Raw genomic sequence first — 144,179 nt, 5'->3', positions numbered from 1 at the left:
TTCGAGGGGCCTGTCCATTTAGCTGAAGAAGAAAGAAGAGACTCTTAGGGGATTTAGTAAAACAAAGATGTGGGGCCTGGTGGGCATCCACCACGCATAACAGCATTAACAGCAATTATTTCTAATTGGAGAGCATCTTGGCTGGACTATTACAAAGGCCTGAAATTCAGTTGTGGTTTTACAGTACCCATAAATTGTCTAAACAAATTCAGATTTACTTGAAGTACTCATATGAGAAGAGACCACATGTAAATTAGAGGATTCTAGAGGGTAATAAATAACAAGGTGATTTAATACCACTTGGGAACAAGTGTTCTCAGCTTGTGTTTCATACAATTTTCCATCTGACAGTTAACCCTAATGATGTCATGCATGATCAAGAGCCTCGGGAAGCTTTAAGAAACAGAAGGCTAAAAGGCCAGGGCTGTGTGCCAGGGTAGGGCATGCTACCCTCCAGGATGGCATCAAATGGCTGCCATGGTCACCGTGCTGCTCAAGAACTAAGACGTTTTAGCATTAGAAGGAGTTTGGCTGGGTAAAAATGCATGACCATGCTCTTCCTTTTATGTTTGTTTGTTTGGTTGGTTGGTTGGTTTTTACATTGTGGTGTTATGTTAGTCTGCTGCAGCTGCCATTACAAATTACTGTAGACTGGGTGACTTAAATTTATTTTCCTCAGAGCTCTGGAGGCTGGAAGTCCAGTATCAAGGTGCTAAACTGATTCAGTTTCTGGAGAGAGCTCTCTTCCCACTGTGTCTTCACATGGCCTTTGTGGGCAGGGAGAGAGAGAGATCTGACTCTCCCTCTTCCTATAAACCTGCTACTCCCATCCTGAGGTCCCCACCCTCGTGACCTGATTTAACTGCAATTACCTTCCTAAGGCTCCACCTCCAAATACCAGCACACCCGGGTCAGGGCTTCAACATAGGCATTTGGGGTGGTGAGGGCAGGGCGTGGATAGGGGACAATAAACTTCCCATCCATACTGATGCTAAGATAGAAAAGGAAATCTAGGCCACAGATAAAATCCATACACCCCTCAGTATCCTAAAGCTGAGATGGTCACAGTTTGTCAAATAAACTCATTTAGAACCTTGGAGGTAGGGCGAATTGGAAATGCTTGAAAACAAAAACCTTAGGCTTTTGTTCCAACTTCTAAGAATAAGCACTTGATAGAAACATGACAGAATTGGGGCCATCAAACAAAAGTTAGTGTGAAGCATGACATCCCATGCAAAATGTTCATGTGAAGAAAGACAATGGCAGCACCTTCACCATTCCCAGGCAGTGACCTATTTTAGTTTTGTCCAAGTATCCCCCCCCACACACACACACACTGCCCTTCCAAGCTGCTGAACAGTTTCCCTTTGCTTTCATTGAACAAGCCACAACTGGGCTGAGTTCCTTTTTTTTTCCCATAAACATGCTAACAGACTGGAAAGCAAACCAATCACAAGTGCACCAGTCATTGATGCTCATCCCTCGGGGTGGCTACTTGCAGGGCGGTAAGGGTGAAGGCTCTGTCATTGGTGCCCATGCAGTACACGTACACAGAGATGTCCATAGTGTGCATCAGCACCAGCTGAAGCAGTGACGGTGGAGGTAAGAAAGCTCAGCTCCACATCATCGCTTATTGCTTCAAGGCCTAGGACTGCACTGGTTTGCCTCACATTGGTCTTTATCACTGCATTTCACAAAGGCTACCACTGAGATCACACTGGCCCTCCACACAAAGCCATGCCTGTCACCCCTTGGCTCCTTCTCCTCTTCTACACGGTGGCCTTTCAGACCTTCCTCTCAAGCCCACTACAATCCCATCATCTACTCTTTCTCAAGGGTAACCTTTCTTTCCTCTCCAAGAAAATGGAAGCTGAAAAATATAAATTCCTTCAGCTCCCCAAACCAATATCTTCAAAGGCACTTACTTCTGCCTCCACCTCCCTTCTTTTTCTCAGCCTCAGAGGAAGGAGCGACGCTGCTCAGGCCAATCCTGCGCCTGTGCTGTCCACGTGGGGCCTCCCAGGGCCTCCTCAGAGGTCCACTCACCCTGTGTCCACCTGTTCACCATGGGCTGTTCCCCACATCCTCTAAGCATATGACAGAGCATGTGAAACTTAAAGACAATAAAAATAAATAAGCTTTACAAAAACCTCCATCCCACTCTGGCAACCACTGTCCTCTCCATGAGCAACATTTAAAATGAAGCCCAGAGTAATTTGTCAACTTCCTCACCTCACACTGGCTCCTAAGTCATCTGGCTGCCACCTCCATCATGTCACGATGGTTTTTATGAAAATATCCTTGGGGATTTTATTCTCCTTAATTTACTTCTCATGACTGATATCATTAACCTCTCTACTCTTGGTCCTGATTTCATCTGCCTCCTGGACTCTTCTATGGCTTACTCCCTAAGTTATTAGTGTTCTTAAAGGTTCTCTCCTTGGATAGCGCACTTTTTAGATTCCCTGGGAGGCTCCTGACTCTGCCCACAGCTCCTCCTCATTGCTTCCTCCAACGTGCCCAAGCCAGAAACCCAGGTATAAAGCTCTACCCCTGCTGTCACTTCATATCTTACCTCGAGACCCATTATTAATCAGATCCAGTCCACTCAGTCTCTCAGCCATCACAAGCAGGTTCTCCTCGCCCTCCCCACTGCTCCTGCCTTGGTTCAGGCTCTTCTCATCTGTTCCCTGCCACTGTGATAGTCTGCTAGCTATTCTTTTTGCATCAAGGCTTGCTCACTCTGTCAGTGAGAATTATACCAGCCAGGATACCTGTTACGAGTTACAGTTTTGAGTACATAGAACATAATTTATTCTTGTATTTTTATTTATTAATCATTATATTATTTTCCCCATGAACAACTGTAAGCCTAATTTTACCCACCCTTGTACATGCAATGGAATAGTAATCAGCCATAAAAAAGAATGAAATTTTACCATTTGCAAGAGCTGGATGCACCTAGAGGATATTATGCTAATTGAAATCAGTCAATCACAGAAGGACAAATGCCATATGATTTCCCTTACATGTGGAATCTAAGGAACATTATAAATGAACAAACAAAACAGAAACAAACTCATTGATCCAGAGAACAAACTGAGGGTTGCCAGAAGGGAGGGTTGGGGGACTGGGTGAAAAAGGTGAAGATGTACAGATTAGTAGTTACAAAATAGTCACTGGGGTGTAAAGTAAACCCTAGGAAATATAGACAGTAATACTGTAATAACTACATATGGTGCCAGTTGGGTAATGGAAATAGCAGGGGGAACACTTTGTAAAGTATACAATTGTCCAACCACTCACCGTGCTATAAAACTGAAATTAACACAAAATAATATTGAATGGAAACTGTTACTGAAAAAAATTTAATTTAAAAAAATAAAAAATCGATTATAAAAGTAAAAAGCCTGGAGGTCTGGAGGTCGCTGTGCAGGCCAATAGGTTGCACCATAACGTCAGGGACCCAAGCTCCTCTGCACATGCTCTACATGTGGCTTACAGTCCCCACATCACTGATGAGCACCATCCACGATTAGCACCAAAACCTCAGCTGCTATGCCCACATTACAGCCTGCAAGAATCCACCTCCCCTTCCCCCTCCCCACCCCCTCCCCCCGAGTAGTAGAGACTCTCTTGGGACCATCTGAAGCAAAGGTTTAGGGCAGCAGTTTTCAATCTTTTTCACCTCATGGTACCTATAAACTAATTACTAAAATCCTGCAACACAACAAAGAATATATTTTTTACCAATCTGACAAAAAAGGATAATTTTGATTCATTCACATTGGATGGTTATTGGTGTGTTGCCTGTTGCTGTATTTTTATTTGACAACATAAGGGAAATGAGGTAGGTACCCCTGACTAATGGTCAGGTATTGCATGTTTTAAAAATTCTTGCAGCACACCAGTTGAAAATCACTGGTTTAGGGAAAGGCGACATCCATCATTTGAAGTTTGCTGTTGTGCTGAATTTGACATCTGACAGACCATTCTAAATGGAAGGTGCTAGAAAAAGCCTTGGGAACACAGTCTTACTTCTGCTAAGTTCTGCCAAGGCCATCGTCTGGAATCTGTGTTCCCAAGGGCTTTCCATCAGGCACAGAGGTTTGGCTACTTCAAATGTCCAAGGACCCAGAGTGCCTCTGTCTCAGTCAATCAAGCTGGCGGGTAGACAGGGCCTTCTGGAGCAGCTGCATTCCCTCACACCTCTGCTTGTCCATGGATGCTCTCCAGCCTGAGTTCATATCTGTCAGACTCTGCTTGAAAAAGCAGAAATGTCTAGACCAGAGCAAAATGTTGAATTTGTTTTAACCTTTTGCTCTATGCTACAGTCTTACTCAGTAGGTGATATAGCTTTCAAGCTAAGATAGGGTCAATTTGAGTGAAATGTTTCCACTGCCAAACAAGTATTACCAGATTTCTAGTCTCTGAAATTCTGAGCACTTTGCCACCTGCTATCTGAGAACTTGAACTTAGTTACATCAATATTTCCATTTCTGCTACATGTAATACTCCTCTACAATATACTACTGAGTTCTATATTAGTTTAAAAATAAGCTTCTACAGCAACAATGATCCCAAATAGCAGTAATTTAATGACTGTAATGTGTACTATCTGTTGTGTGGAAGTCCAGAGGTAGGTGAACGTCTTCTATGTCGGTCCTGCTCAGGGAAGTTCTGGGACCAGGGCTGCTGAAGCTCTTCATTCAGCTGTCCTGAAAGTGCAGCCACCATCATCATTGTCAGGCTGCCTGCCATTACAACCACCTTCCAGGCAACAAATCTAGGAAGGGATAAAAGCACCAATTTGCCTTTTAATAATAACACTATCGTTTTAGTCAGACCCAAGTGAGAGTGGAGATTGCAGTTTTTAGTACAGCAGCTGTGACTCCAGCTATTAACTGCACAGGTTTCTAAGAGTGAGAAAGTGGGTATTGGTATTCTTGGCCTAAAGCTCTCCCAAGTCACAGGGAGAAAATCAAATCAGTTTATCTTTGCAACTTAGGTCCAGTGATGGAAGCATCTGCAATCTTTTATCTATCCTGCAAATGATTATAATTTGTCTTCTGAGTTCCATAAGAATTAACAGAGTTGGCAATTACAAAAAGCTTGCAGGAATGCCTGGCTGAAGGAAGTGTCAGCCACACGTGGCTCCCTCCCTTCCCAGGTGGGGTTCTGTGAACTCCCTGGGTCATGCAGCATACGGGAGAAACAGACTCAGATATGTGAACAAAAAGGGGGCTATGTAATAAATCTGACAAAGTTTAGTAACCAAAAGTAACCAATCTGATCCTAAATTCCTAACTGGGCAAGTGATGGTAGGCAGTCACATCCCAGGCCTATAACTTCTTTAGTTAAAGGTTTATCTTTGCCTTAAACAGACCCAGGCTGTCCTTACCAGGAGGACAAAACAGCAAACAAGGGCAAAGGGAAACGTCCAGGCTCCATGGCTTTGCTTCTCCATCTGAAATGCTGAGCACCTGCCAGTGGGCTCAGCACATTATCTGTGAGCTCCAGAACATAAGTAGCAAGTATTTTTATGTTAAAAAAAAAAAGACCGCTAGACTTATCCACACAGGACCAGTTAATAGAGAGCAACTTCAGGCTTCATCTTCCAAACTTTGGGTTTCATCTCAGACATGGAAGTCATCATTCCAATCTTTAAGAAGAAAAAACTGGATAAACTGAAAGTACAGTATAGGAAATATAGTCAATAATATTATAATAACTATATAAGGTACCAGATAGGTACTAGACTTATTGGGGTGATCACTTCATAAGTTATATAAATGTCTGATCACTATATTGTACACCTAAAACTAATACAATATAGTGTGTCAACTGTAACTGAAAAAAATTTAAATTACTAAATAAATACATTACTTTTTATTGACCCATCAGAGAACTGAGGGCAAACTGCCATTCCACAATCTGGAGATACAAGATCATTCAGAGAGACACAGACAAGATCCATTTAACTGGAACAGGAGCCACTGGAACTATGAACTGACAGGAACATTTAAATGGCAGTTTTGACAAATTGCTCGAGGCTAAGTATGAGTTAACCTGAGATTGAGAAACTCTTGGATCAAAGTCCTGGCAGGGCCCCCACACTTCAATGGCTTTTACCTCCAGGGCCCCCTGCAGGTTCTCACAGTGAAGCCCTGAGAGAGATCCCCTCCTGGCTCAGACAGAAAGGAATCATTGTGAAATAAGCTCAGAGCCTTTCCTCTACAAAGGCCTACTCTCCAGGGGAAAGGATGTTGCCAGAGCCTTATCCCAATTGGAGGAAAAGCAATCACCTCCACCCTGCTCACGGCCCTACTGTCTCACCTAAGGAGAAAAAAGGCCCATCAGCATGGGCCAAGGCTTTAAGGAAATCGATTAGGAACACTGCAGCCATGTAAGAAAGAAGGAGCAGGGAAAAGCTACACCCCTGGACAAACATGTTTTGAAGGCTACAGCTCTGAGAAACAGGCCAACTAGAAGGGTGTGGTTTAATCAGAAGTTTATAGCATGTGATCCTTCTCTCCACCCCTTATCACATACCAGCAGAACTCCAGTAGAACAACAGTGGGTTACAGCTGCCAGACACAGGCTCTCTCTCTGAAAAGAAATACTTAGGGAAACTCAGAGACAAGAAGGAAATCAGAAAGAGGGGCCCTAGCAGGATAGAGAGCCTCTGACACTTAGAGCTACAGCAAGCATTAAACATAGCCCAGCTCCTAGCCAGATTAACATCAATTCTCATACCAAAAGCCTACTTACTCCAGTTTCTATATCCCAGTAAAACATGTTCAGCTTTCAACAAAAGATCAGAAAGCATGACAAGAAAAATTAACACAGTCTAAAGAGACGAAGTAATTATCAGAACCAGACTCAAATATGTGAACAAAAAGGGGACTATGTAATAAATCTGGTGAAGTTTAGTAATCAAAAGTAACCTCACAGGGTGATCTGATCATAAATTCCTAACTGAGCAAGTGATGGTGGGTAGTCACGTCCCAGGCCTATGACTTCTTAGTTGAAGATTTATCTTTGACTTAAACAGATCCTGTCCATTGTTCTTGTGAATTTAGGTTAGTTAACACACTTTTGGGAAGACTCTTGGGAAGAATAACCTTTAAGACAGCACATAATTTTATGAACCGTCCTGCAATCCAATCATAGAGCTTTCCCCACCCTGCTTTCTCCCACTTTCATTCAGTCTTCCTTAAGTTATCTCCTTAGTTCCAAATATATAAAAAGAACTATAAGACTGTCATTTGCTAGAGCATTTGAGATCTTTCTCCTGTCATGTCGTCATTCTGGCCCAAATAAACACAACTAAACTCTTATAATAATTCTCTGGATGTCCAACAGATATGACATTGATGTTCAAATTATCAAACAGAAAATTTAAAATAACTATGATTAAAATATAAAGAGCTCTAATGGAAAAAATAGATAACATGCACAAATGGGTAATTGTGATATTGTGATAGTATGATTTATATTAAGAAATATATGTTAATGAGAGAGGACTTTTAAAAAGCCCCTAATCGAAGTGTGTTGGTTGCTATGAGAACCAACCTTAATTAGAGGGTTAGAACTTTAGGCTCCACCCCCCAACCTTCAGGGAGGCAAGAGGGGGATGAAGGTGAAAGAGTCACCAATGGCCAAAGATGTTATCAATCATGCCTTTATAATAAAGCGTCCAAAAAATCCCTCAAAAAGGCAGGCTTCAGAGAGCTTCCATATTGGTGGATGCATCCACGTGTCTGGAGGACAGTATACCCCAGTTCCAGGGGCACAAAAGCTCCTATACTCAGGAAGTGTTTGGACTCTACCCTATGTGCCTCTTCATCTGGGCTTTCACTTGTATCTTTTATAACATCCTTCAAAAAAAACCAGTACATTTAAGTAATTGTTTCTCTGAGTTCTGTGAGCCATTCCAGCGAATTAATCAAATTTTAAGGAAGGTTTATGGGAACCTTTAATTTACAGTGAGTTGGTCAGAAGCACACAGAACAACCTGGACTTATAACTGGCATCTGAAGTGGGGAAAGCCTTGTGGGACTGAGCCCTTAACATGTGGGATCTGATGCTCTGATGCTTTTTTTAGGTAGGTAGTGTCAGAATTGAGATAAATTGTAGGACATCCAGTTAGTGTCTGCTGAGAACTGAAAAATAGCTTGCTGTGGAGGGGAAAAAAATCTCATACAACTGTGTTGAATGGTAGTAGCATAAAAGTAGAGTAGAAACACAGAGGACTGTTTCCTTCCAAATTAATTAATGGTGTTGGAAAATATACATTAGACTAATGTAAACAGAGAGATGGAAACTCCAAGAAATAATAAAAAGAAGTATTACCAAAAAAAAACAGACCATAATAGAAATGAAGAATGCCTTTGATGAGTTCATCAGTAGGCTAGACACAGCCAAGGAAAGAATCAATTAAATTGAAAATAGATCAATAGAAACTTTCCAAGTTGGAATGCAAAGAGAATAAAAGGATGGGGAAAAAAACCCAGACCATCCAAGAATGATGGAGCAATGTCAAAAGGCATATCACATGTTTAACTGGAATACCAGAAGGTAAAGAAAGATGTAGGAAGCAGAGGAAATATTTGAAGTAATAATGGCTGAGAACTTTCTGAAATTAATGCCAAATACCAAACCATAGACTCAGGAAGCTCAAAGGACAGCAAGCAGGATAAATTACACACACACACACACACACACACACACACACATTATATTGAAACTGAAAAAATTCAAAGACAAAAAGAAAAAAATTTAAGGAAGCCAGAGAATAAAAATACCTTACATAAATAGGAAAAAGGACAAGAATCCCATGGGGCCTTTCATCAAAAACTATGTGAGAAAAAAGAGAATAGATATTAAATATTTAAAGTGGTGAAGGGAAAAAAACTACCAACCTAGAACTCTATATCTAGCAAAATGATCCCTCAAAATAAAGGAGAAATAAAGGCCATCTCAGAGAAACAAAAACTGAAGGAATTCATCACCAGTGCACCTACACCAAAAGCAAGAAATCTTAAAATAAAAACTTTTTCAGAGACAAAGAAAAGTATAAGGTCTGAAGTTTTGATCTACATAAAGAAAGAACTGAGTGTTAAAAATAAATGAAGGTAAAGTGAAACCTTTTATTTTTATTATTCTTAACTGATATAAAAGATAACTGTGTTTGAAGTAATAACAGCTATAATATATAAATAAGTTAAATGAATGACAGCAATATCACAAAGAATATGAATTAGTAACACTGTTATAAGTTATCTATCTGCATGGTACATGAAAGTGCACAGTGTTATTTAAGAATAGATTTACATTAGTTAAAAACTATATAGTGTAAACTCTAAAGCAACCATTAAAATAATTTTAAGTGACATGGTGAGAGAAGATGAATTATAATTATATAAAATGTTTGAATAAAACCAGAGAAAACAGAAAAAGAAAAGGAAAAAGAAACAAAGAACAAATGACAAGTAAAAAAATACCTAATTAATCTATATTAATAATCATTTTAAATGTGAATAGTTAAATACACCAATTAAAAGGTAGGGATTGTCAAAGTGTACTTAAAAAAATAAGACTCAATTATGCAAAAGAAGAAACACAATTTAAATATAAAGACTCAAGTTAAAAGGGGTAGAGAAAGATATACTATCCTAACCCTAACCCCCCAAAAGCTGGAGTAGCTATATTAATTTCAACAAATCAAACTTTAGAACAAGGAGGTTTATTAAGAAAAAAGAGAAGTGTTACTTATGGTACAGGGGTCAATTCTCTTTGAAGACATAACAATCCAAAATGTGTCTGACTCTAAAACAGAGTCAAAATACATAGGGCAAAAACTGATAGAACTGAAAGGAGAAATACATAAATCCACTATAAAAATTAGAGGTTTCAATATCCCTCCATCAGTAACATACATACATAAAGCAAGTAGAAAATCAGTAAGGACATAGTTCACTTGGACAGCATTATTAATTAAACTAACTGACATTTATAAAATACACCATCCAACAACAACAGAATACAAGGCCTGTCCAGAAAGTATCCAGCCATGTGCTATGGAAGATAGGGGCATTTATAGAAGATACAAGAAACATTGTACATAGGACAGTGACAACTCAGTCTACTTCAGGGCAGTCATCTTGGGACCTCACATAGTTCTCCCAGTTGCCATCAGGTGCCCCATCATACTTTCCTGAATCTCATTGATGGTCTGAAATCTCTTCTCTTTCAAGGGTGATTTTAGTTTTGGGAAAAGCCAGAAGTCATAGGGTGCCAAATCTGGGCTGTAGAGGGTCTGAGTCACCTGGGTGATTTGATGTTTTGCCAAGTGCTGCCCAAGGTGCGGTGCGTGAGTGGGCCTATTGTTGTGATGAAGCTGCCAATCACCAGTTACCCAAAGCTGTGGACTTCTGAATCATCTGAATGATTTCTGTGGAGGAATGTTTAAGCTTAACACAGAATTTGATGCACATTCATTGCTCTACTTGCTCAGTCATTTTGAATGCAGTGGCCACACAGTACACATGCTCACTCAACAGCATCTACCACCTCCACTGATTAGTACAGTGAAGTCATTGTTGTTCATGCATGCGCATTCCAGTCCACTCTCCCTGGCTGCCAGGTTACATCGATATTGTACAAACCATTCTCATTATATTAACAATGGCTGGATTTTTTCAAGACAGACCTTATGCATGTTATTTTCAAGCTCATCTGGAACATCCACCAAGACAGGCCACATACTGAACCATAAAACACACCATAACAAATTTACAAGAATGGAAATCATGCAAAGTATATACTCTGACCAAAATAGAATTAAACTAGCAATTATTAACCAAAAGAAGTCTGAAAAGCCCTCAAATAAGCAGAAATTAAACAACACACTTCTAAATAATCCATGAGTCAAATAAGAAGTCTCAAGAGTGAGTTAAAAATATTTTGAACTAAATGGGAATGGGAATATAATTTACCAAAATGTATGAAATGTAAGAAAAAGCTATTCTTAGATGGAAATGTGAATTATTAAATATATCTATTAGAAAAAATGAAAGCTCTCAAAGTTAATAACCTAATCTTCCACCTTAGGAAACCAGAAAAGAGAAGATCAACTTAAACCTAAAGCAAGCAGAAGAAAAGAAATAGTAAAAATTGGAATAGAAATCAATAAAATTGAGAACAGAAAAAAAGAAAAGTCAATGAGATGCTAAGAGAGTAGATAAAATGGAACTAGATAAAATGGAACTAAATAAAATTCTGAAAACCAGAAAAGGAAGAAAAATATATAAACAAAATTGATTAACCTCTAGTTTTCTTAATATCTGGCAGAAAAGTCCTCAGTGCATTATTTTTAAGGTTAACTTACAGTTTCATGAACCTTAGACCTTAATGCTCCCATAAAATGTTTAGAACAAGTGTATAAAGTTTAATTTAAAAATCTCACTGAATTTTATTTTTTTAAGAATTTATTTATGTATTTTTAGAGAGAGGGGAAGGGAAGGAGAAAGAGAAGGAAAGAAGCATCAATGTGTGGTTGCCTCTTGAACTCCCCCGACTAGGGATCTGGCCCATAACTCAGGTATGTGCCCTGATGGGGAATCAAACCAGTGACCATTTGGTTCACAGCCCAAACTCAGTCCACTGAACTACACAAGCCAGAGCTAAAAATCTAACTGAATTTTAGTTTGATATTGAGTGATCAACCCATTTATGAATTCACGTGATGAAGATCTCATGATCCAGAAGTCCAGTAGAAGAGATGCCTGTGTACTTCTAGATTTCTGTAGCAAGATCACGCTATCCATAGAAGGAAATCAGCTCCTGACATCTGACTGGACCATAAGAGATAGCACCTCACTGTCAAACATTAAGTAATTATACATCGAGAATGTCCCTGTGAAATAAAGACTGTCAGATTTACCAAGACATAATAAGATCAAGCAAATCCCACTTTCACTCATCAAAAGGTGAAATCGTTATATCCAGGATCAAGCTTGAGCAGGCCTAGAAAGCACAAGTAAGGTGCACATAGAGGTCACTCAAACTTCCATGTCACTGTCCACTGTTGCACTGGCTCCTTTCCTTTAGCTCACACTTGTGGAAAGTCCCCTATGAACAGGTGATAAAGAGAAAAGAAAAAAGAAGTGAGCTTTGTTCATACTTATGTAGGTTCTGTGTGTTGGTATAAATCATAAAAGGAATGCTGCTACACTTCAGTGCCACTGGGAAAGGGGAGCTAAAAGTCAATAGGGAATAGAAATCCCCCTAATGGGCAGAGCTTCAGGCACTATACCTGGCCACCTCCTTTGTGAAACAGAAGTGGTTCAAGGCAAAGATGTACACAGACTCGTGTGCAGTAGGAAATGGCTCAGTGGGTGATCAGGCCCTAAAAGGAGCAAACTTGGAATATCAGAGATAAGGAAGTCTGGGAAAGGAGCATGTAGATGGACATATAGAAATGGCCATAAAGGGTGTGGATCTTTTTACCATGTGTTACTCCCCACTAGAGAGCATCCTTTAGGAGAGACATTAAATTGTTAATGAATAGAATGTCTTGTCTAATAGATATCAGCCAGCTTCTGTCCTCAACTGCTCCAGGCTTTGCACAATGGCCATCAACAGAATAGCCATGGTCACAGAGGAGAATGTGCATGTCCAAAATGGTTGCCTTTTCACGACTCCTTTTCACTGACACTTATCTAACTGTGCTGTTGCCTAAATGTCCAACCTGTCAGCTAAAGAGATTGATCACAAGCCCTCCAATATGACACCATCCTTCAAGGAAATCAGCCAGGTCCTTGGTGGCAAGTTGATTTCATTGGCTCCCTTTTGTCTTGGCAAAGTCAGTAGTGCATCCTGACCAGCCCAGATGGTTAGAAAGCAATACAAGTGTATCATAAAATACACAAATGGAAAAAAATATTTTCTTGTATTGTTACAGATGTTACTATTCATAGTACTGTATTACTGTAAAATTATGTGTCAGTAGAATTTTGACAAATTATATTATATATGTAGTTGAGGGTTTTTTTACCAGCAGTTTACTCATTTTATTATATGGAAAAGTAAGAAATAGTGTATCCACTTTTTAAAAAAATGAATGGTTAGAGATTTCTCAGGTGGCTTTATTAGAGTTGGAACAAAGATTTTAGTTAAAGGACAGTTTTTGTGTGTTTCAAATGTTAAAAATGGTCCCCCATCTGAGCACTAGCACTATTAAAAATTAAATTACTCTTCAGTCAGAATTAAGTTTAAGATTAATATATATATTGACTTCCCTCATTTTCCCTCTGGGGACAGCATACGCATCCATGCTCTTCTGACCTTGGGCATGCCCATGTGCCTTGTTTTGGACAGAGAAGTGATGTGATAAGTGGATCTGAGCGGATACCTTAAGAGGCATGGCATTGGGCTGACTCACAGCCTAAAGCAGAGTTTCCTCTTCCTCCATTGACCTGCAGACCTTTATATTTCTTCATATACATGTGAAGAAATAGGTGCTGTATATATCTTTGTAAGCTGTTAAACTTTGGGACAGTTTTTTATACAGCATTACTGGGCAACAGCTGATAATTACAAATATCACCAACACTGTCTAATCAGAATTACACATAAAAGGCATTCACATTAGTGTCTGAGCAGTCAAACCAGAACATGTGGAATCACACTGAAAAAGGATTTGGACAAGATTACTCACCAAGAGAACAATCTGTTTTATAAACCTAGAATTTTACGGAGCTGGAAACTCCATAGTTATAATTTGCATAGCTTGATCGTTATCATGTACTATATACAGAACAACTGGGCAACCTAAAGAAAGGCTTAACCCTTTTCCTATGTCTTATAGGGAACCTAAAGCCACATTTCAGCCCAATACCAATGAACCCCACCTTTAAGAGTTCCATAGCCGTACTCTGCCCCTAATACAACCCAAATAAAGTGCACAATGTCAATCTGCATGTGACACTAGTTGTGAAAAAATTAAGAAAAAACACTTTGGCCCAAAGAAGGAAAATTTGAAAATAAGTAAAATCAGGCCCAGGCAGATGCAGGAGTTGCCACTAACTCCCCAAAGAGGAAGGGTGGGCTAAGGTTGATGTTGCCAAGAGCAAGGGTATGACTCTTGAGAGAAGAGAAAGCCGAGGTAAATTGGGAAATATTTTATATATATCTGATGGCCTAGAACCACACTTAGCAACAATCCATGATAAAATACAAGAGGATACACTAAGAATGATTCCTTTCTGACTGCTGGTCAAGATGGAGGTGTGGGTAGACATGCTTCACCTCTTCCTGCAGCCATGAGAAGAATCACAACTAACCTCAAAACACAAAACACCCAGAACTGCCAGAAAAACCAAACTGTATGGAAGTGTGACAACCAAGGATTTAAAGAAGCCGTATTTATCCACACAGGTTGAAGGGGTGGAGATAGGGAGCTTGGACAGAGAGGATGTGGTATGGCACAGAGAGGTGGTGCTGGTGCCATGATCAAGTGGCCCAACATCCATGTGGATAAGAATCAGGAGGGACACCTATGGAGTGAGCCATCCCAGCCACAGGCCAAACCACATACCCCAGGGTTCCAGCACCAGGAAGAGAAAGTCTCATAAATTCTCGCTGGCAGAACCAGTGGGGGTTGGGATGGCAGAAGAAACTACCTGTTACACAGGAGAGTCTGTTTAAAGGGCCCACAAAGTCTTAAGACATATGCAAATCCACCCACTCTGGGATTCAACACCAAAGCAACAATTGGAAGGGTGCCAATCACGTACAGCGAGTGGGTGAAGTGGCTGGAAACCAGGTGAGTGCTGGATAAGCCTATAGAAGCCAGGCAGCAACATCATCCCCTCTTCAACCCCTTCTCTCCCCACACAGCACCACAAAGCAGTGAAGTGGTTTGCCCCACCCTGGCAAATACCTAGAGCTCTACCCCATACAACTTAACGGATGTGCTAAAATGAGGAGTCAAAGTAGCTCTACTTAATAGACAAAAACAAACACAGGGAGGCTGCCAAACTGAGGAGGCAATGAAATATGGCCCAAATTAAACAACAGATCCAAATTCAAGAAAAAGAACTAAATGAAACAGAGATAGCCAACCTATCAGATGCAGAGTCCAAAGCATTGGTGATAAGGATACTCAGAGAACTCATTGAGTACAGCAAACACATAAGGAAAGAAATGAAGGATACACTAAGTAAAATAAAGAAAAATCCACAGGGAACCAACAGTGAAGGGAGGGAAGCTGAGATTCAAAACAATGATTTGCAACATAAGGAAGAAATCATCATTCAACCAGAACATAATGAAGAAACAAGAATTCAAAAAAAAAAGTGGAAGAGAATAAGAAGACTCTGGGACATCTCCAAAAGTGCCAACATCTGAATCACAGGGATACCAGAAGGAGAAGAGCAAGAAACTGAAAACTTATTTGAAAAAAAACAATGAAAAAAAACTTCCCTAATTTGGTGAAGGAAATAAACATACAAGTCCAAGAAGTACAGAGAGTCCCAAACAAGTTGGATCCAAAGAGGACCACACCAAGACACATCATAATTAAAATACCAAAGGTTAAAGATAAAGAGAGAATCTTAAAAGCATCAAGGGAAAAGAAGAGAGTAACCTACAAAGGAGTTCCCATAAGACTGTCAGCTGATTTCTCAAAAGTAGCTTTGCCAGGACTGGCGAGAAGTATTCAAAGTGATAAAAAGCAAGGGTCTACAACCAAGATTACTCTATCCAGCAAAGCTATCATTTAGAATTGAAGGGCAGATAAAGTGCTTCACAGACAAGGTAAAACTAAAGGAGTTCATCATCACCAAGCCCGTATTACATGAAATGTTAAAAAGACTTATTTAAGAAAAATAATAAGATCAAAACTGTGAACATTAAAACAGCAATAAATTCACAGCTATCAACAACTGAATCTAAAAAACAAACTAATCAAACAAACAGGACAGAATCATAGATATGGAGATCATTTGGAGGGTTATCAGTGGGGAGGAGGAAGAGGGAGAACAGGGGGAAAGGTGCAGTGATTAAGACGTACAAATTAGCCCTGGCTGGTGTGGCTCAGTGAATTGTGTGCAGGCCTGCAAACCAAAGGGTCTCTGGTTTGATTCCCAGTCAGGGCACATGCCTGGGTTGTGGGCCAGGTCCCTGGGGGGTGGGGGGTGGTGCTTGGGAGGCAACCACACATTGATGTTTCTCTCTGTTTATTTCTCCCTCCCTTCCCCTCTAAAAATAAACAAAATCTTTTTTAAAAAGTACAAATTAGTAGGTATAGAATAGACAGTGGTTGTTAAGAACAGTATAGGAAATGGAGAAGCCAAAGAACTTACATACATGACACATGAATGTGAACTAAGTGGGGGGAGATTGCTGGAAGGAATGGGGATACGAGGTGGTGGGGGGAGGGAGAAAAATTAGGACAACTGTAATAGTGTAATTAATAAACATATTTTAAAATCAGTACCTACTTGAAGTTATTCCAGTAAAGCAACTATGATGTAGAAAAAGTCATGTGGGTATCATAATATACACAGAAAAGCATTTAATAATAGTAAACTAAAAAAGAAACTCATAAGCTGATCAAAGGAGATCTTAACCAAATATGTATAATCTACAAGAAAAAAGCAAACATCATAGGAAAAGCAATGTGAAGATCTAGAGGTGTTGAAGGGGAGAAAATGGAAAAAGAAATGCTCAGAGTGACGGCCACCTGTGTGCAGGGAAGTGGGCAGGTGTATAGGCCCAATAGTCAGAGGGTGAGAACTCAAACCTGGGCCCCACCACTTAAGTGATTTATGACCATTAGAAATTATTTCTTTATTCCATCTGTAATATGTAGGTAATGGTAGCATCTACCCTATAAAGTTGCTATTAAATAAATTAACATATCTAAAGCAGCTTAAAATGGTGCCTCATATTCAGGAAACACACAACACATATTAATTTTAAAGGTTCTAGACATTACTACTTCATATTTGAGGTTTTTTCATGTTTTCCTGTAAGTTAAGTCTTCCATTTAAACCCCCCTCTATCTCTCTGATATTGCACAGTTCCCCCAAGTTTTCCCTCAGTCATAGAAGAATTTAAGCCTGTTCCTCTGGTTCATGGCTCCACTCTGCCCTCTCCTCATCTTACCACCCTTTAGCTGGCTTAGTCGATGCTGTCAATGCACCTCATGACTAATCCAGTACTCCAGCATCACCATTCCTTGAAGGCACCCCAGCCTGTGGCCTTCCTGTAGCTTGCTGTTATGGACTGAAAGTTTGTGTTCCTCCACATTTCATATGTGGACAACTTAACCTGCCCTCCTAATGTAATGGTACTCAAACATGCGACCTCTGGGAGGAAATTAGGTTGTGAGGGTAGAACCCATGTTACAGGATTCATGTCCGTATAAAAAGAGGACAAGAGCTTGCTCTCTTGCTCTCTCTCTCTCCCCCTCTCTCTCCCACCTTCAATCCCTCTCTCTGCCATGTGAATATAAAACAAGAAGACCCTCAATAAACAAGGAAGAAGGCTTTCACCAGATGTGGGATCTACTTATACCTTGATCTTGGACTTTCCAGCCTCCAGAACTGTGAAAGATAAATTTCTGTTGTCTAAGCCACCCAGTCTGTAGTGTATTTTTTATACCAGCCCAAGCTAAGATACTTGCCCGCCAGATTGCCTCATCCCCAAAGTCTTAAATTTCAATATCCCATTCTAACTACAATCTCCTGTCCTTCTAACTCACATTTAAATCTCCATCCCCTACATTAGTAGGCTCCTTCCATTCTACCAGCATCACTCTATATTCCTTTATAGTACTATCATCTGTGAACATCTGTTGAGTCTGTTGCTTAGCAGAATTGTCTTCTTCATTGCCTGCACTGGCACCTGGCCTCCTATTAAAACCTTCCTTCTACCTCATTAGTATTTCTTTTTGTTCTTCACATCTTTCTTCACCAGCACAGAAGAGTAAGAAAGGTTTCCTCCTTATGTCACTGTGGTTTTCATTCTTGCCACCTTCCTTGATTAGATAGACAATCAAGTCTGTTTCATAAAACAAAAATAATCATCCCCTCTTATTTTTTTAGCAACCAAAAATATGCTTATGGCTCCCAAATCAGCATGTGAGGTGCTGTTCTTGCCATAAGCTGGGATATCAGAAGCTTGAGGGGCCTCGGCACTAACCCATCCCTGCAAATAAAACAGAACCCTCAGCCCTTTGTATTCTCTGTATGGGCTTGGGGAACCAGCAGCCACCCAGGCACCCTGAAATTAATCCTTGATTCTCCCTCAGTAGCACTGAATTTCCCAATAGTCAGACCTAGTTGGTATTTAAGGCACCAGCAACTGAAAAAAATACTTGGAAAAATGTCTTTATTTGGAATCACACAAAACAAAACAAAAATAAAACTTGCTACATGAAAAATTTTAGGAACAGAATTTTGCTGAATTTTCTCATACTCAGTACATGGTTCATTATAGCTTTTTTAAAAATATGTATAATAAGACAACATAATCATTTTTAATACTTAGGGTCCCTAAAGGTCTTTGACCTAGTCCTGTCCTCTTTTTGTCCCTAGGAATCACCACATCCTGACAGTTTGGCATTCTAAATATCTCTGGCATCCGCACTGTCCTGCATCCCCCACCCCTCATCCTTAACTGCCACCACCCCAGGTCAGCCTCTTCTCCTCTCACCCTGTCTCCTGTCATACCATCCTTCCCACAGGACCCCTGGAGGAGCTCTTCTCAAAAGCAATTCCAAAGCCATCTCTGTCCCTTGCAAACAAACAAACAAACAATGAATAAATAACACCTTTTTAGTGGTACCACAGGAACAACAACGAGACCAAGTGCCTCAGCATGACTCTCAAGGTTTCCCTGATGTATTCTGGTGATTCTGAAATGTGACTTTCTGACCATTTTAACAGATTCACTTGGAAATTTATAAATTTCCTGGAAGGGGGTGCAGCAGCTACATATTTAACAAGCATCTCAAATGTAAAGTGTGGAGACTGCTATCTACCTCCCCAAGCTCATCTGCCATCACTCACTCACCAGAAAAATATTTTTTAATACCAGTGCCCTGGCATCTCTGGACACATTAAAGAAGGCTATATGGAATTGAAGCCCAGGATCTGGCATTTTTTAGAAGGTACCCAAATGAATCTAATCTGCAACCAGGATTGAGAACTACTGGTAACACGAAGGTGGAGCTGCTCCAAAAAGCACCTATGCCCCTATGATGTATCTCACCTCCTCTGCTGTGCCCATAATACTCCCCACCTAGAATGAAGCTCGACCCTTGTATCTGCTGAACTAATTTCTTTTTATCCCTTAAGACTTGGGTTAGGTAATGTTAATAATTCCAGGGAGCTTTTCCACACTGCCTCCTGCAGGCTAGGTGTCTCCACTTTCTCTGGGCTCCCATGCACCTTTTGCATCCTTTGTATCCTTCAAGTTTCACAGCATCTGGCATATAGTGGGGACTAATGAATGATTATTGATTGAATGAAAGAACAAATGAAAAAGTGAATGTGCTGATAAAATAGTTAGTGGGTAAGAGGCCTAGAGTAAGAGGCCTAAGTTGAAGTCAGAATATTGGAAAGAGGCAATATTTGGGACTATGGGTATGAATCAGCAAGAGATTAATGAAAAAATTTACATTTTGTAAATATAGTCATGTAAAATATGGGAGTAAATTTCTTTACTGTAGTTAAAATATTGGCTTAACTACAAAATCCATCCTATGTGCGAGGTCCTGAAAGTGCCCTGGGGCTGTGTGTGTGCGATTAGCCAAGACCCAAACAGGGTTCAGTAACTCTTGTAACGGATTGTCAGCCCTTTACACCTTAGTGGGGGAAAAAAAAAAAGCTCTGAAGGCAGAAGAAGGCTGCCATCTACTGAAAAAAATGGAGCATTACAGAGAAGTGAAAGCACCGGAGACTGCTGACATTTAAGTTGTTCCTAGAAATTGTCCTATCTAATTTCTAATTTCTTGCTCTGTCCCTTGTATATTTTATGAAGTATTTTTCTGGATTATTTTAAACACATTAATATTTAGGGAAACTTTACCCATTTCTAAATGCATCACACTTTGTTCACATTTTTCTTAAAATTTATAGTGTTTTTCCAAAAGTCATGAACTAAAATTTTAAAAATAAAAATTAGTGGCTAGCACAGTTCCAAAGACCATAGTGTTATTCATACACAAGCAAAAACCCTACCATTTGTTTCATTAATAAATTCAGGGAATAAAATGTTGATATAAGGCAAGGGCCAGATAGGTTCATATTATTTAATGCAAAATGCAAACAATGTTCATTTAAATGCATCATTGGACCCTTGGCAGGAAGTCACCTCTTGCACTGCTATTCACAGCACAGAGCCAGTGAAATTACCTGGTTATGAAGAGAGGGCCACCTGAGGCCTGCTCTGTAGTTCCTACGCACCTGGGAGGGATAGTGCTCTGTTAATGGCTAAAGATATTTTCCCAAGATCTTTCCTTACACACAAGAGACTCAGTTATTACTCAGATAGGAGGCTGAACCAAACAGAGTTGGTTCTGTGGCATTCCTGCTGAGATCCCCTGAAAATTCAAACATAAGTAGAAATAGCATTTATTGAGCAGTCATTAGCTTTTGCCAGTCATTAGCTTTTTACTTTATGGATGGTGCGTAATTTAATCAAAACATTCATATGAGGTAGATTTATATCGAGTTAATGATGAAGAAAAAGAGACTCAAAGAAACTAACCTGAGCTCATATATTCAGTGAGCAGTGGAAATTTCGAGGCCAACTTTTTTGACCCTCAAACCTAATTTTTCCCCATTGTTGCAAGGGAAAAGTAGACAATCCAGCAAAGAAAAATAGTTATGGGCAGCGTTAAAAAAGAAACTAATTCTTAGACTGGGGATATAGAAGGAAATGCATTTCCCATGAATTTGAATTTTTGGCAATATCTGCAGGGGAGTGTTTCTCAAAAGGTTGTATTGGAATACAAACTGCCACAGTGTCCCCCATGAAAAGGGGGTGTTGAATGTTCAGCTGGATTTGGGAAGTGCTACATTCTCTATTTCCTCTTAAAGAGTCAAAATGTTCATTTGTTTATTAAGAGCCCCAAGAAGTAAAGAACTCTGTTTAAAATGGTTTACCCAACGTTTCATACAGAATTTTCCTTGCAGCACATCTAACATCCCAGTGAACACCAGTTAAAAATGCTTCCCTGACCAGTGAGGAGTCATCGATGGCTTTTAAGCAGGATGTTGACATGGTTAGATTTGCACTTTTGACTCAGGATTCTGGCAGATGGGGTTTGGGACTGGGAGAGACCCAACAGGGAGGGCAGCCAGAAACTGAAATAGGATAGTTAGCATAATAGGGATGGAGAAAGAGGGACAAAAATGGAAAACTATTTAGGAAGTAAAATTAACAACATGGAGATCCATTGGATGCAAGAGAGCATAAATGATAAATAACCCACAGGTTTCTAACTTGAGAGACTGGACAGATGTACCAAGAGAATGGGAAATTGGTTCAAGTTTTTTAACTCAGTCCTTTTCAAATGTATTCATCTCCAACTCCCCCCACCCTACCTTTTTTTTTTTTTAGATAACCGGGGGGAACTGATGTCCTGCAGTCCATACTTTCAGAAATACTTCTATGGGGGTCTTACGCAGCAGAAAGGCTTGGTAAACTGCAATTCTCAGGTCACATCCTGCCCACCACCTGTTTTTGTAAATAAAGTTTTACTGAAACATTGCTGTAGTCATCTATTCACATATAGTTCATCTTTGCTTTTTTGCAATAGTGGCAGCACTGTTGAGTAGTTCCAACAGAGACTGAATGGCCTGCAGAGCTTACAATATTTACTATCTGCCCCTTTGCAGAAACGTTTGCAAAACATTTGCAAAACATTGATCCATTGAACTATTAAGCACTTGGTAGATCCTTGAAAAATCAGCAAAATGATACATTGAAATCCATGAATATAATAAACATCAATGCATTTGCAACCCAAATTTCCTCAGGCTACACCAGCTGATGAGGACAAAGGAATTACAAAAAAGAAACCCAAAGTCTAGTTGTTGGGTTCAGCCTCCTACCCCAGCAGCAGAAATTTTAGAACTTTAGCCCCAGCACAAACCTATCGAAGTCTGTGTACATCTGGCATCTGTCATCTCAGCCACCACCCTTCCTGACATTGCCTCCTATAACCCTGGCTGCCACTCCACAGGGTGGGCTACCAGTACCACCTTGGTGTCTATCAGCTAGCACCTGTGCCTCATGGAGCCTTTCTAAGCTAAGGTTGCATTCAGTGGCAAATAGCAGAGATTCCTACTATAGAGAGATTTTTTTAAGTGGCATTTATTCATCCATTCAGAAAGAAATCTAACAGTGAGTGTCCAGGGCTGGTTCCAAGTTGAAAGGATAAAGGAGGAAGGGCAACAGGCTGAGGAAGCATGCCAAGCAAAAATGTCTTTTTCAACTACTTTCCTGGTCGTCCAAACTAATGGCTTTCCGCTTTACACTTCATTGTCCTGAAGTAGTTCACCTGACAAACTTTTCTGCAAGGGAATCTGGGAAGGTAAGTTTGTGAGCTTTCCAGCCTATTTGGTAGAAGAAAGGATATTGGGAATGGTTTTTGAAGTAGGCAAACTACAATATGTGACTCAGTGCCTTTACTTTGTTCCATTCTCCAGAACACTCCCACCATTGTTTGAGTGAAGACAGTGCCCCCACTCACGGTGGTGTTTAGCAGCTCACTGAGATGTGGTGGCAGTGGCCTGTGCGCGTGTCACACCTGTCCTTGTAACAGTGGGCATGGGCAATAGCATACTATGGAACAGTCTGAGCAATGCCGCTTTGCTATACTGACTTCACCATGACCTCCCCTCCTTTCTTGTCCTAAAGCTTGAAAGAACTTGTAAGCAAGTCTTCTTCAGAAACTTTGCTCTGATGTGCTCCCCAGCATCTCATGTTATCTCATCCCTAGCATCTCATGGGATGTCTTCCAGACATCTCCAGACACGGCTGGAGCTATAAGTTGTATACAGCTTGAAATCCCACTCTGGGATCTTCATAAATCAAAAAGGCAGAGCAAGAGTGGATGGAAATAGGTTTTCAGGAACACCAGTACTCAGGGCTTAAGTAGGGCTACGGAAGGAAGTAGTTCTGGAATAACTACCACTAGCCACAAGCTTAAAGTCTTTATCTTATTTATAAAATATTAAATTTATTTTTTCTCCAGATTGGCTAAGCCTTCTCAGAAACATGTCTGCCTTAATTATGGGCACATTTAAGAGCACTAGTTAAAGGACTCCCCAAATATTTTTGCATCCTGCTCCCTACTACTTGACATTTTTTCACAAGAGATTAAAGTTTCTCACCACAATAAGAAATAAGACCAAACAAAATGTCCATTTGATAGGTAATATTTTTATTGAATTTCACACACAGATGTGAAGGCAATGTAGTGATTAAGAGTTCAGGCTCTAGATAGGCCAGTAATCCAACATCGGCTCAGCTTTTATTAAATCTGTTTTCTCATCTGTAAAATAGTTTAAATTAAATAATATTTACAAAGCACTTAGTTAGCCTTGTATCTAGGAAGGACTCAATGTTAGTTGTTCTTGCTCTTGTTCTTAAAACTTATGGGAAAAAGAGAGACAGTACAAAGGGTACCAAGTTATCTAAGGGGAGACATATTCCACAGAGGAGAAAAGAACACTGAAAGAATAGCATAGTTCCTGTGGCACATAAAGTACAAAACAGACCAGACTTCCTGATTTTGCACATTAACGAGTGGTCAAGCCAAGGTCCCGTGGTCAGTGAAGTGCATGGCTCACTGGGGGAACGCAATGCAATATTCTACCACCAGATGGCAGCAGAGAGCCACTGCCGCTTCACCCTCGGGCGGCCTGGCCGCTTCATCACGCTAAATGAACTACATATACAATGCTCTGAAGAAGAATTGGGTTCACCGCAATGGATCTGTGAATGATCCTAGTAAGATTCCCTTCTGCTGCAGCATCTAAGCCCTGAGCACTGGTGTTCCTGAAATCCCATTTCGGTCTACTTTTCTTCACTTTGCCTTTTCTTCTTGCCATTCTTAGGAATGTAGAATAACTAGTAAATCTGATTTACTTCTAAACAGAACCATTCTATATCCAAAGTAAAATTGCAGGGCCCACTCTGCAACAAGGATTTAGCTGTTCTTTCTAAACCCATAGTGGTTCAGCTGTGGCTAAAACTTTCATTAAAACAAAGCACCTTTGCCATGCTTAACAGCACCACCAGTAATAGGCAAAGAACATTCCGTAAGGAGTAGTTTAGAAACAGCAATGCCACAGAAATTCAATTGCTTTTTTGCAGAAAAGACAAGCATTATTCCATCAACGTCATGTTGTTGGCTAACAACATTATATAAGTGTCAGGTGTACGACACTGCGATTCCCTACCTGCACACACTCTAGCATGCTCACCAGCACAAGTCTGGTTTCCAATCCCTCACCACACATTTGACCCCTTAACCCATTTCACTCTCCTCCCAGCCCCTCCCCTCTGGTAACCACCATTCTGAGGTCTGTATCTACGACTTTGGGGTTTTTGTTGTTGTCATCATTATTCCTTTTGCTTTGTTTTGTTTTCTTTTCTTTTCTTTTGTAGTCCGCAGGTGAATGAAATCATATGGTTTTTGTCTTTTTCTGTCTGACTTATTTCGCTTAGCATAACACCCTCAAGATCCATCCACAGTGTTGCAAATGGCAAAATTTCACCTTTTTAAAGGTTGAGTTGTATTCCATTATATTGTATATATCACTTCTTCTTCATCCATTTATCTGTTAATGGATATTTAGGCTGTTTCTATATCTTGATAATGTAAATAATGCTGCAATGAAATATTTTTGAATTAGTGTTTCCTTATTCTTTGGACAAATACTCAGAAAAGGAATCACACTGGATCATATGATAGTTCTATTCTTCTTCTCCTTCTTCTTTCTTCTTCTTCTTCTTTCTTCTCCTTCTTCTTCTCCTTCTTCTTCTCCTTCTTCTTCTTCTTCTTCTTCTTCTTCTTCTTCTTCTTCTTCTTCTTTCTTCTTTCTTCTTTCTTCTTCTTCTTCTTCTTCTGGAACTGCCATACCATTTTCCACTGTGGCTGCACCAGTTTGGTGTTGGTTGCACAATACCACCAACAGTGTACAGGGCTCCCTTTTCTCCAAATCCTCTCCAACACTTGTCGCTTCTTGCCTTTTTCATAATAGCAATTCTAACAAGTGTGAGGTGGTATTGTGATTTTGATTTGCCTTTCCCTGATCATTAGTGATGTTCAACATCTTTTCATGTGCCTGTTGGCCAACTGTATGTGTTCCTTGGAAAAACGTCTATTAAGATCCTCTGCCCATTTTTTAACCAAAGTGTTTATTTTGTTGTTGAGTTGCATGAGCTCTTTATATATTTTGGATGTTACCCCCTTATTGGAAATGTTATTTATAAATATCTTCCCCCATTTACATCATTGCCTTTTCATCAACATCTTTTAAGATAAATTTCAGATACCGAATAGCTTTTAAATGGATTCATACAAATAAAGTATATTTCATCCTGAAACACAAAGCCTTTATAATTTTCATTGTTTTTATGTCAAACTTATTTTTAAATATATTTTATTGATTATACTATTACAGTTGTCTCATTTTTTTCTCCCCTTTATCCCCCTGCACCCTGCAACACCTCTCCCACCAGCATTTCTCCTCTAAGTTCATGTCCCTGGGTCATACATATAAGTTCTTTGGCTTCTTCATTTCCCATACTATTCTTAACCTCACTCTTGTCTATTTTGTACCTACCATTTATGCTTCTTATTCCCTGTACCTTTTCCCCCACTCTCCTGCCTCCTATTCCCCACTGTTAACCTTACTCCATGTGATCTCCATTTCTGTGATTCTGTTCCTGCTCTACTTGTTTGCTTTGTTTTTGTTTTTGTTTTTTTTAGGTTTGGTTGTTGATAGTTATGAGTTTGTTGTCATTTTACTGTTCATATTTTTCATCTTCTTCTTTTTCTTAGATAAGTCCCTTTAACATTTTATATAATAAGGGTTGGTGATAATGAACTCCTTTAACTTTACCCTATTTGGGAAGCACTTTATCTGTCCTTCCATTCTAAATGATAGCTTTGCTGGACAGAGTAATCTTGGATGCAGGTCTGTGCCTTTCATGACTTCAAATACTTCTTCCCGGGCCCTTCTTGCCTGCAAGGTTTCTTTGGAGAAATCAGTTGATAGTCTTAGGGACACTCTTTGTAGGTCACTCCCTCCTTTCCTCTTCCTGCTTTTAAGATTCTCTCCTTATCTTTAAGCATGGGTAATGTAATGATGATGTGCATTGGTGTATCCTGGGATCCAACTTCTTTGGGACTCTCTGAGCTCCCTGGACTTTCTGGAAGTGTATTTCCTTTGCCAGATTGGAGAATTTCTCCATTATTTGTTCAAATAAGTTTTCAATTTCTTGCTCTTCCTCTACTCCTTCTTGCATCCCTATGATTCAGGTGCTGGGATGTTTAAAATTGTCCCAAAGTTTCCCAAACCTCTCCTCATTTTTCTGAATTCTTGTTTTTTCATTCTGTTGTGGTTGAATGTTTACCTCTTCCTTCTGCTCCAAATAGTTGATTTGCATCCCAGATTCCTTCCCTTCACTGTTGGTTCCCTGTACATTTTCCTTTATTTCACTTTTCATAGCCTTCACTTTTTCCTCTATTTTACTACTATATTTTACTACTCTATTTTACTACTATATTCAACCATTTCTGTAAGCATTCTAATTACCAGTGTTTTGAACTGTGCATCTGATAATTTGGCTATCTCTTCATTGCTTACTTCTATTTTTGGAGCTTTGATCTGTTCTTTATTTGGGCCATATTTCTTTGTCTTGGCATGCCTGTTACATTCTAAGGGGTGGAGCCTTAGGTATCCACCAGGGTGGGGCAACCCAGGTCACTGCATTGTGCTACTGTATGGGGGGTGGGAGGCCCAAAAGGGAACAATGCTGCTTGCTTGGCTCTCCACTGGCTTTCAGTCACTTCCCCTGCTTCCCACAAGCAAATTGGGTCCTTCTGCTGCTGATTCCCTGGTGGATGGGCTTGTGTACATTCTAGGACCCCATGGTCTCTCCAGTGAACTCTCCTGTGAGGCCAGGATTTTCTCCCACCACAGCAATTCCCACAGATTTTTATAGCCAGAGGTTTTGTGGTTTTATTTCCCTGTGCTGGAACCCTGGTTTGGACAGTTTGTCTTGTTCCCCAGTTGTCCCTCTCAGTTTATCCGATCACAATTGTGGGACCACCCAGTCTACCACCTTACCATGCGTTCTCTCTGCCCCAGCTGCCCATCTCCACCTCTCCTACCAGTATGAATGAATGTTTCTTCTTTAACTCCTTGATTGTCAGACCTCCATACAGTTCGATTTTCTGGCAGTCCTCGTTGTTTTTTGTTTTTTAATTTGTTGTTGTCCTTCTTCTGGTTGTGTGAGTGGACAAACTGTAACCTTATAATTCTCACTGTTGATCTAAAGAAATAGGTCATTTTCTTTTATAGCCACAAATAAGAATAACATGAGAGTGATTCATTATATATTAAAATACTATAAGACTGTCAGTCTGAACCCATTCATTTTTAATTGGGACCAAGTAGGTCATTCAAAGGGAAGGTCACAGGTATGCGTAATGTCCTCCAAATGCTATAATTTATATTTAGTGTTAGATTTAGTTGACAGATTGAAATCCCTATGTACCCAAATGACTCCCTTAGAAGCTGTACATATGCAGAAGCTGAAAACAAGTTATTTCTGCTTATGTCAATGTTCACTTATACCTGAAATTTTCTCATAATCTACATGTTTGTTGTGCTGGATGCTGGCCTGGTATTGCAGTTATGCTCACACCCCTTGTTCTGTAGGTATAACTAACTTCAATATGAATTAAATGTAAGCTCATGTTAATTTGAAAAGTATTTCCAAAATTATTTTTACAATGACACTACATTGAGCTGAAAACAACAGAAATATCCACTCTTTGAAATATGTAGTCTAACCCTGAAGTTAACAATCACTCATAATTAACTTTATCAATGATATTAACAAACCACATATGTGTTTCCTAAATATGATGCACTGAGAAAGCTACAAAAGCACTTAGATAGGACTTCTTCCAAAAAGCATAACCTGAACTCAATCATGAGAAAATCACAGATAAATCCAAATTGGGAGTTTATTCTACAAATAAATGAGCCTGTGCTCTTCAAAAATGTCAGTAATGAAAGCAAAGTAGGAGAAACTGGTCCAGATCAAAAGAAAATAAGGAGATGTGAAAACTAAATTAAACATGTAGTCCTGAGTTTGATCTTCAACCAAAAAAAAAATTGCTATACAGGACACCATTACTGGGACAATTGGTAAAATTTGCATAAGGTTTAGAAATTAGATAAAATAATGTATCTATATAAAGTTCCCTGATTTTGATAACTGTACTGTACTCATATAAGTGAATGTTCTATTCTCAGGAAGTACAGAGTTTTTAGAGGTAAAGGGCAAGGTGCTCTCAAGTGATTCAGAAACAATATATAATTTTTATGCATAAGGAAAGAGAGAGAATGTGCAAAGATAGCAAATGTTAAAAAATGGTGGATCTAAGTGAAGAGTATATCAAAGTCCTTTGCACTTTTCTTGCAACTTTTCTATAAGTTTGAAATTGTTTCAAATGAAAAGATAATCCATTTAAAAATGGTTAAAGGCCAAGATTTAGTAAAGCAATTTTACTTTAATTTTTAGATAAAACAACATGTATCAAGGGGGGAAAAGAAAATTTAAAAAAATCACCCACTTGCTACCTTCCTATCCTGCAGGTGTTCCCAAGTCTACAGGAGCCATCCCCAAATCTTTATTGTCTTACATCTTTTGTCCACTCTGTGTGGTTACTGCCTTCTGTTCCAAGCCTCCATCATCTCTTGACTGCAGATGGGACTCCTTACCTCTACCAGTCAGTCCCCTTACCCACCACCCCACAATGTCTGTTCTTACCAGAGCAGCTAACATGTGCCTTTTGTGTTTAGAACTTTCAGTGAAGTTATACATATTCACACACATACACACACGCACACACACACACACACACACACACAGAAAAACTCACAGAAGTAGACATTTTGGAAAAATACATCATGAAGTCTCTAGCTAAATAGTTTAACATTTGAAGACATTCAGCTTTGTTTAATCCCAGTAAAATACTTCCACTCTCACACTCCTCAAGTTCACCTGTCAAATTGAAAAATAGACCAAATGGCCCCAACTTTTCTTTTGTTCTCCCTTCTCCACCCCTTCTCCACTCCAGCAGTCTTTAACTGGCTGCTTGAAATCTGTCTTACCGCTATGACTCTCCACCTGGGCATTTCTGAGGCCATGTGACTATCTCCAAATCTCTCAAATCAGATGGGACTGGGCTCTGCCCTCTGGTGAAGCCAAAGCCTTCTGAATGTACCTGAAATCTGCCAGTCAAAGGTAAGGCACCAGATGCTGAGTATAACTCTGCCACTAACAAACTGTAGAAATCTGGCAAATTGTATAATCTTTCCTGTTATCAATTCTCAATTAAGTAAAACAAAGGTAAGATTAATAATTTCTAAAATCACTTTTAATTCTGAAAGATTATGATTCCATAGCCCAAAAATGTAGAAATAATTAGATACAAACTCACAAACAAAAAAACTTGAAACACAGCTAAGTGAAAGATAATCATGAACATCATAGGTTTATTTTAGGACTTAGAGGATAGAAGAACAAGGCTCTCCTCTGGTAGAATATAACTAGGTAATTGGAGTCCGGTAATTGTAGGATGAGATGATAAATGACTTAATAAAACAATTGACCCTGACTCTTACCAGCTATGGATAAATGACACATCTCCAAATGCTGTAATTAAATATCTCTGAAACCCAATTCTAGCAGTGAGTAAGATTTCTTTTCTTTATACTTTGAATAGCTTTGGAAGTAAATTAGGCAGCGTTTTAGGTTACTAGATCAATGGGTCTGAAAGCCTGATCTACAAGTCTAGACTAAAGATCAGAGCATTTCAGAGTGAGAAGGAAGACTTGATGAACAACCAGTCCAACTTTTTACTTAGTACAATACATGAGGATAGTAAAGACCAAGTTGTTTGAGTGACTTGTCAAAGGGTCACACAGAATGGTGGCTCACTCCCAAAATATCTGACTGGGTGTTTTGGGTTTTGGTCTTATAAATGGTTTGGATTTTTAAAGTATATTTTGTTGATTATGCTATTACAGTTTTCCCCATTTCCCCCCTTTATCCCCCTCCACCCTCTACCCCCAACCTTCCACCATCCCCCTCTTAGTTCATGTCCATGGTTTGTACATATAAGTTCTTTGAATTCTCTGTTTTCTATACCATTTTTAACCTCTCCTCATCTATTTTATGCCTACCAATTATGCTTTTTCTTCCCTGTACATTTTCCCCCCTATTCCTCCCCTCCCCCTTACCACTGGAAACCCTCCATGTGATGTCCATTTATCTGATTCTGTTCCTGTTCTAGTTGTTTGCTTAGCTTTTGTTTTCACTGTTTTTCTTTTTTCTTTTTTAGGTTCATGTGTTGATAGTTATGAGTTTGTTGCCATTTTACTGTTCAGAGTTTCTGATCTTCTTCAATTTCTTGGATAATTTCCTTTCACATTTCACATAATAATGGCTTGGTGATGATGAACTCCTTTAACTTGACCTTACCTGGGAAGCACTTTATCTGTCCTTCCATTTTAAATGATAGCTTTGCTGGACAGAGTAATCTTGGATGTAGGTCTGTGCCTTTCATGACTTCAAATACTTCTTCCCAGCCCCTTCTTGCCTGCAAGATTTCTTTGGAGAAATCAGTTGATAGTCTTATGGGCACTCCTTTGTAGGTCACTCCCTCCTTTCCTCTTGCTGCTTTTAAGATTCTCTCTTTACCTTTAATCTTGGGTAATTTAAAGATGATGTGTCTTGGTGTGTTCCTCTTTGGGTCCAACTTCTTTGGGACTCCCTGAGCTTCCTGAACTTCCTGGAAGTCTATTTCCTTCACCAGATTGGGAGAGTTTTCTTTCATTATTTGATCAAATAAATTTTTATCTCTTGCTCTTATTTTTCTCCTTCTGGCACCCCTATAATTCAGATATTGGAATATTTCAAGTTGCCCCAAAGGTTCCTAAGTCTCTCTTCATTTTTTTTTAATTATTATTTCTTCATTCTGTTATGGTTGAATGTTTATTTCTTCCTTTTGTTCCAACCATTGATTTGAGTCCTGGTTTCCTTCCTGTCACTGTTGGTTCCCTGAATATTTTACTTTATTTCACTTTCATTTTTCATTTTTCAACCAAGCTCAATCAGTTCTGTGAGCATTTTTATTACCAGGGCTTTAAACTCTCCATCAGATAGGTTGCTATCTCTTCAGCTCTTAGCTCTCTTTCTGGAGTTTTGTTCTGTTCTTTTGTTTGGGCCCTATTTCTTTGTCTTGGGACACTTATTAGGCTATAAGGGGGCAGGGCCTTAGGTATTCACCAAGGCAGGACAACCCTCCTTGCTGGCTGCAGCGCTGCCTGTGGCACAGGGGCCAAGGAGGGAAGAGTACAGCTCACCTGCTCAGCTGTAGCCCCACTTCCAACAAGCCCTCATATGAGACTAGGAGTTTCTCCCACTACAGCAACCCCCGCTGTAGTCCACAGTCAGCTCTGAGTCTCAGTTTCCCATTCAGCAGGCCCCACCCCCAGGTCCGCTGCCTTGCCACAGGTTCTCTCTGTCTGCCCGTCTTCCCAGTCTGGTTGGTCTGGTTGACTGTTTCTTTAATTTCTTGATTGTCAAAGTTCCTTGCAGTTTGATTTTCCCGCACTTCTGGTTGTTAATTGATTTTAGATTAATTGTTATCCACCCTTTGGTTGTGCAAGGAAGCAGAAGGTTTCTACCTCCACCTCCATCTTGGCCGGGATTCTATGGTGACTGGGTGTTTCACTGCTGCATCCTCATCTGTGAAACACTTCTAACCATTTGGTATCTGATCGGGCTGGTCTCTGGGTGCTCTTAGGGAAGCCATGGACATATTTCACTTCTATCATTGATTCATACACTTCATCCCTGTTCAGGCCTCTGGGACTGCCTGTCAGCTTAGGTAGGTCATGTATAAGGAGACCTTTTCCAGTATTGGAGCCATTTCACCTCCTTGGTGAGGGTCCCTCTCTAAAGCGGGCCCAGCGCATACAATCACAGGCAACTCTTCAGACACAATCATTCAGATGTTTTCTTTTTACAATGGCACATTTTTCCAAGGGCTTATATCTCCATCAAACTGTTCTCTAGGAGTTCGGATAGTTAGGAAGCCATTATAATTATAGCACCTCATATATGTTCTGAATTCAAATAAGCCCATCAAAGAAAAAAGTCAGTCCCCTTATAGGAACACTCAGCAGCACGTTTCTTCTCTGGATTTGCCTTTAGAGAGAGTAAAGCATTAAGAGGAACTCCATGATAGAAAATAATTCCCTTCATTATAGCTATTGGTGATAATAAAGATGGACTTTGTTACCTGGTATGATGATGGTGGTTTCCATTTACCATGTGATGAAGCAAAATAAACAAGCATCATGTCTTGTGTTAGTGTTGCACAAGTCTTCAACAGCACCTCTGGGCTAACCTTGAGACCCTGCCAAGGCTAGAAGAGAGCGGTACTTTTGCAGCTCACCCCAACTCTCCCCAAAGCCTTGGCATCCAGAGAGAGCATCAGAACCTGCTATCACACATCCCTTGTAATATTTTCTCATGAAATCAGATATGACTTCTTTCAAATCAGGTAGAAAGCATCTTCAAGACAAACAAGAATATAATGTCTTGAATTTCAAGGTCTCAGTCCTCGATGATGTTGATAAAAACTTCCCTAATCACATGGAAGTTCTTTGTTTTAAATTTGACTCCCCACCTTGTCAGGTTTCTCAAGCTTTTTTATAATCCATAATATCTCAGAAGAATAAAAATGATTCCTCGTCAATTCAAAAGTTTGAGAAGTCCTAAACTAGAAACTTGGATGTAAAAGGCCATAAGGTCTAAGGTCCTCGTTTTAGAGCACAAGTGTCGAACACAAGGCCCATGGGCCAAATCCGGCCCTCCACCTTGTTTCTGCCCAGTGGCAGCCAAGCTCTTGCTTAACCACTAAGGAGTAGTTACATTTATACAGTCCTAAAATTCCATTTGGCTTTTTGAAGGTAACCATGAGACTGATGTGGCCCCCAGTGAAAATGAGTTTGACACCCCTGTTCTAGAGAATCTAGACCTACAATTTAAATTGTGGCATGGTTCACAGGAAGTGGGTGATGGAATCATGGGATTAGATTCCCCTTTTTAGGATATCAGATTATTTGATTCTGAATCTCTATTCTTCAACTTACTAGCCATGGAAACTTGCAAGAATCACTTCACCTTTTGCAATAGATCACCTTTTATAGATCACTAATAGAAAGAAATTTGATAACAACTTTAATAATTAACAATCAACATGTTTCAGCTCTCACCATCATCAGCAGCAGCAGCACCTAGAAAGGCAATGTCATGTTACTTTTAGGCTCATGGGTTCTGAAATTACATTGCCTAAGTTAAAATCCTGGCTCCAGTTCATATTAATTATGTGACTGCAGACAAATTACTTAACCTTAAGTCAGAGGTTTTTCTTCTCTAGTATGAGGCTGAAGGTTGTAATGAGAAAGAAGAGCTATACACAGGAAGTGTATGGCACAGTGCTTTGTGAGTAGTAAGCACTTTAAAAATATTATTTATTCTTATTATTAATGAAAAAGTAGCAACAGCAGTGGTAGCAATACTGCTTTATTGGGGAGACAACTTGTAATTATTAATATTGGAATATCTCTGAAAATGTTCTTGGCAGAATTAATGTTTCCATCTTTGACTGGAGCTACATTACAAATATTCATCTTTTCTCAACAGTACAAGGACCTCTGGAAGAATATTCTGGACAAACTGGGAGTCCATGGCATCCAGTAATATTCTAGATGGGGAAACATTTTTTTCTCCTCCTGAGCTGTTCTGTTTAATTTATTAAAATTTTTTCTTGTGCTACTTTAATAGTTGGGATACTAATAACAACAATAATTACTGCCAATATTTCTAAAAATATAAAAATTTTCACTGGTCTAATATTATGATTATTTAAAGCATTTACCTGAGGACAATTTATTCTCCAGAGATACTATTATATAATAGCTGTGCACTGGATTTTAATTTGAAATAACCCAAACATTTGTATGTTAAATGCTCCTCTATCTACTTGCTTGAGGAGAATATATGGTCTTAGACCATCGCTGAGTATTTTTTCATCTGTCTCTTCATCTGTGAAAATAGTAGCTTCCCTGCCTGTCTTCCAAGGTTGTTATTGGAGATCAGATGAGGAAAAACTTGGATTGAATTATAACTAAAGTTGTTGTACAAATTTAAGCTCTTATTTCAAACTCTGAGCTCACCCACCCACACAAACACTGGTTCTTGGATTTTGTTTGTACTAACTGAAAAATAACTTCTTTGGTTGGTACATTTACCCCATTGGCTCTCACATAGGAGGGGCAGGCAATTTTGGAATCAGCTTTACAGGCTCCGGACGCAGACCTGTCTTCTCTGGAAAGAGGGAGTCGGTGCTTCTGCTGCAGGAACCTCACATACTCCTTTAAGGAATTTTACCAGGCCTTCTCAGGGATGTACATGTGCCAAAATATATATTAACATGATAAACCACAATGGATTTGTGTTTAAAGTCAAAAATACACTTTTAAAAATAAGTACTTAAGTTAGCTGATTGAGCAGTAGTACCTGGATGCTGAACTGAATTTGTTTAGAATAAACCACAGAGTAAACTTTTTCTTAACATTTTGCACTGAAGCAGAGAAAACCAAAGGGGAAAAGCACAATTTTGTGGAATATTTTCTCATTTCTACATTATGGAACAACTGCAAGAAGCAGTGGCGTTATACGGCCATGCCAACAAACTCTGACAGTCCTTGTGAAATGCTTAGGTTCCAATTAAAATGAAATATGCTCCCTGTGCCTGTGACTCTGTCTGCTCTTTTTTATCTTACACTTGTCCCTTATACCTCCTGTAATCCCCTTTCTGATATCCAAAAATCTGCTGCAAAAGAATCCCTCAAACTTGGGAAAAAATTGCAATAAAAGTCAGGTGCCTGTTTTTTACTTATGAATTCTGTGTTTGCCGTCAGTGTTGAAAATAGAAGCACACAGACTCCCTTCTCTCTTCCTTTGGTTTTGTGAGCTCCTCTTATGCTTTTTGGTTGGACCCATTGTTTTAATTTGGGTAGAATATTGTGAATTATTTTCACTTCAGCAACTTCTCTTTTGGGTGGGATATCTAGGGTGTAGAGGTGATTTTTGTCTAGGTCTTTCAGTTCATTTGGGGAAACATTACTGCAGTCAGCATGTTTTGAGAAGCAATTATTATTATTCTGTGAGAGTTCAAGCTCCAACTTGAAGCATCAGAGAGGAGAAACCCTGCTTAACTAGATGGTGGTTCTGAGAATTCTTTTTTTTTTAATCATTTTTTTTCAATTATAGTTGACATACATTCTTACATTAGTTTCAGGGGCACACCCAAGTGATTAGACATTACATAACTTACTAAGTGATCATCCTTATAAATCTCACACCCACCTGGCCCCACACATAGTTATTAGAATATTATTGACTATATTCCCTATGCTGTACTTAACATCCTCGTGACTACTCTGGTGAAGAAATTAAAAAGTACAGAGAATTCTTGTTCTTCCCATCTCCTCCAGTATGACGACATTCAGTGCCATCACACTAGGAGAGGTGCTGGGAAGGTCTCAGAATTTGCCATAATGGCCCCAGCTCCCCCATTCCTCATGAACCAGCTCTCTAGCCCGGGGGTGGGAATTGAAGAGTAGTACCCCAGTGTGGCATAAATGTATTGCAGTAGATCAGAGATTGACAAATTCTCCCTGTGGCTTAGAGGGACCCTCCACATACTGAAATGTGTAGTAATTAGGGCTGCTTGCCCCTGTCAAGATAAAGATCCAGCAAACAACGTGTTTAGCACAGCATAGTTTCCGGCAGTCAGGACAATAGAGAACATGTTTCCTTAAAGCATTTCTTTCTTTTACCTGAGTTTACATTGCTCCAAGCTCAAATTAGTATTTCATCATTTTATATCAGTCCCCTGATAACAGCTCTGACCTTGACCTTGAGTACACAGTGCAATGTTCTGGAGGAGGGTGAGGAACCAAGGCAATCACCTAGGTGCTCAACATCATGTCAACAAACAACCAATTGAATTTTTCACTAAGGATCTTAGAATCCCCCGTGGGAAGGGGTATTTCCTTAAAGTTGTTCAGCATTCTATGGGTTCAAAACTGAAAATGTTTTTGAACTCCAAAATTTCATGTACAGCTTTTGTTCATTGTATGTATTGCAAGAGCACTTTCTCATTGTGGCTTTAAAGTTCATTGAACTTACCCATTTTCCTGCCTTACTTACTGACCTTTGCTGCCTGGACCCTGGACAACTTTAGCACTCCTTTTTACTGGTGCATTCTCATTAACTCAATAAATAAGATTTCTGAGTTCTTTAAATGCTCTCACAGTGACACTCACATGACCTCTTTTAATTCCTCATTCTAAATCTCAGGAGGCATTTATTAGAAAAGCAAAGTCAGACAGGATAGCAAGAAGCAAAGTCACCATGTAGTGTCCACAACTAAATCCAGGAAAGAATAAGTTTTATTGCCCTTGATCCTCGCCATACTCATTATATCCGTGATTCCTCCCTTGCCCTACCTAATGTCCCATTTCTCCTGACCCTCAGCTCCTCTTCTCTTGCCTTAAGAGTCTTTTTGTTCACAGCACTGTAACTTTCCAATATGCTATCGAGTTCATTTATTGTACTTATTGAAAATTGTATGTCTCTCTATATAATTTCATAAGTCTCATGAGGTCAGGGATCTTTCCCTTTTTTGTTCAGTAGTGAATCTCAAATTCTGAAGACAATGTAGCACACAGTAGGCACTCATTAAATATATATTGCACAAATGAATGAATGCTGAAAGATAGACACTCTAAGACTCAGGTCATAAAGCACACCCTAATGACTTCTAAATCTTTTCTTTACTTACTTACTTCATCTCTAGGTGCAAAACTTTGGTAAAAGTTTAAACTTTTCCATGCCTTTTTATTTCTTCTCTTTCTTTAACTTCCTCCCACAGTCCCTATTGCAGAGCTTTTATTTAATCTAAACACTCATTTCTTTTGTCTACTCTGACCTATATTCTTCAAAGTGACCCATGTTTCAATATTTAATGCATCCTTTCTCTTGGTTATTCATCCCTTCCAAGTAAATCCATCCCACAGTTTGTTTCATTATTTAGAGATGTAGTCAGAACCTCAGAGACAGAGGCATTTCAGGAAAAGTTCTCTATTCAAATTAACATCATGTTCTAGCTATCCTTGTAAACATGCTGCTATCTTCTTGAAGATTACTGAGTTGTCAAACCATACAATCTTATGCAGCTGACCCTCTCTATTAGCAATACCCAGATAGTGAAATTACCACAATTAGTCTTATAATCACTCAGCCCTAAAGAATTCTTACTTAAGACTAGGATGCTATTTCAAAGATGAGGAGTTCAACGACATGGAAGTATTGCTGTATTACTCCAACACATGGAAAACAAAGTACAAGATCCCTGATTTTCAAAATTATTTGAATGGACATTTCATGTGTATCTTTTTATTTATTTATTTGTTCTTATCCTCAAAAGTTAGGAAAAGAGAATTAAAATAGCTAATACTTATTGCTACTTCCTATGGTCCAGTCACTATGTTAGGCTTTTGATAAACATCATCTTATTCAGTGCCCACAACCACCTTCTGAGGTTGGCATTTTAGTAGCAGAACTTGAGACATTCACATTTTTTTATCCAAAACCCACAGCTACAAAGAAGTAGGGATGTAAATCTAGCCAGTATAAAGCAGAGCTCATACCTTCAACCACCAAACTGCACACCTCCCATGCAACACCTTATTTTCTCAGCTTTTCATATCTTCTCTCACACACTAAAATTTAAATAAATAAAGGGATTTTTAAAAGAAATATAGATAACTGATACAAACACTACTCTAAACATACTTGTGCTTGATATGGGGTGTCCTAAGGCTATGAAGGGCTAGAAATGTGCACTCTCTGGTTAACGGGGCTGCAGAACAATTAACCAGTCTGGGCTTGGTGGCTGCTGTCTCTGTTTGGTTAGGTTTTTACAAAGAGGTAGAGAAATGTAGTCTATCAGGATTGTGAAAGACATTCTTTAAAAGTGGAAATTATATACAGAAGCTGTCAAAGGTTTGGAATGCTGCTCTACAAGATGACATATACATTTTAAGTGAAAGAAACAGAGAGAAAAGATGACACTCTAGTTGCCGAGTATATGAACTATAAATTGAAAATACCCTCAGTCCAATCTACAACTCCCCAAGTGTTTAAGGAATTTATGTATGTGTCAGGAAACACTTCAGTACAACAAAGTGACAAAATCAAACTTTTTATCCAAGAAAAAAATCTACTCTGCTGATCACCCAACAGTTTTGCTTTGTTCTTATTTTTTATGACAAAGAACACAGCCATCTCTCACTCATATCATGTCTCACTATTGCTGCAGGAGCAGAAGGCAGAGACAAGGTTGGCAGGGCGCACAGAATCCAGCATTCTGAAAAGACCTGTTAGAGTTAATGAAAAGGTTTGGTAGAGAATCAGTCAATGGTGTTGGTTATTTGTAAATTTCCTCCCAGAGTGTAAATTCTCTAATACGCTTTTAGGAAACTTTTTTTCTCTCATCCCCTAAAGGAAACTTTTATTTGTATACAGGCTTAATAAATGCTAAATGATGAAATGAATTGTAATTTGAATAATAGCCACAGGGAGGAGATGTAAAGGAAATGAAAGACACAGGGGAGGCAGGGTCACCACAGGGGAAATGGAGTATGGCGGGGAGGCAACATGGCAACCACATGCAATTTCAGGTTCCTTAGGCTGCATGAGTCTCCGTTTTGCTTCTGGGAGCCCAAAACAATAGAGATTCACATGATGGCATGAGTTTTAAATATGATCATGTTTTTGACAATACCTTGTAAACTGCAAGGTGCTGTGCAAATGTGAATTATCATAATGGTCTCTACTTTTGCAAGTTAGTGGGGGACAAGGCAAATAGAAGCTGTGTATACAATGCAGGGACAAATGATAGGCACCAACAGATAATCATGGACAGAGCTAGAGCTGTACTTAGCGCTACAGCACTGGGAAGGTAGCAGGAGGGGAATCTGTGAGTGAGGTTGGAGAGTTAACTTCTGGACTAGGAGCAGTATGAGGTAGAAATGACACACACAGATCTCAGTGGGGATGAGGAGATGCTAGAGGTCACTCCTCAAGAGAATGAAGGGCAGCTTTTGAAGAGAAGAGAAAGAACAGGGCTTCTGCTCATGGGCAGGGGGAAAATCTAGCCAATGTTTGATTTTATTTATGCATGTCATGCCCTGAATTATAGATAATATTGTTTCTCCTGTGTGACTTGTAAATATTTCTGGTTTTTTTTATCTACCTCCCAACAAATAAAATTTTTTCATACGTTCTTGCTTATTGGACCCTTCAGGTATATATGAAGGAACTAGGAAAGTGGTAGTGTATGAGTGAGAATGAAATTATAAGGAGACAACATTCTGAACCAAATTATACTAAAACTGTAAAAGTAAAAAAGTGAGATAAAATAACGATCAATTTGGCTTTTTATAGCCTCTTTTAGCAGAGGTGTAGTTTGGGTGGTTTTTGAATGAGGACTTTAAGGGAGAGGGTCAAGTGAGAAGGTTGTAGTGGTTGATAATACAGCTTTACCATAATAGACCAAGAATTACTGAGGCTTTCATTATCACAAATAAGTTCAATATCCATTTACATAGAGACATTTCAAATATTAATAAAATCTACTTGCTTAACACAGTGAAAACTTCTTTGGGTTTCACAACCACCTGTAGTTAGGGCATTTTTAAGAGTACATATTTCATAGTAAGAAAGGCTCTAAAAGATTAAGCAATTTACTCAAGACCATACAGGCAAGAAGTGGCAGAGCCAGAACTCAAACCCAGATATTTGACTCCAAATACAATGCTCTTTCCACATCATGTCATGTTTTACTTGGATAGTAGGTGGGATTTTTTGGTTTTGGTTCTGACATTTGCACCTTTATTTTCATGGTGAATGATCTTTTATTCTTCGGTGCTCACTGCAGTCCATAGCCAGCAGCAGAATCCATTGAATCACTGTCTCCTTTTCTCTCATCATTCTCTATCAGTTCTTCTCTCTTCCCTCCACCTAAACTTTTTTTGCAACTTATCCCCTTTCCCTCATCCTGCCAATAGCAAAATATGATGCTTTGAAATGACCCTTACTTGCTGTTAGTTTCTTTGGGAGGACCACTAGAACTGGTAGAGGAATCAGAGTCAGTCTCAAGCCTATTTATGTAAAATGGTGATAAAACAGAAAAACTGGGCCTATCCTTTTGTAGACTGGAGAAAGTTTGTGTAGGCAAACAAATTTTTAAATGTATTTTAAGAGTTTTCCTAGAAGAAAGTGTTCAGAAACACACTTTGCACTTCATTGTGCAATAGCGCCATCCAGTTGTCAGAGGAAGAGCCCAGCAGCCTTAGAGAGTCTGAAGGCTGCAGGCAGCCTGGCTTCAGGTCTCTCACACTGACCACTATACAGCCTCGAGGCTGTCAGGAGCTGTCTGACACAATGACAATAGAAACCGTTCATAATATTGAAACCTGTCAATGAAAATTATTATTGTGTTTGTAACTGAAATACAAAATTAATCCACCTTTTTAAAAAATATTTTAGTTATTTATTTTTAGAGAGAGGGTAAGGGAGGGAAAGAAGGAGAAAAACATCAATGTGTGGTTGCCTCTCTCACACCCCCTACTGGGGACCTGACCTGTAACCCAGGCACATGCCCTAGACTGGAAATCAAACTGGCAACCTTTTGGTTAGCAGGCTGGTGCTCAATCCACTAAGCCACATCAGGGCTAATCCACCTTTTTAAATTTCCTTCAGAGAATAAAGCATTTAACACTTAAGTGACATTAAAACAGAGGTGAAATTTAAAAGAATGTTTAAGTGACTTTATTTACCTAATTTTACCACTTCCAATTACCCAACTATGCCAGAGTAGAGCCAGAGAGGAATGAAGAAGAGGTGAGATTATTTCTGACTGACGATACTAGAAAGACTTCAGAGAGAGTACATGTGAGCTGAGATTTTAATTACAGCACTTGAGGGACAACCATTCAGGTTGAGAAGATAGGGTGTGTTCAGGGAATAGTGAGTATGGTGGTAAGACACGGATTAGAAGGGATATAGTCAGATATTTTCATGTCTCTCTCCCTTACTGAAACCTAAGGTCTTTAAGGACATAGCCTGGGTCTAGTTTATCCAAAACCTAACACCTTCCCAGCTTCCTCAAGCCTGCACCCTCTGTAAATGTCCCCATTGCAGAGGACCATGTACCTCAAGGGAAGGAATTTGAATATCATCTTTAGGTAATGAGCAGGTCTTGGAAATTTAAGCAGGGAGATTACTGTATTTGTATGTCTTTATTTAATCTTTATTGTGTTTTTCCATTACCATTTAGTCCCCTTATGTACCCTTCCCCCAGCAATCACCACACTGTTGTCCATGTCTGAGTCCTTTTTTCTTTTTGCTCAATACCTCCACCCCCTCACCTCACCTCCACCACTAGCTATCATCTGCTCTCCATCTATGAATCTGTCTCTGTTTTGCTTGTTATTTCAGTTTGTTCATTAGATTTCACATATAAATGAAATCATATGGTATTTGTCTTTCTCTGACTGGCTTATTTCACTTAGCATAATGTTCTCTAGGTCTATCCATACTGTTACAAAGGGTAAAAATTTCTTCTTTCTTATGGCCAAGTAGAATTCCATTGTGTAAATGTCCCATAGTTGTTTTACCACTGATTACTGATGGACACTTGGGCTGCTTCCATATCTTGGTGATTGTAAATAATATTGCAGTGAACATAAGGGCACTTATGTTTTTTTGAATTAGTGTTTTGGGTTCCTTTGGATATATTCCCAGAAGTTGGATAGCTGGGTCAAAAGCTAGGTCTATTTTTTAACTTTTTGAGGTATCTCCATACTACTTTTTCCATGGTGGCTGCAAAAAATCTGCATTTCCACCAACAGTGCAGAAGGGTTCTCCTTTCTCCACATCCTCACCAGCACTCATTTGTTAATTTATTGATGATAGCCATTCTGACCACTGTGAGATGATATCTCATTGTGCCTTTAATTTGCATTTCTATGATGATTAGTGATGTTAAGCATCTTTTCATATGTCTATTGGCCACTTCCTATTTGGAGAAGTGTCTATTCAGGTCCTTTGCTCATTTTTAAATTTTTTTTTATTCTTGATCAAGTACAGTTGTCTCCATTTTCCCCACATCACTACCCCCACCCCAAGTCATTCCCACTTCCCACCCTTGATCCTATCCCTCTTTGGTTTTGTTCATGTGTCCTTTATAGATGTTCCTGAAAAACCCTTCCCTTTTTTTCCCTTCATTATGCTCTCACTCCCCCTCTGGTTACTGTCAGTTTGTTCTTAATTTCAGTGTCTCTGGTTATATTTTGGTTGCTTATTTGTTTTGTTGACTAAGTTCCACTCATAGGTGAGATCATATGGTATTTATCTTTCACCACATGGCTTATTTCACTTAGCAAAATACTCTCCAGTTATATCCATGCCATCACAAAGGGTAGGAGCTCCTTCTTTCTTTCTGCTGCATGGTATTCCATCATGTAAATATACCATAATTTTTTGATCCATTCATTTACTGATGGGCACTTAGGTTACTTCCAGTACTTGGGCTTTGCCCATTTTTAAATTGGCTTGTTTGTTTTTTTGATGATGAGTTTTGTAAGTACTTTATAAATTTTGAATATTAACCCCTTATCAGATGTATCGGCAAATATGTTCTCCCATTCTGTGGGTTCTCTTTTTATTTTGTTGATGATTTCCTTTGTTGCACAAAAACTTTTTAGTTTGATAATCCCATTTGTTTATTTTCTCTTTTCTTTCCCTTGCCTATGGAGATATATCTGATAAGAAATTTCTACTGGCAGTGTCCAAGATTGTGCTGCCTATGTTTCTTCTGTGATTTTTATGGTTTCAGGTCTAATATTTAAGTCTTTGATCCATTTTGAATTTACTCTTGTGTGTGGTGTAAGGAGGTTGTCTATTTTCATTTTTCTGCATATATCTGTCCAATTTTTCCAGCACCATTTATTGAATAAACTATATTTAGCTCATTGTATATGCTTGCTTCCTCTGTCACATGTTAATTGACCATACAGGTATGGGGTTTTTTCTGGGCTCTTTGTGCTGTTTCATTGATCTATGTGTCTGTTTTTATGCCAGTACCAGGCTGTTTTGATTATTATGACGTTGTAGTATAGTTTGATATTAGGTAGCATGATTCCTCCAACTTTGTTCTCAGGATCTCTGTTGCTATACAGGGCCTTTTGTGGTTCCATATAAACTTTTGAAATATTTTGTCTAGTTCTATGAAATATGTCATTAGAATCTTGATAAGAATTGCATTGAATCTATAGATTGCTTTGGGTAATATGAACATTTTAATGATATTAATTTTTCCTATCCGTGAATATGATATGTGCTTTCACTTATTTGTATCTTCTTCTATTTCTTCCTTCAGTGTCTTATATTTTTATGACTACATATCTGTTATATTCTTTGTTAGGTTTATTCCTAGGTATTTTATTCTTTTTGAAGTAATTGTGAATGGGATCGTTTTCTTTTTTGTTTGTTTGTTTTGTTTTTTTAATATATTTTATTGATCATGCTATTACAGTTGTCCCATTTCCCCCTTCACTCCCCTCCACACTGTACACCCTCTCCCACTCACATGTCCCCCTTTAGTCATGTCCATGTGTCATACTTATAAGTTCTTTAGCTTCTACATTTCCCATACTATTCTTGCCCTCCCCGTCTATTTTCTACCTACCATCTATGCTACTTATTCTCTGTAACTTTTCCCCCTCTCTTCTCCTCCCACTCCCCTGCTGATAACCCTTCATGTGATCTCCATTTCTGTGGTTCTGTTCCTGTTCTAGTTGTTTGTTTAGTTTGTTTTTTGTTTTTTGTTTTAGGTGTGGTTGTTAAGAACTGTGAGTTTGCTGTCATTTTATTATACATGTTTTTTATCTTCTTTTTCTTAGATAAGTCCCTTTAACATTTCATAAAATAAGGGCTTGGTGATAATGAACTCCTTCAACTTGACCTTATCTGAGAAGCACTTTATCTGCCCTTCCATTCTAAATGAAAGCTTTGCTGGATAGAGCAATCTGGGATATAGGTCCTTGTCTTTCATGACTTGGAATACTTCTTGCCAGCCCCTTCTTACCTGCAAGGTCTCTTTTGAGAAATCATCTGACAGTCTGATGGGAATTCCTTTGTAGGTTACTGTCCCCTTATCTCTTGCTGCTTCTAGGATTCTCTCCTTCATTTTTACCTTGGCTAATGTAATTATGATGTGCCTTGGTGTGTTCTCCTTGGGTCCAATTTCTTTGGGACTCTCTGAGCTTCCTGTACTTCCTGGAATTCTATTTCTTTTGCCAGAATGGGGAAGTTCTCCTTTATTATTTGTTCAAATACATGTTCAATCTGTTGCTTTTCCTCTTCTTCTTCTGGTACCCCTATAATTCAGATGTTGGAATGTTTAAAGATGTCCTGGAGGTTCCTAAGCTTCTCCTCGTTTTTTTGAATTCTTATTTCTCCATTCTTTCCTGTTTGGTTGTTTTTTTCTTCCTTCTGGACCACTCTGTTGTTTTGAGTCCCAGTTTCCTTCCCATCACTATTGGTTCTCCATGCACTTTCCTTCATCTCTTTTATGGTAACCTGCATTTTTTCATCTAATTTGTGCCCAGAATCAACCAATTCTGTGAGCTTCCTGATCATCAGTGTTTTGAACTGTGCATCTGATAGATTGGCTATCTCTCATCACTTAAAATGATGAGTCCTGGGGAATTGATCTGTTCTTCTGTTTGAGATATGTCTCTCTCTCTCTCTCTCTCTCTCTCTCTCTCTTTGGCCTGGTTGCTCCCGTTACAGTGAGGGGCGGAGCCTTAGGTGTTCACCAGGGCTGGGCATCCCAGTCGCTAGATTGTGACATTGTATGTGGGGGCGGGGGCGGGAGGGAACAATGGCGGTAGCTCCACTCTCCTGGGACCTCAGTCCCTTCTCTGGGATCCTGGGTTGCTCGCTCTGCCCTGGTCCACAATCGCTGCCTCACTGGGTCTGCCAGCTGCCGCTTGTGTACTCAGGGTCCACCTGCTGTGATCTTGGGCACCCCAGATGCCTTATGCGCTCCCGGTTGCCTTATGCGCCCAGTTCTCCCTGTTCTCCAGGCGCTGAGACCCAAGCCTGGCTGCTCCTCTCTGCCCCTCCTTCTGGTCTGGATGAATAGGTCTACTTCAACTTCTTGGCTGTCCGACTTTCATTTAGATAAATTCTCTATCAGTTCTGGGTGTTATTCTGCCTCTAAATTGTTGTTGTTCTAATCTTGGTTGTGCGTGGAGGTACAGTGCATCCACCTATGCCTCCATCTTGCCGGAAGTCACTGTGAATGGGATCGTTTTCTTAATTTCCCTTCCTGTTTGTTCACTATTGGCATATAAAAGTGCAATGAATTTCTAGGTATTAATTTGTATCCTGCTAATTTGCTGAATTCATTTACCAGTTCTAAGAGTTAATTGGTGGAATCTTTGGGGTAGTCTATTTACAGTATCATGTCATCTGCAAATAAAGACAGTTTTATTTCTTCCTTTCTAATCTGAATGCCTTTTATTCTTCTTCTTAACTCATTGTTGTAGCTACGACTTCCAGCACTATGTTGAATTAAAGAGGTAAAAGTGGACATCCCTGTCTTGCTCCCAATCTTAAGGGGAATGCTTGTACTTTTTGCCCATTGAGTATGATGCTGGCAGTGGGTTTGTCATATATGGCCTTTATTATATTTAGTATGTTCCCTCTATTCCCACTTTGCTGAGAGTTTTGATCACAAATGGGTGCTGTATTTTATCAAGTGTTTTTCTGCATCTATTGATAGATCATGTGGTTTTTATCCTTCATTTTGTTATGTGGTGAATCACATTTATTGATCTGAGAATGTTGTACCAACCTTGCATTCCTGAGGTAAATCCCACTTCATCATGGTATATGATCTTTTTGATGCATTGCTGTATTTGGTTTGCTAATATTTTGCAGAGGATATTAGCATCTATGTTCATCAGGGATATTGGTCTATAATTTTCTTTCTTTGCAGTGTCTTTATCTGGTTTTGAAATTAGGATAATGCTGGCCTCATAAAGTGAGTTTGGGAGCCTTCCTTCCTCTTGAATTTTACAAAATAGTTTGAGATGAGAGGTGTTAGTTTTTCTTGGAATATTTGGTAAAAATCAACTGTGAAGCCATCTGGTCCAGGGCTTTTGTATGTTGAGAGTTTTTCAATTACTGCTTCAATTTTAATAGGTGTAATCTGTCACTTCAGGTTCTCTGATTCTTCCTGATTTATGTTTTGAAAATTGTATGTTTTAAGGAATTTATCCATTTTGTCCAGGTTGTAAAGTTTGTTGGCATATAATTGTTCATAATATTTTTTTTTACAATCCTTTATGTTTCTTTGGTGTCACTTGTTATTTCTCCTCTTTCATTTCCAATTTTACTTATTTGAGTCATTTCTCTTTTTTTCTTGATAAGTCTGGTTAAAGGCTTGTCAATTTTGTTTATCTTTTCAAAGAACCAACTCTTGGATGCATTGATCTTTTGTATCTTTTTTTAGATTTTTAAATTTCTACTCTAATCTTTATTATTTTCTTCCTTCTACTAACTTTGGGCTTTGTCTGTTCTTTTTCAAGTTCCTTGAAGTGTGAAGTTAGATTGTTTATTTGAGCTTTTCCTTGTTTTTTTAAGATAGTCCTGTAATGCTATGAATTTCCCACTCAGGATCACTTTTCCCATGTCCCACAGATTTTGGATTGTTGGGTCATTTTCATTTGTTTCAAGATATCTTTTTATTTCTTCCTTCATCTCATTGTTAACCCATTCATTGTCAATAATGGTATTTAACTTCCATTTCATTGCATGTTTTTCAGTGTTCTTGTGATTTATTTCTAGTTACATAGCATTGTGATCAGAAAAGATGGTTGATATGATTTCAGTCTTCTTAAATTTATTGAGATGTGTTTTGTGTCCTAACATGTGGTTTATCCTAGAAAATGTCCCATGTATACTTGAAAAGTATGTATATTCTGCTGCTTTGGGGTGAAATACTCTGAAGATATCAATTAAATCTATTTGATGTACCATGTTGTTTAAGACTACTGTTTCCTTGTTGATTTTCTGCCTGGAAGATCTATCCACTGAAGTCAATCTGGTGTTGAAATCCCCAACTGTGACTGTCTTTCTGTTGATCTCTCTCTTTCTGTCCATCAAGACTTGCTTTACATATTTAGGTGCTCCTCTATTGGGTGTGTAAATGTTTACTAGGGTTATATCTTTTTGTTGGATTGTTTCCTTTATCATTAAGTAGTGTCCTTGTCTCTTAATATAGTCTTAGTTTTAAAGTCTATTTCTTCAGATATAAGTACTGCTACCCCAGGGGTTTGTTTGTTTGTTTGTTTTCCATTTACATGAAATATCTTTTTCCAAACCTTTACCTTTAGTCTATGTGTATCTTTTAATCTGAGATAGGTCTCTTGGGGACAGCGTATATGTGGGTCTTGATTTCTTATGCATTCAGCAAATTTTTATCTTTTATAAGCATGTTTAAGCCATTTACATTTAAGGTGATTATTGATAGATGTGTATGCAGTGCCATTTTATTGTTAGATTCTTTTCCTCTTTTTTTTCTTTCTCTTCTTCATCTCATTCTCCTCCTCTCCTCCTCCTTTCATCCTCCTTCTCCTCTTCCCCCTTATTCCTCCAGTAAGCCCTTTAACAATTGTTGCAATACTGGTTTGGTGTTGACAAACTCCTTTAGCTTCTTCTTGTCTGGGAAACTCCTTATTTCTCCTTCAATTTTAAATGATAGCCTTGATGGATAAAGTAGCCTTGTTTGTAGTTTCTTGCTTTTCATCACCTTGAATATTTCATGCTATTCCCTTCTGGCCTGAAATGTTTCTGTTGATTAATCTGATGCCAGTCTAATTGGTGCTCCCTTGTAGGTAACTACCTGCTTTTCTCTTACAACTTTTAGGATTCTCTCCTTGTCTGTAAGCCTTGTCATTTTAATTATGATGTGTCTTGGTGTAGGCCTCTTTGGGTCTAACTTTTTTGGTACTCTCTGAGCTTCCTAGACTTGTGTGTCCTTTTCCCTTCACCAGATTAGGGGAGTTTTCAGTCATTATTTCTTTAAATAGGTTCTTGATCCCTTGCTCTCTGTCTTCTCCCTCTGGTATTCTCATGATGTAGATATTGTTATGCTTCTTGCCATCTAAAATGTTTCTTAAGCTCTCCTTGTTTTTTGTTATTTTTTTCTTTTTTCTCCTCTTCCTGGGTGTTTTTTTTCTATTGTCTTCCAAAACACTGATTTAGTCCTCTGCTTCATCTAACCTACTGTTTATTCCTTAGAGTGTATTAATTATTTAAAATATTGTATTCTTTTTTTGAGACTGGTCCTTTTTTATGGGTTCAATGTCTTTTTTCATGTTGTTGAGTATCCTTACAATCATTATTCTAAACTCTCTATCTGATAAATTTCTTGCCTCCATTTCATCGAGTCCTTCTGGAGAATTCAGTAGCTCTTTTATTTGGGCTCTGTTTCTTTGTCTTCCCATTTTGTCTACTTCTTTGTGTTTTCCTCCTTAGCTACTAATCAGCCTTTACACTGACTGGTTGTTAATCTAATCAAGCTTTGATCATCAGCTGGCCTTAGGCACCACAGGGTGGGGCAGAATTATTCCTGTGGGCAGGGTATTCATTCCCCTCAGGCTGATGCCATTTAGAGAGGAGTGCTCCGCCTGAGAGAGATGGCCCCCACAGTATGGGGAATGACTGAGCACAGGGACTCTGGTGGCTGTTCCTTCAGTACTATGTACTACCATGGTCTTTTTGTGTAAAACCAGCAAATAAATGTACTGGTGTGTTTGTATTTGCATGGAAAATCTTGAAAACTCAACATTGGCTGCTTCTGAGCAGATTTATTTACATTGTATACCCTTTCGCATTGTTTGAACCTGCATGTATCTCAGTGTGTCATTTTAAAAGTCATCCCTCCCCAAACACACAGATGTGTTGAGCATTTATTACACAATAAAAGCATACCAGAGATTATGGATAGAACCATGAATAATATTGTTTATATCCCCCAACTTTCATATGGATATAGTGATTCTCAAAATGATTGCTTTTACATACAGCACAGTATGCCACACTCCCACATTGCATGGAGAATCTACGAGGTGCTTTCTACAAGAGTGAGATGTACATGAAAATGGTAAAATGCCTTCTACCTATTTTGTTAGTTGATATCAAAGGCTTGCCCAAATCCAGAATTTCTCACTCACTAAAAATCCTGACATAATTAATTTACCAGGTTAATTAGCTTAACCTCTCCCAAAGTATATTCTTAAAGCAGAACCTGGCTGGTGTAGCTCAGTGGATTGAACGTGGGCTGCAAACCAAAGCATCGCAGGTTCGATTCCCAGACAGGGGACATGCCTGGGTTGCAGGCCGTCGCCCCCAGCAACCCCACATTGATGTTTCTCTCTCTTAATCTTTCTCCCTCCCTTCCCTCTCTAAAAATAAATAAATAAAATCTTTTTTTAAAAAGCAGAGAAATACAATAGTGGCAAATTTAACAGTGGTTATAAGGAAATATCCTGGGACTCTGCCCCTGAAAAGTGATGAAATGAGATCTTGAGTAACCTGGTTACAAGAAAAATATCCTGAAGTTATCAGGGCCTGTGTAAAGATACAAATAAGGAATTAGGAAATTACTGTAGACTAAATTAGACAGCTTTACATGGGTGGAGACATATTATGATTACATGTTAAGGGTTTGCTGATCAAAAATACTCAAGCAATTAGCTTGTCATTAAAATCACTTCATAGAAAACACATTTATAGAAACAAATCATCAAAGAGCTTTGCATTACTATGAAGGTATAGTAACAAAGACAAGTGTGGTGCTGGTATAAAGATAGACATATCTATCAATGGAATAGAACTGAAATTCCAGAAATAAACTCTCACAAACACAATCAATTGATTTACAACAGAGGGACAAGACAATTCAATAAAGAAAAGCAGTCTTTAAAAAAAAAGTAATGGGACAACTAGATAGCCACATACAAAAGAATGAACTTGGACTCCTATATATATAGCATATATAAAATTAACTCAAATCAAAGACCTAAATATAAAAGCTAAAACCCACAAAACTCTTAGAAGAAAACACAAGCATAAATCTTTGTAAACTTGAACTAGGCAATACTTTCTAAGATGTGACATCAAAAGCAACAAAAGAAAAAAAAATGGGACTTCATCAAAATTAAAAACTTTTGTGTTTCAAAGGACACTATAAAGTGAGGGTACAACCCACAGAATGGAAGAGAAAAACTGCAAATTATGTACCTGATAAGAAGACTTATACCTAGTATATATAAGGAACTCCTTCAAGTCAATAATAAAGATACAAAAAAATGTTTTTGAAATGCACAAAGGATCTGAATGAATATTTCTCCAGAAAATATGTACAAGTGGCCAATATGCACATGAAAAAATGTTCAACAGCATTACCCATCATGGAAATGCAAATAAAAACCTCAGTGAGAACCAGCTCACACCCACTAGGGTGGTTGTAATCAAAGGCAGATAATAAGTGTTAATGAGGATGTAGAGAAATTGGAACTCTCATAAATTGTAAAATGGTGCTGCCACTTTGGAAAATAGTTTGTCAGTTCCTCAAAAGATTAAATATAGTTACCATATGACCCAGCAAATCAACTCCCAGGAATATACCCAAAAAGAAAGTAATGCCCATACAAAAACTTGTACACAAATATTCAAGAAACAGAACTTCTGGCCAAGATGGAGGCATAAACAGATATGCTTTGCCTCCTCACACAACCATAAGGATAACCAACCTAAAAACAAAAAACAACCAGAAGTGCCAGAGAATCAAACTGTATGGAAGTCCAACAACCAAGGAATTAAAGAAGAAATATTCTTTCAGACAGGTAGAAGGGGAAGACAGGGGCAGCTGGGACAAAGAGGACACATACAATGACACAGCTGTGGCCAGCACAATGGTAGTCCCATATTCATGTGTGAATAAAAACTTAAACTGGAGAACAAGCAATCCCTGCCTCAGGACAGACCACACAACCCAGTGTCCCAGCACCAGTAAGAGAAAATATAAAAGCCAGTGAGGGTTGTGGCAGCAGAAGAAACTGCCAGTCTCTCAGGAGAGTCTGTTTGAGGGGCCCAAGGGATCCTAGAATGTACACAAGCCCACCCACTCAGGGAATCAGCACGAGGGCAGGAGCTGGAAGGGTGCCAGTCACTTGCCAGAAGTGGGGGAAGTGACTGAAAGCTGGCAGAACCAAGCAAATGGCATTGTTCCCTCTCCCTCACATACAGCACTGCAAGTAGTCAAGTGGGTTGCCCAACCCTGGCGAACACCTAAGGCTCCACCCCTTGCAATGTAACAGATGTGCCAACAAATTGAGAAGACAAAAAAATATGGCCCAAATGAAAGAACAAATCAAAACTCCAACAATAGAACTAAGCGAAGAGGAGATAGCCAACCTATCAGATGCAGAGTTCAGAACACTGGTAATCAGGATGCTCACAGAAATGATTTAGTATGGCCAAAAAATAAAGGAAGAAATGAAGGCTATGCAAAATGAAATGAAGAAAAATATACAGAGAACCAAGAGTGAAGGGAAGGAAGCCAGGATTCAAATCAACAATTTGGAACAAATGAAAGAAATAAACATTCACCTGGAACAGAAAAAAGAAACAAGAACTCAAAAAAATGAGGAGAGGCTTAGGAACCTCTGGGACAACTTTAAATGTCCCAAAATCCAAATCATAGGGGTGCCAGAAGAGGAAGAAGAGCAAAAAGTTTAAAACTTATTTGAACAAATAATGAAAGAAAACATCCCCAATTTGGTAAAGGAAATAGACATATAAGTCCAGGAAGCTCAGAGAGTCCCAAATAAGTTGGACCTAAAAAGGGCCACACCAAGGCACACCATAATTAAAATACCAAAAGTTAAAGAGAGAATCTTTAAAAAAGCAAGAGAAAGGAAGGGAGTTACTTACAAAGGAATTCCCATGAGATTATCAGCTGATTTCTCAAAAGAAACTTTGCAAGCAAGAAGGAACTGGCAAGAAGTATTCAAAGTCATGAAAAGCAAGGGCCTACGTCCAAGATTACTCTATCCAGCAGATATTTAGAATGGAAGGGCAGATAAAGTGCTTCCCAGACAAGATAAAGCTAAAGGAGTTCATCATCACCAAGCAATTATATGAAATATTAAAGGGACTTGTCTAAGAAAAAGAAGATCAAAAGGATAGACAGTAAAATGACAACAAACTCATGACTATCAACAACTGAACCTAAAAAAAAAAAAATTAAGCAAACAGCCCTGGCTGGTGTGGCTGAGTGGATTGAGGGCTGGTCTGCAAATCCAAGGGTTGCCTGTTCGATTCCCAGTCAGGGCACATGCCTGGGTTGCAGGCCAGGTCCTGGTGGGGGGAGGGGGAGCATGTGAGAGGCAACCACACATTGATGTTTCTCTCCCTCTCTTTCTCCCTCCCTTCCCCCTCCCCAAATAAATAAACATTTAAAAAAATTAAGCAAACAACTAGAAGGAACAGAATCACAGAATTGGAGATCACATGGAGGGTTATCAGCAGAGAGGGGGATGGGGGAGTATGGGGGAAAAGGTACAGGGGATAAGTACAAATGGCGGGTACAAAATAGAGGGGGAGATTTAGAATAGTAAAGGGAATGTAGGAGCCAAAGAACTTATATGTACAACCCATGGACATGAACTAAGCAGGGGGGATAGCTGTAGAGAATCAGGGTACTGGGCAGAGGGGAGCAAAGGATAAAAAAAATTGGAAAACTGTAATAGTATATTTAGTAAAATATACTTTAAAAATACAGCATGACTCATATTAGTGAAACAGTGGAAACAACTCAAATTCAACTGATGAACTGATAAACAAAATGTGGTATATTTGTGCAATGGAATGTTACTTAGTAATAAAGAAGAATAAAGTGCTGATGGATGCAACATGAATGAACCTGGAAAACATGAAGCTAAATGAAAGAAGCCAGTCACAAAAGACCACATATTATAAGCTTCCCTTTATATATGTCCTGGTATCCTTATTTATGTCCTTCCTGGACATAAAGGTTTATATATGTCCAGAATAGGGAATTCTAAAGAAAAGAAAGTGTATCAGTAGTTGCCTAAGTTTGGGGTAGGTGGGGAAGAAAACAGGTGTTAGGAAGAAATGGAGAATGTGTGCTAACGGATATAGGTTTCCTTCTGGGGTGATAAATGTGTTCTAAAACCAGTTGTGGTGAAGGCTGCCCCAAATTGTCAACATATTAAAAGCCACTGTAGTATTGTCTACTTTTGGAGACTTACATATGAATTTTATCTCAATGCAGTTGTTATTTAAAAAAAGAGCTATGTGAGGACAAATAGCTACAAGATGAATGTTGATATTGGTGTGAATGTTTAAATAGGTGACATTAAAATTTCAAACCCTTAAACAAGCATGCTTAAAAGTACTGAAATGCTTCTTATACAAATATGATTTTGTCAGGTTTTTTTAATCCAACGTTTTTAGAGTGATGAATAAAAATCAAAAATTTCTGAAATAATCCAGAACTTCCAGTAGAGTTTTACTCAAAATGAACTCACATTTTATTCAGAAAGAATCACATTTAGCAGTCAAGGTCCTGTGTCTCAATGCATCTGAGCTGAGGTTTGAACTAAGACCAATGAGATGAATACTTTGTTGTCTGTCACCATTAAAATTATCCTTTTGACGATCATGGACCAAATGAAAGGGGTACAAACTATTTGTCTTTGTTGTTTTCCTATTATTAAATGTCTTTTGTAAAATTAGTCCTTAAATGAAACAAACTGGATTTTAAAAGGTGGTGTGTATGGATTGGCGCTACACAATCCACCCCAGTCACCATACTGAATATTGTTTTTATATCAAGTGAAGGTAAGCTCTATTTTCATTCCAGTGTTGTGTTCACCTGATGAACCCCATACAACTTCCATGCCCATCTCATACTAAAAATGATTTTCTTATAATCATTTAGAATCATTCTCTTAGAATCATTTTCCCCACATTACTATAGTTCAAGACAATTATGTCTTCAGAAGTTTATCTAATATTTGTGGGTTTTAGTCACAGAATCCTTTAACCATGTCTTTCCTTAAAGAAAATCAGTTCTTTTGCATGTCGTACTTAAGGCAACCTTTCCACACCCTGCTCCCCATCGAGTAGAGGTACTAACCTAATTTAAACAAAGATGAGTGAAGGGCAGAGATCTTAGTAATGAGTGATGGATTTGAGGCCCAGCACACATCTACCCTTACCTCCTCAGTCTCCTCTGGCATTACTCCTCCACCCATCTTAAAGTCTAGGTGGAACAGCTGACAGACAATTCTCTGAATTTGTCACAAGCCTTCCTTCCAACATGTTGTTGCTCACATGAAATACTGCCTTCCTTTTACCCCCATTCAGTATTTACTTGTTCATACCTTACTTTTCTTTTGAGACTCAGAGGAAAGGCCCAACTCCTCATGTAGCCTTTCCTAACACTCCCTTAACTCCAGGACGTGATACAAATTCTGACACAGGACATTCAGCAGTGGCACACCATCATCATGGCATTGAGGGCAAACACAAAGGACACAGGGTTCACTGAATTTTGTTTCCCCTTTTGAACACAGGATCTATCTGGGTAAAAATTGTAAGGTCTTAAAAGGTTACAGTAATCATTTATTAAAAATATTTATCTGCTTTTAAGTTAAATAAACAATTTTAATGCAAACATTCAATAGGGCATCTTTCCCATTGCTCCCAAGATTTCATCTCTTTCTGCTGCTGTAGGCATAGGTGGCTTTACTCCATTCTGTCTTCTCTGCATCATGACAGAATTCTGCATGTAGGTATAAAAAAAAAGAAACCAAAATCAGTCATGCATTAAATGCTAATCATTTTCCAGTGATTTGCTACTGCTTCTTCAAAAAGAAAAGTCTATAAACCAAGTTAAAGAAACAAAAAAAAAACTAATTGTAGGACTTCAGATAAAGTTTTCAAAATATTATCAATTATACAGTGATATTCCCACAGGAATACACAAACAATAATTGGGATGGGGACATGCTGTTTAACTAAAAGAGCACAAGAATACAGTCTATCAATGAAACCATCAATTAATTTAGCAGAGAAAACTAAAGCAGGTGAATATAGTGCTCAGAGAAACAGAAACTACATACCAATATCTCAGGAAAAATGGGACCACTTATAAACCACCCTAGGTGGTGGTGGGAGAGGTAGCTGAAATGGAAGACTAATATGTGTTATGACAAGACTAGTTACCCATTCTGTCTATCTCCAAGAGAAATAAAATTAAAACAAGGTATTGTTTTAGGGCTGCAGATACTTATACACCTAGGAAGACCCACCTCTATGATTTGAACTGCATCCTTATGCCTTGGAGTAGGATAAGGCAACTGAGAAGAGCTCTCAAGGATTGTTTAGGGCTAAAATAACACCTTAAGGATAAAGTAAAAAAGTTAAGTTTCCGGTGGGGATGTGTGGACTGACTGAAAGAAGGTGAAGGAATTAGTCAAAGAACATATATGCATGACTCACGGACACTGGACAATGGTGTGGGGATTGACTGTGGAAGTGGATGGTGGGCTGCAAGGGGGAGCACAGGGGAAAAAATTGGGATGACTGTGATAGTGTTAACAGTAAAATATTTAAATAAAAAATAAGAAAATAAAATGCAAATAAAGAGAAAAGTTGTTTCACTACAGCCATCCCAAAGAAAGGATTGTGGATATTGATTAATTTCAGGCTTCAGTATCAAGCCTAAGAGTTGAGTTAAAACTATCTCACCAAACCACGGTAGACTTACCCAGAATTTCCGGCAGTTTTTGTACCTCAAGAAGTAAGTGGAACACCTTTCCTTGTCATAGTTATTTTCATCCATACACCTGGCAGAAGCATCAGATTCCTTAAATATGTAAAATAGGCACTATTTAAGAGGTGAAATGCCATCTAAAAAAAAAACAAAACCCAAAAACTTCTGAAGTTGCTGCCCCCACAAAGCAGATAATATTAAACAGTCCCTTTTTGTTCATTTTAATGAAAATTTAATGAACAAAAACTGAATTATCTTTCCAACTAGCCCAAGCATTCTTTCTGCTCAAAGCAGACATCTTCCTTTTTATAGTCTGGGTCAGTTTTCTGAATATCTAATCACAGGAATTCAAGCTGAGGCACTGAGATCATTTAACCTAGTAACCACTTAACAAAGAAACAAAGGTGCTGTGGCAAGGTGCAATGTGCCGAAAATCACTGCTGCACAGCTAGAATCAAAACCATCTCCCAACTCCAAGGAGAGCAATCCTGTTTTTCCAAGTTCTGACTTTGACTAGAATGTCTGATGTTAATGCTAGTTTTGAGATCTAAGTAAATTGCTAATGACTGGTCTACATCAAGGCAACTTAAATTAACACCATTCATCTCAGTGTACTTTTGGCTATCATTCACTTCATTACACAAGTAAATACACTACTGTGTAAGCACTTTTACTAGATATCATTAATTAATATCATTTTAAAACTAAGTGAGCAACACAGGGCTATGAGTTCAAAGGAAGGTAGCTACCATTCGGGAATTAAATTTAAGTTGTCTGAACTGGAAGTAGATTGGATAACAAACTTCAAAGTGAAAGATGACTCTGACAGGTCACCACCTAAAGAAAAGCTTTAACTAAAGGGGTAGGTAATTTGCTTTATGGATCCAAGAAACATATTCTATCTAAAGAGACTTAATAAAGCAGTTGAAAACATCGAATATACAGAACAAATCTAAATTTCTATGCCAAATAATCAATGAATATGTATAGTTGGAAAGTCCACATAATAGGGTCAGGGAATATCATTTTATAGCACCAATCTGATGATTACATAATTCAAGGGTGACAAATATATTGCTACGCACACCAAATAAGTGCCAACAGAGCTTATGAATCAGCAAAATATTCTGTTTATATACCTTTGTTAAAACTTTTAGACTTTAAACAGACTAAGTCTGTATCAGTCCCTTACTCTCATCCAGGTGGTCTCAAGGACATGATAAAATTATTGCTATTAAAACATAAATTTCAGTGATAATTTAAAATATCACACTTTCCAACTTTCCATGTTTGGACTAAGATTTTTCCTCAGTGTTACATATGGTATAGTGAAAACTAAATGCTTGTATATAATATAAATAAGTAAAACTTAAAAGAGATAAATCTTTGTTAGCTAAATTATGCCTATCTAAAAAATGCTCCAGTGAAAAGAGGATACACTAGTTAGGACTATTTTTTTTATATAGAAATAACTTGAAAAAAATGGCAGGCCATCTGTATGTGATCTTTGGAAAAGTGTCTATTCAGTTCTTTTGCCCATTTTTTAACTGGGTTGTTTGTCTTCTTGGTGTTGAGTTGTATGAGTTCTTTATATTTTTGGAAATTAGCCACTTATCAGATGTATCAATGGCAAATATGTTCTCCCACTTCGTGAGTTCCCTTTTCATTTTGTTTATGGTTTCTTTTGCTGTGCAAAAGCTTTCTAGTTCGATATAGTCCCATTTGTTCATTTTTTTACTTTGTTTCTCTTGTCCAAGGAGACATTGCTACCAAAAAAAAAAGAAAAATAAATCTCAGAAGGAAAACATAGGCAGTAAAATCTCAAACATTTATCAAGCATATTTCTTATAGTTCTGGTATAATACATGTCTATAGAGGAAAAAATAAGACATTTCCCTTACTAAGTGTATAATTTGATAATAGTGGAAACATGGAGATAATTTTAGAAGTACTGTTTTAATGGACCTCTTCCACACATGTCATGGGACTCAATGGAAATGCTCACTGAGAAATCAAACAACTGACAGGTTTGGGGAGGGGACTTTGTCCACAGCCTAGGTCAGGGGATATGTCTATGTATTTTGTTAGCACCTCCCCCTACAAAAACCTTAGAAATAGTTCACTGAACCAAATCTTCTGATCTATGAAAGAATGAAGCCAAAAACAGGCAGCTTCATGAAGGGAGAAAAAAGAGTATCTTTATCTTCCAATAGATTCAGAGAAACCTGAGAAAGTATACCCACAAAGTGAACAGAAGAAAATGAGTATTCATATCATGTTACCCAACTATTAAACTAAAGAAAATAATGATTAAGGATCAACCCTGGCTGGTGTGGCTCAGTGGACTGAGTGCCGGTCTGAGAACCAAAAGGTCACCAGTTTGATACCCACCCAGGACACAAGCCTGGGTTGAGAGCCAGGTCCCCGGTTGGGGACATGCTAGAGACAACCAATCGATGTATCTCTTGCACACTGATGTTACTCTCCCTCTCTTTCCCCCTCCCTTCCCCACTCTCTGAAAATAAATATACAAAAATCTCCTATAAAAAAATGTCAGAAAACAGAAAGATTGATATAGACAGAGAAACGAAGTGATGGCTGCCAGAAGGAAGGTAAGTGGGAGGATGGGTAAAAAAGGTGAAGGTACAATCTTCCAGTAATAAAATAAGTGACAGGGATGTAATATACAGGGAATGCAGTCAGAATGCTTTACGGTAACAGATGATTTTATTAGATTTATTGTGGTGATCACATCATAAGGTATGTAAATGTCAAATCACTATGTTGTACACCTGGAACTAATATATGTCAATTATACTTTAATAAAAAATAAATTAATTAATTTACAATAACAAATAAAATAGTAAAAGAATATCTAAATGAATATTTACTGGATTTCTGGGTAGGAAACGTAAACTTCTGTATTTGAAAAAATCCCATTAAAATTAAAAAGCAAACTGAGAAAAACAAAACAAAAAAAAAGAACTTCAAAAAAACAGATGTCCACAAAATCAGAATAAGTCTGTTTTTCCAACTTAAGACTCATGAAAATTAAAAGCAAACCACCTTACCAACAAGCAAGGATTTGTGTCAGGATCTCTCAGTCGCCGTGTTACCATTGGCATCCTAACAGTCTTCTTACTGAAGGTAGTAGATGTTAGGGAAAAGTGTTATACAGCAGATGTCATAAAATAAATCAATAAATCTCATTTGCCCCTTAAGTACTTGAAAATTAATTCTGAAATAATGATTATCTAGTGAGAACTTCATGTAGCCTCTCCATTTTGAAGATAAGGACTGGGATATGTTTTTCCTTTGCATTGCTATGGTGCCTCAGTACAATGGCCATATTTAGGTGCATCTACTAAGATTTGATTATAATGTTCAAACTGAAAGACAGTTCAGCTATCACTCAGTTTTAGCTTATTCTTATTTCCAAAGGTTAAGTAATTAATTTTACTAACAAAACCTAATACAGCATGTGCTCTAAGTTATTTCCCTATAATACATTGATTAGCATACAAAATAAGTATGGAATAATTTAGTACAACCCAACTTTAGCAAAAACATCTGTCAACTGCCAAACAGGAATGCCTACTCTGCAGCCAGCACTGGACTGGCCAATATACCAAAAAGCAAAGTTACTGCTTAGTTGACATTTCAAAGTTTTTTAAAAAGCTGAAACTTTACTCCCAATGTTTTCTATTTAATTGATACTTCTGGGTTGAAGGAATCAGGAAATGCTATGATTCATTAATGTTTCAGCTCAAGCCTTATAGACACATCCTGCAAAAGTCTTTATTGATTAGAGGTGACAACAGTTTCCTAAGAGCCAATTAGTGAATCCAAATCAAGTCATATACTCATATAATAGGTATGCCAACTATATCTCAGGACAATTGCTCTCTATAATGGAGTTCAATTAAAATTGGTATGCCTCCTATCTTCAAAGACACCATAGGAACCAAAAGAAAACAAATTTAAAACAGTAACTAACTTAAATATTTCAAAGTGATTTTTTGTTTCAATATATTATACACCATGGATAAGCCACCCACAAATGTTTCCTGAATCCTCTTCTAGCTTAATCATCTTCCACTTAAAGACTGAAGGAGAAACCAGAAAATAATGCAGTATGACCTACAAAATGCCACAGAATAAAAAGTCCAGCTGCGTGAGCTACTGACATGTTAGCATATTGATGGTCAGCATAACCAGACAGAAGTCCGAATTTGTGTATGAACTGGTTTGTACTTTCCTTGCTCAAGATGGGACCATCAAAAGATATGTCATGTTAAAAAAATAAAGTACATTTAGGAAAAATAATCAAACCCCACTAGCTCCTGAAAAGTGGAGGTATTCTCAATCAAGAGTCACCTAGTTAGTTTGGTTTCTTCTATTGTGGGAAAGATTAGGTTGTCTAGGCTAAAAGAAATCAACATTTGCAAAAAAGGATGGAAAACAGTTCAGTCATTCTGGGGTCCTTTAACTTTTGTACCCACTAAGTAATCCTTTCATTTTATGATTTACATTGAATATATGAATATACCTAGTTAACAGAAACATCTTGGCAAAAAGGATATTCAAAATGCTCTTCCAATATATCTAGAAGTGTCTTCCTTTACTAAACACAATTCTTTCGCAGCCTTGACTTCCTAGCGTGATGATGGTGCTAAGCAACCGCACAGCCTTGTTTTTTACATCTATCCTATTACATGAGAACACAGAACTCTGCCTAGGTGTTCATATTCCTTGAATATAATCTCAACAACCATCAGACACAGACAAAACTCAGATTGCATACCTTACATAAAAGCCTCCTACTCTGCATTTTATTATCACCATTAGCCAGGAATTCTTTAAAAATAACACCTAGATAACGTCACATAAACCCGAATTAGGTTTACAGCGTGGGTTTATTCAGATTCATATTTCATTTCCTTTCCCCTCTGAATTGTAAATACAAGTCAATCTAAGTTTGGACTTCCGAATGTCACCTTCTTTGCATAAATTCCTAATGTATAAACCGGAAATGTCAATTTACAGTGAAGAAGTGGGGCAGAAGGGCAAGATCGAGTGTTCTGCTGGAGAGGCCTCATCTACTTACTTTCTGAAGGTACTAAACAAAAGTTACAAAGCTCTACTTCCCAGGAAAAAAAAAAAACAGTTATAGGAGGGGCCGCACAAGTACATGTGAGGAACAACTTTAAAATCTTCTCTAAAGGGCAAACTGTTGTAAAAAAGTATTTGATTTCCCATCACATCCCCACTCCAAGAAGCTTTGAAAGGGAAGGGGAAAGGAGACCCTACGGCCAGGTTCCCAGTCTGGTCAGAGCCACGCAGGCTGTCTGTGGCTCTGACAAAACTCAGATGCAACTATTGGGAAGCTGAAAAATGTCATTTGAAAACATAAAGCCTATTTCTAGGGTGCAGAGACAGGGTGGCATACCGGAGGGAGGCGGGGAACTCGAACGGAGAAACCGGAGAGATAAAGTCCGAGTCCTTGCTGCCCTCCGCGATGCTGCCAGTCCGTCTAACGGTGGACGGCGGGCACAGGAAACACACCTTGCTTCAACCTTCGATGGTGCCGAGAAGGGCACGGGGCGAAGAAAAGGAAGGAAATTGGGTATAGGTGCACGCAACGACGCTTCAAAGGCTGGGAAGGAGAATGAAGAACTGGAGTTGCCCGGGCATGGGTCAACTTCCTCGCCCGGGGCCGAACAGACCCGTAAAGCAGAGAGGAGAAGCGAAAGGAAGGGGCCCGTAGCGCAGCAAGGCCCGGTGGAAGCAGCTTCATGCGGAAGTGCACTTGGGCCCTCGGCGATTCAAGTGCAGACCTCTCTTCCCCGCTCCCTGCAGCCTGTCACGAAAGGAGGGGCGCGGACCACTCACCTCGGGGTGCCACTATACCAGTGACCAGGCAATCTCCAACTCCAAACACGTCAATAGCTCACGCAGCTGGACTTTAAGTAGCGCGCATCCAAACTTGCTGCCCCCGCTCCTGAGAGGCCGCCAGTCCAATCAGCGTGCGCCGCTGCCAGACTGACAGCCGTTCCGGGCTCTGCACAGCGGGGGTGGGCGGGTCTCGCGCCCGCCCCCAGCTGGCGGCCGGGGGGGGCGGACAGAGGCGGGGGGAGTGGGCGGGGCCTCGGGCGCGCCCCTCCTTCCTCCCTACCCCCGCCCCACCGCGCCCCCCGAGCCGCGGCCCGCTTCTTAACACTTCTTCTTGATCGGCGGCTCTACTGGCCAATCGACACGCCCAATTCTTGCGGCGGCAACGTCTAGTGGCCGGACCCAGGGCGGAGCGCGCGAGTGGGGGCGGACACAGTGGCAGGCGGGGGCCAGGGGCGGGCCGGGGGGAGGTGGGGGCGGTGGCCGAGCGGGCCCGGGGAGGCGGTGGTGGGCGCGACGTCGGCGGCAGCGGCGGCGGCGGCGGCAGCGGCAGCTGCAAGTTGGGCTGCAGGGGCAGCGCATACACTACAATGGCTGCTGGAAAGAGGCGTAAGGAAACAATTTCCAGGCCCGCCGCGTCCAGCCCGAAATATGAGAAAAAAATTATTAGAAATTCCGCGGGCGGTGTAAAGGCGGCGGACGGGCCGGAGGGAGGATGTTAAAGCCCCGCGGTGAGTTCTCCCGGGATCCGGGGCGGCGGAGAGGCGTTTAGCGGGAGAAATATCAGGGTTATTTAAATTATGGGACTAGCCGAGGGGGCAGAGGAACAGCGGCGGCGGCAGGAGGAGGAAAAGTTTGTGCTACTCTCAGCCCCTGCTCAGGACCCCAGAGAGAAAAATAATAATAAAAAATAAAATAAAATAATTAATTGAGGGTGTGAGGACTCCCGAAGTCGCTTCTGACAGGGCGGGGGGCGATGCGGCTGGAGACCCAAAGGTGAGGTCGGTGGGAAAAAAAAAAAAAAAACCTTTATTCAGGGTCTGGAAAGTTTGAAAAGTTTTCCTCCTCCTCCTCCTCCTCCTCTCTGGTGCTGTGAATATTGTGACAGCGGCAGCGGCAGCAGCGAGAGCGGAAGACATTAGAGACCCGAAAAATAAGGGAAAAATTAATATAAATTCAGTTTTGAGAGTAAACTCTCCGCATTTTCCACCAAAACATCCCGGGGGAAGGTCGCTTCCCAAAGGGCCTGGCGGAAACCCGCAGTCGGCAATATTTGGGGGGCTCTTTGAGTGACTTGGGGTAACTTTGCCCCTTTTTCAAAAGAGGTTTTTCTTTTTGGGAGAAATGAATTTGTTTTTGCCCTTTCCTCAGGTGGGCGAGTCGGGGTCCGGGTGCGGGGTCTTCAGGGAGGTGTGAACCCTGGATGTGTGGCTGCGAGGGCGGGGGATAGGGGGAGGGGGTGCTAAATGAAAGCAGGAGATCTGCACAGAGCAGGGACAGCTTGTTGTCAGTATCATAAACAACCAAAATGGAGGGAGAACTCAGGCATATAACCAAATAAAAATTTTTAAAAAATCCCAAAAAATCCCTAAAAATCCGGGATGCTCCCCCTTTTCTCGCTAAAGGTAAAAGTATGAACCGCCTTTCCTCTGAAGTCCATTTTGACTTTGCAGGGACCAAGGAGTTAATATTTATTTATTTTTTAAAACTTTCGAAGGGCAAAAGCCTTTTATAACTCAACCGACAATGAGAAAACGTGAAAATCCGATGCAAGAGAAGGAGGGGGAGGGAGGGGGGAGATGGTAGAGCAGAAACTGCTAAACTTATTGGTAATGTGGACTGATCTGAGATAAGATAAACACTATATTTGCTATTTTATAACTCTCTTAATGATCTTTGCGGTTTGGGGGGGGGAGTTTGGTAGGAAAAAAAGTGATGCCATTTTTCTTAAGAGAGTTAATATGTGTGATTGGAAGAATAAACCTTTCTGGCTTTAGATTGCATTTTCGTCGCATTTATGCTTCAGGTTTTGTTAGTGGCTCCCTCCTTTCTTTAAACTAGGCTGTACAGAGGAGGGGTAGAGAGGTGATGTTGCACTGAGAGGCTGGAGTGCGAGACTGGAGCACCTTTTGGGGAGGGGTGGGGAGTTGCTTGGCTTCTCCCTTCCTGACACGTTTGCTTCACCTGTTCATCCTCGGTTAAGAATGTTGAGCTGAGGTTTTCTGGTTTTATGTATATAAAAGCATGGTGCCTCTTGCATCACATTGAAGTTAATGGGAAAGTGCTGCTGATGTTGGTTCCACGTGGGATATGGGACAGAGCACGGCATTTTAAAGGGACAGCTTCTCTTTTCCTATGGTTTTCATCACCTACACAGAATCACTGTCTGAGGACCAAGAGAAGAGGTGCTGGGAGGGTGTGTGGTGATGGAAGAGCCTTCTTTCCATTACTCAAGTGCGCCCACCTTCAGGAGTGATGGAGAGAACGGAGGGATAAACAAACTCAACAGAAGATAGATATTGTATAGATTAGTTTGTTTCCAAATTGTTCTTTTGTGTAATGAGCCCTCCCAGGAACTTTTCATGTTACATTGCTTTGCTTTGGAAGCTGATTTTGGAAGGAATTGTGGAAAAATGGGAATAGTTTAAGGTGTGTGGTGTAATGGTATAGCATTATTGAACAGTTATGAATTCTGTGCAGTGAGATCAAAGAGCTGTGTATGCCCATAATGTGAATTTACAGCCATTTTGTAAAATGCTGTAAAATACCTAATCAATTTGGCTTAAGGTACAATGAGGACTTCTGGTTGAAAACTGTAGGCAGAGTGATGGAGATTGTTTAACACTGTAAGCAGTAAGCATTTCTTTAAGGAAAAAAAAAGCACATAAACCAACACTATGGAAAAGTTTACGTATACCCATTTTTAAAGCCCATCCTATACATGTGCTGTAACTCTGTGCCTTGAATTTAGAAGATTTTTTAATTCTGAGACCTATCACTTTGTATCTTTTAAGTTAATTTATTTGTATTATTTAACAAAAAAAGTAATTACTGAGCATAAACTATTGTTGCCTCTAATGGGTTAGGTTTCTACAATATTTTCAAAATTTAAAATATATAAATTGTTAGTTGTATTCTATTTGGGATTAAAGTTAATCTTGAATAAAAATTACTTGTGTTCCGTTTTCCACAGGTATATGGAATTTCTAGAATAAGTGCCTATTTTCCTTTGTTTTTATGATTTAGAGAAATGGATTAAAAATAGAGCTGGATTTTTAGACTTCTTATTCAGAATACTTTTTCTTGCCATACTGTACAAACAGATTATTTTGGAGTCCATTGTATGTTAACTTGTGTTCACAGCTGAGCTTTTATCTGCATCTTGGTGTAAATACCTGTAAAACAGCATTACATAAGTGTAGTGTTTAAGTACATCATAGTGGTTTCTGATTTTGGAATCAATTACAACTTTATAAGAACTCATTAAAAATAAATCCCATGTTAAATCAAAATTGATTGGGAAGTGATTAAACTATCAATGCAGAAGAGAAACTTTCATCCTTCTCCCAATAGTCTTCTTTCCAAAGATTTCAGATTATTATTAATGGTTATAAAACCTCTGAAGTGTATCTTACATTTTTATTGTATTTTGGCTCAAGACAGTTATATTGACTATAAGTAGTCAGAATTAGGCTGTGTATTTAAAATGAATGAGTCTTTTAGATCTTGAATAGTTGCCTCTTTGACAAACCAGATAGTGTCAATGAATTCAATTTCTGTAACAATGAAGGTAAAGTATTTCTTCCAATTATTTTAGACCATTGAGTTAATCAGGTTGTTTGGACACTTGAAGTTATGGCTGTTGTCAACCTAAATAAAAGTGCTGGTATTATGGGGTTTTTTTTTCTCTCAGAAAGAGTGACACAAAACTTTCTTCATGTTTGGGTTTGACGTAACTAGTTACTTGTCTGAATTAGAAAATGCACTCTCAGTGCACAACTATAAAATCTGTAATTCCTTAGAGAGTCTTTAGATAGGGCACAGCACAATATCTAATTTGAATTTGTTGTTTTGAGCTTTCTTAATGCCTTAGAAATCTGTCTGTTGAACATGTCTTTTCTGAAGCTTCAATTAAATTACGTCAATTTACAGAAATAATCTTAGGATATTGTATGCTTAGAATTTTTACATCAGTTCGAATTAGAGAAACCTCATACATTGAGATTCTTATTTGAAATTTATATGCCTAATTTTGGTATGAGAAATTTTATAAGGAATTTAGCTGCTGTGGAAAATGATTTATAAATGTGGGCTAATACTGATAAAAGTCTATATCTGTATATTTATTATAACCAAAATATTTAATAAACAGACATCTTACAGCTAAATAAGTGAATTTGCTCTTATTAATATAGTTTAAAATTTTTATGGATGCTCTGTGGTTTAATGCTGTACAAAGGTGGAGGGTTTCCTTCATTTTTAACAGAATACTGGTTGTTTCTATATACATTTTGTTTTGGTATTCTGGAAATTTCCTTCCTCAGGATTAAATTGTTATTTGGTAAATTAAATGTAATATGCTTGTCTTTGAGATCTGAAAAGCCAGATAACTGAAACACATCTATAACTATCTTTGAAGTTTTGTTTCAGTAATCATTTGGCTCTTGAGCTGTGTAATCAAAATATTGGTTTCTTCTAGGAATGTATTAATCTTTTTATTTACAATACTGTTCTTTATAAAAGTAAGATATATGAAAAATTGCCTGTTATACACACACACACACATTCACATTCAAGAAAAAAGGAAAAAGTTTTATTGAATAACTTCACTTCTACTGCTTGGAATACTTGTTCTTTTTGATGTGTTTCCAAATGTAAAAGAAAAATATAATTTTTGTTCTCTTTATATTGATAATATCTTAGATTCTTTAGTTATTTGAATAAGGGAAGAGTTTCAAAAGAAGGAAAAACAACTGAATCTGTTCAGTAGACTCCAAGATATGAATATGTTAAAGGTACAAGGGCTATAATTTGTCCTTTTAGCCATCTTTGAAATTTTTAAGAACCTGAGAAACACCTTTTGTGAAACTTCAAATACAGACTACTTTGAAAATATATCAGACATAGCAAAGAAACAAAAGTGAACCTTTAATTTCTTTAATTTTAAGAGAGTTAATGTAGGCAGCATATTTAACCAATTAGTAAGTATTTAGGTAGCCTTGGAAAAGTATTTACAAATAAGTTAAATATGAGGGTAGAGTAGATTGGATTGATGAACTTTAAAGTTCATTATGATTTTAGAGTTCATACATAGGAATTTTTTTCCATTTTATGATAACACCACTTTGGAAGTAACTAATTTTTAGTTTTTGTATGTTTTATAACTTCATTTTTTTTAAACACCTGAACCTGCCATCCACTGTGTTACTACTTTTATAACAGGACAACTTTCATATCTCATTAATAAATTTAATTTTTAAATATAATTTGAGAAATTAAATGAAATCTTCTAGATCATATTTTATAAAAAGTATTGGTGTATAGTTACTAACGGTTAAAGTTGTAAGAAATATACATGAATGAAAGCCTAGTAGAAGTTACTACAGAAGCATAATTTGATTTTTACTTTTGAATCGTTTGGCCTGATGCCCAGAGGTTTGCATTCTACTCAGTGTATACACCTGTCCCTGCCTCCTCTTTTCAAGGTGACAAGACTATGGTGATGTAGAACTACCAAAGGTGCTTTGATATTTTTGTTTTCTGATTTTGTGGGTTGTTATTAAGGTGCACAGGTTTTTTTTCTTTTTTTTTTTTGTTAATGCTTATGAGAAAACAAAAACCCATTTTTGCAGAACAGAAATAATATCTCAGTTTTTAAAAGTGAAGTGGTGTGATACTACACGAAAATTGTTAGTATTTAAAAGTCCCAGGATGTCTTGTAAACAAGAGTTACTGCAGGATCATGGTATTAAACTAACCACAGTATGTGTTGGGAATTTGAGATGACTACCTCAGAAATGTATGTGTGTGTGTATGCAGGAGTGAACTTAGGAAATTATGTCTTAGGGTTAATAGGATAAGCAATTTGCTTGAAATGTTTCCTTGCATTTTTTAAAGTAAAAACTATATCTAAAAATGTAGAAACCCTAGAAGTGTGAAGGTGTTGGAAAGCAAAAATGTTTTTTTAATGCCTTTTAAAAGTAAGAGTTTTGTGTAATCAAAGTGTATATAAGAGCTTAAGTATGGCTAAAGTTCCCAAAATTGATGGGAAGGAGCTAGGTGGATGAGAATTTCAGACTCAAATAAAAATCATGTTAAATTTAAAATGTGACTTATTTGGATAAAGAATAACTAACTAAAAAAGCAAAAATAATAAATTCCCACCTAAATATGAGTGATAATTGAGGGAAACTATAAGAATATCTTGATATAAATTACTCATTTTACGATAATCTTTTAAAAATAGATTCCCCCAAAGCCTTTCCTCTACGTCTTCATAGATTTGAATTAAACTAAATTACATTCTAAGCATAATTTGTAGTGGTTATTAACTTTTAAATAAGGAAAAATAATTTTCTGCTATTTTTAAAAAGATTTTTAAAATTATTTTAAATGTATACCTAAGGGAAATATTCTAAAAAATCTTAGAAACTATTGAAAATTATTTTCATTCTTCATTAGAAAGTTTAACATTTTTTATTAATAAAATACATTTTAAAACCTTAGTCTAAGAGCAGAGAACTTTGTGCATTTTGTTAGGGCAAATTAAAGTCATTTCTTTCAGACTTAATAACATTTTAAAAACTTTTCACAAGTTATAGATAAAAATATTCACCAATAAAGTTCTTAACTTCTGGAATGTTTTTAGGTGTATGCTGATGATAAAAGAAATTGTCCTTCTCATTTATTAATTAGTAATTGATTTTCTGAGGAAGAATCTAGACTTATTATACTATTACATTCAAGAGTAGAAGTTTCCTTTAATATTAGAAAATATTCTAAGAGAAGAGGAGCCATCTTTTCTTAAAGGGAGACTGAGTCCTCTACAGATTATTTATGATTTGCCATTGCAGCCTTGAATTCTTTTTTTGAGAGTGAGAGACTCATTTTAGCCTTTCAGTTATTAAGTATTAGAATTATTGTCTCAAACCAATATTGAAATTGCACATGGGCATGTTGATTATTTATGATACTCTATCTTTCAGTTTCTGAGCATGGGAATATTCATTATCAAATTAAATGCTATAACTAAAGAGCTGTCATTTGACTTTTTAAAAAATTACATCTTTTAAATTATTAGTTAGACATTGGAGCCTTTACTTTTGAGATATATTTTTTGGAGACTTTTAAACTAGAAATCAATTAGAGAAGAGGAATTTATCTCCTTTGGCTAAAAGACAAAATTTAAAAAAATGTTTTAATTGTATTCACTTGAAGATATATTAGTAAAAACATTGGTTCAATTGTTCTTGATCAGGAGAATTTTAAGAACTTGAACCTGAAAATTTAAGGAGTTCAAAGTGTGCAGATTCAAAATAGCATGTATGAATTTTAGTCTGCTAGATTTTCTCAACTTGATTTTATTTTCTTGTGTTGTCTTAACACTGGAATTACATAGAGCCCACATCACTTTTCATCATACCACAAAAGGCTTATAATAATAACTTTTATTTTTATTAACTTTAGGCAATGAAATGAAAATACTGCTTTATATAAGAATACATTCCCTCTCTTAAGCTACTTTTTGCATTTCCTAAATATAATTTCTATTTCATTCCAAAGAAGAGAAAATAGCTCCTTTACTTTAAAACTAAATTTGTTCTAAATTTACAGTTTATAAGAGAGTTGTAACCATATATATTTGGATAAGATCTATTATAACCTTAAAAATAAATGTTAATATGATATGACCAACATATCTGATGAATAGGTACATATCAAAAATGAATTTGCTTTCTTTATATTTCTAAAATTATTTTTTAAATAACTCTGAGAAAATGTTTTTCATGTGTTTTTTAATTTGTTACAGTCTGAGGTAATTTAATTTAGTAAAATTTCAATCTCCATTATGTTTCTCTTCTAATATTAATAGTATTTTATTTGAAAATCACTATATACATACATAGAGTTTTAGCACTAAAATAGATTTAGATATATAATAAATAGGTAGGTTAATTAGACTAAGGGAGGTGAAAGCAGCCCCGTAGTTCTTATTTGGAAGAGTTTAAAATGTTGCAAAGAAGGAAAGTGCCCATGAGTCTAGAGCACACCTCTGACAGCAGATGGTGATATGTTATGCTGTTCTTTTTCTGCTTCATAAAACTTGAGCATCTTCAGTGCTACTGTCATGCAAACAAATAACTGATTTAACCATGCCCTGTAACCATGACCCGTGTAAAATGCATGTATCAGGTTTAGTTTTTAATTTACTTTTAAGACAAAAGTATAAGACATTTCTTAGCAATAATTTGGCATATGTCACATTTTAAAAGATTACATATAAATATATTATCATAATAAGTTACCCAAATCACAATGAAAGTAAACAGATTTAATTATACACAGAATGGAAGTTTTAAATATTTAACTGGATAACTTGCTATACTGCTGAAATATAGGGAATTTTAATTGAAAGTTGTCTTTATACCTGAATCTATTTCTGTGTGCCTAGAAGTTTGTAAACAAAGTGAATACATATAAAAAGTCTATCAGTTTGTAGAAGTTCCTAAACATCTGTCCTTTGACAATTAATGAAAATATATATTTCAAACATACAGGCTAAATTACTTCAAAAATAACACATTCAATTATTTCAGTTATTTTTCAAAGAAAAAATGGTGGTAAAAGAGTTAGCCCTGTTTTTATGTACATCAGTTGAATATCCATAGCATTTGAAAATTTTAATCATTGAGAATTTAATAGTATTAGGGATATTTTAGTTTGTTTAAAGTAGTTTTACGGATGTTTTCCTTAAAAGCAGTTCTTTTTAGACATTTTAACCTAATTAAGATAGTTATAAAACTTTAACTGCTTTTATTTAATAAGAGCATTTGTGTTCCCAAGATCATATTATTCTTTTAAAAAATCCTATCATGCAGGACTTTTAATCATAGCTTGGGTTTTTTAAAATACACACTATAGATCCAAGTGTTCTACTTAAACATTGGCTCTGGTGTAGTGCTTAAATTTAATCATGCTCAGTTCACCTTTTGTCAATCACTTCAGAAAGAGGAAGAGAGAAAGCAATTGGTTTTAAGAGAAGTGCAATTGATCACATTCAGAGGCTGACTCATAAGAACTTTTCTAAAATGCATGATACTTCTGCCAGAATTAAAAGGAATTTCTTAATTAAAACCAAAATACCCGTGTGTCTAAGAAGAGTTTTCATAATCAAATTGCAGGCACACTTGTATGCCTGCCTTGGCCATTCCAAGTGTTCTGCTGTTTGCTAGCATTTTGTTCTCAGTGCTGCCACCCTGTGTATGGCAGTGCCTCAGCGCTAACTGTACCAATTTCTGTGCTTTTGTTAAGCGATTATGTCCAAAACCCCTTCTGGAAAATAAGCATATACATTACAATAAATTTAAAAGATATTTTGGTATACTCTGCTTTTGTGGCTAATGCTCTACTAAATCACGATTTTTAAAAGTTATACAGTTCAGAAGTATTGTATTCAATAGCTCAAAATGTTATTTGTGACTTTTAAAAGGTAAAAAACTTTTATCTGTTTCATCTGCCCCTTCACTAAAATAAGGTGGAATTAGACTAGTATTTTAAATATAGCTTGACATTGATCAAATAAGAAAGTGGAGGTTTGAGTCATTTAAAAATATGAGATGTTATAAGATTTTTTTTGTTTTAGACAAGTTTTAGTTAAAAGTTCTCTCTATAAAAGCAAAACCAAAAATAAGCACAAAAAAGAGACTGTTTCCATTTAAAAGAAAAAGAAACTTAACTTGATTGGTTAAATTATTCCCTGAATCATTATCCAACATGACTTTCAAATTATATCACCCAAAGTATTTTGAGTATTGATACTGTTAGCCATAAAGTTATCTGTCTGGAGAGCAGTCTTTTTTGCCTCTATTATCTTATTAAATTTTCACAGTAATCTTGTGAGATAGGAAGTGAAGGCATAATGTGTATGCAAGGAATAATTCAGAAACTGGAATTCTTTCACTTTTTATAAGTAAATCTTTAGAATGGACAGGCCATAGAAGCTACTTAGTATATATTAACTTGCTAGTATAAACCTAAGTTTTATTAATGTTGAAGTTAACATTTATTTTAAAAATCAATTTGTTGTAAAAGTAAAGTTTTTTAGTCATAAAGTTGACAGTAACTCAAGTTAGGAGGTGCTGCATGTCTATTTTTTATCAGATATAAATGGGAATTGAGGGGAAATTTATAAACTTACTAAGATAAAGGAGATTTTTAAAAAATATATAAACCTAAGCTTTGGTTTATAGAATTTAATGACCTTAAATAGGCACGGATTTTGTTTTATTTTTCAGTTTTTACTTTAAAACAAATTTATAGCAAAGCTATCTGATTTCAGAATAATAAACATCTCTTTTTGAATTTTTCATGGTTTTAGTTGAATAAACTATAATTCTGTATTGTGAAAATTGAAAATATTATTTAGTTTGTTTCATTTTAGATGTTAGGCTTTCAAGATGGAAATGTCACTGATGGTCTTCCCACTTAGGAGAATGGAAACAATGTATACAGTGTATGACATCATCCCAATTACTCCAGAATTCCAAATTAAGTTCAGAATCTCTGCTTTGTTGTTCATGTGCTTATCTCCTTAAGTTTAGGGGATTTAGAGATACCTCACATTTGACTGTGGCCATCCCTTTGACTTTGCCCAGTCTCTCTGCAATGCTCTTCTCACATTCCTGTCCACTTCTTAGCTGTCTTTTACGTGTCATATCAAACCATCTTCTTTTTGAAGTTTCTTTATTCTTACTCCAAATTGGAGCCAGAAAAGAGGAGAGAACCTTCTGCCCCACTTAGGGTACTTACATTTGCTTTCTCCTTTTTCCTTGCCTGTCTTTCTTTGCCTTGTCTGTCTTCCTTCCCCTCTCCCTCCCCCTCCCTCCCTCTCTCTCTCTCTCTTCCTCTCTTCCTTTCTTTCCTCTTGGATGATGGGTCAGTATATGAAAAAATCACAAAGCCATGTATTTTTAAATGCAAAATGAATATTTCAGACTATGAAAACTATAGGTATTCAGGGGAAGAAAAGGTGGAACTTGAGGTGGACTTTTGGAAACAAGGCTTTTGTTAGGAATAGGCAGAAAGAAATGGGGATGGTCAGGTGAAATGCATGGTTTCAGCAGAGGCAGAAATGTACTTATTGTCCATGGCCAACAAGAAGACCAGTCTGACTGGAAAGGATCATTTGTTAGGAAGCAGTCAAGGTAAGACCAGAAAGGTATGCTAAGGCCTGATTGCGAACAACCTTGATTGGTATCCTGAGGAGTTTGCACTCTATGCTGTAGAACGCATTGTAGCCTTTTGAGCAGTAAAAGGTGAGTTAGGCAAATTAAGTTGATTCAGAATCCAGAGTAAATTGAGCCCACGAGTATGAGACTAGAAATTACAGAAAGGTTAATATAATCCATATTTGAACTGGTAGTTCACTGCTGCATAGATGATTCAGATTTTATCACCAGGCCCATTCTCACTATCAAGTTCAAAGCCTGTATACAGCAGGTCCTCGAATAATGTCATTCTGTTCAATGCCATTTTGTTATAACATTGATTAGTTGCTATAGGAACTTAACTCTTGTTGATATCAACTAGTGTATGGTAAAATTGATTTCCTTATATGTTGTTTCACTTAAAAGTCACAGAACCTGTCACAAAGATTTACTGTATATTTTCAAGAACTTCTTTGACATAGCCATCTGAATGGAGGATTGCCAGCTTAAACTCTCAACATCCCTAAAATTAGCGATTCAGACTTAAGTACTTTTATTAAAGGCCTTACCATTCTTTCAGGACTGGGGTAACACAATTGCCTTTCCTACATTCAACTGGAACTTGTGTTGCAGGTTTAATACTTTTATTGTGGAGACCTAAATAAAGTGGACCCGTAGAGGAAGGGGCAGTTTATACCCACAGGTGAACATGATTCACAAAGGAAGGTGGTCCTAGAGCAGGTAACAGGAGGAGGAAGCTAAGAACAAGGAAAGGATGACTGATGTTGATGTTGTCATGCAGCACACGCTGGGTCCTCTTCTGTAGCTGGAGGGTAAGGTATGTGGAGTGAGCAGAATGATGGTGCATAAGGCTAGAAAAGGAGACTGGGCCAGGATGTATTGGACACTGATTACCACACTGAAGGATTTTCATGCTGTGGAGAGAGGGACCCACTGAGATTCAAAGCTGGGTCTTCAGTGATACAGAGCCACTGTTTTAGCTGTGTCTCCATTCTCAGTACTTTCATTCAGTTCTCTCATCAGTATCCTCAGCACTTTTTTGCATGGTTAGGGAGCCTGGGCCCCATGGTCTTGAAAGGCATGCATTATCGGGGTTGCTGGAGCCAACCTGTTACTCCAGCCCACTCACCCCTCCCATCCTGGTGTCGCCCATCTCTTGCTTTCCGCCTGCAAAGTATGCTTAAATCTTCTTCACTTATCAAAAACCAATACTAGAGAAGACCTTTGTCTTCATTCCACCCCCTCCTTAAATATCTTTCTCCCATCGGTGCCAAACTCTCTAGACAAGTAGTCTGTGTCCAGTCATCTCCTCTTGTTGCCTTCATCTCCTCTTTAACCCATCCTGCCCCTCCTTGTATTCTGTTTGAAGAGAACATCCATCCGTAGCCCCCAGATACAAACCCAGTGGCATATTTTCCATTTTTCTGCTTGGCCTTTCTGCAGTACTTAACACCCTTCCTGCTCTTCTCCTAGCACCTCCTTTGCATTCATTCGCCTTTGTGCCAGTTCTTCACTTGTCCTGAATGAGCAGCATTTTGGCATTTTCTAGGGTTTGCAGGGTTCCCTGGTCTACCACCTCTGCTGTCTCATTGTACACTTTTCCTGAGCACTGCTATCTCTCCTGTGTTCTCTTTGCCTTGCAGCTTTGTTGTCAGAAAGCCTCAGTCCTTACCACTCTGCTGGGTCTCCATGACTGTTTCTCTGTGTACACAAATGTCTCCACATCTGTGTACAGGACACCTTTCCTTCCACTTCTTATTCAGAGTGCCTGTCAGGGGTCAGATACTATACCGGACACAAAGCCAGATCCCACCCTCAGTGAACAGAGGAGACAGACAGTAAATAGTTCTCTTGTCTCATGGCATCAGGCTTGAAGGAAATAAATACAAGGATGAAAATTCTTGGGGTCCTCAGGTAGAAGGGACCCTTAGAAACAGTGGTCAGGGAAGACCTTTTGATAAAGGAACCTTTGTGTAGAGCAGTGATTTTTCAACCTTTTTCATCTTGTGGCACACATAACTAATTATGAAAATTCTGCAGCACACCAAAAAATATGTTTTTTACCAATCTGACAAAAAATAGGTATAATTTTGATTCATTCACACTGGATGGTTATTGTTGTGTTGGCTGTTGTCATTTTTATATTTGACACTGTAAAGAGAAAAGAGGTCATGGCTGCTGACTAAATAGTCAGGTATAACGTGTTTAAAAAATTCTTGCCTCAGATCTGGTGAAAATTGCAGGTATACAGGCCTAAAATGGTAAGAAAGAGCAAGCCAGGAACAACCAAAGGGAGGCACTGCTAGACAGAAGACCCTGTCAGAAAAGGAGCCCAACCAGGCAGAAGGAGCAAGGTAGGGGATTAAGCCAGAGAGCTGCCCTGCTGGACCATCTTGTGCCCTCTTTGGGACAGCCAGCCCAGACTATGGTTAGAACTGTTGAGCACAGCATAAGTTGCCCTTTTGCAGGCTGGCTGTTGCCTCATCCTCTTCTATGAGTGCCCTTTTCATGTGGTTAAAGGGCCAAGACATCCCCTCCCTCAGGTATGGCATCTCGAGAGAGCAGCTCCCTGACTAGTGACCTCCCTGCTCATATCTTCTTCACCTCTCCCTCCTCTGCTCCTTTGGAGCTCTGTGCCTGGGTGTGTCCCAGGCATGTCCCCAGCCTGTCTGTCTCTGGGCTGGGGTGACACCTTTGTGCTTGCACAGCCATCTCCAATCACTGCTCTTGGGCACTGCTCCCATCCAGTGTGTGTTCAGCTTTCTCCCTGGATTGATCCATGATCTCTTCCCTGCTTTCTCTCTCTGGAACCAGGCCCACAGTACTTATCTGGGGAGTAGTGGTCTGTTCTCAGGGGCAGCAGGAGGGCTGCCTGTGGTAGAGGGAAGCTGGTGGAAGCCTGAAGCAGCAGTTCAGGGCTTAGGGGCTGTGTGATTAGTCGTTCAAGAGGCTGTCCCAGGAGAGTGTCAAGGCGAGGAATGGCAGACAGCACTGAGGTCCAGATAGAAGTCAACAAGAAAAGGCTTGGGTTGGGCCCTCAGGAATCGCAGCCAGTCTCCTGATAACTGAAGTGCGAGACAGCAAGGTTGGGAGGTAGGGAGGTGGCTTGTCTCATCTTGCTGCCTCGACCCACCCCATGTCTTTCTCCTTTCATGACCTGACCCTTCCCCAACATGTATAGATAGAGCCCCTCAGCACCTCCAGGCAGTCCTACCCTCACCCACACACAGGCTTGTGGGGCTGCTGTGAAAACAATACACATACCCCAAAGAAAGACAGACATGGGTAGACATGTGGGTGCGGGGTGTGGGGGGAGGAGAATGTACACACACTTAGGGAACCCAGAGCCAAGGGAAACTCAGAATCACACAGAGAGAAACACAGACACATAGACCTAAACATAGAGGGAATGGGGGACACGTATGCCAGGAGACTGTATCTCTGTATGTATGTGTGTGTAAGTGAGTGTTTCTATTTCAGGAGACAGAGAACAGGAGAAAGATACACAAGGGAGGGGAGAGAGGGCAGCACACCCAGTTCATACCTAGAGAGGGGAAAGAAAGACACATTGACAACTCTGTGCTTGTCTCTCCCCGGCCTGGGGGAAGATATGGAATTGGGGAGGGGTACTTACTTGCTCCCACAGGTGGGCTGGGGCAGGGAGGAGAGTGAAATGTCTAGAAGGTTGAAGAAGGTGAGAGGTAAGAGAGAGAAACAAGACTCCAGGATGGGGAGGGGGGAAAACACACACCCAAAAGGTAGGGGGAGAGTCACACACACCAGGATATGAAAGGAGACACACTGGCTGGCACTGAGGTTGGGGAGATAGAAACACATTGACTCTAGGCACACTGAGTTAGGGAGAGAAAAGCACTCTCATTCCTAGAAGGAGTCAGACACACACAGAGACATCCAGAGGGTAGGAGGGACACCCCCAAAGTTGAGGGAGACACCACATGAGCACATCCTCAGCAGGAGACAGACAGAGTCCCAGAGAGGAAGAGGACTTACACACACACCTAGAGAAGAGTGAGAGACACACACACACACAGCAAGGGATCTGCAAACCTGGAGGGGAGCATGCACATACCCTCAACTGGGAAAGCGAGACAATAGACAGAGAAATTCAGAAGGGAATTGGCACACGTGCATGTACACACACACACACACACACACAACCAGATGCGGTGGGTGACAGAAACACACATCTGCAGAGTAAGGTGCCCAAATACCTACACACACTAAGAAGGGAAAGAGAGGCAGACCTGCAGACGGGGAATAGAGGGAGGTCCACGCAGAGGAGAGACATGGGCCAAGCAAAGGACAGCACACAGGGCAGGGAGAGGAGGCATGCAGCTCAGCCACACCCTTGGTGTTTGCACTACCACACCAGGGAACCGAAGTGGGGAAACACAGTACTTCTCAGTCCCCATGAGGAGTGTCCTCTGTCCTAATGCCTCCACTGGATTTTCACAGAGAACCTTTAATGGAGGTTATGGTCTGACCATTGAAGGTACCTTAAACTCTAGTCTCCCCTCAAGTCACAGATCCCAGACAGAAGGTCACACCTTTCTTTTGCTCTAATTAAAATACTGAAAGTCACCATACATTCACATAAAAAGATTTTTTTCTGAGTGTAATGTATATGTTAATCACAACCATCTTGAGAGAAGATTTATGAACCCTTTGGGTCACCAGCACTATAGGTCGTTACTTGAAGTACTAATAGTGAACCTACCCTGCCCTTGGCTTCTGAGCTTGGGATTCTCTTTTCCTACTGCTCACCAGACAGTGTCCTTTTAGACCTACCTCAGTGGTCCTTTTGCCCCCCAGAGCCCTATTTCAGTGCCTGTTTTCTAGCCTGAGCACACAGCCTGCTTTGACTTATAGTTGGGGATGTCCTCTCCCCATCCACAGGACTAAGTCTTAATTATCTTGATATCACCCTTCACCTTCACACAGCAAGCACTGGGGAAGTTTTTTGAGACATGAGCCCCCTGAGCTATAATAGTTAAAGGGAGAGTCCTGGGTGCTGTCTTCTCACCTACCCAGAGCTGAGTGGGGGCTGGCTCCCTCCCACTGGCACTGTCTCCTGTGCCCCCACATGAAGTCAGGCTCTGTGAGCTCCAGGCCCCCTTACTTGGAGTTGGGCAGAGAATGCTTCAGGCCAGGGGACCTGCATACACTTTCTCCAGGTACTGGGAATGAACTTCCAGACACCTTCAGCCATGCCCAGACCCTGATGCTGGTGCCTGTTTCATGGCTCCACTACTGCTAGCCTCTCTAGCCACCTATTTCCCGCATGTTCTTACCCTTGTGCTACTCTCTCCCCAATACTGGAGATCCAAGGGGGCTGGCTAGCTTCTGTGGGGCTCTCTTACTGACCCTGTGAATTGGGAAGTTATTTCACTTCTCTGGAACAACAGTATCACCTGACATTGTGAAGGACTTACTCTGTGACTCCTGTAATCCTCCTGGCAACTAACACTATCAGGTAGGTACTGTTCTTATCCCCCATTCAGAGGGGAAAAAACTGAGGCTCAGAGAAGCTAGATGACTAAGTATTAAGTGAGATAATGCATGAAAACAAATTTCAGCATAGAACCTGGTTCACATAAGCACTTATGTGGTTTTTGTTTTTTAAACAACCCTGTCCAGTCTGTGAAATTCTAACTAATAATAATACTCTCATAGAACTCAAATCTCTTAAGAGTCTAATAGTTTATTAATAGACTAATATTAATCTATTAATTGATATTTTCTATTCTACTCTAATAGAGTAGAAGTATGGAGTATTTATATTCTAATAATACTAATTTATTAATATCTAATAGTCTATAGTAATTCTACTTAGGATCTGTACTAGACATTAGATAAGTTTGCCCCAAGTTCACTGAGAAAATTGAGTCTCAGATATGCCCTGTCAGCAGTCTGTTCCTTGGCCACCAACCTTATTTGCACCCTAACCCCTTTTTTCTTTGCTGCTGAGAAGCTCAGTGCTCTTGCCCAAGGTGCGCCATCTCTTTTTCTGTGCTATGAAATATGGAAATGTGTTCACTCCCTTGGCTCCTTTTCTTCATCCAGTGGAGATACTCAAGATTCTCCAAGCCAAAATGGTTCAAGGCCTTCATTTAACTTTGCCTTCTCCCTATAACCACCCTCTTTTTCCTCCAGACCTTAATGTCTTTACCTCCTTTACTAAACCTCACCAGTTTGGAAAGTTAGTATCTCTCTCTCTCTTTCTCTCCCTCTCAGCAAGTCCAGCAAATGCTTTCCCTTGGTGCCTTGGGATATATTCCTGCTGCGTGACCTTGGGTCCTTCCACTCAGGTGCACCCCTACCTGGCGTCAAATTAGCATCACAGTCATCCACCTTGTCACAGACTGACACAACCTGATCTTTATTTTTTTTTATTTTTTTATCACTTTTTTTTTAGAGAGAGAGAGAGAGTGCATACAAGGGACAGAGAGAAGCATTGATTTGTTGTTCCACATATTTATGCATTCACTGGTTAACTGTTGTATGTGCCCTGCCCAAGGATCAAACATGCAAACCGGACAATGCTCTAACCTAGCGATTTTCAACCTTTTTCATCTCATGGCACACATAAAGTAATTACTAAAATTCTGTAGCACAGCAAAAAAAAATACATTTTTGCCAATCTAACAAAAAATAGATTTTATTGATTTATTTTTTATACTCACCAGAGGACATGCTTATTGATTTTAGAGAGAGGGGAAGGGAAAGAGAGAGAAACATCGATGTGAGAAAGAAAACTTCATCAAATTGCCTCTGGTAGGTGTGCTAATTGGAGACCCAACTCACAACTAGGCATGTAACCTGATATCTGACAGGGAATCAAACCCACAACCTTCCGCTTTACAGGACAAGGCTCCAACAGAGCCACACTGGCCAGGGTGAAATAGGTATAATTTTGATTCATTAATCTGTACAGCTATTGTTGTGTTGGCTGTTGTCATTTTTTATTTGACAATCCAAGGGAAAAGAGGTAAGTATCCCTGACTAAATACTCAGGTATTGTATGTTTTAAAAATTCTTGCGGCACATGGGTTGAAAATCACTGCTCTAATCAACTGAGCTAAGGCAGCCAGGGCCTGACATACCCTGATCTTGCTGCACTAATTTATCATTCACCCTTATTAGAGGTAAAAAAAAATTACCCATTCATTGCATGCTGATTGCTTGAAAGCCTAAATGTAAAAGCCATCTCCCAGAATATTTATTTCTAAAACATAGTTTATATAATTATAAGGCTGCAACTACTAAAGATACCTGTTACCATGTTACTTTTACATCCTCTCATGCCTGAAGAAGTTACTACTTGGCTTCAGTAGAGTAGCATAGATCAGTTGATTGGCCTGTGACCTTTGTGGCTGGGTAAGGGTTTCAGAAATGATTGTGTGCATTCCTTAGTTCACAAAAGTTGTAAGCCTCATAAACTACATGTGAATAATTTCTGACTTTGTTGTTATCAGCCAGTCTTTCACTAAGCACCCACACAGTTTGTAGTATATCACATATAGGTTAACTGTGTATTGTAAGTGTAATGCTACCTTTCCAGATTTTTAAAAACATTTTATTATAGAATATTTAAAAGGTGTACAAAAGTAGGAAGAATGTACCCATAACCAGTTTCAACAGTTAACTGCCTCTGCAGCCAGTCTTATTTAGTGTCCCCCTGCCAATGCCCATCTCTTCTCCTGTAGCTATTCTGATGCAAATTATGCCATACCATTTGTATATTTTAATATATATTTCCAAACTGTACAGACTCTTTTTAAAAGTACAATCACAGTGCAGTTGTCACACCCCAAAAGAACAACAGTTCCTTAATATCATCAAATATTTAGTGTTCAGATCTCCATAGTTGTTTCTTAACTTTTTAAACAATTTGCTGATCACTGTGGTGTGTGCTTCATATGCAATAACAGTTATTCCTTACAACCACTCTGTAGGGTTCAGTTATCTCACTTTTCAACAGAGGAAACACCAGCTGAAAAAGGTAAGTCCTTTACCCAGGGCCACACAACTAATCCATGTGACCCCTGTCAATTACCAGGCAAAATTGTTTCCACAAACAAAACTGCCTTTTCCCTCTGCTGTTCAGCTTCCTAAAGCAGAGGCCCTTTCACATTGTCCTAGACTGCTCACAGCCTTGCCTTTCTACAGCATCCTTTCCCACTCCTTTCCTTAAGGCAGTATGGGCTCCAGTCAAGGAATTAGTCATTGTTCTTCCCGCTCTCCACGCACTTCGCAGGCCCTGCCCTTTCTGGGCTGCTCCTGCCCTCTGGGTCGCACCCCCACCTTTCAGCCCCGTTGACAAGTCCACATCTTCTCTTTATTCAGTTCAGCTGCCTCTTCTTTCCCAAATTCTCATCTCCGAAGCTTGAAAGAATCCTTTTTTCCTCTCTGAATTCCCATTGCTCCTGATCTTATTTTGTTGCATTTTCTATCTTCTATTTCGTGTTACCAATAATTATAAATTACAAGTATCCTTTTGGGATACCTCCCCTACTAGATTACACACACTTTTATGGTACAACTGGTGGCTGATTAATCTTTGTGTTTTCCATGATACCTTGATAGTTAAATTAAATAACTGGGATTTATTCATCTGAAAAGTTTTTTTTTCACAGCCCCATTCCAGGAGCCTCTTGTATGGGTAGGGGGATTATACTGGTAAATTGTGGAAGACGAACTTTCCAAATATGACCACAAGATGGCACAGTTACTGCAGCGTCCTGCTGTCTGCGAGGGTGGGCAAAGAAAAGAAAGAGCAAGGTGTTCTGATGGCTGAATACTCAAGGGAAATGCAAGAGAATTTTCAAATTTAAAGTATTTAGTCAATTCCCTAATCATTCACAGAAGTAATAAAGTAGTTTGAGCAGCTGTTTTCTTCCACAGATCCATTTGGCCACCAGAATGGAAAGTTTCCTCCCTTCCCTGTTCCTCCTCCTGTTCGTTCAACAAATATTTGAGTATGCCCTTTGTCCACTATTCTAGATATTAGGGATATAGAAACGGATAATAAAAGGCAATATCTCTGCTGTGATGGAGTTTGTTCTGTAGCCTTCAGTGGGACCCAAATGAAGATAATGGAGACAGACCCAAGAGGTTCTTTGCTGTTTTTGTTACTCTTGAAGTCAGTTTTCCCCCATCCTCTGGCATGGATTGATCTATACTATTATACTGTGCAAAAGGGTTTCATTGTAAAAGGTGAAAGAACCACCAGTGTGTTGCTGCAACTAATTTTGTTTTGGCCATGATTTTCTGTGACCTTCTACCTAACTTCTCAGTTATCTCAATCAAGAATCGACTTTGTTCTTACAGTTAAAGATGTTGAGGTCCAGAAAGGCCAAAAAGTATGTCCAGTATTACATAAGTAGATATATGGAAAAATACATACTCAGGTCTCTGTATCATTCTTTAGTTTATGATAAAGATTAATGCTGGTAAAAAATTTTAAAGCAAAATAAAACAAGTCCAGTGTTGTGGGAAGTATCTATAGATGAATTTGATAGACACTGTGCTGTTGCTAATCATAGCTTTGACAATGTGAACCTAATGTAAATTTACTTAGTTAACATTACCATTTAGTGTTTAGAAACTTCTGCAAGGGATAAGAAGAAAGTATGTAAAAATAGTACATGTATGATCGTTTAGAAACCTCAAAAATCCCACATTGCTTGTTTAAGAACTATGAGAAGTCACTGTCTATTAAAGCAATCCCTTTGTGGTGTGAGTCTTTGTTGAGTGCCTGTTTTTCCACCATTGGTTCCTCATCTCCCCGCTGTGCCTTTCCTCTCTACCTAATCACTTCCCAGCCTGACTGACTGCAAGACAGCATTCAGTTCTCTGCCCTTCAGTTTCAGGATTGAGGTGGGGGTTAACTTGAGAGGCTGTGTAAAAGAGACATTTCCACATTGTAGAGTATCCAGTGTGGAACAGTAGAGTACTTTGTAAAAATTTTGTAGCTGTTTTATCTGACTTTAGTAATCTTAATATTTTCACAAGTGCATTATAATCTTTTACTACAGTTAAGCCACAAATGGGCCAATCCATCCCTGGGTGCTTAATAATCATATTATTTCCCAAATTACCATTCAATTCAACATGCAAAATGACTTAAGGCTCCACATGGGTTGGTTTTATATTGGTTGTGATTTGGTGTTATCTGTGACCGTGATCACCAGAAAATTTCAGGTATTCCCATTTAGGTCACAGAGATGAGAACATCAGAAGTATACTGCTTTACCAAATATCACTTTTAATATAAATCTCACATTAAATATGACTACTTAGTGTTCTTCATATAGAATATTCCCATTGTTCTGTTGGTTATGATTCTATATATTGAAATAAAAGCCTGTGCCAAGAAAAAAAAAAAGACACCTTATTTTCAAGTACTTATTAGGCCATTTGGGGGCAGCACTTTCTGAGTAACACACTAAACACAACAGCTTTGCATTTTGAACCTTCAGAACTATGCTAGAGATTTTATGTACATCACCTTGTTTATTCTTGCAGTAATGCAAGGTAAGTATTTATTCCCATTGTGCAGAGCAAAATGCTGAAGAGAGGTCAAACTGTTAAAGGTACACTGATAGTAAGGGTCAGGCAGGATTCAAACTCAGTGCCAATTCCCTAAAAGCAAGTCCTCTGCCTGTGCACAGGTGCTCCCCTGTACTAATCTCAGCTCTGAGTTGGTGTAAGGATTTGTATTAGTGGCCCTCTAAGTCAGAATTTTAAAGGAGCAAGGTAAAGACGATTGCCAGAACTGTACTGTTAACATTATGGAGGGACCTTCTCTCCGTGACGCATCTCCTTACCAAAGTTGGGGCAAACCAGAGGATCTGTGCTGCAATGAAAAAGGAGCTGCCCCAGGTCCTGGCTCATGCTTCAAGAAAGGGAACCCTGAGGCCCCACACTGGTGAATGCAAACCCCTTTTTGTTAATTACTGTCAACAAACACTGCAAAGGCCTAACTGAGTTTATAATTGAGGAAGGTCAAATTTCTTTTTTTTTATGGATTTTTTTTTTGTTCAAATACAGTTGTCTCCATTTTCCCCCCACCCCAGCCATCCTCATTTCCTACCCTTGATCCTACCCCACTTTGGTTTTGTCCATGTGGCCTTCATATAGGTTCTTGAAAACCCTTTCCCCTTTCCCCCTCATTATCCCCTCCTACCTCCCCTCTGGTTACTGTCAGTTTGTTCTTAATTTCAATGTCTCTTGTTATATTTTGGTTGCTTATTTGTTTTGTTGATTAGTTTCCACTTATAGATGAGATCATATGGTACTTGTCTTTCACTGCCTAGCTTGTTTCACTTAGCATAATGCTCTCCAGTTCCATCCAAGCTGTCTCAAAGGGTAGGAGATAGTTCTTTCTGCTGTGTAGTACTTCATTGTATAAATGTACCATAGTTTTTTGATTCACTCATTTGCTGATGGGCACTTAGGTTGCTTCCAGTGCTTGGCTATTGTAAATTGTGCTGCTATGAACATTGGGGTGCATATGTTCTTTTGAATTGGTGTTTCAGGGTTCTTAGGGTATAATCCAAGCAGCAAAATGGCTGGGTCAAAAGGCAGTTCCATTTTTAGTTCTCTGAGGAAATTCCATTCTTTTAAAAAATGCTAACCTAAATACAAATTGAAAGCAGATTACCACTTAAATCTACTTCAGAAATCAACAAAGGCACACAAAGATAGGTTGCTTTCTGAATAATCTAAAAACTTGGTTAGGAATGGGAGTGGCAGGAACAAATGGTACTGGCACCTACATTTAGGATAATTAGTAAATTGTCAGAATATTTTTAATTTTTCAGCCCTTGGGAACACGGCCCATACAAGGCTCCTCCACTCATCTCCTGTCTCATAGCTCCACTCTGTTTCTCACTTTTGGCTTTAAAAATAGCAGATTGCCTGAAGTTACCCAGATTCGCCATATGCTTTTGACTCCCTCTGCCTAGAATACCTGCTGGGGCTGGCTAATGTGCACTCTTTCTTTTGTTATCTTGGCTGGAGTGGTATTTTGTTTTTCGTTTTAAATTGATCAGAGACAGCCTACCAATTAGCATAATACTTCTTTTTAAGACTACCACTAATTAACATATTTAATTACAGAGTCTGTAATTAAGAGTCAGGGTCTATACAGAGGCTGACTTAAGACACTTCAGTGGGTACTTCCTGTGGTATTTGATAAATGGAACTAATCCCAGAACTATTTATTGTTTGTAGGTCTCAGTTCCAGTTAGAGTGTATTCTTGGAGCCTTTAAATCATGTAGTATGATGTGCCAGTCTGTAAAACAACAGGTGAACTGCACTGGCTTCCTCTAAGGGCAACAGCTGAGAATGTGGCTCTAAAAACTGCCTGGACACATATCTTTTCTAGTAAGAATTGAATGTGGCTCTTACACTTAAGCCAGTATTCCTCAATCAGATTTTAGTTATTTGGAGTCGTTGCCTTTAGAAAGGATTTTAGTTTATCAGTTCACAGAAGTGATTTGGGGGGAGGATTTTGGCAGGGGTGTTGCAAATGTAAGTAAATTCTTACGAAAATTTGTTCCCCATTTTTATTAATTTTAAATTTTTCTCAATATAAAAATTTTGCCTTTTTACAAACTGCATGTTTGAAGTGTACAATTTACCAAGCTGCGACATTTGTCTACATCCCCAAAACATCACAGTAAACATACCTCTCATTCCCAAAAGTTTGCTCATGTTTTTGAGTTATCCCTCCCCCAGGCCCAGATAACCACTGAGCTTCTTCCTATCACTACAGATTAGTTTACATTTCCTAGAATTTTATGTAAGTGGAATTGTATAACGTGTACTCTTTTTGTGTGACTTCTTTCATTGAGCATAATTATTTTAAGGTTTATCTTTTACTGCATGTGCCAATATTTCATTCCTTTTTAGCTAGTTTATTACATGATTCTACTACAATTTGTTGATCCATTTACACATTGACGGACATTTGGGTTGTACCTAGTTTTTGACTATTGCAAATAAAGCTGCTATGGGTATTCATGTACAAGTCTTTATAGTGAGGTTTTCATATCTCTTGGGTAAGTAATAGATATGAAATAGCTGTGTCGTACTGTAGGCCATGTTTAACTTGTTAAAAAAACTAATAAACTGCTTTCTAAAGTGATTGTACCATTTTTATCTTCTCAGTGGTATATGATTTTATTAGCTTCACATCTTCACTAGCACTTCATACAGCCAGATAGTTTTTTAATTTTAGTCATTCTAGTGGGTAGATAGTGGTGTCTTATTGTTGTATTGATTTACATTTCTCTGATGAGCAATGATATTGAGCATCTTTCCATGTGCTTATTTGCCATCCATTTATCTTGAGATGTCTACTCAAATATTTTGCCTATGTTTTATTGGGTTTTCTTATTGTTGAGTTTTGGAAGTTCTTTATGTTTTCTGGTTACAAATTCTGTATCAAGTATAAACCTTGCAAAGGTCTTCTAGTGGCTTGTGAGTTGTTTTTTTTTTTTCATTCCATTAACATTGTTTTTTTAAGAGCAGTTTTAAATTTTAATGAAATTCAGTTTATCAGTTTTTTGTTTTATGGGTTGTACAAGGAATTTTTTTGACTAACTCAGTGTCTCAAGAATTTTGACTGTTTTCTTCTAGAATTTTTATGGTTTTAGGTTTTACATTTGTGTCTGTGATTCACTTAGTGTTAAGTTTGTATATGGTGAGAAATATGAATCCAAGTTCCTTTTTGTTCTTTATGGACAACAAACTTTTGTAGAACTGTTTATTGAAAAACTAGTCTTTTTGGTAAACTATTTTTTATAATTATAAAGCTAAGACATTTATAAAATATAAATGAATACAAAGCCTATATCTTGCTAATTTTTTATTTATAACTTAGGTACATTTAATTGTATTGGTGGGGGAAGGATAGTTCTAAGTATGTAGAATCATGGTATATTCTGTGTTCTACATTTAAACTTAAAATTATATCAGTGTTTTCCCATGTGATTTAATAAAATGCATTGTTTGTAATGGCTACATAGTTAATATACTTTACTCCTTAGAAATTGTCAACTTTATTATCAAAATATACTTTGAACACATTTATACGTAGATCTTCGTTTCTCATTCTCTTTTGGCTTAAATTTTTAGAAATGAATTATCACATCAACATAAATGAACATTTAAAGGCTTTTATTATATTATGTTTACAGTGTATTCCAGAAAAGTTTTTACAGTTTATACTCCCATCAGGAATAACTAAGAAATTTAATTTTTTATGCAAGTTTAGTTTTTGTAAAACCCTCCAGGATGCCCTGGGGACATCCCTCTTGTTCTCCACACAGTCTTCCAGTCTTCCCTCCTGTTGCCAGGCCAAGTGCCTTGTTCCTTCTGTATCCTTACCAGACATGACCTTTTTACTTGGCACTGATGAAATTAAGCAAACTCCTTGCATCCCTTGCCTCTTTTACCAAAATCTTACCAGGATGAATATACATCACTCCTAGATCATAAAGAAGACCCTTTCTTATGCAAGATGAAAACTTCTTTCTTTTCTCCCATTTTGCCTTATCTTCCAGAATGCTCCATTTTATTCTCTGCCTCTCTGTTCTCAGCACAGAAGTGTTCACTTGTCTTTCCTGCCTGGCATCCTGAGTTCCCTTTTAGTCACCACCCTACCTTTCTTCTTCTCTTTCAGTACAAAGTTCTTTGAAAGAAGAAAGCATCCTCTTGCTGGAAGTCGTTCCCCTGTGTCTCAACTAACATCCTCATTTAGGTATTTCCCCTTCTCACCTCTCATTCTCTCACTCCTAACCATTCTATGTACCATGTTCTTTCTTGCTGAAGTTTGGTGTCTTCATGCCTAAGTGGTGAATTCTGTGCAAGAATTGCAGGGTGGTTTTATAACTCTTAACAGTTTTAGCTTGTGGATTTTGCCACCTTTTTCTTCTCCTTGAAGCTCTGTCTCTGTCCCTCTGCCCTTTAAATTATGTGGTTTCTTTTTATAGTGGTGGTCCTTAGGCTCCAACATGAGTTTGCCAGTAATTTGGTTTGAATAAGCTATACAACTGTCTTTGTCTACCTTCCTCTTATCTTCTCTGTTAATACTGTCAGGCATATCAGTGGTCTTTCTTCTAGGAAGTGCTTGTTTTTGCTGGGTTTGGGCTAAGAAAGGACCTGGAACCAGAACAGTCCAATTAAGGGCTTTTATTTGAGCTAGTACACTGCTATCAGGCAGCCTGGGTCCAAACTGACCACAGCCCCAAGGGAAAGGGTAGAAGGGCTTTTAAACTTTGTACCAGACCCCCGGGGGAGTGTGAGTCACCCTGCTGATCTGTTCCAGGTGTACTGGGTATCTGATCAGAGAGGGCTGATTTTGTAGAAAGCTCGAGGGAGAGCAGAGGACGCAGTGAGGATTCAACCGTTTCTAGCAGGGGGAATTAATAGTCAGGTATTTAGGTGGTGGCATATACCTTCTTTGTTCCAGCATAGGTGGTAGCTTAGGTCCATATCCGAGTACGTTCTAACACCTTGGACTACTCCAGCACGCATCTCCTTTATCTCATTTGAACAAACACTCCCTGTACCCTCCTCCCTTCCCCTCTTTCTCACTTTCCCTCCTCCCCAAGTACTTGTTCTTGGTGCTTTTGACCCATGCAGTGTTTCACAATTGCCCTACTTCTCATCATTAGTAAATGTTTAGGACATTTGGACTTTGGTGCACCTTTCTCATTTGAATCCTTACAATGGCTATAATCTGTGCTACACTCCAGCCAGAGAGTCATCTTAGAATCTATAGTAATTTGCAGTGTTAACATACCAGTTTCGAAGATTCACTGGCATGTCCTCCACATCCCTCTTCCCCCCTTACTTCATTGTATATTCTTCAAGGAAGAAGTCACCAAAGATCCATAATATTCTTTTCTTCTTCTGACCTTCTATTGTAGTTGTTTATACCATATAATATGTTTTTGCTATTGATTTGTTGGTCTATTACCTTCTTATGACAGCTTATATTTTATGTAACAATCATATTGCTTGACTTGAAACTAGGTGTATGTCCTGCAGCTGCAACTAGCTTATATGCACCTAGAGAAGAGAGACTGTGTCTATTTACATCTCCAGTGATTCAGATTGGTGCCGTATATAATAGGGATGGTAATATTTATTACATTACTGTCAGCTATTTATCTTAGTAAAGTGATAGCCATGTATAATTGAGCACTGACTCACTGGCCTTGGGAAATGAAGCAGATGATTTCTGTGTTGGATGCCTGGCACCCCTTCCCTCTCTTGGTTATTGCCCTAGAGGTAGGTCTTCACTACCTGTACCAACAGAAAAGAGCTGAGGATAATCCCAAACTTTGAGTACTTCAGAATACATTTTTGTTTTTTGTGTGGGGGTTGAAGATGGATTTGCCACCTGTGAATTCACTTTGAAACAGCAATAGTCTCCTCATAAAGAGTAACTCCAGAGCTGAGCAGTTGTCCATGTCCTTATGTGTTTCTACATTAGGGCACTCAACAAACTGTGCCCTTCCCTGGGAACAGAGGGCTTGAGGGACTACTACTCAGGCAGGGTTTCTCCCTCAGCTGTTGTTGGGACCGAGAATCTACAACTCAAAAGGTTTTTTCTGAAAAATGTGTTACAGAGAAAATAGGAATGTTTCTAGAATATAAATGAATAACAACAATGATGTGAAATAGCAGTAAACTTGGATTAATATTTTATCAAATAAAAATATGAACAATTTACATAACTTAATTGTGTTTCAGGGGGAAATACATGAACCTAGGGATATTGATTTGTTTACTTTTCATTTTTCAATGTATGTACTATAAATATTTTGTTTCACCTTTGTTTCTAATGAGATTTGAGATAGATTTCCCAATAAAGATAAAATGTAAAGAGTATTAATAAATGATAATGAATAAAAAAAAACAGTTTGGTTCATATACCATTGACCAGGTTGGGTCTGACTTTTGGAATTTCAAACTAACTCTTCTTTTCTTTTTAGGTTGCCTCTTGGTGCTGCATTGGCCGTATTTGGCACCCAGAATGCTTCATTCTATCATGGTCTATTAATAAATTTACCTTGCTAGAGTTTGGAGCAGGGGCTCAGGTAGGTGGCTTTTATCATTATATGGCATGGCTTTCAAAGTGATCAATCACTCCAGTTTCTAAATAATATAAGATTAAAAGCTTTGAAAAGCATGCCACATAATAAGCATGCCACTTACTATTTTAAGGTCTGTCAATATACATTGTGTTCAGTAGGACTTCGTTAATAGTTACAGTAATGGAAGGATTGGAATACTGACAAGGAGCGGTCTTCCTTACTCTGCACAAAATGCATAGCTGCTGTAAGAGCTTACGTATTCATGTCCCCTAATAGTCCACAGATGAACTCTTAAGTTTTCCTTTCTTGGAGCCCCGCTCAGAGTAATAGACTAACTACCCCATGTTACCATTGTATCTCTTTCCATCTACTGGGAAAGATCTGTTTAACTCTAAGCAGGTGGGGAAGGAGACTAGCTCTGCTTGCTGGGATGGGGCAGGTACTAGAACAAAGAACTCTGTGGGTCAACAGCAGTTTGTTAGCCCTTGCTGGAAAGAGCACAGTACACAGGCATCTAGATTTCCCAACCTGTAGGTGCAACTCAGTGGCACAGAATCAAGGTGTAGCAATACTTGGAAATCAGGTATACATGGATTTCATTTCAGGTAAGTCTTTCAGCAGGAACTTAGACATAGGATTGAGGTTTAGAGGCCAGCACCCTCAGCCCTAGGATGGGAAGACTGGTACAAACAAAGATGGCTGTGCCAAGTGCCGGAGGATGGGCTCCAACTCTACCGGCAGCAGGCAGGGCCGAGGCCTGGGGAAAGGAAGATATAACCAAGAGCTTCAGTCTACATGGACAGAGCTTTATAATCAAATAAAAAGTACATTAATTAATGTGGTTAAAACTCTAATCACAGCATTCTATGGAGATAAAATCAAGTTAGCATAAATTTTTTAGTCATTTTTATATTGCAAATATTTTTTAATTACATGAAAAGATGTTCATGGTTTTTTCGTGTTACAGGTTATATAGTTTTTTTTTTCTTTTTCTACTTCATTATACTTTTTAAACTTGTTTTTTAACAATGCTCTTTTTTTGGCAGCTAGGAAAAGAAAAATTTTTTTCATTGCTTTTACTTAGCTTTCAACTACTTTTACATAGCTTTTCTCTTTTGAACTCTCTTGTATCTGTAATCAGTCAAAGATTTTCTCTGATATTTTCAAAATCCTCCTCACATTTTAATTTAACATGAAGAACATCCTCTTTAAAGATTTTGAATTTTACTTTGTTCCTTTTTCCTTCCCATAAAACTTCATTGGCTATTTCCAAATGGTAAATCATTATCAGTGATGGCATGAAACAGGTGACATGGCTTAAGGAGCCATGGAGAAGAACATTTGAAAACACAAATGTTCTGAAAAATGCAGGCCAACTAAATGCTGCCCAGGAGTGTCTCTGTGCCCATCAGGACTCCTGTAGGCCTCTGAATAGCATGTGCCTGTTTCCCTAGTTTTTGACACCCACTGACAGAAACCAGACAGACTCCAAGTTGCCTGGGGTGCTGCCCTGAGTTTCCACCCCTCTGTCAGAGCAAACTAACAGTTTCATTCTGTGGGGTTTATCTTCTGAGCTTGTATCAAATCACTTTGAGATTCCAGGAACCCCAAAACATGTTTACCTGCCTGTTTTGATTCCTGAAAATTTTTAAAGGCACTATAGTTATGTACATCAGATATTTATCACATATCTACTGTGTGCTAGGGCCCTGACCAGGAGCTGGGAATACGAGGATGAATAATAGTTTCCCTGTAGTTGAATTTGTGGTCCTGCAGGATAGGCAAGAGAATTTCAAGAAGAGCTTTACAGTCTGTATTTTAGGGGTAAGAGTCTTAGAAAGGTAAAGTTCTGAAGTTCATTCTTGCTCAAGTAAAATTGGGCAAGGATTTTGACTATTGAGTCTCTTCTGATTGCTGGAGGAGTGCATGGGTCCTCTGTATGTGGAGGAGAGTGTAGCCAACCCCGAATTGACAGTTTTGCCTAGAACTGACCCTATTTACCTTGAATTACATGGGAATAAAGAGAAGCAGTTGTTTCCACAGCAGTTTTGCCCTGGGCAGCCACATGAGCATGACTTAGGGAGGACGGAGTCATAGCCATGTATGAAGCCTTACCTGGGTGTGGGTTCAGTTTTCATTAGGTTGTTTAGTGCTACTCAAGATTTCGCACACATACTTAACAACATTTATACCTCATTGTATACCATTGCACAAGCCTATTTAAAGTGGAGTTTACTTTGAGATGGGTTAAAACTAATTCTCTGCATGAACTTTTATAATTAAGGTAATCCTTCTTGCCTTAAAGTTTATAACTTTATTATTAATAAAGTTATTATTAATAATAATAATTAAAGGATTATTATTTCTGCCTTTTCATTTAAATTTATAGACAGATTCAGTATGAGTGCTTGGAGAGTTCAAACATGAAACCTGGATTATACTATGTTTGTAATTAAAAATTTTTTTATTGATTGATTTTAGAGAAAGAAAGGGAGAGAGAAACATCAATTTGTTGTTCCCACTTAATTATACATTCATTGGTTGATTCTTGTATGTGTCCTGACGAGGAATTGAACCCACGATCTTGGTATATCAGGGTGATGCTGTAACCAACAGAGCTACCTGGCCAGGAGTGTATTTGTAATTTTAATAGCATTAGACAGTTAAGCATAAATTAATGGAGGCATGTCCTCTAAATGTTTAGGGTCTTCAGTGTGAACATATTTATATTTGTTGTCAAGCATTTTTGCTATAGCCCTAGGGATGGAATGGGTTAGTGGTACCAGAAATAAGAACAAATTTTTAAAATTTGGAAACTGCAATTTTCAGATTGAGCTGACGTGTAAGCTACCTACTTTATAATCCTAGCCAGAGCACTAATATTTTGGAAATGCTTAATACCAAAAAAAGCCAGACAAAACCAGGAAAACCTCTAAAAATGGTTTAAATTTTTATTAAGCAATCTTACTTTGTATTCAGATGTTATTGTGATTTATTGCTCTCTTAGGCATTATTGCTTTCCTTTTGCACAATTCCTCTTTCATTCCTGTTTGCAAATACTAACTATGCTCTGTGTAGAAAGTGAAAACACACTGGTGTACTGCTCATCTGTATTTTTTAGTTTTATATTTTGATAAGAATATGCAACCAAAGGGGGGGAATCCCCCCATGTAGTAGTTAAAATGGAATGCTGACTTCTAAGTTATGAGTCATTAGACTCAGAGTTATGACTCTAAGTTATGAGTCTCTAAAAAAGAAGAAAACTTTTTAACCTGAAGAGTTTTGCTATATAAAGTAATTAATCAAGGAGAATATTTCTGAATTGGAAGATAAAACGTATTTGAGTATTCTCTCATCATCAGTGTCTATTCATTCTCTCTCAGTACTCTAAAAAACAAAATAAACAGCCATACCCAGGTTGAAAGTGACCCAAAAAGGAACATCCTAATTGTACAGATAACAGAACTGACAGATTTTGTTGGTTCTGCTTTGGAATTGATTGCCTTTTTTCCTATTGGGTTTTCAAATAGTTCTGCTATTTTCCTTCACTTTTCTGTTTGCTTCTTATTTGTATATTAAATGTGAGGCTTTATAAATATCAGTTACGGCTAAATGTTAATGGTTAATTTCAAAAGAATTGCATTTGGACTGCAAAAGGACTGCATTTTAATGAATTGCTCAGAAGTTGAAAATATCAAATACAATAATTCAAAGAAGGCATTCTTGTTCTTAATTAATTTTAGTTAACTATGACATCTATAGGTAGCCAAGTGCTGAATTTTCAGTATTTCAGGTATGAAATGAGTGATTTGGGTACCTACTTACAACCTCAGCAGATCAGGTGCAGACCCAGCTCTTTGCCATGTCTCCTGCTTTGCAGCGGGCACTCCTGCTTCTTGCTCTTCTCTTCTTGAGGCATCAGCAGCCCCATCTAACCATCTTTCATGCTCCATGCCAAGGATGGGTGCAGATGCCAGGCATGTTTTCACTTGAGAAATTTCTATTAGGAATGGGAACCAAGTTGATATTATCTGCTTGGATTAATTGATATCTTAGCAACGATATCAATCAGAGAAGGCTTGTTTTCTGAAACAGGCATTAGACAGCTTTTATTACAATTACTATTGTTTTCATCTAAGACTTTACAAAGCTAAGTTTCAAAAATACCTTTCTAGTGGCCTTTAATTTGGTGAACCAAATTGCATCCATACTGTATTATTTTTTTTACCTGAACGTAGATATGTATATTCTGTCTTATTTCTACTATCGTGATTGAGCAAGGCTATAGTCCATTTTCTTGCTCGAAAGCACTTGCCCTCCTTTAATTTTTTGCATTCGGGCACCAAAACTTTTACTTTTATGGAGAACAGCAGTGAATGAATCTGACACATCCTGCCCTAATGCTGCCTACAGTCTATTTTTAATCCTAAGATTTTTTATGGTGGCAGGATATTTTTCCTTTTATTATTCTTTATTAAGTGATTTTACAATTCTACAGAAATTGAATGCTGTAAAAATTTCCACATTGTCATACAGGATCAAAAAATATTCTAAGTATGCTGCTGCCCTTACTTTAAAGTTGACTGTCTTCAATTATGTTATCTTGTTAATAATTTCTCTCACACAAATCAGACCTCTATTGTGTCTTATATATGTAACTTAAAGTAGTAACTACTGGTAGGTTTTCTTTTGCAATATGAAAAACATGTTTCAAGCAAACGTTGACATTTTCTGAATTGTTAACTAATGGTGTTTTATGATTAGCATAAAGGAGAATAAAGCTTTCATTATGAATAACATTTGCCCTTAATTAGCAAAGTATATGTTTGACTTTTAACTTAAATATGAAAGAACTATTGATGAAGGTAAGTGTTGTAAAAAATCACCGCTGGTAGAGAAATGACTATCAGAACTGTGGCATTTTAAGTGTAGAAACAGTTTCAGTACAGGTTGGTGCCCTTGCCAGCATCCTCATAGGAGTGAATTCATTTTAGTAGACCATTGATGTAGGATTCGTTTTTGCTTGTTATTTTTCTGTGAGTCACTGTTTTAAAATGTAAAACATGGGAGATAACCTGTGCACACACAATATCTCTCTTAATTATTATTTTTATATGTGCAAAGTTGTCATAGGAAAAAAATGTCCATGCTGGTATCTCAAAAGCTAGAAGGGTATTCTGAAGTGCTGTTTCATCGTAGGACAATTTGAAATGGTTATATGTACAATTTCTAGCTTGTCTCATAACTTAAAGAAGCACCTGAAACATTTGAACAGCATACTAACTAATGTTAGATATGTAAAAAAAGAAAAACAGGAGTATGAATGTTGCAGACTTTTCAGAATAGTAGTCACTATTTGCCTTTCAGGTTTTTCTTATCATATAAAAGAACATACAAATAATTTTAGTAGACTTTTAGTTATAAGATTACATAAATGCAAACTGTATTTTTCTTGTTTATTATACCAGGCCAAATAATAATGAACTCCAACCAGCTCCTGGTTTCTTTTGTTTGGGAAAATAATTAGCAGTCCTTTGAAATTATCTGGCCACTCATAAGAACTCAAAATAGTTAGGTAGAATTTAAGGAAATAACAGTGATATTAGAATGATTTTTTGTGACAAAATGAATGAAAATGATGACTTTATTCATAATTTTATTTCAGACTGTAAAATATGTAACAGGAGTAATTTGAACTTATAATATTTCAAATCAAGATGCATAATTTTAAACTATATTAAAATACTTTGACACTAAAACATTTTTATAAATGCCAATGAGCATTAAGCATAAATAAAATTTTTATGATTGTATTTGAAATGCTATAAAATTTATACTGGTCAGGAAAAGAAGAAAAAATACATATAATTTGTTTACTAGTCAACTTTGGTTTTAGATTTTTCCTACCCCAAATCTTTCCTCCATTAGACAATCATACTAGTTACTATTTTAACTATTTAGTAAATTATTTAAAATTAACTTTGCAAACTGTCTTTATTAAAGAAGCTTTTTAAATCTTCAATGTATTCCCCTTTGATAGCTCTGATAGAAAAAATAGGTACTCCCCCCATTGTTGTTGTTTAAGTGTAATGCTACAGGATTTATCTGCTTGCAAATTGGTTTGCCGAACTTCCCTTCTAGAATGCAGTAGCGTAAGAGTGAAATAGGAGTTTTAGGGCATAAGCCCCTTTTAACCATATGAGTATGCTTGACCACATATACACTATCAAGATGTTCAGCTTCTCTGGTCCTCTCACCTTAAAATGGCAGTGATGATAAATGCGTCCACCTGTCAGATCCATTGAATTCCAGGGAGGTAATAGAGATGGAAACGCTCCACACTTTTAAGGTATTTGTATTATTAAAGTATCAGAATACACAAAACAGAGTCATTCTTAATTACCCTACCAAAAACTCAGTATGTACCCTGGGCAAGTAAGTATTTACAAAATTAATTTATTATTTTGCAGTTTTAATGTGCAGAATTCAGCTCTTCCATTTATGCATGTCCTGTGCTTTACAAAAGAATGGAACTTTTTCTTTAACTTCAAAAATATCTTTTATCAGCCTAAATTTTTATTTTTCTTATCTTTTAAACTATGAGAATAATGCTGCTTTCAAATATACCCTTAGTATTTTTGTAATGATGCTTGAATGTCCTCTATTAAATATTTTATTTACACATCATCAAATTCTTAAAAGAAAAAATTTAATTTCAGGAGAAATTAGATTTGTGTTTAGAAGATTAAATTATTTTCGTTTATTCTGTCATTGGCAAATCCTTTTCTTATTTTACTTATTTGATTTATATTATCCCCCTCAAGTTCTTACAATCATGATTCTGAATGCTCATCTCAAAAGATACTGTTTAGTAAGCTCTCTGTGCCCTGTACTGTCTATAATAGATGATTCTAGTCTATTCTGCCTTTGACCATTATTCCTTTCACATTTACTTGCACAGTCAAAAAATTAGTAACAGGTTTTTTTTCTATACATGGTCTTAGTCTTCTGAAGATCATGCTACTAATAAGCATTTTTAAAACATTTTAAGATTTTTTTCAATAATGACCTCTCAAAACCAAATGACTTTTTTCTGACACCCCTTTTTCCTATAGCAAACCTATATTTTTAACTTTCCTTGTGTGCTTTGAAATCTAAAAAGCACAGAGTTATTGCTACATTCCAGCAATCCTTGCAGCATTCTGAGAGATAAATTGGCAGGCATTGCAGGTAATGAGCCCAAGTTGCATAAGCGTGTGCAGCGTGGGCATGCAAGGTGCTGATATCAGGAGGCTGCTGTCCTTTGGTAACGTTCCACATGCACTCTAAGAGAGAGCTGAGTTTGTTTCTTCCATAATATTAAGCTTAATGAAATTTTTATTTATTTGATTTACAAATAGTAACTCTAATATCTATTTCTCTGAGTAGGCAAGTTAGATTTAAAAAGTTAAATTTGGGAAAAAGTGGGGAGTCATTCAGCATCACAAAATACCATTTATATAGGTAATACTATTTCACTTTTTGTTCTTGCATTTATTTCATCATGTAAATGTGCTTAGAACTAATAAATTTGCAATTGGTGAAAATTAATGCATGACTTGTCAGCAGAGTATGGAATGTCAGCATGTGCCATGAAATTGCAATTCTTTGATTCTTTATTTTCCAACATTTACATACTGGTTCCATTTAGACTGTAGTCCATTCTTATTTTTTGTTTCATAGATTGGCCAAAATGGGAAGGACTGGATTCCGTTCTCTTCCACGAAGAGTCAGTGGGACTGGCTAAGGTCAAGGTCTGAGGCTTTTTCCATCTGTCATCAGGTGTGCATTGATCAGAATTCACTACAGTTCTGTGCATGTGTCTTTATAGTATTTGATTGATATGCATGTTATGAATGTAGACTTTTATTCAATGTTGAGCTCACAACCTTATATTTATCTTGTAGTTTAAATGCACCAATAACTAATTTGAGTTTTGTAATATATTGAGATAAAAAGATATTTGCCATGAAAAAATTTCAGCTGGTCTTAGAAAAGTGTAATATTTGAAATCTGCGATTCTTCATTGCTCAGTATGTACATCCAAAGATAACAGAATCCACTTGTTACTCCATATTGAGTATCACCAATTTTTATATAATCAAATGTTTGTATATTGTTTCATGGTATACTTTTTATAATTTTTTCAATAACTTAGAAGTTACCATTTTTCTCAGCTGGAATTCTCTGCCCATTATGGTGGGATCTCATAACACAATATGAAATATGACCAGTCTTTGAAATATTTTCAGATATCAGTTATATACAGGGATTTAGATTCTTTGCATTCTTGTGTTGGTTTTACAGTTGAAAAATGTGTAAGTTTGTTTCCTACAATGTTGTAAATAGGTGTACAAAAGCATCATGTTAGGAAATCAAACAGTTGAAATTGCTTTTTTATCTGCCTTGTAAGAGTGCTTTATACCAATTTACGGTGTCATTGCTGGTTACAGCAGAATCACTGTTTAAATATTTCTGAGAGAGGTGTCTGCTGAATGAAATTATACCAGCAAAGACCAAGTTCCTGGATTCCAAACTTGATCTTAAAGCAGAGGGCACATACTGAGTTAACATTAGTAATGTCAGTTGCATTTTTGTGTTTATGTCACTTTTAAACTGCAGGGGAGACTTAGGCAACCTAAACAACATAAAGGAAGGCCTTGCCTGTGTCCACCTACCAATGAAGAAAAGACACACGAACCAAACACTGGTTAACTGGTTAACTTACCCATATGCTTTACATTATAATCACATAAGTGGATAATTACTCTATTTTGCCTGTTTAGTGACACCTCTATGTTAAAATTCAGTAGGGCATATTGTAATATACACTTAGTTTTACAAAAGTGTAGGTTCAATTTAAAGTCTCTTCAAATATATAACTGGAATCTGGGAAAGTCAGTGTCATACCTCTAGCTTGTGAAGTGTCAGTCTCATGCCAAAGACAAGTGAGACAAAGAAATTGATTTTCTTTATTTGTTTCTTAATGTATAATAGGATAAAAAATCTAGTTGATTAGTAGTTGATAACAGTTATTTAGCCACATTCAGTTTTCAGTTTAAAAATCAGATCTTTTTAAAAGTTTGTAGGTATTATTTCTGTGTCTCTTAAAAGTATATTGCTATACTAGTATTTGTGAACCTTGAGGAATCATTTAACTCTTTTATGTCAGTTGAATGTTTGGGGGTTCGTTTCTTACTCTGAAAAATACGGTTGATAATATTGATCTTGTCCACAAATTTTCAAAGCTTTCCATCAGTTTAAAAATTTTGTTTAAATAGACATACTCTGTTTCCTACAATATGTTCATTTCTTTCTCAACGCATCAGTAATGAAGTGAAACTCTGACACATGTTTTTACAACCTGAAACACCTCCATAATGATGTATCCTTGCATAGGTACCGTGCTCTAAGCCAAAAGTCCCACCGGTGTGCTGCACACAGGTTACAGGTGTGTCAAAGACTGACCGCTCAGCTCTTGGGGAGGCCTGATAACTCTGGTTCGTCCACTAACCTCAGTCTGCCCAATGAACAGAATCATTTTCTATGATGCGAAAAATGAAAAACGGTGAGGAAAATTACTTCAACCAAATCCTTCTTTCCTCCAAATGACAAGGAGCCATGATCCTCACCTAATATGTAACATCAGAAGGCTTTACCATTTCAAGAATGCATATTTGTTATGAAGATTAGTCATTTCTACTCTTGACTCAGAAATTGCTCTAGGTGTGATGACACTGATGTAAAGATGATATTTTCACTCTGAGTGACCCATTCAACTCTTTCAGGCCCTGATGTCTGTGCATTAACTATGTCTTCCATGGACTGAGTGGTTCACAAAGTGCCTAAAAGAGTTTTCAGTTGCTTACTTATATTTTATTTTCCTGTAACAAAGAGTGTGACTTACACAAATTAAAATGATTTTTAGACATTAAAATATTTGTGGAAACATTTTTATGTTCTCAGTCAGATTTATGTTCTCTAGTCTCTTTCCATCTGTCTCTTGTAAGATTTGAAGCCTAATAATGCCACTTTTAGTGTTATGTTTTGGGTTCTCTTTTTTCACAATTCACAGTTCTGTTTATTCTGTGATGGCATAAAATCACAAATGAGACACTAAAAACAAAGAAAAACTATAAATACCACCAATGCAGGGGTCTGTTAGAACCATGTCCCATTGGAAAAACACTTGAGTGCCTTGTAGATTTGTGTAATTTTTTATTATATAGTATTTTATTTTCATAACTTATGAAAAATTCTTTTATTAAAAATATAATTTTATAAAAGGGCACATATGCATAATAGATAATTTGGAAAACATGGAAAGTTACAAAGAAGAAAATACATATAATCCATAACTTCAATATTCAGAGCCAACAACACTTAACATTTTGATACAGATTCTTCTAGTTGGTTTTTAAGGCATATGGATATTTTTTTTTACAAGAAAGTAATTATACTGTATGTATTTTATATCTTGCTTTTTAAACATAACATTTGTAATAGTTGTATCCTGTTCTATTACATGAAAGTCTCATAGTTTGTTACACATTTTTTTTTTATTTTTGGATATTTGGGTTGTTTCTAGCAGTTTGTAGTATAAATAATGGTGTAATGATGATCTTTATAAATAAATCTTTTCTGAGACTGTATATTTCCCTAAAGTTCATTTCTAAAATGAGAATTATTGGCTAAAAGATCTGAAGTTTTTGTTTGTTTTTACTTTTTTTAGTGTCATGTTTTGATGTTTCCTGAGCGCTTCTGAAATCGCTACTGCTTTTCCTAAGTACAACATTTGTCAGGTGGAATTTCAAGAGATGTGTGAACTGTTCATTCTGAGCAATGCATTAATATGTATTTTGACAAATATAAAGAAACCTACAGATATTACATTAGACCAGCTGAATCCATTTTATGGTTTCTTTTTAATTCAAAAGCATCACATAGCAAATAAAATTTTTAAAAATTAAATTTAGTTACAAACTAGTTGTTTCTTATTTTTTTTTCCAGTCCCTTTTTGCTTTCTTTTACGACCACATGAAACTTGAGAAGCCACCTAAAGCTAAATCATTTAGTGGAGTTGGGCAGTTCCCAAGTGTCCAACAAGAAGGCCTGGTTTAGGCTGCGATGGCCACTGTCATTCCTGGTGATTTGTCAGAAGTAAGAGATACCCAGAAAGTCCCTTCAGGGAAACGTAAGCGTGGTGAAACCAAACCAAGAAAAAACTTTCCTTGCCAACTGTGTGACAAGGCCTTTAACAGTATTGAGAAATTAAAGGTTCACTCCTACTCTCACACAGGAGAGAGGCCCTACAAGTGCATACAACAAGACTGCACCAAAGCCTTTGTTTCTAAGTACAAATTACAAAGGTATTAAACTCTATTTGTCTTTCAGATTATATTTGCTATGATGTTGGCTGTGTGAAGCCATTGTAAGCGTATATATTTGTATACACATTTTTTAGCTGATTTGCAGAAAGGAAATGTTAAGTAGATTAGACATTGGCTAGTTTTAGTATTCTAAATCACATATTTTTATGTGTTAGTGTCTTTGGATTTTTAAAAATGAAATGTTTAATGAGAGTAGAATTTCCATTTGTACAAAGAAATTACAAGAAAAGGTATGGACATTTACGTGAGTATATTCAGTCTTGCTCATTTGATTTTGTAATAATAGCTGAAAACCAGCCAGTGAAAATTCAAGTGGCAACTTAAATGACTCAAGTTCTACAGTATTTAGGTATATTAACTATCCTTGTAGTATAGATTAAATTTAAAAGTGTCCATTAGTAGGGAAATTCTGTTTTAGCATAGTAGTTTAGCTTCCATTTGAAAAGTGAATACATGCCATTTTTGTCATGATACTTACAGAATATGTCTATGTTTAAAGGCACATGGCTACTCATTCTCCTGAGAAAACTCACAAGTGTAATTATTGTGAGAAAATGTTTCACCGAAAAGATCACCTGAAGAATCACCTACATACACATGACCCTAACAAAGAGACATTTAAGTGTGAAGAGTGTGGCAAGAATTACAACACCAAGCTTGGGTTCAAACGTCACTTGGCCTTGCATGCTGCAACAAGTGGTGACCTCACTTGCAAGGTCTGTTTGCAGACTTTTGAAAGCACAGGAGTGCTGCTGGAGCACCTTAAATCTCATGCAGGCAAGTCATCTGGTGGGATTAAAGAGAAAAAGCACCAGTGCGAGCATTGTGACCGCCGGTTCTACACCCGGAAAGACGTCCGTAGACACATGGTGGTGCACACTGGAAGAAAGGACTTCCTCTGTCAGTACTGTGCACAGAGATTTGGCCGAAAGGATCACCTGACTCGACATATGAAGAAGAGTCACAATCAAGAACTTCTAAAGGTCAAAACAGAACCAGTGGATTTTCTGGATCCATTTACCTGTAATGTTTCTGTGCCTATAAAAGATGAGCTCCTTCCAGTGATGTCCTTACCTTCCAGTGAACTGTTGTCAAAGCCATTCACAAACACTTTGCAGTTAAACCTCTATAACACTCCATTTCAGTCCATGCAGAGCTCCGGATCTGCCCACCAAATGATCACAACTTTACCTTTGGGAATGACGTGCCCAATAGACATGGATGCTGTTCATCCTTCTCACCACCTTTCCTTCAAATACCCATTCAGTTCTACCTCATATGCAATTTCCATTCCTGAAAAAGAACAGCCATTAAAGGGAGAAATTGAGAGTTATCTGATGGAGCTACAAGGGGGCGTGCCCTCTTCATCCCAGGATTCTCAAGCGTCGTCATCTAAACTAGGGTTAGATTCTCAGATGGGGTCGCTTGATGATGGTGCAGGGGACCTCTCCCTGTCCAAAAGCTCTATTTCTATCAGTGACCCTCTAAACACACCAGCATTGGATTTTTCTCAGTTGTTTAATTTCATACCATTAAATGGTCCTCCCTATAATCCTATATCAGTGGGGAGCCTTGGAATGAGCTATTCCCAAGAAGAAGCACATTCTTCTATGTCTCAGCTCCCCTCACAGACACAGGATCTTCAGGATCCTGCAAACACTATAAGTCTTGGGTCTCTTCACTCACTGTCAGCAGCTTTCACCAGTAGTTTAAGCACAAGCACCACCCTCCCACGTTTCCATCAAGCTTTTCAGTAGGATTCCAGGACATGGATTTATTATAGAAATTTATGTGTAGCCCTGCCTTAGATGACTCTTTTTATTTTAGTGCCTACTTTTAGATAGTATAAAAGTTTCTGCTTTTATATAGTACCAGTATTCATTAAGCCAGTATAAAATAGAAACTAGCTTTGGAACCATTTGTGTTCAGTTATGTTTACCTGAGTATTTTGTCCTAATTCACTGCCAATTGTCATATTTTAAGATTATTTTTCATATAGGAAAGCCATTATTATTAGTAACGTCTTACAAATCCCACATTTGAATTACTTTTTGATCTTAGACTTTTTACTCTTTCCATTACTAATGGCTCTACCTTTTGACATTTGGCTCATTTAAAAAATTGCAATATAATGTAAATTTTCTAAAATGTGAATATGAATAACCCAAGAGATTTTTAAATTTTTACTAGCCTCTAAGTGGATTCATAATCATATATTTCAAGTGAATTAAGAGTCCATTGTGGGGAGATAACAGATGCTTCTTAGATGTACAGTAACTTCAGGTCAGTATATTTTGAAGACTTGCTGTTGTCTGGCTCAAATAGTTCCTGTCTCTGTTGTGCACATACAAGGAAAACAAAACCTAAACACAAAGCACCAGTATTTATGGCAAAAAGAGACTCCTAGTAAGTTGATATGGTATGGTATTTCATGTTACTCAATAGTTGGCCTTAAATTAGTACACAGGATATTTTGCCACATTTCAAACTTTTTAACTTGCTTTCTTTGCATTTAATAATACTTCAGAGTCAGTTCATAGGTAGCTCTCTCTAATATTTTCCACCTTTCAAGGCCAAAGGGTGGGTCAAATGCAGCCAGCAATTTTATTTTTATTGTTAGTCCAAAAGCTCTGGACCAACTATGGTCCAGAATCTAGAGCCATCGTGGAAAACAGGTGTTAGGTGTATCCACCCCAGAATGAACTCTCTCATCTTAGATGGTTTATTAAACATCCTGAACTGGAAGATATGAAGCATACCTTTCAGTCTGGGGACTTATCTAGGGGTCATGCCCCTTGTTGCCAGAGTTGGAAACTAGACTATAGAGAAGTAAAGTAAAGCCTGTTGCTTATGTCACTTGTAGCTAAATTTGATAACATTTTCTTTCCCATAAGAGCCAATAGCAGAAAACAACAGTTTAGCCCCTTAATATCTTTCTCATTCAGTGTTAATTTGTCTTTCCTTGCTATTTTCAAATGGAGAATTTAAAGTGAAATGCAGTAGAAAACTATTTGAGGAATAACCACAAAGATTTAAGCAACTAAAAATATATACAGTAAAACCCACTTTTACTTGTCTCTGGGAAATGCGGGGAATGTTGCAAATCAGTAAGTTGAATTTTTAGAGGGAGAAAAATTAAAGTAAAACAATCACTATCTAAATATGAAAATAATCAAGAATATTCTGTTCACTGAATAAAGTAGTTGTGGGTTTTCCTCATATTAGACACTCACCATAATCTTGTGAAATGTCAAATTACCATATTTTTCTAATTATCAGTAGGGACATCAAACTAAAAAACCATACCTATTAAGCACTTGTTAACACCTTATTTGGGAGCCTCTCTGTTGGGGCAGGCATAGGGGTGGGGGGGGGGGCGGGGGTGAGGGGACTATAGAAGAGTATGTATCTCTTTAAAAAGAAAAAGAAAAAATTGTTGAGCACTCAGCCCTATATGGAAGCTTTTTTCCCCTTTTATAGGGCCAATTATTACTGCAGATTGCAATGTTTACCAAGAATTTCTAAAAAATGAGTGCAGATTACTGAATATAATGCATTATTTAAAATATTTGGAAGTAGTATAATTTGTGGAGGAATGTAAATTGTAATAATGTAAATGGGGGTTTCACTCTATATATTATATCTATACCCACACACACATATATCGCACTTCATAGAATCAAAGTTGCTCTCTTAAGGAACTTTGGCTCCTGATATTTTATCATGCTCCTATTTTTTTTAATCCTAGGAGCAGTAGTTTTTATACTTATATTTAAATTTTATTATTAAAAATTACATTTTATAAAAGTGTTCCAAAGGCATTAAAATTATATATGTTAATAAGGAAATACATTTAAAAATTTCAAACTGCTCCTAAGCTTTTGATTAGGAGAATATTGCTCTGAAAGTAGGCTTTTAGCTCTGCTTTATTACTGCTTCCTTTAGTTTCTATGAAACAGATTGCTTACCGAAATCATTAGTTGAATGATTAGTGTTCAATATTGCTTTAATGACCATTTTTAAAAATGGAAAAAAGAAATTTGGTGACAGAGCACAAATAAATAGAAAACCTATTTTTAAATAGAAATCACAAATGCAAGGCTAGAAACACTACTTATAAAAAATGTGCAAAAGGAGAAGTCAAATTAATGAACTGAGTCAGCCTTACTAGGGCTGTATTTCACTGCTAATAAAAAAGGGAGTACCAGGATTTATTAAATAAAACATTTTAGAAATGGAGAATGGCACCATATATGTATATATTTTTTATCCTAATTCTCACCCTGCATGGAATTCAGATACATCGAGGCACATCTTTCAGGGCACCAGTGTTAAAATTGTAGAGTCTTGATTTTCATACATAGATCACTTTGCCTGTTGCTGGCCCACCGACTTAAAATAACATATCCAAGTGAGAGGGAATTGAGCTAATTTGTTTTTTAAATTGACTGTAGTGGTCACTAAAACTTTTTGGAGAGAATTTCTGTTAAAGATGAGGCAGACTCATTTGTTTTCATTTCACAATGGTTTTAACAAGTATATAACAGAATTGGCTCCTTTTATTTCCTAGAAAAAATTTGACATCTGTTTTTAGGTCAACTGGATATGATTAAAAATAATTACTGCCAATGCTGTTTTTGTTCTCCAGTGGCCAGAATCATCATCCTTAAAATTTCTAGTGCCTTTGCTTGGTAAAAATACTACTAATAATAAAAATTAAAATATATTTAAAGGCATTATCATTAAGTAAAAATATTTCAGTTTAGAATTTGGACCTCAGACAAGATATTGAACCTCATTCAGTTTGAACTTCTGCGCGTGTACATAAATTCGGTCACCAGACACGGAAACATGACTGTGGAAGGATCTTGGCACAGTAAGCAATTAATACCACTTCTATATGCAAGTATCATCTTTGTATTTAGTTTTTGGTCACTTAAAATTTGCATTTTTAAATCCTATCACCAAGTTCAGTTTTTTAAAACTTCAATTGTCCTGGCTGATCATGCACCACTCTTTGTGCAACTGTTAAATTTCATTTAGTGTTTCTTCCAAACTATCTATTTTTGCCTATTTGTTGCTTGTGCTTTATTATTTTTAGTCATTTGTGGAATATAGTGATACATTGTGTTAATTTGGACAGTAGCGGTTTTTAAAAACCATATACTGACTGAAACGTGAGCCAGAGCTGACTGCTTTATTAAGCTAATATTGAATGTTAAAGAGTACATATTTTCAGGATCATTTATCTAGTAAGCAATACACATATATAGGCCAATATTTTTTTTAAAAAATAGAGCTTGGTCAACCTCTATACTACATATATTACAAGATATAGCACTTTCAAACAATCTAAACCTTTACAGAAACTTATAGGTTATGCCTTTTATTTTAAGACTTATTATGATTTGTTTCAAGTGCCATTAGATTATATATATGTAGGCCTTTGATATATAATGCTTTGTGTTCAAAAATGGTAGACGATATTTTAAACAGGTACATTTTTACAGTGTTTCTTATCAATTTGCTATATTGCACAGAATCAGTGTGTGTCTTTTCATAAGGTTTTACAATGGTTTATTTTTTACAAGGTTTACGTGTCTCAAAACACACTGTCTTCCTAGTATGTAAATTTAAAAATACCAGTTCACCCAAGTTGCTTCTAGCCTATTGAGATCCATGTAGCATTGGAGGAGATCTTTTAAACATTGAGTATTCTTCATTAGTAATGGCAAATGGTTATCTCTGACAAATGAGTGGCTAAGTTGACTTTGTCTTATTTTTCTCAGTGTCAGCAGTCACATTGACAACACAGATAGTTTGTACGATTACATAGATTCACATGAGTGTTATTGTGTAGTCTTGTGCTAAACACCTTTAAGAACTCCTTTTTGATCATATAAAACAAGATGCTACTGCCAACCAAAAGGCACGCTTAGATCACCCTTATCCCCTCCTTCAACATTATCAACCCTCTGAGGATGGAAGGCAGTGTCTTTTGATAAAGTTATCTAGCTCTAGAAATCACAGAACTATTGCTAATGTATAAAACACTTCATTATATAAGCTTCAGTGGTACAGATGAACAAGAATGAATGTTTATCTTCTCAGAAACACTCCTTCAGTTTTATGTTGGATCATGCTGCTAATGTAACTTGGGATACAACTCTTCATGGTGCTACAAACGTCTCTGTCTCATTCACTCGAATTTTTTTATCCATAGGAATAAAGAACTTCATTAGGTGTAAAGGTGTACAATATATTTTTATACTGACTTAATTTGTCATTAACAAACTTTTACACCACCCACCGCAATGTATTCATGTGCACTCGCAAAAGGAAATCTTGGACATGCAAATGTTACCAGAACAAACCCAGCTTTTGTCTACAAGGTGACTGTAACTCAAAAAGAAAAGTGTGCGTTATAATATAGTGTAGAGTGAAGAATGTGCTGTATGTTACTAACAGCCCTTTGAATTTAACAAAAACTGGGAATCCATTAGGAAATGGATTGCATCGTGCCTGAACGTAAGCTGGACTGCTGAAATTGTACTTTAAGCTAATGAAAAAGTGTTTGGACTAGAATTCTAAAAATTTTCTACTTAATGATAAAGTTTTGAGTCAAAACAGAAAAGAAAAAAATCTGCATTCCAGGCTGAATTTTGTATATTTTTATTACATTTAAAATCGCTATTCTGTGATATTGGGAATTCAAGTGGCTTATCATGTATATCATGTACTTAAAATGTATCCACAAACTACTGTTGTATTTGTATAAAATATAGACAAAGATCATACTTTTTGTGTGTGTATAAGCTCTGTAAAATAGCAGTCACATTATGAAGCTGCAGTGATACTACATTTTAAACATCCACATCCAAAGAAGCAGGCTATTTATTTGTCCAGTTGACCAGATATAAAATATAAATTTGCTGCTAATTAAACAATAGTACTGCAGCTTCTTGTGGCCTACAGTGTTATGTTTGCTGTAAGAAAAAGATATGTGAACTCCACAAAATATATGAATAAAATTACAGAATGGCTTTAGATAATGTAGATCTTCCTGAAATTTTAATAGATGATAAATTTCTATTTGGTATAATGTTTTTCTTCTTCACTTTGAATTTTCAATATTTTCTCATTTGATAAGTATTATACAAGTTTCTAATAGCTGCCTCTAAAACAACAGTTAGTTATTGAAATGAAATGTAAAATTCTGGGGCTTCTTTTTTGTTTTTGTTTTTCTAAAAACTTTTGTACGTTTAAAGGAAGGATAGAAATTGTAAATAAAAAAACTCAAAACATGATGCATCAAAACTTTAATCCAGTTGAGAATTCAAAAAGGAACCCAAAAGGGCTATCAGAAAGTATAAATTGATACTGTTTCTTGTTCGTGTGAGATAAAATTGGCACTAAGCATTCCTTTAACACTTACTGTCTCTGTCAGTACTCTAAATTGTCCTTTTAGAAGTTCTCCTGAACTGTTTGTCTAAAATTTTGCTGAAAACCCTCCCTTGACGATTCATGTAGACCAAAACAACAAACACACACATACTTCATCTAAAACTCCTAAATTTAACAGTAATGGAGCTTCAAGAAGATATTAATTCTGCAAATTCAATTAATCTATCCAGGAACAATCATAGGAATAATTTTTTTATGTATCTCATAGCACCATTTTCAGAATGATAGGGAAAATTCCTCCTTTATGTCTTCCTGTTTTAAGGCTCTCCAGCTTCCTGAGAGGTAAAGAAAATGAACAATAATTCTAATGTTGGCGGTTCCTCTCTTGATGTGCTTAATTCCAGCAAATCTAGAAGTATTTCTTTGTTAATTCTTAGCATTAACACAATACATTTTTATTTAAATTTGTGCATATGAAATATGTCAATGACTGACATACTGTGAAAAAATATGGGATTAATTCACTTAAGGCATTACCTACATTACAGAAGAGTAATTAGAAATGCGGTTTGCTTATTGCACCATAGACCCAGTGGGGCTGAAAGACTTTTCATTCATGTTATTGTCAAGAATGGAAAGTTCGTACCAATGTTAGTGGTTTACCATTAAGAGGAAGAGGAAGTTCAGTCTGGCTACAGACAGCTTGAGCTTTGCTATAACTTTTCCTTAAACACTTGTTTAGCAAACATTTCCCTTTTTTTCTCCCACTTTTCAATTTTTAAAAAATATTTATTTATTTTTAGAGAGAGGGGGAAGGGAAGGAGAGAGGGAGAGAAACATCAGTGTGTGGTTGTCTCTTGAATGCCCCATACTGGGGATCTGGCTTTCAACCCAGGCATGTGCCCTGACTGGGAATCGAACCAGAGACCATTTGGTTTATAGTCTGGCACTCCATCCACTGAGCCACACCAGCCAGGGCCCAACTTTCAATATTTCCTGTGATTAAGTTACAGTTGTCCCCATTTTCCCACCATTACTCCCCTGCCCTACCCATCCCTACATCCCAGGTTCAATCCTCCACACCCTGCCCCACCATCTTTGTCCATGGGTCCTTCATACATGTTACACTTGACCCTTCCCCTTCTTTCCCTGTTATTCCCTCCCCCTCTCCCCTCTGGTCTCTGTCAGTTGTTTATTTCCATGTTTCTGGTTCTGTTTTGCTCACTTGTTTGTTTTGTTGATTAGGTTCCACTTATAGGTGAGATTATATGGTATTTGTCTTAGCAAATATTTCTTAAGCAAACGCACCACTTTGTGCTAAGTCTTAGTGCTGTTCCAAAGAAACCAGCTTTATCAAAGGTTGTTTCCTGATCAAGCCTCCTAGTAAAGATGGCAGCATCAATGCAACTACAGACAAGTCTCAATGTTACATTGAGCCATACTGGATTACTCTTTTTGTAGATCAAAATGGTGAAATATTGGCAATTTTAGCCTAAAACTAAAACAAAACCCAGAGTATCTTGACTTCACCTCCATTTTATTCAACACAGGTCAATAATAAATCTTTCTACTCTGAAGATGTTTGACTCTTGGCTAGTGTAATGGTTAAAATTTTGTGTGTCAACTTGGCCAGGCCATGGTACTCAGACTAGGTGTCTTGTCTACTCAAACACCAGTCTGCATATTGCTGTGAAGATGGTTTTTAGATGTAATTAATATTTACAATCAGTTGACTTTAAAGAGATTACCCTCCATAGTGTGTGTGGGCCTCATCCAATCAGGTGAAGAAGACCTTAAGAGAAAAGATTGAGTTCTCCCAAGCAAGAGGGACTTCTGCTTCCAGACTGCCTTTGGGCTTAAGCTGCAACGATGACTGTACCCTGGGTGTTTGCTGGCCTGTCCTGCAGATTTTGGACTTGTCAACCACCATGATCATGGGAACCAATTTCTTAAATCTCTCTATATACAGGGTAGGACAGTAGGTTTACAGTTCATATGGAAAATAATAAGTAATAATACAAGAATAAACTTCCATGTACTTAACAACTGTAAGCCTGCTTTTGCCCCACTCTCTATGTACACATTCCATTGGTGTGGTTTCTCTGAATAACCCTGACTTATAATACAGCTAGTTTCAACTGTCATTCTTTAGAACTGCTGGTTTCACCCTGAAGGGAGTGGAAATATTTTTCCCTCTGATACACTTATGACAGAGAACATAAATTCCAAGGTGCTGAGTGCTTTCGAGAAGAAAGGGAAAAAGATCACAGCATCTAATGGAGATTGTATCCGTAAAGGAGTTCTCACAATCTCCTTTTCTATACCATCTGGCTGCCATTATTGCAGATGGAATTGGGTTTTCTCTTCTAATGAACAAGTTTTCTTTTAAAAAGAAATGTGAACAAGATAATCTTGCTTTACACAGTAGAGGCATACTTGAAATATAATCCAGTGTCTTTCATAAATGCACAAGTGGAGACATGTAAATTGAATCTTTTTGGAAAACAGGCATATAGTCCATGTACAGCTATACTTCAGCAAAGGCCCAGGGACTCTGAGGGGTTGAGGGTCAGAAGGGTGATGATTCCTCACATACTGTGAAAGTTTTCTGTTTCATGAATTAGCTTTTTTTTGGAAAGGGTTAACTTTTGGTTTATTCTATTTGTAATTTTAAAATTTTAATCATTTTCCTAGGGCCCCCCCCTTTCAGAGTGTTGTCAATGCAGTTGGTAATCCCATTGGAAAAATGTTGATAAACTGCTGTATTTCTAGAAGTACATAACTAATTTGTTATTAGTATTCATACACACCTGATGACAATTCTAAGACAGCTTCTGTAACCAGATTTTCATGCCCTAGGAATGTTCATTGTATAAGTAGGTTAATAGCCTAAGCCATGCCCCATTCAAGATTTTAAGGTATGTCAGCTTTTCCCACCTGAGAATGAATGATGATTAGTGTACACCCTTCTAAGTGTCTTGAGGACCATTTTGTTTAAAGACTTCAGGCAGAAGAGTTCAGCACATCCCCTCACTTCTAAGCTATCTTTTGTTGTAATAAACTGTACTACTAAAAATACAACTACTGTTGTATTTTTGGTCATAAATTCTTTCATGTAACATTTCAGTATTTATTCCCTAAGTAGTACCTTTACTGAGGGCTTCAAGTTAGTACTAGTCAATAACTATCTGCCAAACCATTTCCTTTTCCTTTATCATGTTCATATGAAGTCACTGTACCTTGTGCTTATCCATCACTTGGTCTTCAGTTGTCTTATTCTCCATCCTAAATGCTTTCTTTCTCTATTCCTGCCCATGAATTCCACAAACCAAAATTTTACCCATCCTCCAGCCCTTTTGTAGTGATAGCTCTTCTCTGGTCTCACTCCCTGAAAGGTAACTTATTTTGCCTGTGAACACTTATTATAGCTTATTAGATCTTTTTAGGGAAATCCATATTATATATTCATTATATGGTGTATATTATATATTCATTATATGGTGTATTATGTATTTCAAGGATATAGATTATTATATAATTATATATTGAGATAAGTTAATATATTTCAGGGACATATTATATATTAATGTATTGATATAGATATTATATATTATACATATTAACTCTTGTAAGCATTTGTCCACATAGTTCCCTGCATGTGGCAGATAATCAAAACCTATTTGTTGACCAAAGGGCAATGATAGCTCTTATCTTTCTCCACCATCTTAATATTTAGAATACATTTTAAAAAGGAAATACTCTTTCAAAATCTGACTCTAGAAAATTTTTTAAATAATAACTTTAGCATTTGGACTTTATTTGTTTTATATAACAAAGTGCTTTCACTACAATTGACCGAAACTGGAGAAACTTTTGAGAATTCTAATTCTTGTAACTTGGTGCTTCAGGAGCTCTTACCATAGGGTCTTTAGCTCTGTCTAATATTTCTACAAGTTGTGTGACTATTTAGATACAGGCATCATTAGATAGGGTTCTTAAGATTTTATTTAATCAAATACTATGATAACTTCTCATAACAGAAATCATTTTGAAATTTTCTTAAATCATATTTAAATTTTCCTTTTCTCCTTAGCAATTAGATCAGTGAATAAAAAGCCAATGAAGCCTGACTGGGTGGCTAAGTTGTTTGGAGCATTGTCCCATACACCAGAAGACTGCAGGTTCAATCCCCAGTTGGGGCACATACAGGAGGCAACTGAACAGTGTTTCTCTCTCACATTAATGTGTGTGTGTTTCTCTCTCCCCCTCCCCTCCCCTCTCTCTAAAATCAATGAACACATCCTTGGGTGAGGATTTTTTAAAAAGCCACTGAAGGGAAAGTTTTTGCTTATTCTGCAGAGACAGTGAAAATCAACTTGTCCTTTTATAAAAAACAAACTTTACAATTAAAAGAGACCTTTGAAGTTACCCCTCCACTTTTACAAATGAATGTAGGGCACCAAGGCTGCTTGCTGTCCGGGGGCACAGCGCTAAAACCAGGGCCCAGGTCTTAAGCTCTTTCTGCTTTCAGGTGTCTAAAGCTTTCCCAGTGGAACCAGCCCTATTTGAAGGGAGTGGCATAATCTAATATGCAAGCCTACACTCAGAAGTTTTTTAAAAGTCTCATGCTTTAACATTACAAATCTAGGAAGAGAATGAAAATTCTATGTCTGCCTCCCTTGTCATTATACAGATGAAGAAACTAAGGCTCAGAGTTTGTAACTTGGTAGAAATTATGGGATTTATACCAGGTCATTTGACTCCAGGATTTACCACTACAGTTTTAGGATTTCCAATATCCAGGCATCCAGAAGGGAGAAGAAAATAGGGGGTTGAGAGATGGCAAGACAGTACTTCCAAAATAACAGTTTTCCCTGAGCTCAAAGGTGGTTCAGTACTTGCCAGACAAGATTACCAAAAAAATGTCCTTTGCATCAAGACAATGAAAATAGCCCTGGCTGGTGTGACTCAGTGGATTGAGCACCAGTCTGTGAACTGAAAGGTGGCTGGTTTGATTCAGGGTCAGGGCACGTGTCTGGGTTGTGGGCCAGGTCCCCAGTTGGGGCAGTGGGAGAGGCAACTAATCTATATTTCTCTCACACGTCCCAGGAGCAAAATACATAAAATGATAACTCAGAAATATGAGGAGAATTTGATTAAGCAGGCTTACAGATTCAAACTGTTGGTGCAAGTAAGTATAACTTTGAGAGGGACACTAAACAGGACCAAACCCAGGGTGTGTCAGGAACAACCTTGAGCAAAATACATAAAACAGTAACTTAGAAATATGAGCAGAATTTGGGTAAGCCACAATCTTGGTTGAGAAAATTTGCAGGAATAATGAGGATAAATGAAAAACAAAAATGCCTACAATTTGAAAGAGAATCAGTGAGAACTGAGCCCAGGCACACCTGAAACACTTGCTGAGTGAGAAGTCATGGAGCCATATCCAATCAAGTTGTCAAACAAGTTCAAGCAAAATAGGAAGTCTGGCATGTAAGGATGCAGAAAGTAAGTTGTACTTTTTTATTTTTAAAAAATTACAAAAAAAAATAAACCCAGAGAGGCAAAAATGGAATCAATATGGACATCTCAAGAAAGCAGAAGGTAAATAAGGAAGTGGTGAACAATAATGCTAATAACTCATGGTTAAATCTGAATTGAAGTATTGATCATTTGCTAGTGACTAAGTATTTGAAAGAGATAAATCTAATATAATGTAGATGTACTCCATGGGTATATGGTAATCATAAAAGTGGTTAAAGCTTACAAATCAAGTTCTGATCACACATAATCATCCATGAAATGAGTAAAATAACACTGGAGACTTGGACCAGGAGCCATATAACAAGGTGATATGAAATGAAATTTGGAAAATCTAGTTTGGGGAAAAATTTAGGGGAAAAACAATACTAGAGAAAATCAACTTATAAAGAAACCTGGGAAGACCTCCAAATATCTCTGTTAGGAAGAAGATGGAAGGCAAAAATGACTAACATGCAGGCATCAAGATTAAATACACTGCAGGGTTGGAATCAAGCACAGCAAGTCTGATTTGGGGTACAGAATTTGATGCAAGTCTCACTCAGCACTCCCTGCCTGAGTATGATTCCCTGACAAACAGGATCCATTCATTTTTTTCCTTCATTCTACAAACATTGGTTGGGCACCTGCTGTGCATCAGGCATTATTCCAAGTGCTGAGCATACAGTATTGAACAAGACAAAGTTCCTATTCTCATGGCAGGTACATTCTGTTGAAATGAGTTCCCAAAGGGTGAAAGTAAGCCAGTTGGTTCCCTGCTCCTAGTCAGAATGATCCAAAGTATATTTTAAATCCTGCTAAGAAACCACACTTCTTTGTTTGCACCCAGTATATGGGATTGGGTGTCAATGATGGATAGTTCTCTGTCCACCAAACCACACCCCAGTCTCCACTTGTCCCCCACAAGTGCCACTTCAGAGCATGAGGAGGACCCTGTATGAATGGATGAAATGGAGATGCTGTGGGAGCGAGAGAGTGCACTCATGATGAAAACAGGAAAGAGCTGGAGAGGAAGCTACTCCATTCTTCCCTTATCCTCCCTCCCTGTGTCCACCCAACTGCAAGCAAAGATCCTGATAGGATTCTGGCTTACAGACTCAAACTGTTGGTACAAGTAAGTGTAACTTTGAGAGAGACACCTAATGACCAAACCCAGCGTGGGAGTGTCAGGAACAACCTTGATACAGTGTGAGTGTGGGGCAGCAGCAGAGGCACTGTGGGAAAGGAAGGTGTGGTTAAAAGCACATGGCACATATGGAAAGAAGGAACCTGTGAGTGTTTTAATAGGTATATTTGAAACTTTCATGAGACACAAAAATTGATAATGTGTTAAGTCACAAATAAATCAAATCCTTCCCCCAAGATAGTAAGATAATTCAAAGGATATGGCAGACTCTTGATTTTCCACAATTCCTCAAATTATGATCAATATTGCCAGATTACCTTCCAAATAGTAACAGCAATTTACATTTGTTTGCTTTTTTAAAAATTGTTGGTAAAGGTGATCATTTTTATATATTCTCTAAGTTGCTATTTATTTGAGTTTATTTTCCAGATGGATATTACTATCTTATTATCACTTCATCATTAGGATCTAGAAATATCCAAGGGATTTGGGGGGTATAAGAACTAGGCATATTATTATTGGTGCAAGTTCCCAGCTAAATAATTTATAAAGTGTACTAAACAAAATTTTTCAAGCAAATATTACTAATAAAACTCATCAAAATGTGTTAATGGTATCTAATGCATTAACATTAATCATTGATTACAAACATATTTAAATGTATTTGCTTAAATATTTAATAAGCATGCTAGTGATGGGCAATCTTTTTGTTTCCAGATCTTGACCACTGTGAACAATGCTTTAGGAAGCATCCATGATCATGTGTCATTAATTGGTCTATGGGACAGATTCTCAGAAGTGGAGTCACTAGGTTGAAGAGTATTTGAAATTTTAATTTTAAGGGATGTTGCCAGATTGTTTTACATGAATGTTTAATGTTCATTTTCTGTAACACTTCACATTCCTACAGCAATATGTAAAAACGCTATCCCCCACCTCCCCAAATCAGTAAGTAATACGCATTACATTTTTCTTGAGTTTTCCCTCTCTGGGGTGAGAGTAAAGAGCTATTTCTTTTCTTTCTTTTTTTTTTTAATCCTCACCCGAGGATATTTTTTTTCATTGCCTTTTTAGAGAGAGAAAAAGGGAGAGAGAAATACATCAATGTGAGAAAGAAACATCAATTGGTTGCCTCCTGTACATGGCCAGACTGAGAATCACGTGTGCCTCACACACGCCTGGACCAGCGATCAAACCCACAACCTCGGTATGTGTCCTGACCAGTAATCAAATGCACAACCTTTTGGTTATGGGATGACGCTCCAACCAACAGAGCCACATTGGCCAGGTGGTAAAGAGCTATTTCAATTGTGACTTTAATTGGTATTTCCCTGACTTACTAGTAAAATTGAACATTTTTTCACTTATATTGTGGCCAATTGCATTTTTTTCCTTGTCTGTGACTTGCTTATTTATATACCCTTTGCTCATTTTCACTAGATGTTGCTTTCAGCCAATCTATAAGTTTTCTTTGTATAATAGAGATATTAATTATTTGGCATCTGCATTATAAGCTTTTTGCGGTGACATGGTTTTTTCATGCCTTTGGTATCAAAAAATACCATTTTTAAAGTTTTAAATTTTATATAGTCATACATGAGTAAATTTTCTTCTATGGCTCTAGATTTCCAGTCTCTATTATATGGGAAAGAGTGTCAGGAATAGTATCACTGGATTGAGGACTATTTGTATCACCATTTCTTCCCAGATTTCATCGTAAGATTTTTATTGTTTTAATTTTTATATTTAAACTTCAGTCTATTTTTCATTAAGTGTGAGATGCTGTAAAATTTTAATGTCTTCTGGAAAAGTAGATGGTTGTGCTGGCATAACACTACAGACTATCTTCAATTAAATTCCACAATCATCATATATTGAATTCTTGTATGACCTGGGATGTAAATCTAGGCTGTTTATTCCACTGATCTCTTTACCCATTAGCACATAAATACTGTATTGATTTGCTTAAGATGACTTGAAGGTGTTAATGAGTATGGCAACTCTCCCCTCCAGTGTTCTTTTTCATGGTTTTCTCAGCTATTCTTTGCATTTGTTCCATGTAACTTGAAGATTACCTTATTGAATAATGGAAAAGAATTCTATTTTTCCTAATTCAATTATCATGGGAAATCACATTATATTTAGGTGTTATTTTTTGTTTGTTTTTAAGGATTATTTTTATGATTTACTTATTTTTTAGAGAAAAGGAAAGAGAGGAAGAGAGACATCAATATGCGAGAGAAACATCCATTGGCTGTCTCTTACATGCCCCCAACCAGGGTCCTGGCCCCCAACCCAGGCACGTGCCCCAACCTGGAATCGAACCAGCAACCCTTCAGTTCATAGGATGGCACTCAATCCACCAAGCCACATCATCCAGGCCTAGGTGTTAATTTTGAAAGAAGTAACATAATATAGATATATCATTGCATCCAAGAACATGGAAGACCTTTCCATTTTTTAAGATTTTGTTTAATGTCTTTTAATATTACAGATTATAAGTATTGCTCCTCAGTATGTATTATTGAAATTCCTATGTGTTTTAAAATTTATCTTCCCATTTCATACCTAGGATTTTCTTGTTAGAACATAAGAATGCAGTTTATTTATTTTAACATTTATTTCCTATCTACTTAACCAGTGGCACAATTATTCTTTTTCTTAATGTATTTCATTCATTATGCTACTACAGTTGTCCCATTTTCCTCCTTCACTCCCCTCCACCCTGCACACCCCATCCCACCCACATTCTCCCCCTTTAGTTCATTTCCATGTGTCATACTTATAAGTTCTTTAGCTTCTACATTTCCCATACTATTCTTACCCTCCCACTGTCTATTTTCTATCTACCATCTATGCTACTTATTCTCTGTAACTTTTCCCCCTCTCTACCCCTCCAACTCTCCTGTTGCTAACTCTCCATGTGATCTCCATTTCTGTGGTCCTCTCCCTGTTCTAGTTGTTTGCTTAGTTTGTTTTTGTTTTAGTTTTAGGTGTGGTTGATAATAATTATGAGTTTGCTGTCATTTTACTGTACATGATTTTTATCTTCTTTTTCTTAGATAAGTCCCTTTAACATTTCATAAAACAAGGGCTTGGTAATGATGAAATCCTTTAGCTTGACCCTATCTGAGAAGCACTTATCTGCCCTTCCATTCTAAATGAAAGCTTTGCTGGATAGAGTAATCTTGGATGTAGGTCCTTGCCTTTCATGACTTGGAATACTTTTGCCTGCCCCTTCTTGCCTGCAAGGTCTCTTTTGAGAAATCAGCTGACAGTCTTATGGGCGGGCACTCCTTTGTAGGTAACTGTCTCCTTTTGTCTTGCTGCTTTTAAGGTTCTCCCCTTATCTTTAATTTTGGCTAATGTAATTATGATGTGCCCTGGTGTGTGCTTCCTTGGGTCCCACTTCTTTGGGTCTCTCTGAGCTTCCTGGACTTCCTGGAAGTCTATTTCCTTTGCCAGATTGGGAAAGTTCTCCTTCATTATCTGTTCCAATATCTTTTCCACTTGTTGCTCTTCCTTTTCTCCTTCTGGTACCCCTATAATTTGGATGTTGGGACATTTAAAGATGTTCTGGGGATTCCTAAGCCTCTCATTTTTTTAAATTCTTGTCTCTTCTTTTCTGATTGGATGTTTCTTTCTTCCTTCTGGTCCGTTCCATTGATTTGAGTCCCAGTTTCCTTCCCATCACTATTGGTTCCTTGTACATTCTCCTTATTTCACTTAGTGTAGCCTTCATTTTTTCATCTAATTTGTGACCAAATTCAACCAATTCTGTGAGCATCTTGATCACCAGTGCTTTGAACTGTGCATCTGATGGGTTGGCTATATCTTTGTGGCTTAGTTGTATTTTTTCTGGAGCTTTGAGCTGTTCTTTCATTTTGGCCATTTTTTTGTTTTGACACGCCTGTTACATAGTGAAGGGTGGAGGCTTAGGTGTTCACCAGGGCGGGGCAACCCAGTCACTAGGTTGTGACCATGTGTGTGGGGCAGAGTCAGAGAGGGAACAATGGCACTTGCTCCACTCTCTGCTGGATTTCAGTCACTCCTTCACTTCCCCCAAGCAAATTGGGCCCTTCTGGTGCTGATTCCTGGGTGGGTTGGCTTGTGTACATTCTAGGACCCTGTGGGTCTCTCTAATGAACTCTCCTGTGAGGCTGGGAGTTTCTCCCAGCACCTCAACCCCCACAGGTGTTTTTTTAATTGGTGTTTTGAGGCTTTATTTCCCCATGCTTGGACCCTGGGTTTCGAGGTCTGTCTTGCTCCCCAGTCTCACTTGGCTTATCTTTGAGCGAATGTGGGACTGCCCGGCTGGCCAGCCGCCAAGAATAATCTTGGCTGGAAGTCTGATTATTCTTACTGGTTGATTTTTTCCTCTATTCTCTGGGGCTTACCAAAATGTCCATTCATATCATCAGCAAAAAAGATGCTTTTATGTAATATCTAATGTCTATGCCAGTCACTTCATGTTCTTACATTTACTAAAATCTTCAAGAAAATATTAAATAGGACTTCCGGCCAAGATGGAGGCATAAGTGGACACACTGTGCTTCCTTGCACAACCAAAATTAAGGACAATAAAACTTTAGAAACAAAAAAAAACAACCAGAACAGAAAGAAAATTGAACTGTATGGAAGTCCTGACAAACATTCATCCAGACTGGTAAGAGGGGCAGAGTCAGCCGCCAGCAGAGAGGGGTCGCAGCAGGAAAAAGTGGTGGCTAGCAGACGGGGTACACAGGGCACAGGCAGTGGCTAGCAGACCCCAGTGGCAGACCCTGGGCACAGGCGGGGGGAGGCAATGAACACACCCAGTGAGACGCACAAGGCAGCTGGCTGTCCACAGTCACACATTCATGCACATATAAACCAGGTGAAAACGGGCATTAAGACAGACCTCGCAACCCAGGGCCCCAGCGCTGGGGAACAAAGCCTAAAAGCACTGATTGAAAACACCTGTGGGTGTGGAGGTGTCTGGAGAGACTCCCAGCCTCACAGAAAAGTTCGTTGGAGAGACCCACAGGGTCCTAGAATGTACACAAGCCAACCCACCCAGGAATCAGCACCAGAAGGGCCCAATTTGCTGTGGGAAGCTGCAGAGGGGACTGAAATCCAGCAGAGAGTGGAGCAAGTGCCATTGTTCCCTCTCTGACCCCACCCCCACATACATCATCACAAGCCAGTGACTGGGTTGCCACACCCTGGTGAACACCTAAGCCTCCACCCCTCACCATGTAACAGGTGTGACCAGACCAAAAAAATAAAAATGGCTCAAAGGGAAGAACAAACCAAAGCCCCAGAGCCAATACTTTTAAGCGACCAAGAGACAGCCAACCTATCAGATGCACAGTTCAAAGCACTGGTGATCAGGATGCTCACAAAATTGGCTGAATTTGGTCACAAATTAGATGAAAAGATGAAGGCTACACTAAGTGAAATGAAGAAAAATGCACAGGGAACCAATAGTGATGGAAAGGAAACTGAGTCTGAAATCAGTGGAGTAGACCAGAAGGAAGAATAAACATACAATCAGAAAAGAATTAAGAAAGAAAAATTCAAAAAAATGAGGAGAGGCTTAGGACATCTCTTCACCTCCAGGACATCTTTAAATGTTCCAACATCCGAATTATAGGGGTACCAGAAGGAGAAGAGAAGGAGCAACAGGTAGAAAAGTTTTTTGAACAAACAGTAAAGGAGAACTTCCCCAATCTGGCAAAGGAAATAGACTTCCAGGAAGTCCAGGAAGCTCAGAGAGTCCCAAAGAAGTGGGACCCAAAAAGGAACACACCAAGGCACATCATAATTACATTAGCCAAGGTAAAAATGAAGGAGAAAATCCTAGAAGCAGCAAGAGAAAAGGAGAGTTACCTACAAAGGAGTTCCCATCAGACTGTCAGCTGATTTCTCAAAAGAAGCCTTACAGGCAACAAGAGGCAGGCAAGAAGTATTCCAAGTCGTAAAACACAAGGGCCTACATTCCAGATTGCTCTATCCAGCAAAGCTTTCATTTAGAATGGAAGGGCAGATAAAGTGCTTCTCAGATAAGGTCAAGTTAAAGGAGTTCATCATTACCAAGCCCTTATTATATGAAATGTTAAAGGGACTTATCTAAGAAAAAGAAGATAAAAAATATGAACAGTAAAAAGACAGCAAACTCACAGTAACAACCACACCTACAACAAAAACAAACTAAGCAAACAACTAGAACAGGGAGAGAACCACAGAAATGCAAATCACATGGAGGGATAGCAACAGGGGAGTGGGAGGGGTAGAGAGGGGGAAAAGTAACAGAGAATAAGTAGCATAGATGGTAGATAGAAAATAGACAGTGGGAGGGTAAGAATAGTATGGGAAATGTAGAAGCTAAAGAACTTCTGACACATGGAATGAACTGAAGGGGGAGAATGTGGGTGGGATGGGGTGTGCAGGATGGAGGGGAATGAAGGGGAGGAAATGGGACAACTGTAATAGCATAGTCAAATATATTTAAAAAAGAAAAAAATAATGGTGCTGTGCATTGTTTTCTCATTTCTGGTATTAATGACAATGGCTTTAGTGACTTGATATTTAAGATATTTGCTGATAGTTTGAGGGAACTCAGGGCATTTCTCCTACAAACTAGTCTATTCCTCAAGAATGTTATAGGCTCTGGTCAGGTAGCTCAGTTGGTTAGAGCGCCGTTACCATGCACAAAGGTTGCAGGTTTGATCCCTGGTCAGGGCACATATAAGAAGCCACCAATGAATGCATAAATAAATGGAACAACAAATCAGTGTTTCTCTCTCCCTCTCTCTCCCCCCTCTTCCTCTTTCTCTAAAACCAGTCTTAAAATAATAACCTTATATTCTGTAAACACTAGGCACAGAAATAAGGGGGGTTATCATCAGGAAGAGCCAGAACTAGTAGAGGCAGTCCATGCAGCCTAACTGCTCAGACATGGCCAGGTGGGCTTGGCCATGGAACCACGGCAGGGCAGTCTCTCCTTGCCCACCAGTTTCTCCTTCCAGTCTCTGTCTCCAAGATCCTCCCTATAAGGCATCTGAGGACTTGGAGGTGCACTTCAGGCCTTACAGGAGTGCAGATGGACAGCTCCTTCTGGGACCCCTCATGTGTTTTCTCTGTGCCTGATGGCAGGCTCCTGGCACATGTCTACTTCCTCTACCAGGGAGCTCACACTTCCCTCCACCTGGCCCCTAGGACAGCCTGTCCGCATTAACTTTCTTAGACATATTCAGTGAGCTTCCCTAGCCATGCTCTTCGCTGTGGGAAGAGGACACAAAGTCGCCCAGCCAACAGTGGACCTACCCCAACTAAGGGGCAGTATCAGTGTGGCACCTGCATCATGCCTGTCCTGTGAGGGAAACGCTCTAAGCAGAACACACAGTCATGTTCATTCCATTTAAGAATTAATAAGTTTACTGAGAACTAAGGAGTGCCTTTTCAATGTATTATGTCCATAGTGTTTTCTCCTTTAGTTTACTGATACATTTTCATCTTATATTGAAATACTTTTGAATTTCTGGAATAATCCCTGCTTACTCACTCATACTTTACTGGATTCCATTTACTAATATTGTGTTAAACTTTTGATTGGTACATATTTTCCTTTTTACTGAATTTATTAGCTTTTCAAATTCTAGTTATTCTGACTTCAGAAAGATTGGTAGGAGTGTTCCTAGGATGTGGCTAGGATGTGGGCTCTCAGTCCTTGAGTTCAGCAAAGAAAGAATTCAGAGTCAAGACCTCTAATGCAAGAGTGATTATGTTCAGCATACAAAACAGAAGTACACTAGAGAAGATTCGAATGGGCTGCTCAGAGATCTGCCTTAGCTTTTTAGAGAGAAAGTCACAAAGGCAGAAGAAGTGAACCAAGCATGCTGCTTAGACTTGGGAAATAATAGTTGCAGAGGTAAAAGAAGGACCCTACAGCTTAGGATAAAGAAAGCAAAGATACACATCTGAAGAAGGAAGGCACAGGCATGCTTGAGCAGAGGTGTCCAACCCTCGGCCCAGGATGGCTATGAATGCAGCCCAACACAAGATCATAAATTTACTCAAAAACTTCTTTTGGTTCATCAGTTTCCATTAGTGTTTGTGTATTTAATGTATGGGCCAAGACATTTCCTTTTCCAGTGTGGCCCAGAGATGCCAAAAGGTTGGACACCCCTGCAAGAGAGAGAGCACACTGAGTCCTTTGTCTTAAGGGTTTTTTATGTTTTGTAAAGGCAGGAATTTTAGGAAAGTCTCAGGGGAGGATCTCAACAGAATATTCATCAGCTTTCCAGGTATGTCATTTAATAAGCTTGTTCATCAAAATGAGAGTATAGGGCCAGGGTCATGGTTTCTATTCATTGGTCAGCACTAGGGAAGGAGGTCATTGGTAATTGCATCTGGTCCTGATGTCAGTCATAGCATCACTACAGCTGGTTTTGCTGCTTTTCTGGACCAGGAGCTGAAACACAGCTGAGGCAGAGGTTGACCAAAACTCTGTCTGTGATCAAAAGACCCAAGGCTTCATTCCTCAGATAATGTGATGCTGATCAGAGCCTTGAGGGCTTAATGCTTAAGGGAGTGGTTGTGCAAAGGTGAAGGAGGCCAGTGAATCAGGGTGCTGGATGAGGCCAGTTTGAATCAGCTCTCTATCTCAGTTTCCCTTTCCCACTTGCCAAGGAATGTTCCTGGCTTCTTACTATCCTGCCTCTGGAGGAGAATGGGGGCTCATCTTTCCCCCATTCAAGAATAGTGTTAACTATCAGATTCAATGCTGCTCTGTGAAGAGTGGGTGCTGCTTGAGGCACCCATTCCTCTGGTCAGTTTCTGTTGGCCTTCCCATCTTCACTTGAGCAATTGCTCACTTCAAGTGCTCCAGTCATTCTTGGATCAATTTTGGTAGTTGGAATTGCCAGGAAATCATCCATTTCCTGTAGATGTTCACATTCAAGTTGCGATAGGACCCACATGTTGTAGCTCTTTTATGATGCTCATTATCTCCTGGGAAGCAACTTTCAGTAGGCAGCCCTCCCTTTCATCCTTTTACTCTAGCCTCACCAAGTTGACACATCAAAAACCATACAGTTTGCTGGTGATGTTGTCAATCTTTCTTTGCTTGCTTTGATTTTGTGTGTGCATGACACCTTACTGTTGACTTTTAATGTTTTATTTAATCTAATAGTCTGTCTTTTAATGGGCTGATTTAGTTCATTCATATTTAGACTGTGAGTCTGTTGGGATAGTTATTAATTCCACTTTTCCCCCTTGTTAACTTCAAATTTCCTTTGTGTGTTTTCATCTGATTAATCATTACTGTCTTATTGTCTCTGCTTTATGAATCAATCACACATAATTCTCTTTTCATTTGTAGACAAAAATTGAGGCAGGATAGTAAGAAGCTAGGGAAATTCCTGGGCAGGTGGAATGGCAAACAGAGATAAGATAATTAAACAAGACCAAATTATTTAAACAGCTTATGGCCAGCTAGTGAATTGCAAGATCTTATTTTCCCTAACCAAGGACACTTGAGAGCAAGTGGTTTATACTTCTCCCCCTTAGCCAGAAAATATATAACTCAAATCACTCTGGTCAGGGAGATAGAAGACAGAAACCCAGTTAATGCCAATTGTGTCAGCTAAACCCAAAGATGGATGAAGTCAGGGGAACAAGTAACAAAAACCTAAACAGACCCAGACAGACCCAAGATGAAAGTAAAACAGTAAGGCAAACCAAAGAATAATCCCAGACTTCCCTATTTGCTCATTTTGATTCATCAGTGTCTTAAGAATGCACCTGGAAAGCTAATGAATATTCTACTGAAACCCTTTCCTAAGATTCTAGCCTCCAAAAGAAAGATAAAAAGTCTCAAGACAAAGGCCTAGTGCAGGCTTGCTCTAGAGCACTGCCCACTGCCATGCCTCTTCTGAAGCATGACCTTTTTACTTCCTCCTAAATTCCAAGGGTCCCCACAATACTTGCAACTTGAGGAGTAGCGGGCAGCAGCAGCCCATCCTGGGCTTCCTCCCTGACCCTGTATCTAGGGACCCTCTTTCTCTGACATTCCAGTGAGGTAACAGGAGCCCCACCTTGGCTCACTCCTTTCCTGTAACATTCCTAGGGAGCCAAAGAAGAGCACTGCCTAGACTCCCTCTTATTGCTTCTTCTACTCTAAGTCCTTCATTTGTTTCACTGTCCCCAGCTTCAATATATGTACTCTCAAAATCACTTGGACTCATACTGTGAAATCTTCCCTATGCGAAGTCAAGACCCACTCCAGCCCTAGTAACAACTATTTTATATCATGGAGACAGTCCCACAGCACATTAATTCTTCCCCAGTCACCCCCTCCTCCCTATTCCTCACAGAAGGGTCTTTTTACCTCCCCACCCACACATCTCCTACCACACTACCCTGACAACTTCAATATTTCACAAGCATAGTTTAGCATTTGGAATTTTTCATAACTCTGTATGACCATCTAGTGAATTGTTTTATTTCAATACTGTATTTATAGGTTCTAGAATTGTCATTTGGCTCTTTTTCATAATATCTCTGTCTCTGCTGAAATTTCCCCTTTGTTCATTCAGTGAGCATATTTACTTTTATGTCTTTGAGCATAATTTTCTAAGACTCTTCTGCTAATTCTACAACTGTTCCTTTACAGGTTTAGCCTCTGTTGATCACCTTTTCTCTTGTTAATGGACTCAAATGTTCCTATTTCTTTGTATTTTTAGTAATTTTGTGAGTTTGTTAAGTTTCTGCAAAGAGTATTGAGTTTTTTGTTTGTTTGTTTAAGACTTGTCTCCACTATGGTGGGCTGCAAGTGATACAAAGTTCCTTTTAGCTTCAATTGGGCTACTTGAAATATGCCCATAACATAATTAAGCAAAAATTATAGAGAATTTGGCCCCTCTGCTCTGGCTCTCTCCTTTCTGGGATTCTTCCCCTTCACTTCCCAGCTACTGTTTTCCTCTAAACTCTGCCATCTGGTTTTTTAAATCAGTGAGACTGCAGAGTTTTATCTGAGACTTGGTTGCCCTTGGGGGTATAATAAACATGGCAAGTGAATTTTATTTGCCTTGGTTTATAATACCTGCATCTGAACAAGCTCTGAAATCTGTTAGCGATGAAATCTGTAAAAACTTACGAAAGTTTCCTCAATTTTATGGGTGTATTCCCTTGGTTTGCCGTTTATGGCCTTTCCCTACAATATGAAGTATTCATTCTTTTTTTCTGTGTAATCTGTCTAGATAGCAAAGGTTTTGCGCAGTAACTAGAATGTATCATGTCTATGATTAATTTTATAATAAACTTTCACACTGTCTTCCAAAATAGCTGTGCCATATTGTTCATTCCCATGACGGATGAACAAGAGTTCATGTGACTCCACAGCCTCTCAGTGTTTTGACTTTAGCTGACATCTCATTGTCCTAATTTGCATTTCCCAATAACAATGATGTTGGGAATTGTGGATGAAAAATGGGCCACATACTAAACCTAACACATTCAGGGGAGGCCTAACTGGCAGCCTCACAAACTCAGAGACCTAAAATAAGCACATAGGGTGGTCTGAAATTGAAATTTCCTAACTAAAAGCAAGTCACGACAGGTAGTCATGTCCTAAGCAGGTATTTTCCATGACAAAAGTCAGTCTTCGTCACAGGTAGGCACAGGTAACCAGGTTCTTAGTGATCGGGACAAAGAATTGAACCGAACACCCAGAGTTCATAGAAGAGAACATGGGAGCAGGCCAACTTCAAGCAGAGATTGACCTCATGGGCTGGAGGGACTCTATTCTTATAGGGCGGATCCTTTCTGGCTAGTTTTGGTGGGCTTTTACTGAGTATATACAAGTAGTTGCATTACTTTAAAGCTACTGCGCATGTGGTTTCCCATGATTCTCCCCGATTGGCCACCAGGGAAGAGGGTCCCACAATGCTACCGAATTGATCCCGTTACTCCTGGGGTCCCCCTGTACTAGGTTCACCTTTCCCTAAGCCAGAGAATTATAGCTCTCCATGTTAGAGATTGGTGAAAAGGAAAGGAATTATTTATTCAAGTTATACAGACTAAAAGTAATGACTTAATGTCTTTGTCAAAATCCCAAAGTCCCTTGAAACACCCACAGTCCTTCCCTCCCCACTTTGCCCAGTCTGGGGTACTGTATCTCAGGGAAAGAAATAGAAGTCCATGGCTCAGGCAGTCCTCTGGTTATTCCGAGCACTCCATCTCAACTGGGAGACCTCCCTGGGTTCCCGGCACCCTCAGCTAAGTCGCCAGGATCTCTGCTCCAGCCGCATGGTAGTTCCCCCTTCTAAAACTGCAGGGTCCCCACTTTGGCACAAGTACATGGTCCTCTCTCCACCGTTCCAGCCGCGTGGTCCTCTCTCTCAGGGCCATGGGAGTCCCCACTCAGCCAAAACCCACGTGCTTCTCCCCACAAAGCTGCAGGGGCAGAGCGGGGGAGGGGGGTTGCAACTCTGCCAAAGCTGAGTGGTGGTTCTCTGCTAAAGCCACATGGTGATTCTCTCTTGCAGGGCTGTGGGAGTTTCTACTCTGCCAATGCCATGCGGTTCTCTCTCCTCAATGGCTGCACCCCCACCCTCCCACCCCAGCTGCACTGCCACAGCACCATGGTTCTCCCTCCACTGGCTGCCACATCTGGGTTTAAATTCCCGCACCAATCTTCCTCTGCAGCCCCATTTCCGACTCCTCCCACACCTGGCCTCACATGGCAGAACTCATATCCTTCCAGCTTTACTGGGCTGCCATCGTGAGTCTGGGCAGGCGTGGCCCCATGTAGTGGAGCCAATCATCTCCAAGCTCCCACGCAGGCACTGGGGAGACCTGCCCCCCAGTTACATCTTGGTGGGGAAGTTACTTCTATTCCCTTGGCCCAGCGCAAGCCATAGCTATTTAGCATATCTATGTAACCAGTCAAAGGTTATAGATATGTTAAATGACCACGCCAGAGGGTAGCTGCAAGGCTGTTGCTATGGAAAACAGCTCTCACTGGCCCTGCTCCATTTGCCCCTTCCCCCAACCCACACCTGGGGTGGGGTGGTGAGGACATCGTAAAATCTGGACACCTTGAGTTCTGGACCCCATTTCAAATGCCCATTTGGGGTCTCCCTCTTGGCTGCACCCTGTTACAAAACTAGTTAAATGAAAAGTGAAGCAGAAGTTCCATATTAATAAGTGGAAAAAATAATCATAGGTTCAAAAACCTGCAAAAAATGAGGAAATTAGATACAAGTAAATGTATACTAAACATAAACACAAAGTTAAAATATCAGTTATAAATGCAAATGAAATAAATGGGTTGCATTCCTCTACAAAAAGCATATTGTCCCAATAGAATCTTCAAACTGATACATGATGTTAACAAGAAATACACTTAAACTGAAGGGATAAAGTGAGATTAAAAATAAATGTATCTCCCTTTTTAAAAATCCAAAAGGATGTAAAGAAACTGAGAAGGACATAGATTGATGACGGAAGGAAGTGGTGGCTGACCAGATAAACACAACTGCATGGAGACCAGTAGGACTTGTGCCCAGAGATGTTTTGTTATGTGACTTCTTGTGATTATAAGTTTATTGGGATTTAAGAGCAATTTTAAAATACTAGCTTCCTGCATTTAATCCCCTACTTGAGTATTCCTTATTTTATTTCACAGTAGCTGGTTTTCTTGGAACTCTGTATTTTTAGACAACAATATTAGGAAAATATAAAGTGAACATTTTTTGTTCAACAATTTGTAGGTTCCAAAATAGTAATGGTAAAAATATTCTTCCTTATATTGGCAATGAAAATTGGCAGATTCATAGTACAGTTATCTTTGTATGTTGAAATAGTAAAAACAGTCCATCCCCTAACTTAATGGTTAGATTGGTGGCAATGATTAATCAGGGTGGTTAGATAAAAAGATAGATAACTTAGATCTGATCCTCCTAGTAAAGCCAGCAGCAACAACTGAGCTAGTAGATCCAGTAGCAGAGCCATAGTTCCTTATGTTTTACAAATACTTCCCCAGACTTTATATTTTTCCATCCTCACAAAGGCAAGGCGTGTTTTGTTGTCTTCATTTTACAGATTAGAGAGGTAAGGCTTAAGGGGGGGAAATGAATGAGAAATAGATAACAAATAAATACAAGCAAAGAATATATGACAATTGGCATTATTAGTAGCAGGACACAGATTTAAGATTAAAACATTCAAAAAGGAAAAAGGACACAAAATAATATGAAATGCACAATTTTTAAAGTAATAATTATAAACTTGTTACACCAAAAAAAAATGACAGCTAAATATATAAGTAGAAACTATTAGAAATTTAAGGACTTAATTCTAAAACTTTTGTTAGAATGAGAATTTAATAATTTTTCAGAATTAGCCCTGGCTGGTGTAGCTCAGTGGATTGAGCATGGGCCTGCGAACCAAAGGGTCACCAGTTCGATTCCCAGTCAGGGCACATGCCTTGGGTTGCAGGCCAGGCCCCCAGTAGGGAGTGCATGAGAGGCAACCACACATTGATGTTTCTCTCTCCCTCTCTTTCTCCCGCCATCCCCTCTGTCTAAAAATAAATAAATAAAGTCTTTAAAAATAATAAAATAATTTTTCAGAATTAGATAAACAGACAAAAATTAAAAAGGACACAAAATCAAGTAATATAATTTTACTTGACGTATACATTAAATAAAACTTTATCACTTGAAAAGGAAATATATGCACACATGTATGTTCAGGTACTACAGAATCTTTTATGCATTTAGTCATAAAGAAAATATAAACACACTTTTTAAAATACAAATTTTAGAGCTACATTCTTTTAATAAAATTATAAATAAATAAAAGTCTGACTTTACAAAATATGTAACCACTTGAAAACTAAGAAATATCATCTTAAATATTCACTGGACTTACAAAGAAATCCAAACTAATACTACAAAATATCTAAAAAAGGCCATGTAAAGAAGAATGTCATGTCAAAACCTCTGATTTAAAGTTTCAGTTGTACTAGAAAAAAAGTTATCACTTGAAAATTCTTCATTATTAAAGGAGGAAGACAGAAAATTAAAAAAAAAAAAAAAACCTTTGTGATTATCTATGGGGAAAACCTGGTAACTGCCCTTCAAAATCTATTCTTTCCTTTTACCTCAGTAAGAGTAGTAGTAGTGGGCACATGGCATGTCTAGCTGGTGCCTACCTACAATACAGTCCCCAGGTTCCCTTGCAGTTAGATGTGGCCACGTGACTAAGCTTTCACCAAGAATAAATGAGTGGAAGTGTTAAGTACCACATCTGGTCATAGGGGCATGCATTCTTCCCATTCTTTCCCTACCCCACCAGCTGGGTCAAGGGCACAGTGGTGATCCAGTTTTGATTATGCACACAGGACACTGCCTTAGAACAATGTCAACAACTTTTTCTGAAAAAGTCCAGAGAGAGAATAATTTAGATTTTTTGGGCCATCTGGTCTATCATATCTACTCAATTCTGCCACTGTAGCTCAAAAGCAGCCATAGGCAGGTATAAATAAGTCAGGGTGGTAACATTTCAATAAAACTTTCTTTACAAAAACAGGCAACAGACAGAACTGTCCTTCATGTTATGGAGTGCCTACCCCTCCCTAGAGAATGGCAGTTTCCCCACTTGCTTGTGTTCCTGAATGACTATGTGGAGCAGATTGCCCATGCACCCAGGACTGACCCATGAAAGAAAAATCACAAGGAGGTGTAGGAATCCCCTTGCCCCAGCAATTTCACCTTCATCCAAACTAGTACATCAACATAAGAAACTAGAAAAAAAGAACAATAAATCAATTAGAAGAACATAAATAGATTAAAAGTAAGTTAGAGATGGACTCAGTGAAGTAGAAATTAGAATAAATGCTTGGCAACAACAAAAAAATAAGGTAGATAAACCCTTGGTGATTCTTGTTAATTAAAAAAGAGATAGATAAAGTAAAAGAACTACAAGACTGCTACATCTAAATTATTGAAATTATTTTGAAAATGTAGAGGAAATGGATTGTTTCCTAACAAAATATTAATTAGTAAGACTCAAGAAGTAGAAAATGGGACTAAATCTAATACCATAGAAAATAATGGAAAAGAGATTACAATTCCACTATTTGCCAAAAGACTATCAGTCCATGGATAAAAGTCATAGCTGAGTTTTGCCTAAACTTACAAGAGCAAGTATTCATTCATTCTGCAAATACTTACTGAGTGCGTGCTTGCCACCTGCCAGGCAAAATCATGGCCAGAGTGTAAAACCAGTGAACAAAACATAGTCCCCACCCTCATGGAGATTACATTTTATTGGAAGGAGATGGACAATAAATAAACACACAAATAAATACATGATTCATATTGTGATGATAAATGCTGTGGAGAAAAGCAAAATGGGGTGTAGGAGACAGTGAATACTCCTAACAATAATGAATTTCCCTAATGGCACTTGTATGTGATTATTTGTAATCTGCCCATCCTCTTGGGAGAACTACCTCTTCTCTTTTGCCTATTTTTAAATTGGATTATTTGTTTTTTTAACTGCAGAGCTTTCAGAGTTCTTGATATATTTCAGATACTAGTCCTTTGTTGAATGTTTGGTTTGTGAAGCTTTTCTCCCAGTCTGTGGCTTGTATTTTCATCCTCTTGGCAGGGTCCTTTACAAAGCAAATTTTTTTATTTTTCATCAAGTCCAGTTTACCAGTTTTTCCCTTTATGGATCATGCTTTTGATATTCAGTCAAATAATTTTTGGTATAAACTTAGTTCTTAAAGATTTATCATATGTTCCTTCCTAAAAGTCTTATGACTTTATGTTTTAAATTCAAGTCCTTGATGCATTTTGAGTTAATTTTTATATAAACTGTGAGACCTAGAAAAAGGGGTTTTTTGTTTGGTGTGGGGTTTTTGCCCATAGATGTTCAATTGCTCCAGCAATCATTTATTGAAAAGGTTATCTTTCCTCTTTTGAGTTTATCTTAAATATTTGTCAAAAATCACTTTGGAACCCTGGCTGGCGTAGCTCAGTGGACTGAGCATGGGCTGCAAACCAAAGCATCGTAGGTTTGATTCCCAGTCAGGGCACATGCCTGGGTTGCAGGCATGGCCCCCAGCAACGGCACATTGATGTTTCTCTCTCTCTCTCTTTCTCCCTCCCTTCCCTCTCTAAAAATAAATAAATAAAATCTAAAAAAAAAATCAGTTTGGTATATCTGTGTGGCTCTGTTTCTGCATTCTCTACTCTGTTCCATTGATCTTTGTGCTTATCCATCCACAATACTTTACAGTCTTAATTACTACAGCTATATAATCAGTCTTAAAATGGAGTAGACCAGTTCCTCCCACTTCATTCTTCTCTTTAAAAATTGCTTTAGCTCTTCTGGTTTCTTTGCATTTCCATATAAATGTTATTTTTTAAATATATTTTATTGATTATGCTATTACAGTTGTCCTATTTCCCCCTCTTTATTCCCCTCTGCCCTGCACTCACCTTCCCCTGCCTCACCTTCCCCCTCATTAGTTCATGTCCATGAGTTGTATATATAAGTTCTTTGGTTCTCCATTTCCTATGCTATTCTTAACCTCTCCCTGTCTATTTTATACCTACCATTTATGCTTCTTATTCCCTGTACCTTTTCTCCCATTCTCCCCCTTCCCCACTGATAACCCTCCATGTAATCTCCATTTCTGTGAATCTGTTCCTGTTCTAGTTGTTTTCTTAGTTTGTTTTTGTTTTTGTTATAGGTTCAGTTGTTGATAGTTGTGAGTTTGTTATTTTACTATTCATATTTTTTATCATCATCTTTTTCTAGATAAGTCCCTTTAACATTCCATGTAATAAGGGCTTGGTGATGATGAACTCCTTTAACTTGGCCTTATCTGAGAAGCACTTTATCTGCCCTTCCATTCTAAGTGAAAGCTTTGCTGGATAGAGCAATCTGGGATATAGGTCCATGCCTTTCATGACTTCAAATACTTCTTTCCAACCCCTTCTAGCCTGTAGGGTTTCTTTTGAGAAATCAGCTGATAGTCTTATGGGAACTCTTTTGTAGGTAACTGTCTCCTTTTCTCTTTTTTCTTTTAAGATTCCCTCCTTATCTTTAATCTTGGGCAATGTAATTATGATGTGTCTTGGTGTGTTCTTCCTTTGGTCCAACTTCTTTGAGACTCTCTGAACTTCCTGGACTTCCTGGAAGTCTAATTCCTTCCCTAGGTTGGGGAAGTTCTCCTTCATTATGTTTTCAAATAAGTTTTCAATTTCTTGTTCTTCCTCTTCTCCTTCTGGCATCCCTATGATTCAGATGATGGAATATTTAAAGTTATCCCAGAGGTTCCTAAGCCTCTCCTCATTTTTTTGAATTCTTGTTTCTTCATTCTGTTCTGGTTGAATGTTGATTTCTTCCTTCTGCTCCAAACCATTGACTTGAGTCCTGGCATTCTTCCCATCACTGTTTGTTCCCTGTACACTTCTCTTTATTTTACTTTGCATAGCCTTCACTTTTTTTCTATTTTGCAACCATACTCAACCATTTCTGTGAGTATCCTGATTGCCAGTGTTTTGAACTGTGTATTTGATAGGTTGTCTATGTCTTCATCACTTAGTCCTATTTTTGGAGCTTTGATCTGTTCTTTCATTAGGGCATATTTTTTTTTGTCTTGGTGTTAGATTGTAAGGGGTCAAGCCTTAAGTATTCACCATGGCAGGGCAACTCACATCGAGAGTTGTGGCTGTGCATGTGGGGGAGAGGTCACAGAGGGAACAATCCTGCTTGCTTGGCTCTCTGCCAGCTTTCAGTCACTTACATCACTCCCCACAAGCAAATGGGGCCCTTCTGGTGCTGATTCCTGGGTGTGCGAGTTTGTGTACATTCTAGGATCCTGTGGGTCTCTCCAGTGAACTCTCTTGTGAGGCTGGGAGTTTCTCCTGCCACTGCAGCCCTCACAGGATTTTACCATCAAAGGTTTTAAGGCTTTCTTTCCCCACCCTGAAACCCTGGGTTGTGTGATCTGTCTTGCTCCCCAGTTGTTCTTCCTGGCTACCTGCACATATATGTGGGACCACCCGGGATGACAGCTAACACATCACATCACCCACCCAGTCCTCCAGCTGCTGCCTTGCAGTGAGTCTTCTCCACCCAGGCTGCCTGTCTCCACCCCTCCTACCAGTCTGGATGTTTCTTCTTTAACTCCTTGGTTGTTGTCCTTCCATACAGTTTGATTTTCTGAAAGTTCTGGTTATTTTTTGCTTTTAAATTTATTGTTGTCCTTGTTTTGGTTGTGCAAGAAGGCAAAGTGTATCCAACTACACCTCCATCTTGGCCAGAAGTCGCATTTCCATGTAAATTTTAAAACACTCTTTATACCTACAAAAAGATCTTGCTGAGTATTTCATAGGAATTGTGTTAAACTTGAATATTAATTGGGGGAGAATTGACATCTTTACCATATTATCTTCCAGTCAATGAATGTATTATGTCTCTCTGTTTATTTAGGTTGTCTTTCATTGCTTCAAATCAATGTGTTGTAGTTTTCAACATACAAGCCCCATCAATATTTTGTTAGATTTACATGTCTTTCTCCTTTTTTTCCTTCCCTTCCCTTCCCTTCCCTTCCCTTCCCTTCCCTTCCCTTCCCTTCCCATTCCCTTCCCTTCCCTTCCCTTCCCTTCTCTTCCCTTCTCTTCCCTCCCCTTCCCTCCCTCCCTCCCTTCCCTTCCTTCCTTCCTTCCTTCCTTCCTTCCTTCCTTCCTTCCTTCCTTCCTTTCCTTCCTTTCCTTTCTTTCCTTCCTTCCTTTCTTTCTTTCTCTTTTTATTTTTTCTTTCTTTCTATTTCTCTTTCCTTCCTTCCTCCTTCCTACTTTCCTCCTTCCTTCCTCCCTCCCTTCCTTGTTTTTTTCCTTCTCTCTCCTTCTGAGTGATTGTAAGTAGGATTGCATTTTTAATTTAGATGTGCCCATGTTCATTACTAGTATATAAAAATACAATTGATTTTTGTATGTTTATCTTGTATCCTGTGACCTTCTCAACTCTTATTAGTTCAGGCTTTATTTTATTTTACCATAGATTTGGGGGAATTTTCTCATAGAGAATAAACATGTCATTAGCAAGTAGGAACAATTTTATCTCTTCCTTTCTGATCTCCATGACTTCTGCTTTTCTTTTCTTACCTTATTACACTGGCTAGAACTTCCATGACTATGTTGAATAAAAGTGGTGGGAACAGACATGCTTGCATGGTTCCCAATCTTAGGGGAAATACCTTCAGCCCTTCACCATTAAGAATACTGTTAAGTATAGATTCTTATAAATGCCCTTTATTAAGCTGAGGAAGTTCCCCTCTATTTTTAGTTCATAAAGAGTTTTATCATGGATGAGTGTTGAATCTTTAAAATGATTTGTTCTAAATCAATCAATATGTTGATGTGACTTCTTATTCATCCTGTTAATATGGTGGACTACATTGTTTAATTTTCAGATGTGGACTAGTTTTGCATTTCTTAAACAAACATCACTTGTACAATTTTTGTATGTTGCTAAATTCTCTTTGTTAATATTTTGTTAGTTTTTGCATCAGTATTCATAAGAAATGTTGATCTGTCATTTACTTTTCTTGTAGTGTCTTTGGTTTTGCTATCAAAGTGATAGTAACTTCATGAAATGAATTGGAAAGGGTTCCCTCCTCTTCTGTTTTCTGGAATATATTATGTAGAATTGGTTCTAATTTTTCTTTAAACCTTTGAAAGTGTTCTCCAGTGAAGCCATCTGGGCCTCAGGATTTCTTTTGGGAGAGCTTTGAAAACAAGAATTCAGTTTTCTTAATTATTACAGAATAATTCAAATTATGCATTTGATATTGGGTGAATTAGGGTAGTTTGTGCATTTCAAGGAATTGGTCTATTTAATCTAATTTGGCAAATATGTAAAAGAGAGTTCTTTGTAGTATCTCTCATTATCTTTTTATGTTTTCAGGGTCTGTAATCATATTACTTGTTTCTGTCTTGATATTGGTAATTTGTCTTCCCTTTTATATGTGAATCTTGCTAGAATTTTGTCAGTATTATTGATCTTTTTGTTTTTATTATTTTTTAAATTTTTATTGTTCTATTATAGTAGTCAAAATTTCCCCCTTTGCCTTCTTCTGCCCAGTCCACACTCTGCTCCCACAGTCAATCCCCACACTGTTGTCCATGTTCCTGGGTCACTCATACTTATTCTTTGACTAGTCCATTCACCTGTGTTGATTTTTTCAAAGAGCTAGATTTTGTTGCATTGATTTTTCCCTACTGGTTTTCTGTTATAATTTCATTGTTTTTTGAATCCTATTATTTTCTTCCTTAAGCTTCTTTTGGGTTTATTTTGCTCTTCATTTTTTTAGTTCTTGAAGTAGAAATGTAGAGTCTTGATCGGAGATTTTTTTCTTTCTTAATATGAGTATTTAATGTTACAAGTTTCCATTTTAAGCACTGCTTTAGCTGTGTCCCATAAATTTTGATATGCTGTATGCATATCTGTTCTATGTTGTTTTTTAAACTTCAGATTTCCTCTTTGACATATGCGTTTTAATATGTTTTATTGATTATACTATTACAGTTGTCCCAGTTTTGTTCCCTTTGCCCCCTGCCACCTGATACTCCCCATTCCCTCTAAAAACACCATCCTTTTTCATGTACATGGGTCATGCATTTAAGTTCTTTGGCTACTCCATTTTCTATATTATTCTTAATATCACCCTGTCTATTCTGTACCTACCAATTTGTACTTGCTTTTTAAAAATTTTTAAAGATTTTATTTATTTATTTTTAGAAAGAGGGGAAGGGAAGGGGAAGAGAGGGAGAGAAACATCAATGTGTGGTTGCCTCTCACGTGCTGCCTACTGGGGACCTGTCCACAATCCAGGCATATGCCCTGACTGGGAATCGAATGAACAACCCTTTAGTTTGCAGGTAGGCACTCAATCCACTGAGCCACACCAGCCAGGGCCAATTTGTACTTCTTAATACTTGCACCTTTTCTCCCATTCTCCCCTCCCACATGATAACCTTTCAAATGATCTCCATATCTGTGATTCTGTTTATTGTCTGCTTGTTTGCTTAGTTTGTTTTTTAAATTCAGTTGTTGATAGTTGTGAATGTATTGCCATTTTAGTGCTCATAGTTTTGATCTTCTTCATTTTCTTTAAAAAGTCCCTTTAACATTATATATGATAATGGCTTGGTGATAACAAACTCCTTTAGCTTTACCTTGTCTGGGAAGCACTTTATCTGCCCTTTGATTCTAAATGATACCTTTGCTCTATAGAGTAATCCAGGTTGTAGGTCCTTGCTTTTCATCACTTTGAATACTTCTTGCCAGTCCCTTCTGGCCTGCAAAATTCCTTTTGAGAAATCATCTAACAGTCTTATGGGAACTCCTTTGTAGGTAACTATCTGCTTTTCTCTTGCTGCTTTTAAGATTCTTTATTTATCTTTAACTTTGGCATTGTAATTATGATGTGTCTTGGTGTGGTCCTCCTTGTGTCTATCTTGTTTGGGACTCTCTGTGCTTCCTGGCCTTGCATGTCTATGTCCTTCACCAAATTAGGAAAATTTTCTTTCATTATTTTTTCAAATAAGTTTTCAATTTCTTGCTCTTTCTCTTCTCCTTCTGGCATCCTTATGATTCAAATGGTGGTATATTTGAAGTTGTCCCAGAAGTTCCTTAGCCTATCCTGATTTTGGGGGGATTCTTTTTTCTTCTTGCTATTCTGATTGAATGGTTTTTTTTTTTTTTGGCCTTATGTTCCAAATCATTGATTTGATTCTAAGCTTCTTCTGCTCCACTATTGGTTCCCTGTAAATTTTTTTCTATTTCACTAGTGTAAACTTCATATTTGCCTGGGTCTTTTTTATGCTGTTGAAGTATCCAGTGAGTTCCTTGAGCATCCTAATAACCAGTGTTTTGAACTCTGTATCTAATGGATTGCTTATCTCCATTTTTTTAGTTCTTTTCCTGTTTTTTTTCTGTTCTGTTCTTTCATTTGGCCATATTTCTTTGTCTCCTCATTTTAGCAGCCTCCCTGCATTTGTTTCTATGTATTATGTAGAGCTGATTTGACTCCCTGTCTTAGTAGCATAGCCTACTGTAGAAAAGCACACTGGTCAGTTGAAAGAGGTAGAGGCTTAGGTAATTGCCAGGGCAGGGCAACCCATGTGAACCTTGTTGATGGAGTCTCAGATAAGGTGTCACTGCTCTGTGACTGTTTGAGGGGGAGGGCTCAGAAAGGAACAGTGCCACTGCTTGGCCTCTGGAGTTTTGTTTGGGAGTGAGCTGTCCCCTGGCACATGCTCTGATGTCAGACACTTCAGTTTCTCCCTGTATGCCACTAATGCTTTTTCAGCTGCTGCCCAGGTGCTCGAACCCAGAGGGAGTGAGTCTGTGTAAATTCTAATTTCATTGCAGGCTCTTTAAGAGGATACTCCTGAGAATCTGGCAGTTTATTCTGTCACTCCAACCCCCACTGGTTTTTAAAGCCAGGAGTTATGGAGACTTATCTTCCTGGCACTGGAACCCTGGGCTGGGTGGTCTGATATGGGTCTGGGATCCCTTGCTCTCGAGGTGTATCTCCCTATTTTTATCCACCACACATGGATGTATGACTGCCTGTTCCACATCTCCATGCCTCCACCTGTCCCCTCCCACCTGTGCCCCTCCACCTGTCTCTGCATCTCCAGGCCTCTCTGTGTGTCTCCGTACCCCCTACCCATCTGGATGAATGTGACTTCTTTAATTCCTTGGTTGTCAGACTTCCATACAGCTCGATTATCTGATGATTCTGGGTGATAGTTGTTTTGTAGTTTAGTTGTAATTTTTGCTGTGGTTGTGTCAGGAAGCAAGCCGTGTTTACCTATGCCTCCGTCTTGACTAGATGTCTGACCTATGGATTATTTTGAAGTGTATTTATTTGATTGCCAAATGTTTGGAGATTTTGTTATCTTTCTGTTATTCCTTTCAAGCTTAATTCTATTGTGATCAGAGAACATACTCTTTTTGGCTTCAATTTTTTTACATCTGTTGATGTCTGTTTTATACTTCTTGTCTTATTGATATATTCCACGGACACTTGAAAACAATGTATATGCTGCTGTTGTTAGGCAGAATATTCTAGCAATGTCAATTTGATACAGTAAATAATGAAGTACAAAGAAACATGTTGCTTTGTAGCATGAGTATGCAATCAGTGAGATCCAGACTGGAAGGTCTACAGATAAATTAGCCCACAAGTTTCAACAGAGAAATTGTTTTTTTAAAAAGAAATGGAGAATAAGTCTGTAGATTAAAGGCCTTAAAAATGAACATCAGGGTAAAATAATATATGATAATAACCATCATGTCTAGGGGTGGACACATGGATAATAAAATCATTTAAAAAGCACAGGAAAGTAATTACTATAAAAGTCAGGATAGGGTTTACTTTTGGTGACAGAGGGCTCTTTTGGGAAACTTGGAGGGGTTACTGGGGTGGCTGGCAAGTTTTATTTATTAGCTTGTGGTTTTATTCTTGACTTGGATGATGGTTACAAGCAGTGGTTTGCTAGTATTTAACAACTGATTCTCCAGGGGGAAAAGAAAGCTCTGACTTGTAGCATTTCCTGATTTCCATTATGTAAATACTACCACCATAGCCAATTTCAAGCTACCAACATGATGTCATTGTATGTGAGGTTGGGAAGAGATTGAACAAACAACCCTTAGGAGACTGTGTGAACCAGCTCCAGCACAACACTGGAAGGGTGTGTTCCTTATAATAATTCTCAAAACTGTATATTTATTTTTTAATATTTTGAAGTTAAAAAATAAAAAAATATATATTTTAAAAAATGAATAACACTGGATAAATGGCTGACCCTAGAACTGGAGCAGGAAATATATAAAATAATCCTAAAACATCTTGTAGTGTCAGAAAATAAGGAAGTGTTTAAAAATAACAATTAAAAAACCCCATAATGGCAAGGCTATGTCAAAGGAACAATATTGTGTTCCAATCAAAAGAGTTCCCAATGGCCAAATTGTAACAATTTGAGGAACAAGATAAAGTAGTGTCAGATTATAAGCCAAAGTATAAAGTAAATATCCATGACTACATACTTATATAAATGATTGAATATATAAATAAATGAAGGAGAATAGACACATCTATGTGCAGAAGAATCCAAATGTTTTACATAAAAAGCCATATAACTCCCTGCTCCTTAAGTATGGACTGCACATAGTGACTTCTTTTCAAAGGGTACAGCATGGAAAAGGGAGTAAAAAATAATGACTTTACAGCAGAAAACACTGACAAACTTCGGTCAGGTGATCAAGGTCAATGTCAAGAGGAATAAGTCATATTGATATTGTGTACCCTTGATACGGTGATGAAAACGAAACTTGACTTCTGTGGTCTTCCTTCCAAAAAACCCATAACCACAGTCTAATCATGAGAAAAACATCAGATAAATCCCAAATGAGGAACAGTCCACAAAAAACTTGACCAGTACTCTTCAAAATTGTCAAGGCCATCAAAAACAAGAAAAATCTGCTAAAGACAAGAGGAGCCTCAGAGACATGACAACTAAATGTAATGTATTCTGAATAGGATCATGGAATAGAATAAAGTAAGGACTATTATTAATAATGTACCAATATTGGTCATTAGTTGTAACAAATGTGCCATGCTGTAATTAATAGAGGAATCTGGGTGTGGATCATATGGGAAATCTCTGTACTACCTTACGATTTTTCTATAAGTCTAAAACTGTTCTAAAATAAGTCTATTTAAAAGTCTCCATTTATTCCATATCCCTTTCTTGTGAAAACTACATGGTCATTCTAACTCATCTCATCTGAAATTTATGACCTGAACCTCAAATAGGCCCTTGGTGGTGCTTGGCAATCTGACTACCTCATGCTAATCGATTTTCTTTTCCTTTCTCCAGGTCACATCCCCTGTCTCCGCCCATCTTCTACACCCTTCTCCCCAGTCCCAGCTGATGGTCTTGCTTCTTACTTTACCAGGAAAATAAAAGCAAACAGAAGAGGATTTCCACCTCTTTCGACCACCAACTCTAAGTATCTACCTGTATCTGCACTCTGCCTTCCTTCCTGTTAAAATAAACGAACTTTCCACGGACCTGTCTGGGACTAGCGACTTCATTTCTGCACTGAATTCCATCCCCCTTCCCAATCATAACTTTTCCCACTTTTGTAAGATCATTACCATCAGTGTGCTGACATACTATAATATCTTGATCCCATACTCCCCTCCAGTTTTCCCATTTTTCTTTTCCTCTTTACAGCACAATGCCCTAAAAGAGTTGTCTATACTCATTATCACCATTGTTTTTTTGTTTTGTTTTGTTTTTTCCACTGTGCAGCCCGTTTCAGCGCCCGCAGCCCACGGGCGAGGGCTGGGCAATGGTTCCGGGCCGGGGTGCTCTGGCACGGGGCACTGTGAGAGACCCAGGGGCGGGCCTGCCACAAATCCCAGCCCGTGCAGACCATTGTTTAAAATATAATGTGTTAATAGAAAATTTAAGGTATGGTGAAGCCAACAGATCAGAAAATGACTGCCACTGAAAAGACAGTTCATTAATCACAATCCCAAAGACATAGGAAGAATGTGCACCATTGTGAGGGCCACACAGGGGAAGCACTGGACTCAGTAAGAAGGCTGAGAGAGAGGGAGCAACCATGAGCAAGACCCTATGGTTTCCACAGGAAGTATCAGGTAAGGCAGGGGAACAAGCTGAGACTGACTGGTTTGAACCATTTCAGCAGGCTCTGGGTTTAGGAGCTGTCTGCAGTTCTCTGGTCCGTGGCCCTGGGAGATTAGGGCAGGTGGGTAGTGGTTCAGAGTGTGAGAGTTGTGGGGAGGGGCTATGAATCAGTTGGTTTGTATTTGCTCCAGTGCAAGTTGCTCTCTCCAGGAACTGGCTGCCCTGGAAAGGGCAGACCCTCCAAAGTCAGTCATCAAGGCCCCCAATGTCAAAGTAGCAAAATACAGAAAATAAGAGATATGGTAAATATACCCATTTCCTCACCTGTTTTGAACACTCAAATCAGGCTTTCTTCCCTTCCACTATTGGATTCTATATTCTTGTAATGACACCTTCTTCCTCCTGATTCTCCTTTTACCTCAGTGGCCGCTCCTCACTTTCCTTTGTGAATTCTCCTCAGCCCAACTTCTAAAGGTTAAAATACCCCTTGACTTAATGCTCTTCTCCTTTCTGTCTTCACCAGCAGCTCATAAAATGATCACATGGACCCCTGGGGTCTGTGAGAGTTCTTCTCAAGAACTCCATGAGGTCAGGCTGTATTTGCCACTTCACTCTGGATATTTGCACTTTCAATACAAAAGCAAAGGCAGGGAAAGCTGCTAGTGCCCTAGCACCCCAAAAGACAGTAGCACCAAATGACAGTAGCAGTGATTGTTTTCTTCCTTGCCTCACACTCACATGAAAAGGAAAAAGAGGCAGTTTCACTTATAAATGCTTCTGATAAAGTACTAAAAAAAGTTTTACTGTAATGAAAACTCAACTCTTGAATACATACTATTTAATATTCTGTGTGATTGATTAAAATGCATGTTTAAGGCATTTCTGCTCTACATCAATGCAAATTCACCTGAGGAAAGGCACACGTGCAGTTGTTAAAGTTGCAAGCTGAAGCAGCCTCTTTTTTATGGAACACCATTTTACTGGAAAACACAATCTTTGGTTATTCAGAATGGGTATTTACCAGACATTTTC

The 144,179-nt window shown here is 38.2% G+C and overlaps 2 protein-coding genes and 1 pseudogene across 13 annotated transcripts; 1 reads left to right on the top strand and 2 right to left on the bottom strand.

Moving 5' to 3' along the window:
- Positions 1 to 55,244: 55,244 nt before the first annotated feature.
- CHCHD7 (coiled-coil-helix-coiled-coil-helix domain containing 7) lies at positions 55,245 to 62,467 on the bottom strand. Of its 7 annotated transcripts, none has more exons than XR_006788197.1 (6): positions 62,318 to 62,467; positions 61,875 to 62,001; positions 59,497 to 59,566; positions 56,420 to 56,518; positions 55,962 to 56,051; positions 55,245 to 55,432 (listed from the first exon to the last, which is right to left on the bottom strand). XR_006788197.1 is itself a non-coding variant. In XM_045861429.1 (5 exons), the coding sequence occupies exons 3-4, from the start codon at positions 59,548 to 59,550 to the stop codon at positions 56,446 to 56,448; spliced, it is 171 nt and encodes a 56-aa protein (XP_045717385.1). In that variant the 5' UTR covers positions 59,551 to 59,566; positions 61,875 to 62,001; positions 62,318 to 62,467; the 3' UTR covers positions 55,245 to 55,432; positions 56,420 to 56,445. The 7 variants fall into 7 exon arrangements, 5 of the variants coding, with proteins under 5 accessions (XP_045717385.1, XP_045717382.1, XP_045717383.1 ...); XR_006788196.1 differs by having other exon boundaries at positions 55,294 to 55,432; positions 56,420 to 56,562; XM_045861429.1 differs by lacking the exon at positions 55,962 to 56,051 and having other exon boundaries at positions 56,420 to 56,562.
- Positions 62,468 to 62,856: 389 nt separating this feature from the next.
- Positions 62,857 to 142,545, top strand: PLAG1 (PLAG1 zinc finger). Of its 6 annotated transcripts, none has more exons than XR_006788201.1 (5): positions 62,857 to 63,048; positions 90,799 to 90,903; positions 98,623 to 98,721; positions 117,478 to 117,610; positions 142,368 to 142,545. XR_006788201.1 is itself a non-coding variant. In XM_045861439.1 (5 exons), the coding sequence occupies exons 4-5, from the start codon at positions 102,067 to 102,069 to the stop codon at positions 104,084 to 104,086; spliced, it is 1,500 nt and encodes a 499-aa protein (XP_045717395.1). In that variant the 5' UTR covers positions 62,857 to 63,048; positions 90,799 to 90,903; positions 98,623 to 98,721; positions 101,950 to 102,066; the 3' UTR covers positions 104,087 to 105,676. The 6 variants fall into 6 exon arrangements, 4 of the variants coding, with proteins under 4 accessions (XP_045717395.1, XP_045717396.1, XP_045717397.1 ...); XM_045861439.1 differs by lacking the exons at positions 117,478 to 117,610; positions 142,368 to 142,545 and adding exons at positions 101,950 to 102,308; positions 102,829 to 105,676; XR_006788202.1 differs by lacking the exons at positions 117,478 to 117,610; positions 142,368 to 142,545 and adding an exon at positions 100,339 to 100,896.
- Positions 142,546 to 142,795: 250 nt separating this feature from the next.
- On the bottom strand, positions 142,796 to 142,925 carry LOC123833381 (annotated as a pseudogene).
- Between the last annotated feature and the right edge of the window lie 1,254 nt (positions 142,926 to 144,179).

Source organism: Phyllostomus hastatus, unplaced genomic scaffold, assembly GCF_019186645.2.
Source record: "Phyllostomus hastatus isolate PE091 unplaced genomic scaffold, TTU_PhHast_1.1 phas_scaffold_21, whole genome shotgun sequence".
NCBI lineage: Eukaryota > Metazoa > Chordata > Mammalia > Chiroptera > Phyllostomidae > Phyllostomus > Phyllostomus hastatus.
The sequence above is the reverse complement of the archived record's forward strand: the minus strand, read 5'-3'. Positions and strand labels throughout refer to the sequence as shown.

Coding starts and splice junctions, on each gene's coding strand:
- PLAG1 (XM_045861440.1), top strand. CDS start 102,067: ATGGCCACTGTCATTCCTGGTGATTTGTCAGAAGTAAGAGATACCCAG. Junction 102,309..102,828: donor TCTAAGTACAAATTACAAAG/GTATTAAACTCT, acceptor CTATGTTTAAAG/GCACATGGCTACTCATTCTC.
- CHCHD7 (XM_045861426.1), bottom strand. CDS start 59,550: ATGCCAATGGTAACACGGCGACTGAGAGATCCTGACACAAATCCTTGC. Junction 56,519..59,496: donor ACACAAATCCTTGCTTGTTG/GTAAGGTGGTTT, acceptor TACATATTTAAG/GAATCTGATGCTTCTGCCAG. Junction 55,433..56,419: donor AAAACTGCCGGAAATTCTGG/GTAAGTCTACCG, acceptor ACCTACATGCAG/AATTCTGTCATGATGCAGAG.